Source organism: Artemia sp. Qi Xiang Cuo, chromosome 12 (genome assembly GCF_049724085.1).
Source record: "Artemia sp. Qi Xiang Cuo chromosome 12, ASM4972408v1, whole genome shotgun sequence".
NCBI lineage: Eukaryota > Metazoa > Arthropoda > Branchiopoda > Anostraca > Artemiidae > Artemia > Artemia sp. Qi Xiang Cuo.
This window is the reverse complement of record NC_142805.1, coordinates 62,886,591-63,030,769: the sequence shown is the minus strand read 5'-3', so window position 1 is coordinate 63,030,769 and position 144,179 is coordinate 62,886,591. Positions and strand designations below refer to the sequence as shown.

At 35.8% G+C, this 144,179-nt stretch overlaps 1 protein-coding gene across 1 annotated transcript; it reads right to left on the bottom strand.

The window, feature by feature from the left end:
- Positions 1 to 34,841: 34,841 nt before the first annotated feature.
- Positions 34,842 to 129,640, bottom strand: LOC148946390 (protein tiptop-like). The gene is made up of 3 exons (XM_089098432.1): positions 129,512 to 129,640; positions 52,291 to 52,492; positions 34,842 to 41,240 (listed from the first exon to the last, which is right to left on the bottom strand). The coding sequence occupies exons 1-3, from the start codon at positions 129,576 to 129,578 to the stop codon at positions 39,002 to 39,004; spliced, it is 2,508 nt and encodes an 835-aa protein (XP_088954558.1). The 5' UTR covers positions 129,579 to 129,640; the 3' UTR covers positions 34,842 to 39,001.
- Positions 129,641 to 144,179: the final 14,539 nt, after the last annotated feature.

Below are 144,179 nucleotides of genomic sequence, written 5' to 3'. Positions count from 1 at the left end.
GGCCGGTGGAGGGCCTTTGGGACCCCGTTGGTTCTTTGGGAGCTCGATGGGCCTTTGGGGTGCCCGGGGATGGCCTTTGGGGGTCTGGGTGGGCCTTTGGGGGTGCCGGTGGCCCTTTGTGAGCTTGGGGGGGCCTTTGAGGGTCCGGGGGGACAGTTGGGGGCCGGGGGGACATTTGGGGACCGGGGGAGGGCCTTTGGGAGCGTGGAGGGCTTTTGAGGACCGGGGGCTTCCTTCGGGGTTGGGGTAGGAGGATTGGAACCCTTTGGGGTTGGGTTAGAGGACCTCACAACACTGTTCAAATGAAACTTGTTGCAAAAAAAGTTATAGGTGGCAGCAGGGGTGGGCAATGGGAGTCGGACCCCCATCTCTACTAATATATGGTATGCTTAGCCCAACCACCCTAATATGCAAATATATAGCCCAAATTTGTTTCTAAACTATTATATGTTCATCCTATTTTATTTCATTAGCACTAACCAAACTAGCACTATATAAAAAAGTCCGTTTTATAGAAGAACCCGTAACGTAATTGTTATTAACGTCAAGAAATATACATTCCGTGGCTAGTACTGTACTTCTCGCATTCATGTATCATATGCATGTTAACAAATTCCTTAAACAGAAGTGGATGTATTTCTAAAACCAATTTGCACAGCCTCGCTCTACTTGCAAAATGTCTATCGAAGGACAGGAAATGAAAGACTATTCCCTTAGAGTGAAATCTAATATTAGAAGTGGCCTAAATGTTGTTCTCTACGCTGCTGAATGGTAATGGAGTTCAGATACTGTCATAATGTTAATTGTAAGCACAAGGACAATTCACCCAAAATACAATTTGTAGCTATGTTGTATGGTAATTTTAGGGAGGTGGGTAGCAGAACTACTAAGAGACAAAAAAGATATTCTCCTGGACCTAGCCTCTTTCGGTCCAAAATTGGACTGTGTTTTATGCATTTTTGATACAGCCTTGTAAAAGAAAGCAAAAAAGAGAAAGCACTCCATTAAGTGGTGGATAGATTCCTGATGTGCCCGTATCAAGGCCCTGTCCAGGGGGTTGGGGTTTACCCCCCCCCCCACGTGAAATATTTGTCCGACTCTTAAATACATAACCAAAATAAATATAAACACATTTTTGATGCGGTTTTTAATTCTTTTCACGCTCCCATTCCACGAACAAAATCCTGGATATGTGATTCTGGTCCGTCTAAAACATTCATTGACACTAGATTAAACCAGATAGTCTTCAGTATATACTGCATTACCGAACAACATAGGTCTATTCAACATGCATGTGACAATGTAAAGGCTGATTACTGCGTAACAATATGGCATCTATCATAAGCAGCGCCCTATCGCTGCCTAAGTAAAGAACGATGTGGGCACAATGTTTTTTTTTTCTCCACCCGGGCACTTCGTATCGAAGGAGTTGTCGTAAAAACATTGAAAATGGATCATTCGATTGGAAATGGGAGTGACTAGTGCCCTTTTTAATAATCGAAAGTGATTGGAGAGCAACAAGCCCCATCCCCTCCCCCCCCACGCCCATCATTCCCCCAAACACATCCAATCAAAATTTTGAGATAGCCATTTTGTTCAGCGTTGTTGATTTCCAGATAGAAAATATGTTTTTGAGGAGGAAACTCCCCCACAGACCTCGGGGCAAGGGTTTTAAGTTATGCCTTGAGGGCATATAAGAACGATGTTGGTACAATGTACTATTTATTTTTTTTTCCTTTAGAGCAGGAAACTTCATATGGAAGGGGTCGTCGCATAAACTTCAAAAGGAGCTCATTCGATTGGAAATTGAGAGTTCTAGTGCCTTTTTTAATAGTCGCAAGTGATTGGAGGGTAACTAGCCCCCCCCCCCTCCCACGCCCACAATTCCCCCAAACACATCCAATCAAAATTTTGAGATAGCCATTTTATTCAGCGTAGTTGATTTCCAGATAGAAAATATGTTTTTCAGGAGGAAACTCCCCCACGACTCTCAGGGCAAGGGTTTCAAGTTGTGTCCTGGGGGCATATAAGGTTCTTATAGAAGGCGTTGTCGTTGAAACTTCAAAAGAGGCTCATTTGATTGGAAATTCAAAGGGCTAGGGCCCTTTTTAATAGTCAAAAGTGATTAGAGGGCAACTAGCCCCCCCCCCCCCACGCCCATCGTTCCCCCAAAAACATCCAATAAAAATTTTGAGATGGCCATTTTGTTTTGGGTAGTGGATTTCCAGATAGAAAATATTTTTTTGAGGAGGACACTCCCCCACAACCCTCAGGGCAGGAATTACAATTTATGAGCTGGAGGTATAGAAGGTTTTAATTGAAATCTTTGTCGTAGAAACTTGAAAAAGGGCTCATTCGATTTGAAATTCCAAGGGATAGTACCCTTCTTAATAGTCGAAAGTGATTTGAGGGCAACTAACCCCCCTTTCATGCTCACCTTTCACGCCCATCATTCCCGCAAACACATCCAATCAAAATTTTTACATAGCTATGTTATTCAACGTAGTTGAAAGTTTTGGAAATTAGGTCTTTAAGGATGACAGCCCCTCCCCTCAGCCCATAGGGCAAGGGTTGTACGTTATGCCCTGGGCCATATAAAGTTTTTATTGAAAGCGTTGTCGTAGAAACTTCAAAAGGGCCCATTCAATTGGAAATTGAAAGGGCTAGTGCCTTTTTCAATAGTTGAAAGTAATTGGATAGCGGCTAACGCCCCTCTCACGCCCACTATTTTCCAAAACACATCCAATCAAAATTCGAGATATCCATTTTGTTCAACGTAGTTGAACGTTCTAGAAATTAGGTCTTTTAGGATGATAACCCTCCTCAGAGCCCTCAGTGCAAGGGTTGTAAGTTATGCCCTGGGTGCATACAAGGTTTATATAGAAAGTTGTTGCATAAATCATAGGCAGCACGATCGCGCTGCCTAAGTAAAGAACGGGGACACTCGAGAACGAGACAAGAAACGGGGACTAAATAAAGAGGAGGACACTCCCCCACAACCCTCAGGGCAAGGGTTCTAAGTTATGCCGTGGTGGCACATAAGAACGATGTTGGCACAATGTATTATTTATTAATTTTTTCCTTTAGAGCAGGGCACTTCGCATCGAAGAAGGTGTCGTAGAAACTTCGAAAAGCATTCATTCAATTGCAAATGGAGTGGCTTGCGCCCTTTTTAATAGTCGAAAGTGATTGGAAGGTGACTAAAACCCCTCTCACGCCCACCATTTCCCCAAACACATCCAATCAAAATTTTTAGATAGCCATTTCGTTTAACTAAGTTGCGGGTTCTGGAAATTTGATCCAAGTGTAAGACAACCACCCTAACAAAGCTTATTGAAGTGTTGTAATTTATGCCCTAGGGGCATATAATGTGTTTAATGAAAGCGTTCTCGTTTCCAAAAGGGCACTTTCGATTGGAAATCGAAAGGCCTAGTGGCATTTTTAATAGTCGAAAGTTATTGGAAGGATTGACATTTTTCAAACAGTTCGTTGTAACGACCTGTAAGTAAGGAGCGACCCGGCTCAATGGTAACCGAAACTCTAAAAAACGGAATTTTGATACCAATAGATACATCAAAAGAATCAAATTTCAATTCTGATTTCAAAAATATAAGTTTTATCAAATTTAATCATACCCATCAAAAGTTACACGCCTGAGAAAATTTGGCTGATTTTCGAAAAAAGGAGGAAAGACCCCCTAAAAATTATAGAACCCTTATGAAAATCACACCATCATATTCAGCGTATCATAGAACCCTACTGTAGAGGTTTTAAGCTCCTATCTAAAAAAATATTTAATTTTCCATTTTTTGCCAGAAGAAAGATCACGGATGCGTGTTTATTTGTTTTTGTTTTTTTTTTCTTTTCACCATGGGTAATCGTATTGACCCAGTGGTCCTAGAATATCGTAGGAGGGCTCATTGGAACGGACATTAAAAGTTCTAGTGCACCAAAAAAAATTAAGGGCAACTAGGCCCCCTCCCACACTCATTTTTTTCTCAAAGTCACCCAATTAAAATTTTGAAATAGCCATTTTGTTCAGCATAGTCGAAAATCTAATAAATATGTCTTTTAGGATGACTTAATCCCCCACAGGTCCCAGGGGAACGGCTGTAAGTTATGAACTTTGCCCATTGCTTACATATTGTATTGGTTATTGGGAAGTATACAGACATTTACAGGAAGGATTTTTTTCTGTTGGGGGGGGGGGCTGGAGGAGGGGGTTACTCGGGAGAATTTTTCCGTGGAGGATTTTTCTTTGGGGTAAGTGAAATTTCTATGAAGGGAGCGCCGGATTTCCAAGCATTATTTAGAAAACGATCAGAAACTAAATAAAAAAAAACAAGTTTTTTCAACTGAAAGTAAAAAGCAGCATTAAAACTTCAAACGAACAGAAATGATTACGTATATGAGAAGGTTCTCCCCCAAGTCAATACCTCGCTCTTTACGCTACAGTTTTTTTTTTAGCGCTTTCAAAAGAGCTATCTATTCTATTTAAACGGCCTTTGTGATTAAGGGGTTTGTGAATTAAATTTTTTTTTAACTTTTAACGTAAAGAGCGTGGTATTGACTAAGGGGAGAACCCCGTCATATACGTAATAAAAAAAACAATAATAAAAATAACAAGCGATACGGCTCAATAGTAATCGAAACTTTTAAAAACGGCATTTTGATGTCAATAAATGTATCAAAAGAATGGGCTTTTAATGCTGATTCTAAATATATCAATTTTATTAAGTTTAGTATTACTCATAAAAGGCTACAGGCCTGAGAAAATTTACCTGATTTTTTAAAGAGGGGGGAAACATCCCCTAAAAGTGAAAGAATTTTAATGAAAATCCCACCGTCAGATTCAGCGTATCAAAAAAACCCTATTACATAGGTTTCAAGCTCATATCTGCAAAAATTTGCAACTTTGTATTTTATGCCAGAAGAAAAATATACGAATATAGAACTTCGTTACGTAAGGTAATTTGTAAATTACGCCAGAACCAAATTTAGAGACAAAATTTTTAAGAGTAAAATTAAGAGTAAAATTTTTATGCAAATTTTGTTTACTTATTCAATGACGGTGAGCCAAAATCAAAGCTGCATTAACTAAAAAACGATCAGAAATTAAATATAAAAACAAGTTTTTTTAACTGAAAGTAAGGAGCGACATTAAAACTTAAAACGAACAGAAAATAATCCGTATATGAAAGGGGCTGTCCCCTCCTCAACGCCTTGCTCTTTACGCTAAAGTTTGACTCTCTGTAACAAATTTTTTTTAATAAAAAACTTTAGCGTAAAGAGCGAGGCGTTGAGGAGGGGACAGCCCCTTTCATATACGGAATAATTTGCGTTCGTTTTAAGTTTTAATGTCGCTCCCTACTTTCAGTTTAAAAAACTTGTTTTTTTTATTTAATTATAGTAAAGATCGAAGTGGGTATAATGTATTATTTTTTGCTTTTGTTGTTGTTTAGACCAGGGTAATACGTTTCGAAGGAGTTGTCGTGGGAACTTCGAAAAGGGCTCATTCGATTGAAAATAGAAAGGGCTGATGCCCTTATTAATAGTCGAAACTGATCTGAGGGCAACTAGTCCCCCTTCCATTCCCACCCTCCCACGCCAACCCTACCATTTCTGCTCTTAAAATTTAACCAAATAAAAATAGCGTAAGTGTATCCAAGCTATCAAATAAAGTAAACAGATTTTTTAGAATCGTATCAAGTTTTCCATTTCAGGTCAACTAGAGGAGATATGAAAATAAATTAAACAGTACTATTTGTGTCCAGATTTTTAAAAGGGTGTATGTCGTAATTGCTGAAAATTTTTCTCCAGCATACAAATAGCAGGCCAAACTACTGATTCTTCAAAAATAATAAGATTTAAACTGAAAAGACCATTTTCTTTTTCCCTGAAAAGAATATGACAATATAAAAGGAGCAGAAATTAATTTAAAAACTTTGTCTATAGAATAAGCTTTTCAAAGAAAAGTAAAGAACTCCATTAAACAAAAAATTAGCAAAAATAAAATCAAATAATCTACCAAGCGTGAAACTACCACAAATCAGCATCGATAAATAAATGATCCCAAAACGAACAGAAATTGTAATAATTAACAGAAAAATAAATAACAGGGAGTTTGTGTTGAAAATATGGGAGTAAGGTACATGAAATGGGAGAGGGGCTTCAATTAATTTTTAACATAACCAACCATTTTTGGACTAACCTGCATTTTATATATTTGACAATTTTATCCATGATAAAAAGTATACTTAAGATAATGGGTACAAGGGGTGGCATGGCCTAGTTAATCTTGCCTGGAAAGGCTCATGTAGAAGTAATGCTGTCATAAAAAATTTGGAAAATATATCCCCTAAAAGCACTTTTAAGGTCTTAGGTAGCTCTTCCCCTAATTAGAATATTTAACAAACTTCCCCAGATAGCTGATTAACATCCATATAAAGCTGTATAGTCATTAAAGGTAAAAGTAAAGAATACAGCATTGGACTTTACAGTCCCTACCGACGGTGCTGATCTCCATTTCTTGGCCTTTCAACAATGGGGGGATGGGGGCCAGCCATCCTGTCCTTTCGCACACCCGTCCTGTTTACCTTCCCCAGATTTCTTCAGGTACCCATTTAGAGCTGGGTCGACTCTAGCTGAGCTTACAGAGTCACGCCACTGACCCCCCATCCCAAACCAAATTATTGAGTGCACTAGGTTTCGAACCCTCGTCCTCTCGGACAAAGGATGCTAAATCCAGCATAAATTTTTAGTGATATAGTTGCTACCGTGCAGCAGAAGGTCTTCAAAACTGAAGGGCTATGCAGAAAGCTTGGTTGTGATTTCAAGCTATCATGGGATAATAGCGGATAGTATTTTGGCCATATTTGGGTCAAAAGTTTTGTTTTGCTCATTTCAGTATGTATTTACACTTTGGTTTGCTGTGTTCTATTTTCTTGCTTAAAACGGCACTAAAATCTTAGATTTTCATTTGAAAGACCCCTCTCCCGTTATTTTACCTTTACCGATTAGATATTTAAGTTTAAAAAAACACACACATCTGTGAACGTACTTCTCGGGAAAATGCAAACTTTTTCACTTTTGCAGAAATGAGTCTCAAATTTCCGCTTTAGGGCTCTTACAGATGTGATATATCAACACCATATTGAGGGCTACTCCAAATACGAGGAGAATTCCCATCTCCCTTAATTCCCCAGTCTTGACGCTGAAGTTCAAAAACCCTCTTAGTAACCCCACAGGATTTATCTTGTACATTTGGTCAAAGTATTTTCATCACAATGAAGGGATGATGGGGCAAGGGGGCTGATTCACCTTGTTTATTGATCTGAAGTACCCCTAAAGAGCAGCTGAAAAATAGTTAGAAATAAGAAATGGTGGATCGCCTAAAAGAAGCAATCGTCAAACTCTTTCATATTTTCCCATTTTAAAGCGTCAAATTAGAAACGGTATTTGAGGCTACGCTTAAATGTATTATCCTATTTTAAATATATTTATAGTAGTCCAGTTCACGACCAAGTAGGATGCTAGAGCACGCATGCCTGGAGATGTGCGTAAGAGAAGTGTAAGTGAGCCTGGGGAGCTTACTGTTGAACAAATTACCATATAACATCTGAATTTCAGATGCCAGGTGAGGCGGGAAAACTCCGTGGAGCTTACACTGGGGAGCTTACAAATTACCACATATCATCTGGTAACAAATTACCACATAACATCTGAGTTTCAGATACCAGGTGAGGTGGGAAAACACCATGGAGCTTACAAAGAGGGCTTACTGTTGAACAAATTTCCATGTAACATCTGAATTTCAGATGCCACGTGAGGCGGGAAAACACCGTGGAGCTTACACTGGGGAGCTTACAAATTACCACATAACATCTGGTAACAAATTACCACATAAAATCTGAATTTCAGATGCCAGGTGAGGTGGGAAAACACCGTGGAGCTTACAAAGGGCGCTTACTGTTGAACAAATTTCCATGTAACCTCTGAATTTCAGATGCCAGGTGAGGCGGGAAAACACCGTGTCCTGCTCCAAGTAAGTGTGTTTAAGAGATAACAGGGGTCAGCTATAATCATTAGATCATAAAGATTTAATATTCTCGAATTATTCCGGCTCGAAAAAAGTGTAATTAGCTCAGTTTTCTGCCAAAACTGATGGTGGGAGGGACAGAAAGTCTAAGGTTTTAGTGGCACGACTTTTTGTCAAAATTCCTTAAGAAAGACTGCCCAAACAAAAGAGCCGTTGAATTTGAATGAGAAGTATTTTTAAAGAACTTTATAAGACTTTAGCACAAGGAGCAAGTGCTGAGGAGGAGTCATCCCCCCTCATATACGAAATAATCTCAGTTACTTTTAAGTTTTAATGTTGCTCCTTACTTTCAATTTTAATTTTTCTTCATTAATATATGTAACCATATAAGGATCCGCAATGCTATTGAAGAATTACCTATACATACAAACTCGTGTCTTTATGCACATATATTTATTTATATATATACTTACATACAAATATATATATATATATATATATATATATATATATATATATATATATATATATATATATATATATATATATATATATATATATATATATATATATATATATATATATATATATATATATATATATATATATATATATATATATATATTATATATATATATATATATATATATATATATATATATATATATATATATATATATATATATATATATATATATATATATATATATATATATATATATATATATATATATATATATATATATATATATATATATATATATGTATTTCTAACAACGATATAGTTCTATTTCTAACAGCGATATTTACTAAGCTTCAAACTTTTGGTTTTCTTAATTAAGGTTTTTAAATTGTTGTAGTCTCTTGTTAAAATCCATAAAACTATTTTTGCAATTATCAGCCGCCAAGCCCCGGTACGCGGCAGGCTTCTGTACATGGATTCTTATTGTCGCTTGTCTTCTAACCGCAGATAATTTGCTGTCTTTTCATACTGGAGTCTTTTCAAAGATATTTGATTGCTAAATCAAGCCCAATTTTAAATATCGATATCTACTAAGCTTCAAACTTTCTTTTTTAACGTTTTTTCATAGTTGTAATCCCTTGTGAAAATATCCATAAACATACACTAATATACACCATATACACAAATATTTTTGCAAGTACCAGTTTCTTGCTCTTTACGCAATTAATTTCTTTTAATAATGCAGTCTATTCAAAGAATTTGATTTTTAAAAGCAGGTCCGATTTCTAACAACTATTTCTACTCAGATTCAAACTTTTGATTTTCTTTTTTTAAGGTTTTTGAATTTTTTTGACAGACTCAAAAGTTGTTCTAAAGTTGTGAGACAGACTCAAACTTTAGCGTAGAGAGCGAGGCGTTGAGGAGGGGACAGCCCCTTTCATATACGGAATAATTTCTGTTCGTTTTAAGTTTTAATGTTGCTCCTTACGTTCAGTTAAAAAAAAAAATTTAAACGTTTTTGAATTAATGCAGGTTTTGATTTTGGCTCACCGTACATGAATAATTAAAACAAAATTTCCATACTAATTTTACTTTTATTTGGTTAAATAGCTTTCTCGAAAGTTGTTTAATTTTATTTACGAACGTTTTTATTAGTAATAAATATATGTAACTTACGAATTTATTTACGTAACGAACTTCTATATTCATATATTTTTAATATGTATATTAGGGGGTTCGTCCCCTTTTCAATACCTCGGTCTTTACGTTAAAGTTCGAATTTTGTTCCAATTCTATAAAAATGACCCCTTAATCACAAATGCCTTTAATTAGAATAAATAGCTCTTATGAAAGTACTAAGAAATCTTTGGCTTAAAGAGCAAGGTATTGACTAGGGGGCGAACCCCATCATATACGTAATAATTTCTGTTCGTTTTAAGTTTTGATGTTGCTCCTTACTTTCAGTTGAAAAACTCGTTTTTTCATACATTTAATTTCTGATCCTTTTTTAAATAATGCTGGGAAATCTGGTGTCCCCTTCATAGCAGTAGCATCCCTTCCCCCATAAAAACTTCCTCCATGGAAAGATTGTCCCACATAACCCAAGACACCCCCCACCCGTTACCAGAAAAAACAGTCCTGAAAACGTCTGTATACTTCCAAATAACCAATACTATATGTAAACATTGGGTAAAGTTCATAACTTTCAGCCCTCCCTCGGGGGATTAAGTCATCCTAAAAGACATATTTATTATATTTTCGACCATGCTGAACAAAATGGCTATCTCAAAATTTTTATCGGGTGACTTTGGGAAAAAAGAGCGTGGGAGGGGGCCTAGTTGCCCTCCATTTTTTTTTCACTTAAAAAGGGAACTAGAACTTTTAATTTCCGTTCCAATGAGCCCTCTTACGATATTCTAGGACCACAGGGTCGATACGATCACCCCTGGAAAAAAAATAAATAAACACGTATCCGTGATCTTTCTTCTGGCAAAAAATACATAATTCTAAATTTTTGCAGACAGGAGCTTGAAACCTCTACAGAAGGATTCTCTGATTCGCTGAATCTGATGGTGTGATTTTCATTAAGGTTCCACAACTTTTAAGGTTTTTTTTCTCCTTTTTTCGAAAATCAGGCAAATTTTTCCTGGCGCGTAACTTTTGATGGGTAAGACTAAACTTGATGAAACTTGATAAGACTTATACATTTGAAATAAGCATTAAAATCTGATTTTATTTATCTATTTGGTATCAAATTCCGATTTTTGAGTTTCGGTTACTATTGAGCCGTGTCGCTCCTTACTTACAGTTCGGTACCACCATTGTATAAATATAAATAACAGTAAATTCACCGCAGACGATTTCTCGCTCTTCATTCTTGGTGCGTACAAACAGCTCCTCCCACATACTCTTTCATTAGCGGGTTACTAATGTTAGTATGTGTCAGCGGTCCAATTACCCTGGAACACGTATTTTGGCAGAAACTTTCTCAAAATGCCTTTGAAACCAATTTGAGACTTCGAAACCTACTTGTAATTCCTAAAAACATCAAATAATAACATTGCACTTTTAATTACCGATTTTCATATATGTATTGAAATATAATAATTTAAGATCAGTTTCTTCAAAATTTAGTGTACCAATGTTGAAGCCAAGTTTCGCGTTCAAGAGAAATCTGACTTGTCTACCCGTGAAAAGATCTAATGTCGCTCATGTTTTTACGTTCTCCGGAGCACTCGCACCTCGGTCCGGGAAAAATCATAGCAAAAACAACAAGTAATAATATAAATGAATAATTAGATCTTAAAGCGAGTAATGCTTAGATTGCATATGAATATCAAGCTTAAAACGAAAAAAAAATATTTTCCTATTGAAGTATAAATGAAACTTAAAACGATCTAAAATCTCAAAATTTTGATTGGATGTGTTTGGGGAAAAGGTGGGCGTGAGAGGGGGGGTTAGTTGCCCTCCAATAGCTTTCGACTATTAAAAAGGGAACTAGCCCTTGGAATTTCCTATCGAATGAGTCTTTTTTGAAGTTTCTACGACACCGCCTTCTATAAAAACCTTATATGCCCCCAGGGCATAACTTAAAAACCTTGCCCTGAGGGTTATGGTGGAGTGTCCTCCTCAAAAACATATTTTCTATCTGGAAATCAACTAAGCTGAACAAAATGACTATCTCGAAATTTTGATTGGACGTGTTCGGATAAATGATGGGCACGGGGGGGGGATAGTTGCCCTCCAATCACTTTCCACTATTAAAAAGGGTACTAGCCCTTTGAATTTCCAATCGAATGCGCCTTTTTTGAAGTTTCTACGACAATGCCTTCTAAAACCTTATATGCCCCCAGGGATAACTTAAAACCCTTGCCCTAAGGGTTATGGGGGAGTGTCCTCCTCAAAATCATATTTGCTATCTGGGAATCAACAACGCTGAGCAAAATGGCTATAAAAAAAATTTGAGTGGATGAGTTTAGGGGAATGATGGACGAGGGGGGGGGCTAGTTGCCCTCCACTCACTTTCGACTATTAAAAAGGCCACTAGCCCTTTGAATTTCTAATCGAATGTGCCGTTTTTGAAGTTTCTACGACAAAAACCCTTGCCGTGAGGGTTGTGGGGGAGTGTCCTCCTCAAAAACAGATTTTCTATCTGGAAATCAACTACGCTGAACAAAATGGCTATCTCAAAATTTTGATTGGATGTGTTGGGGAAATGATCGGCATGGGGGGGGGCTAGTTGCCCTCCAATCACTTTCGACTATTATAAAATGCACTAGAACGCTCGATTTCCAATCGAATGAGCCCCTTTTGAAGTTTCTACTACGACCCCTTCCATATGAAGTGCCTCTGGGAAAAAAAAAATTAAAACATTGGCGCCGTATGGCCTTTACTATAGGCAACGCTATAGTGTTGCCTCTGATACTGTGGTTACCACGAACTGTTTGATTACTTCAGACAATTTAGCAATGGCGTTTGCTTTAGTTGATAGTTCAGGTGTTAGTGCCAAATAATCATCATTTTTAGTAACTGCAACTGCAAATTTTCATTTTTCGGGCCTTCCAATAGACATTATATTATATAAATAGCTGTTGAGCTGGAAACTCTACAATATTTATACTATGCATGACATCATATAAGAAATGCTTATATGATGCCATATATGGTGTCAAAAGAATGCTTATATGATGTACTAACATAGTACATGACGTTATTTACAAAATCTAGGACGTTATTTGCAAAAAAATAAAAACAACTCAAAAACTTTAAAAAAGAAAACAAAACTTTGAAGATTAGTAGATATCGTTGTTAGAAATCAGATTTGCTTTAATCAGTAAATATCTTTGAAAAAAAAATTAAAAAAAATTCAAACGAATTTACTGAAAAAATTGGGCATTGTCAGTTTAATGTACATATGCTGATATGTATTCTTTAAAATCTGAATTAATTTTTGATAACTTAGAGTTATAAAAATGAATATTTTTAAAGGAACTTTTTTTCAGTACAAATTATATTCAGGATTTTAAAAGCCTAGAGTTTAGAACCCTAATCAGATTAAGTTCTGCTCGTTTTGGGTTTGACTTATTTTAATTTCTGTTTGTTTTGGGTTTCAATTATTTATTAATGCTGATTTGTGGTAGTTGTATGCTTGGTAGATTATTTGATTCTATTTGTGTTCATTTCTGGTTTACTGGAGTTCTTTACTTTTTTTTGAAAAAATTTATTTTGTGCAAAAAGTTTTTCGATTAATTTCTGTTCGTTTTATATTGACATAGTCTTTATCAGGGAGAAAAACTGAACCTCTTCTGAAGTTAAACAGCCATCCCTTCCATAAAAACCTTAGATACCCCCTCGGTAAAACTTACAGCCCTTGCCCCTAATCTCTGGGGTTTGTTTCAACCCCAAAAGGCTAGTAATATGATATTTAGACTATTTTAAATAAAATGGCTATCTCAAAATTTCTATTAGAAGCTTTTCGAGACAATACGACGTGTGCATAGGGAGGGAGGGTCGCTGCACACTGATCACTTTGACTCTTAAGAAGAGCACTAGAGCGTCTGATTACCAATCCAATGAGCTCCCTTCGAATTTTATATGACCATGCTTCCTATAAGAACCCTATATATCCCCAGGGCATAACTTATAACCCTTGCCCTGAGGGCTGGGGGATTTATTATCCTCAAAGGCATAATTTCCAAACATTCTGATGGGCTGAGCAAAATGGCTACATCAAAATTTTGATTGGAAGTGTTTGGGGAAATGATAGGCGTGGAGGGGGCATTTGCCCTCTGATCACTTTTGACTAATAAAAAAGGCACTAGTCCTCTCAATTTCCAATTGAATGATTCCTTTTTGAAGCTTCTAAAACAAAGTTTTCTATAAAACCTTATACGACCCAAGGGCATAACTTAAGACCCTTGTCCTGAGGGCTATGGGAGAGGGTTATCATCCTCAAAGACATAATTTCCAAACTTTTCTACTCTGTTGAACAAAATGACCATATCAAAATTTTTATCAGAAATGTTTGGGGAAATGATGGGCGTGAGGGGGGGGATTCTCACTCCGATTACTTTCGACTATTAAAAAGGGCAATAGCCCTCTCAATTTTCAATCGAAAGAGCCCTTTTTAAATTTTTTAAGACAAAACTTTCTATAAGACATATATGCCCCCAGGGCATAACTTACAACCTTAGCCTTGAGGGCTGTGAAGAGTTGTCATACTCAAAAACATAATTTTCCGGAACCTTTAACTAGTCTCAACAAAATGGCTATATCCTAATGTTGATCGGAAGTGTTTGGGGAAATGATGGGCGTGGGGGGGCATTCACCCTCCGATCGCTTTTGACTATTAATAAGGGCACTAACCCTCTCAATTCCTGAACGAGTTCTTTTTGAAGTTTCTACAACAACGGTGACAAAGACCTAATTTCCAGAACTTTCAACTACGTTGCACAAAATGTCTATCTCAAAATTTTGATTAGATGTGTTTGGGGAAATGGTGGCAATGAGAGCGGCGTTATTTGCCCTCCAATAACTTTCGACTATTAAATAGGGCACAAGCTCTTTCAATTTCTAATCGAATGAGCCATTTTTGAAGTTTCTACAACAACGCTTTCTATAAAATCTTACATGCCACCAGGGCATAACTTACAACCCTTGCACTGAGGGCTGTGGGGGGAGTGTCCTCCTCAAAGACACAATTTCCAGACTTTTCAACTACGTTGAACAAAATGGCTATCTCAAATTTTGATTGGATGTGTGTGGGGAAAATCTGGGCGTGGGAGGGGTGTTAGTTTTTCTCCAATCACTTTTAACTGTTAAAAAGGGCACTAGCTCGTCGAGGTTTCGAAGTTTCTATGACAAAGCTCTCTATAAAAACCTTATATGTCCCAAGGGCATAAATTAAAACCCTTTCCCTAAGGTGTGTGTGTGTGTGGGAGGGGGGGGGGGTTATCATCCTCAAAGACATAATAGCCAGAACCTTCAACTACCCTATCTCTAGTTTTTGCTATAGCTATCTCTAAATTTTGATTGGATGTGTTTGGGGAAATGGTGTACGTGAGAGGGGCTTAGTTGCCCTCCAATCAGTTTGGACCAGCCTGTTAAAAAGAGCACTAGCCCTTTCAATTTCCAATTGTATTAGCCTTTTTTGAAGTTTCTACGACAGTACTTTCTATACAAAACCTTAAATGCCCCCAGGGCATAACTTACAACCATTGCTTTGAAGGCTGTGAGGGAGGGGGGTTGTCATCCTCAAAGACCTAGTTTCCAGAACTGTTATCTACTTTGAACAAAATGGCGATCTCAAAATTTTTATTGGATGTGTGCGGGGAAATGGTGGGCGTGAGAGGGGGGTTAGTTGCTCTCCAATCACTTTTGACTGTTAAAAAACGCACTAGCCCTTTCTATTTCCAATCGAATGAGCCCTTGTTGATGTCTCTACGAAAACACTTTCTATAAAAACCTTATATGCCCCCAGGGCATGATTTACAACCCTTGATTTACACATAATTTCCAGAAGTTTCAACTCCGTTGAAGAAAATGCCTATCTAAAAATTTTAATTGGGCGTGTTTGGGGAAATGGTGGGCATAAGAGGGGGGTTAGTTGCTCTCCAATCACTTCCGACTATTAAAAAGTGCACTAGCCCTTTCAATTTGCAATCAAATGAACTTTTGAAGCTTCTACAACCACGCTTTCAATAAAAACCTTATATGACCCCACGGCATAACTTGCAACCCTTGCCCTGAGGACTCTGAGTGGGTTATCATCCTCAAAGACCCAATTTCCAGAATTTTTAACTACGTTGCACAAAAAGGATATCTCAAAATTTTTATTGCATGTGTATGGGGAAATGGTGGGCGTGATAGGGGGGGGGGGGTTTATTGCCCTCCAATTACTTTCAACTATTAAAAAGGGCACTAGCCTTTTCAATTGTCAATTGAGTGAGCCCTTTTTGAAGTTTTTACGACAACGCTTTCTATAAAAAACCTTATATGCCCCCACGGCATAATGTACAACCCTTGCCCTTAAGGTTGTGGGGGGATGTTCATCATCAAAGACATAATTTCCGGACCTCTCAATTACGTAGAAGAAAATTTATATCCCAAACTTTTGATTGGATGTGTTTGGGGAAAAGGTGGGCGTCAGAGGGGGGTTAGTTGCCCTCCAATTACTTTCGACTCTTAAAAAGGCCACCAGAGTAGTATCTATTCTATATATTTGAGGGATACATTCACACCTACAAGACCATACACAGTTTCAGGGATACCTTCACACCTACAAGACCATACACAGTTTCAGGGATACATTCACACCTTCAGGTTTTTAAAACTTGGAAATGTACAATGTAGTCAAGCATGTTTTGAGAGTTTGGTCGTAATAATATAATTTATAGCAAACAGGTTTACATTCACACCTACAAGACCATACACAGTTTCAGGGATACATTCACACCTACAAGACCATACACAGTTTCAGGGATACATTCACACCTTCAGGTTTTTAAAACTTGGCAATGTATAATGTAGTCAAGCATGTTTTGAGAGTTTGGTCGTAATAATATAATTTAAAGCAGGTTTTTTTCTGTTTTTGTAACGATGCCACATTCTGTGTGATTTGCAAAAAAAAGGGGTAATTAGTGATTGGATAATTTTTTAACGTGAAATCTCTGAATAAAATATTTTTGGAGTATGTACTTGACGATGGATAAAAGGGTTAAGGTGATTAGCAATTACGAGTGAGGATTCCCTCACTGGCACCTGGCAGTAGGCTATGCATATCAAATTACTGTACTGTAGGCCGACTTGCTAGCGAAAATGGATTCTATGGGTCGTATAAGAATTGATCATTTTGAATATCTTTCAATTTTGGAGGGAAACCCAAAAATACTCATAATCAAAAATAAACGAGATATGCCTCAAAGGGAAGGCTCAGAGGCCCTTCGTTCCCCCATTTCTGAGGGCAGGGTAGGGGGAGTCAATTTTGGAGGGAAAACAAAAAATACTCAGAATCGAAAATAAACGGGATCTGCCTCAAGGGGAAGGCTCAGAGGCTTAAAGCCAATCATTTTCATGTATCTATAATTACTAAAATTCTATTTTTAGAGCTATGGTTACTTTCGGACGAGTTGCACTTTACTTTCACCTTGTTTCCCAAAAACTGTTTAAAATTAGGGGTTTTTTTGTAGTTGTTTTCGTTTTTGCTTTATTGTTCGACATGATAGAAATTCTAAAACTGGATGGTTGTTGAAATTTCTTAATAACTAAAGATTTTGTTTTTCTTCTAAAGGGCTTAATATTCTCAAGGTTTTAGCTTTTGGCGGATAACATTAAACCCAAGGAAATTTATGTATTTGGAATCAGCGTATAAAGCCAATGATTTTCATGAATCTATAATTATTAAAATTCTGTTTTTAGAGTTATGGTTACTTTCGGACGAGTTGTACTTCACTTTCACCTTGTTTCCCAAAAACTGTTTAAAATTAGGTTTTTTAGTAGTTGTTTTCGTTTTTGCTTTATTGTTCGACTTGATAGGAATTCTGAAACAGGATGGTCGTTGAAATTTCTTAATGACTAAAGATTTTGTTTTTCTTCTAAAAGGCTTAATATTCTCAAGGTTTTAGCTTTTGACGGATAACCTTAAACCTAAGGAAATTTATGTATTTGAAATCAGCGTATAAAGCCAATCATTTTCATGTATCTATAATTATTAAAATTCTGTTTTTAGAGTTATGGTTACTTTCGGACGAGTTGCACTTTACTTTCACCTTGTTTCCCAAAAACTGTTTAAAATTAGGGTTTTTTCTGTAGTTGTTTTCGTTTTTGCTTTATTGTTCGACTTGAGAGGAATTCTGAAACTGGATGGTCGTTGAAATTTCTTAATAACTAAAGATTTTGTTTTTCTTCTAAAAGGCTTAATATTATCAAGGTTTTACCTTTTGACGGATAACATTAAACCTAAGGAAATTTATGCATTTTGAATCAGCGTATAAAGCCAATCATTTTCATGTATCTATAATTATTAAAATTCTGTTTTTATAGTTATGGTTACTTTCGGACGAGTTGCACTTTACTTTCACCTTGTTTCCCAAAAACTGTTTAAAATTATGGTTTTTTTTTGTAGTTGTTTTCGTTTTTGCTTTATTGTTCGACTTGATAGGAATTCTGAAACAGGATGGTCGTTGAAATTTATTAATTACTAAAGATTTTTTTTTTATTATAAAAGGCTTAATATTATTAAGGTTTTAGCTTTTGACGGATAACATTAAACTTAAGGAAATTTATGTATTTGAAATCAGCGTATAAAGCCAATCATTTTCATGTATCTATAATTATTAAAATTCTGTTTTTAGAGTTATGGTTACTTTCGGACGAGTTGCACTTTACTTTCACCTTCTTTCCCAAAAACTGTTCAAAATTAGGGTTTTTTGTAGTTGTTTTCGTTTTTGCTTTATTGTTCGACTTGATAGGAATTCTGAAACAGGATGGTCGTTGAAATTTCTTAATGACTAAAGATTTTGTTTTTCTTCTAAAAGGCTTAATATTCTCAAGGTTTTAGCTTTTGAAGGATAACATTAAATTTAAGGAAATTTATGTATTTGGAATCAGCGTAACAAGCCAATCATTTTCATGTATCTATAATTATTAAAATTCTGTTTTTAGAGTTATGGTTACTTTCGGACGAGTTGCACTTTACTTTCACCTTGTTTCCCAAAAACTGTTTAAAATTTGTGTTTTTTTTAATTGTTTTTCGTTTTTGCTTTTATTGTTCGACTTGATAGGAATTCTGAAACAGGATGGTTGTTGAAATTTCTTAATGACTAAAGATTTTGTTTTTCTTCTAAAAGGCTTAATATTCTCAAGGTTTTAGCTGTTGACGGATAACATTAAATTTAAGGAAATTTATGTATTTGGAATCAGCGTATAAAGCCAATCATTTTCATGTATCTATAATTATTAAAATTCTGTTTTTAGAGTTATGGTTACTTTCGGACGAGTTGCACTTTACTTTCACCTTGTTTCCCAAAAACTGTTTAAAATTTGTGTTTTTTTTTTAGTTGTTTTTCGTTTTTGCTTTATTGTTCGACTTGATAGGAATTCTGAAACAGGATGGTCGTTGAAATTTCTTAATGACTAAAGATTATGTTTTTCTTCTAAAAGGCTTAATATTCTCAAGGTTTTAGCCTTTGACGGATAACATTAAACCTAATGAAATTTATGTATTTGGAATCAGCGTATAAAGCCAATCATTTTCATGTATCTATAATTATTAAAATTCTGTTTTTAGAGTTTAAAAATAATGAAAATATAACAATGTAATGCAAAATATATTTTTAATGAAATAATGCTATGTAGAATATTAATACAAAATTATATTATGACACATAGTCATACACACGTTCACTCTTAAACATCCAGAAACGATGGTCCCATGATATGGAATAGTTTTTACCATGTCTAATGCATTTATCACGATCAGGTATGACCTTAGGTATCCAGTGCGCGAAGAACCTGACCTCGTCTTCAGGACGATGATAAACCCCTTCAAATTTAGGACATTTAAATTCTTCTAGATTGAGAAGTGGAATCCTAGGGTCACACTTTTGAATTAAAACTTTATCTGTAGGTACATTACCCTTTGCATAGAGTGCTTCAACTCCGAAAAAGCTGCAAATTTCACTGACTTCCTCCTGAACATTTCTCAGTTCCTGACCGCTATTATTAAATGGTGTAATCACTCTATCGTAGAATCCCAGTCTGTTTATACGATGTAATGTAGTACTCCACAAGCTTTTATCATACTCATACATGTTGTAATTCACTATCCAATGATAACAGTCAATTTCTTCAAGTTCCATTGACAATAATAAAAATGTACATTCAAATATAACACCGCAAGATGATTTTTTCAAACCGATAAATTCTGTTTCATAGAGTCCTATCATCTTGGAAGGTATTAATGTACTTGTTAAGAAGAGAAATACATCATCAAACTTTTATACCTTCGCTCAAGGTCGAATGGACTTATGGCTAAGGGGGATGATTCCTAAAAGCATCTGAATTCATTTTGGGGAGGAGTCATAAAACCCTTAGAATTCATTGCGGGGAGGAGTCATAGAACTCTCGGTATCTCTTGCATGCGAATGAAGTCTGGAAATTACATTTTTTTTTTCTATATTGTGTATCCAAATAGTGGAATTTATGAAGAAATTGCTCTGCCTTGGACACATTGAAAATTGTTTGTGATAAAAAGAGAGAAAAAAAAGAAGAAGAGAATTGTCCTGTTATCGATATTAGCTAGTTTAATTGCTCTAGCTTGCATACACACACACACACACACACACACACACACACACACACACACACACACACACACACACACACACACACACACACACACACACACACACACACACACACACACACACACACACACCCACACACACCCACGCGCGCGCACATACACCCACACACCTTTTTTTTTTTCTTTTTTTTCTTTTTTTTAGTGAATTCGTTGTTTCTCTATGATTCAATCCCAACACCCCCCTGCTCTGCGTGTTGAAATGATTTCATGACATTATTTTAGGTTTTTTTCTTGTCCCAAACTATCTTTTTATCATGAACAGTTTAGAGATAAATTTGATCAACTTGGAGAAAGTCCAAATAGAATGAAAAGAACGAAACGTCTTTGATTCACATTAAAAAAAAAAGTAAATTCGATGTTTCTCTATGATTCAATCCCAACACCCCCCTGCTCTGAGTGTTGAAAATGATTTCACGACATTATTTTAGGTTTTTTTTCTTGTCCCAAACTATTTTTTTATCATGAACTGTTTAGAGAACAATGTTATCCCATGTGTCTGAGAATAGATGTATGCGAATTCCTTTTCTTACATCTCCAATGTTTTAATAGACATTCTAAAAATAATGAACACGTAACAATGTAATGCATAATATACTTTTAATGAAATAACGCCATGTAGAATATTAATAAGAAAATATATTATGATACATTATTAATATCAATGATCAACTTTGGACAGTTTGAATCTGTTCCATAAAATAGTTCACTATGTTCTCTCTTTATATTGTAGCTATTGTCTTCTCTTAACTCGTAATCGGTAGAATAATCATTATTCCATTTTGAGTCATACACAATATTTACTGGTTTGTCACCGACAGGTTCAATATACGTTTCATCTTTTCTATTATTTGATTCATCGACTGTTTGATAAATGGTAGTAACTTTTGCTGGCACTTTGTTTTTCATCAATTCATCTTGATATTCCATATTGATATTTTCTGACAATGCCCTTTTTATTTTTCTGGCAATTTCACTGTTTATTATTACATTATTTTTACACAGGTAGCAGTTTCGGCACGTAGCCAAGATATGGTTTACGATATTCGTAGAAGAGTAAGCCTTTCTTTCATTAACCTTCCGTTGAATGCTAATACCTAGAAGATGACGATTGGATGTATCAGTAGGTAATGTGTTACCTGCAACAGTAGCAAGGAGTTGTCCTCTATCATCAACGATTATCTTTATGTTCGCATTCTCTTTGAGTGCAATCATCTCCGGAGATCTCAATCGCGCATATCCACCATTTGTAAAATGGAATCTTTTCGGTACAACAAAGAAATTTAATTCCTTCCTGTCATGACAATGCATGCATACATTTCCAATAGTACTACCACTTGTACTTGTTTCATAGTTTAAATACTTCTCCTTGTTGGCATTCAATGCTACAATAACATTGTCATGTGAACACACTTTATTAAAATGTTCCATCTTCACGTTTTTTTTTAAAGATATGACTTATGTGTTTATCGTTCCACTGCATAAAAAATACTGATTTCATGCATGCAATAAACTAGGTAGTGTCGATAACCGGCCATAGAGTACCAGTAGGAAAGCCGCATAGTGTCTCTGAGAAATCATAGAGTACAATTGTTAGAACCCTAAGCATACTTTGACATTTTAAGATACGTACAAAAAGAAAAAAATAAATAAAGTTGAAAAATTTTGAAGTTTAAAATAAAATAGTTTGTTTTTATGAAAAAAAATATGAATTATTAGTTCAGATTTTACGAATATAGTTTTATTTTTCAATCCAAAAAGGGACTTAAGTTTCACATTTGAACCAGAGAATTGTATTTTCCATAATTTTCTTACAACAAACTAGAGCTTACAGTCAAAAACCCTTATTAGCTCAGATTTTACAGAAATAGTTTTATTTTTCGATCCAAAAATGGACTTAAAACAAAATCTTTAGTCATTAAGAAATTTCAACGACCATCCTGTTTCAGAATTCCTATCAAGTCGAACAATAAAACAACAAAAACGAAAAACAACTACAAAAAAAAACACAAATTTTAAACAGTTTTTGGTAAACACGGTGAAAGTAAAGTGCAGTTCGTCCGAAGGAAACTCTAACTCTAAAAACCGAATTTAATAATTATAGATACATGAAAGTTATTGGCTTTATACACTGATGCCAAATACAAAAATCTCCTTAAGTTTAAAGTTATCTATCAATAGCTATAACCTTGAGAATATTAATCCTTTTAGAAGAAAAACAAAATCTTTAGTCATTAAGAAATTTCAACGACCATCCTGTTTCAGAATTCCTATCAAGTCGAGCAATAAAGCAAAAACGAAAAAAAAACCCTAATTTTAAACAGTTTTTGGGAAACAAGGTGAAAGTAAAGTGCAACTCGTTCGAAAGTAACCATAAATTATACGCTTCCCGGCCCGCCCCCAGCCGCCGCAGCGGCCGCCCCCCGGGGGGAGGGGGGATCCCAAAATTTAAAATGCTGTAAATAAAAGTGTTTGATATTATTTCAAGTGCTTTATTCTAATAAATGTTGTATTTTTTTATAAATAAAAAAAAAAGTGTATTTATTTAAGTGTTTTTTCTCTGTGCCTATGTAAATGCTGTATTTTTTATTATAAATAAATTAAAAAAGTGTATTTTTTTTCATGTTTAATATAATTTTTTCAATGTAGTATTTTTTAAAAGTATTGTTACTTTTTTATGTTTAATAAAAGAAAATATTATTCTTTATTAGTCTTCTTCTTCTTCTCATTATTATTATTATTATTCTTGAATGGAGTAGTAGTAGTGAAATTATTTAGTTAGTAGACAGCCATAGTCCACAGTTAGTTTTCCAGGTGAACTGTGGAAGGGAACATGTATCAATTTAAAACATTATTTGGATCATTTCTGTCTGGGCCATTAATGTGGGGCAAAACAACACTCCTAACTAACATAATTAAAAATTGTGATAAAATATTTGCGGAGAAGCCGAAAAAAAATCTACCATTGTTACAGTATTCGGAAGTAGTCATACGATAAAATAAAAGGAATTGGCACGGCGGGATTGGTGCAGATACAATTCATACAGGGACTTGATATTTTCAGCATTATAGAACAAAACTCTTGGTTGATCTTTGACGATCTGGCTGAATCTATTGAACAATGGTCCCAGGAATTGCTACAACTGTTCACTGTTCGCTCTCATCATGAACAGATTTCTGTTACTCTGGTTCTACACAATATCGTTCATCAGAACAAATGTATGCGAAAACTTGCATTGAACTGCACCTAATATATCATCTACAAAGCTTTTCGCGATTCTAGCTCGCTAAGAGATCTCAATAAACAGATATATCTGGGAGCCACCAAATTTCTGCTCTCACCGTACAATCAGGCAACTAATAAACCCTACGGCTACATCATATTGGATCTTAATCAAACTACAGCCGAGGATCTACTTGTAGTCACATATATTTTTGACAATTAAATTACAGTATATCTCCCCTTGAACACTAAAAAGACCTATTAGTTGCTATCATGATACTGAATAAACTAAATGAAAATATACATTTGTTTTCAGTTCTAAGTACTTCAAAACCTCAGCTTAGGAAAGCAATACTCAAAACCGGTATTGACAATGATTTCATTAATCTTATATCCGAACTTTTTTTAAATTTGACCGAGGGTAAAGTTCAACTGCCAGAAGTAGTTAAGCAACAGGCAAAGCAACATCGTTCCATTGTAAGTACATTGGCCCCTAAAAAGAAAGGAAAAATTTTTAAAAAGGAAATGACTTCTTCAGGCGGGCGGTAGCTTTTTCACACTTTTACTGCCAATGATTGCAGGACTTGTAAACAGTTTTTTCTAGATAATGGCAAAACCCTATAAATTGACTCCAATAGAACTCGCTCTCTCACCCGTCGAACACTTTGCGAACAATCTGAGTAAATTCCTTGACAATGAAAATATTGAGGATGATAAAAAACTGATTTTATTTCAAGATACACGTCAACGAGTTGATAGAAAACATCCTATCGGTCAAAGCCCACTGCTTCTGCTGCTGCTGGTGATGACCACAAAAAAGAATAACTTTCTCAGGAGTCTGCTGGAGCACAATTAAAGAGGGAGGACTTGGGTTCAATTGTATTGAAAATTGGAAATATAATGCCCCACTGATATCGTGAACAAATTACACAACTCCTAGCCTATCTCTTGGAAAGTGGTCAAGATCACATTCAAGTTGAGAGCAATGGGACAGGGATTATAATTCAACACAATAGCTATAATCTTCTTGATGTAATCTATGACATGGTTACAAATCGTAAAGGACTGTTATCATTTGACACTCATCTATACAACTTTCTAAATAAATTAAAGTTCTCCAAAAGTCTTATTGGCAATAGACAAATTCAAAAAAAATTAAATGAACATGCATCATCATCATCATCATCAACAACATTGACATAATTAAAATATGAAGAAGAAGATTTTAAATCAATTTTGGAAAATACTAGCACACCGCTGATAGCTAGACAAAAGCGAAGACATATCAAATCAACGTCACAACCACCACCAACAGCCAGTATACAAAAGGGTAGCAGAGGTTACACAACTTACTTACGTTCAAAATTGTTGAATTTCTGAACGGTGTTTATGAGGTTATTATTGAAGCGGGGAGTTTAAGTTCACCAACCGCTCTTTCCAAAGTTACTGATGTTCAAGTTAAAAGTGTACAATACTATCTACAGAATGAATCAAGTTACACTCTGCATTGAAATCATAGACTTCGTGCCAATCAATATCGAAATACTAAAGCCTTTTACCCATTGCATATAATGCAAGCAGATCTCCTGACTCTAGATGAGCCTCAAAGACGTCACAATACACCGTACAAGTACATTCTACTTGCAATCAGTGTTTTTAGTCGCTATGCATATGCAATTCAATTGCAATCAAAGAGAGGTGTTGAAGTTGCTCTGTCCATTGAAAGTATTCTCAAACAGGATTCATATAAAAAAATTCAAACGGATCGTGGTAGTGAATTTGTTAATCCCCATGTTGCAAAAGTACTAGAGAAATATAGTACACTGCTCTCTTATAGTCACAGTCCTATAAAGGCTGCATTGGCCAAACCATTGATAAGAAATGTTCGACTTTTAATTTAAAGATATTTTAAATTAAAAAACACACCGGCTTTTATTCATGATTTTCATAAAATCATATTGATTTATAATCACTGACCTAATCCATCATTGTCCAACTCTAAGCCAACGGAAGTTCATAATTCGGATTTTGATACAATTGAGATATTCATTACACAATTGTGGAATGAATCGTTTGTCAAGAAGAATAACAATTAATTTTATGTTTCTAATACTGTTCAAATTAATAGAACAAGTCATGTTTTTAAAATAGAGACTTACTTGTGGTCCACAGACATTTTTAAGCTATAGGAAATATTAGACACTTAACCCATAACTAATCGCTTGCATGATAACACAGATGAGGAGAATCTCGGCGGCTCTTATGACTATGAACTACAAAAAGTTAAAAATACTAGTGAAATATATCAAATTGAAAAGATATTAAAGACACGTACTCGCAGGGGTAAGAGACAGTAACTTGTTCGGTGGCGAGGATACAACTCTGATTTTGATTCTTGGATCGGTGTTGAAGATATTGACAATGCCCAATGATTTCTATGTAACATTCATGTCCAACGTTTCCGATACTCTCTACAATGACTTGAATACGACAAGTGATTTTTGGACAAAACTCTCCCCCGCCATCAAATTTGACGGTGCATATGAAGTGGCTCTTGTCGACTGTATTCTTAAAAATACCTATGACATCCTGAGAAAGGATCGTGCGTATGATATAAAAGTTATACCACTCGACTGGACTATGAAAGGGTTGAACTATATCGACTATGAATGGGTTGAAGCACTTAAATCTAGTGAATATCCACATGCCATATTGAAATATATTGAATACGATAATGTGGGAAATTTGTGTCATACAATGAAAAGATAAATGTCATATCGTAGGAATGGGAAATTCCATTTTAATTATTGGAACTTGATAGGATTTACATTAGCACACCTCTTGACACTGAAATAATTATTCTCAATGATAATCCGAGAGACATTCTTGGCTTTAAACAGAATATGATCACTGGGAAAAATGTTGGCAACGTTTATAGGATGGATCAAGTTATTTTTGCTGATTATCCGCCTGGTTTCGCCTCGGACTCTTGCATATCTTTCTATGCATCCTTTGTGGAAACATCAAGAGTTGGTAAGTTAAATGTCCCCCTCCTACGTGTTCTTAAACGAAAAACAACTCATGAACTTGTTTATCACTATAATATAAAGCATCTTCAGTATGTTCTAGTAAACACTTCGTGTTTGGAGCTCTGACAGTTCACACTAAGAAGTGAATTAGGTGTTCCTCTAGCAATAATATAAAGCTTAACAGTGATTACATGTCATTTTCGACCCATTGTCGGCGACAGCACCATCACCTAAAATGAACAATAGAAGAATTCCATTTGTCTGTCCCAATATCAATTGCTATGTTGGTGCTCTGAGTCCACGTCAAATAGGCAATGGATTGGACTACTACAAGGGGCGTACTACAATGTCTGGCTATGGTCTTGTTAGCTGGTTTGCTAGGCTATTTCGTTCTGCACTACCCCTTGCCAGAAAATATCTTGTACCTGCTGCATCAAATTTTGCTGCCTCCACACTACAGGACTGGGGGTCGGGCAAGAATTTCAAGGAGAGTGTTAAGGAAAATATTAGACCTTCACTAAGAGCCGTTGGTGAGCAACTAAAATCTCGACAAAATGGGGAGGGATTGAAAAAGATGCGTTCGCGTCATTCACTGATCAGTCTCCACCCAGGCAGGAAGCAAAGGACATCAACAAGGACTTTAAGGAATAAAACAAGGAAAACCAATAAGCAGAAGAAGAAGAAAAAGAACAAGACTGTTAGATCAAAGAAGGATTTATTCGCTTAAGATGACTTATCTCCCCCACAAGGAATCATATCCATCAATTAGTTCCTCATTGAATCTATTCAATGCTGAAAATGTTGATGTCAGTGTCAAGTATGACTACTAGGAACAATTTCAACCCCAACAACCCCTCTCGGACAATATACACTTTCAAATATTTTCCAATGAAGAGTATTTCATTGATTTGTCGTCAAAATTTATTGATTTAAATGTTGTGATGAAGAAAAAGTCAGATAATACAACTCCAAATGCCGGCGATGGTCTCTCCTATGAAAACTGCATTCTACACAACCTATTCAAACAAATTAATGTATTTATTAATGGAACATTGTTGAGCACTAGCAATAATTTATCAAACTATGCAAGCTACATAAAATTTATGTTGATGACGCCAAAGGCATACAAGGAGTTGAGAGGACAATCATTAGGCTATGAATATCGATCAGGTGTTGATACTGACGGTGAGTTGACTACTGCAGTGACCCAAGAGTATCATCTAGTTGGAAAATTAAATCATGAGATATTCAATATATCCCGCTGGTTACCCTCCAAATTCAAGATTGACATAAAGCTACAGTTTACCTTTTCGAATTTTATTTTGATAAAATCACTTCCTGCAGCACCCGATGCAAATCTTATTATCACATCGGCAATTCTTCACGTCCGAAAACAACAGGTTATGAGCTCTGTTGCATTGTCAGTGGAAAAGCTAAGAGCCAATGGTAACAACATTAAACTTCTTGTTCCCCATACGATCACCAATCAACGTCACATTGCCACCGGCTCCCGTAGCTATAGCGATTCATCATTTATCAATGGAGAAATCCCATCAAAATTGGCTTTGGCCTTTGTGAAGAGTGGTAGTGCCGTTGGATCCTGGACTGAATCCCCCCATGATTCTATTTATTTTGGTCTATCTAGCCTTGTGTGCAAAGTGAATTGTATTCCACTGTACACTCTATCATTTGACAAAAAATCCTATAGAACTCTGTACGAGTTGACAATGCAGTCCCTAGATCAAGACTCTCAACTATTCAAAATGGAATAACCGATTCAATGTTTTCAAAAAATCATGGTGCTATTGTTTTAGAATTGTCAGGGACTCAGGATATGAGCATAGTAAGAACATGGAATGTAAGTTTAGAGTGTAAATTTGCCGACGCTATGACTGAGAGTATCACGCTAATATCACTAAGTCAATTTGAAACCTATTGGGAAATCATGCCAGACGGCAGTGTTCTACTAGACCTAACACAATGAACACAAACCAAATAATCAAAGTATTTAGTATAGATGCATACATGTCCCAGTACAAGTCCTATTGCATACCTTCGGACTTAATTGAAAAAAATTCCAAGTGTTAACAATACCCTAATCATTGTTAATAGCAGTCCGTCGACTTTGAAGACCGGTAATTCGCTATTCATCTTTCAATCAGCAAATAATATTGAATTTTTTAATCATCTTTGCCTTACTTATAAATTCTACGCACTATACATCAGCAACTTTATTGAAAACAGTGGAAAAACCATTATTCAAAATCAACGAAAAGTACAGGATTTAACGACTAAGACATGTGGCTTTCATGCACTACTCTTTTTCATGTTCAGATGTCGTGGCTACACCTACAAGCAGTTTCTCAACATCTACGTGGACTTACCTCGATTGAACGACTTTCTAGTGGAGAATATACTTACAAGTGTATTTAATATTGATTTTAGTGCCCTAAGAATAAATTGTTCTAAAGATGTATGTGAAATTGTTTATTAATAAAAATTTATATACATGAGAAAACGACTTTTCTACTCTTTAGATTTCATCCACTACTAGGTATTTGTCGACAACAACTAGTGCAGGTAGATTATCTGAATTCACAGTGTACTGATCCTGATGTACTGCAATATCAGGGTCACATTTTCTACAGTAGAGTTTAACGTCACTCTTGTCATATCTCTTTGTATAGTCAATGATACTATTCTCATTTATTCCATAGAATTCACATGTTTCAATTTGCTTATTTGAAGCAATTTCACAAACAGTGTCCTCAAGTGTCGAATCACATTCCGTCACAGCCAAATAAAAATCAGTGGGCTTATAATCATAACACCCATTGTCTTCACAAAGATGACGTAGAAACCATATTCTTCTGTTGTTACAACAGTTGAATCGTTGACCCGTATCCTCCTAACAGAACAACGTAAAATAACGACGATACCAATCTCCTAGCAATAAAATAAAATCACGCTCAGGATTCTTTCCAATCATACCGGGCTATGTACTCTCCCACTGCTTACATTTATCATAATGACAATTGGAGCATAGGTGGCCTCTAAGATGAGAGTCACACACCTCTTCAAGACAGGAATTATAACCTTTAATTTGGACAGCATATCCTCCATGCAATTTACACGGGTTGCATAATCTACACTTTTCATCATACTCATCAATCATTGTGCAATTCTCACATGATGATGACCAGCTGCCCAGTGTGTACATACATAACGGACATGTATGGAAAATTTTGTCATGTGTTGACACTCTCACTACCACAATGAAACTGAGCTAGCACCAACAAAAATTGTCTGAGATAGGGAGAGAGAGGAGTAAATCATCATTGAGCACCATCTTTCTCATGAAAAAAGTCCTAAATTTTTAAACTAATGTTTAAAAGAATATCCACAATATCATTTTGACATTTCGTGATCAATATATCAATAAATTGGGTAAATACATTTGGACCACAACGTAGAAGCTTCATACATTAGTCTAATGATGGAGACTCAGTTTTCATTATATCAACAAGCATTCCCCGAGACAATATATTCCGTTGAATAGACAACTCTAGAAAATCATCATCTAGAATCAAAGTTTTTCCATCAGAACTAGATTCCTCATGATTCGCTCTTTCTCGAATCCATCCATTTTTTTTTAGAGTCCTAACTCTCTCACAACCATCTTCAGACTAATCAAAATTTGTTTTTGTACTCTAGAAAATATACGTTTGTCTAATATAGAAAGAAAAAAAATACCATTGACTTTGAAACATTGTTATTGAACATAATTACAACAATAAAATTAACTGATGCATTTTTTTCTCATCAATATATTTCGATAGGACATATAATGCTGACCAAAGTTTATTTATATGGAGAATATTCACTTTTCCAGAAAAACCTAGTTGCTCCTGCTGCTTAAACTTGCTTAATGATTTCACGTATCTAGAAAAAATACTATCCCATTCAAGGCATAGTCTACAGCCAGCGGTTATTTCCACAGCTACATCTTGTATTCGTATATCGTTGCTGCTGCTGCTGTCTGTTCCATCATTAATCTCCAATATTGTAAATGTACCACTCATTTTTTCTCCACTAATATCCTCTCAAATAAACTATTCTCTCTCTGAATTCAATTCTCTTACTAATATGAACTACAATGAAAATTACTCCTTATATTTGAATCCAATTACTAATCAAGTTACTGTATATGGAGTAACCACCGCTCTCTCTCCGATTGATCCCCAAAAAAAAATGGGTGTTACCTTAGAAACCCGTCTGGTAAGGCATGTACCGTTCGTAGTAATAGGTGACTGACCCTGGTAAGTCATATTACGCAATCACCCGTCAAAGTGCATAGGTGACTGCCCCGTGGTAAGTCATATTAAACAAAAAGCCCGTCAAAGTGCATACACCCTTACTACTTATATATATATATATATATATATATATATATATATATATATATATATATATATATATATATATATATATCCATATAGCATGTATCTATATACTTTAGCCTACATATGTTAACAAGTACCTGTAAATGTATCTACATTTATCATTATAGCATGTATCTATATACTGGAGCCTACGTATGTTAACAAATACCTGTATATGTATCTACATGTATCAATACAGCATGTATCTATATACTTTAGCCTACATATATTAACAAGTACCTGTAAATGTATTTACATTTATCAATATAGCATGTATCTATATACTCGAGCCTACGTATGTTAACAAGTACCTGTAAATGTATCTATATTTATCAATATAGCATGTATCTATATACTGGAGCCTACGTATGTTAACAAGTACCTGTATATGTATCTACATGCATCAATATAGCATGTATCTATATACTTTAGCCTACATATGTTAACAAGTACCTGTACATGTATCTAGAATACATTTATCAATATAGCATGTATCTATATACTGGGGCCTATGTATGTTAACAAGTACCTGTATATGTATCTACATGTATCAATACAGCATGTATCTATATACTTTAGCCAACATATGTTAACAAGTACCTGTACACATATCTACATTTATCAATATAGCATGTATCTATATACTGGAGCCTACGTATGTTAACAAATACCTGTATATGTATCTACATGTATCAATACAACATGTATCTATATACTTTAGCCTGCATATGTTAACAAGTACCTGTACATGTATCTACATTTATCAATATAGCAGGTATCTATACACTGGAGCCTACGTATGTTAACAAGTACCTGTATATGTATCTACATGTATCAATACAGCATGTAGCTATATACTTTATAATGTGTGTATCTAGATACAAAACTCACCAAATGGTTGAGTATACTCAAACCTTCTGACCGCCTCCTAGACACGGAGGAGTGATTCGTGTTTTGTATTCATCACAAAGTATCTGGGGATTTCTGCTTTACAAACAAGTCGAGAAATTAAGATGTACGATTTTAAAGTTACAAACTTGGTTAGGAATGAAGAAAACATCTAAATTTCCAGTTTGTCAGATTGTTTTGCAAATACAGTAATGAGATTGAAATCTGGATTATTTTGGAACAGACAAAAGGCATTTAGATTTTAGCAAAAATCATAGGAATTTCAGCTCACTCTGTTAAAAAAATTTAAGCCTAACAGGATTCTAAATATATGTTTTTTGTTTTTTTCTTCCCTCAACGAGGCATAGATAAGATTCTATACCAGAAAGGCTCGAAATCATTTTGGAGGAACCGGACCAAGCAGATTTTTATTTCTTTTTCTTATCATCGTAAATACTTTGGAAATTTTGCTACGTTGCTTACATAAAAGGTAGGGAATTACGCAGAGGCTGTGTCTTAAGCCCCCACCCCGGAATTCTATATTTTCCTGAGTGCCTGGGCACTTCTTGTTCAAAGTGCTAAACGAAATTTGTTTTATTTATTATTCCCCCTTAGGATTATTTTTCATTATTAATCCCACCAAAATATATTTCGAATCTGCGTGTGTAGAGGCATGGGGTTAGGAATTAGAGCGAAAGGCCGACTCGAATGCATAGAAGGGAAAATATTTATATATATATATATATATATATATATATATATATATATATATATATATATATATATATATATATATATATATATATATATATATATATATATATATATATATATATATATATATATATATATATATATATATATATATATATATATATATATATATATATATATATTATATGTGTGTGTGTGTTTGTATATATGTGTGTGTGTTTGTATATATATAATTAGGTCTACATATGAAGAGTCTGTTTCCCTTGACGTGAAGTTAATAAACAGTAAAATTATTAAAACGAGAAATTTCAATTTCTCGATAAATGATCTTAGAATCATATTGGAAAATTATAGAATTTGTTCTTGAGACACTGAGGAAATTAATACAACTTAAAAAACGAGCGGGGTTGAAAAGGATAGCTGCCACCCTCATATGAACAACAATTTATGTACGTTTTAAGTATTAACCGTCTTTTCTACTTTCATTTTGAAATTGAATTCACTCTCTATGCTCATTTTGGAATTCTGGTATTTGGAACCAGATTATTGTATTCTCAGCTCCTTCTCTCTTTTTCTCCTGCTTTCAAGTCTTTTCTGCCTCTTTCTCTCTTCTTCTCTAAACTTGATGCTTTCTTTCTCCACTTCATCTCTGTTTTAGTCCTGATTTGTTCCGTCACCACAACCTAATCCTTTACTTTGTATCCGCTGTTATTCCAAAATAAGAGCAATCGAAATTTCAAAATCAATTTTTTTTTCAAAATTCTTTTTTTAAGGTACGATAATCTCATTCTTAAGCCAGGACGAATTTAAAACTAATTAGCAAAAAGTTAAAGTAAAATCTGACAGCCCTAAGACCAAAATCGAGATAGCAGTAAAGATCAATATATTTTATTCCAAATTAAATAATTTTCATATACAGGATTGACGAAAACTGAGATCAATCTCATAAAAAAGTAAGTCAACGCCACTTCTTAAAGCAAAGATTTTTTCAGGCAACAAATAAAGAAACGAACCACATAAAAAAGAAAAAAAAAATATTGCAAATCAAGATTTGTATTTTTTAGACTTGCATATAAATAAGCCTGCCCTCTTACAAAGCTACAGTTACAATAAGCCAAACTGAAACTTGCTTCTTTAGCACCAGGGCCGTATCCATATTTTTTTCGAAGGGAGTGGGGTTACAAAAGGATTTTTTTCGTTTTGTTTAAAAAAATTTTTGGTATTCATTTTTGTTACGTTTTTACGAGTCGAACAAACATTTGGGGCGGGGGGGGGGTCAAAACCCCAAATCCACTCCCCTAGATACGGCCTTTCTTGGCACAAAATCAAGTAACAACTTCAAAGAAAAAACACTAAGAAAATGATATGCAGCTAGAATAGAAAAATAAACAAAAAACAATGAAAGATAGAGTCAAAATATGTTTCTTCCAAAAATGTGGATTGCTAGCTAGCTCTGAACTTGATCCTTAGCTCTTTCTACTGCCAAACTTAATATCACACAAGCGTATACCAAAGTCACCCTTACCAATCCAGATCGAGAACACCCAAGGGAGATGCAAAAAAGATCCGAATATTGATTCTTAAGACTTAATTCTTTGAGGGAGGTGCAAAAAAGATCTTAAAGGGAAGTGCACTGAACTTGATCCTCTACTCTTTCTGCTGTCAAACTTAATATCACGCAAGCGTATACCGAAGTCACCCTGCCCTATTCAGACCAAGAACACCCCAAGAAAGGTCCAAAAAATATCTAGATATTGATTCTTAGGGCTTGACTCTTTAAGGGAGGTGCAAAAAAGATCTTAAAGGGAGGTGCAAAAAAAATCCAGACACTGACTACAGTCTCTTTACAATTCGAAAGATAGAATAAAATGTTTGACCCTTTGTTACAGCTAATAAAAATAATATGGGGTTTCATGTTCTTGGTCCAATTCTTTTTCCAAGCGGTTTCCAAGTTACTGTTTAATTTTTCTCTTGGTATGTTTGACCTTGTTTGGTTTTCATCTTTGGTTTGAATCGATCTTTTCAATATTTTTATTATTGAATAATTTATACATTTCTGACCAGTCTTATTTTGACATATTTGTATATTTGTCACTGCCTTTCTTATTTGGATTTACATCCAACTTTTTTTTTACATATATTTCGCCTCTTTCATATCGTCTTTCATATAGTCTTTCTGATGAATTTTTTTTTTTTTTTTTTTTGCAGTTAGCTTTAATAAAATCTGCTCTTTGATTGACGTCACAAAAATAAACCAATGAAATCAAAGCATACGCAAGTACAGGACAAAAATTGGTTCAACTCCTCGAGTCAATTTGAGTCAAGATCAACCAAATGATCCACTCCGGAAGCATAATTATTTGGCCTTTGGACTGTTTTGAACAAAATAGCTTTCTCTAAATTTTGACCGAATGTCTTTGGGGAAAAGGAGGCGGGGCTGGTTGTCCTTTGATCACTTTCGACTCTTAAAAAAGAACAAGAAGTTTAAATTTCCTGTCGAATGAGCCCCCTCCAAAGTTAATACCTGAAAAGTCACCCCAAAATTGACCTCCAAAGTCAATTTGAGTTAAGATCAAGTGTATCCCTAAATTTAGTCGGTTGCTGCGTCAATTTGAGCCAAGATCAAGCTCTAGTGCTTTACTAAATTTAGTAAACCACCTAAATTTACCTAAATTTAGGTCACCTAAATTTAATTGGTTACTGTGCAGTCGTGCCTGCATTAACACGTACAAATGATAAGCACAAAAAGAAAAAGACTTACTGAATTTATAAGAAAATTGCTAGAACTTATTTTCAATAGACCTTAGCATCTTCTGGAAACGTTCGAAATTCCTAGAATCGTGAGTGACATGGATCAATCATTTGAGAGTTCTAGAGAAAATTCTCTTGGAAAGGAAAATAAGCGAGTGATGTCATATTATTGATTTGTAATTTTGATACTGGAAACAGGGCAATAGCACGTTAACAAATAAACTCCCATTTGACGACAGGAAGACAACATAGTATCTATGATTTCGGTTTTCAAACTCGAAACATATTCACGGGCAAAAATAACTATCGAAAAATCAGCTTTCGATGGAGCATTTGGTATATTATGTTAAATATATAACATTAGTAAAATATCAAATCTTATGAATATAATGTTAAACATTATACTAAGACTTGGAACCCAGAATATCGAAAACCAGAGAAGTGGTGTCTTTGATGTTACCAGTCAATAAAAAGGACCCAAAACTAAATATTTCCTCTAGCTCAAAACCGTAACCTACATACATAGTTTGCTTTTTGTAAACGACCGACTTGCCCGCAGTCAGCCCCTTCTCCCCTCCAAATGATGACAGGATACTGTCTTAGGTGATAATGGTTACTAGAGAACCCTTAAAGGTTCAATCTTAATTTTTAAGTGTTCTTCGTAAGGAACTTCAAACTTAAATCCAACTTCCGAAAACACGTACAACAATTTTCTAATTCACCAAAACTATGGAAAAATATGGAAACATTGTCATAGAGTAATATTACTGCTATCGTTATGGGCGAATTCCCTAAACTGAGTCGTAGCTCAGGCCTTCTATACAGTATATATTTATTTATACTCTTAAAAATACCAAACGTCTAAATAATTATTTTAAATATGACATGTAAATTCGGAACTAAGATACTCTGCAGTGTGATTTAGTTGATAAATTCTGGAAAGACAATCTTTGGTGTTCAGGAGTCGGCAAAATAAGAACAGGGGTGGCAATTTACGAAAATGTAGGAGAAGCGAAAAAAAAATCCATTTTTTTTTCAATGAAGATACAACAAGGTATATTTTTAATTTTCTTCCAATTCTTTTTAATGAAAAAACAAGAAATGTATCTTTTTAAATATAAGGAGTAATTCCTCCCATCCGCAATAGGCACCTCTGGCACCTCTTAGCGCAAGTTTGCGTAAATTAAACTTGCTCCTATAACACAAGTTTATCGGATTAACCTATTTTGCACCCCCCCCCCAAAAAATCCAGGATCTGCCCCCGAAAGGGGTAGCGAGTCAACTTGGAGATGTTTCCAGGGAAATTTCAACTTAAATTCAGCGGCTAAAAATACGTGCAAAGATTAACCCGAAAATATAACTATCGTGCAAATGGGCCAGGAAATTTATCAACGCCAACCCAATCATCCAGCATTGGAAGAGGGATACAATAGCATCAAGCTAGCTTTGGATTTTGTATACTTCTGTGTACTAATAATGTACTAATTATAGTGTACTAATCAAGGCCGTGCCCAGATGGGGGGGGGTAGGTGGATTTAACCCCCCTCGAAATGTTTGTCTGACTCGTACAAACGTAACAAAAATGGATATAAACAAAATTTGTATGTGTTTTTTGAGGTTTTTTGTGTACACACCCCCCCCCCCCCGAATTTTTTTTTGAGTAAAACCCCTTCCGAAAAAATCCTGGGTACGGCTTTGGTACTAATGATATACACTATATAATACAGGGTACAATAGTAATAATAATATAGTGTACTAATAATAGCGTACTAATTATTCAGATACGATTAAAATTTCGAGCAGCCTATCCTATCCTCTTTAAACAAATAAAATAAACAAATTAGTCCGTAGTACTAACGAGAAGGTCACAGTCCTAAATCGTGGTTATTCACCCAAAGGAATTAAAATTTACTGCTGGTTGAACAGAAAAAATCTCAAATAATACTAGTATGTAAGCTTAAGCTAACGTATTCTGTAAGACTTGATCTTGATTAAGACATTTTGCAAATAAAAATCTTCAAATTTCTAGAACAAGCACAAAAAACTAAAACAATAGGCATTATACTCAGTATGGTTGCACAAAGATGCACCCCTAAAGGGGGTGGGGGGGATCCAGGGATCACATCGGTTTCCCTGGGGGGATTCGAAATCAGAATATCATTTTTTAGGTTTAACAAGAAAAGGGGGCCCTTCTGACCAATCTAAGCGAGGATTCCTCCTAACCGCCCTCGTATTTAGGCACGATGATCAGGTGTATTTTGGCGATGGGAGCCAATTTTTTAAGAGCTGACAAACGCAAAACTTTAGAAAGGAACGTTTTAGCATATTTTAGGACAGGCTGGTGACTTTTATCCTGGTTCGGTGTTATGACGCCTTGAAAACTGCTGCCAGTGCCATAGTTCATAGACGTTCTTTCTTGAATTAACTTAGTCTGAGTTTAAAACAAAATGGTTGTTAGAATTTAAAACTAAAGGGCAGAAAAAAAGCGAATTTCAAATAGATTTATTAGAAATAAATTAAGACGAATTTTTCCTTTTAATTCACATGCACTGAAAAATAAATATTTGTTCCAAAAAATTTAATGCCTTCATTATCAGAACTGTTCTTGGTTCATCACAGTAAGTTTAAAATAATTCCAATACGCTGAAAGTAAATATCTATGTATCCTTTATAACACTTTCAACCATTTCATACGGCGGAAGGGAGGGGGGTTGTCAGCCCCTAGTGCTTATTCTGGACGTAGCTCTAACCTATAGATTACCACAAAGTTTCCACCTATGACCCTAAATAACTCCAAAAGAGGTGGGAGGAAAACAAGAAACAAATCGTACAATCAAAGGGAGTAGTTATAGCAATCCACCAAAAATAATTAAAAAAAACACGGAACTGACGCGAACAAATAACCAGATTTTTCTGACTTAATTTATTAGTGCGGGGTATAGTTTCATCATTTTGCTCTGACATGGTTCAGTCCAATGCCGTATCCAGGGGGAAAAGGGGTTTGAACCCTCCCCCCCCCAGAAATTTTTTGTCAAACTCGTAAAAACGCAACAAAAATGCATATAGGTAAAAAAATTTTTACTGAATTTTTTAAGTTTTTTGTAGAACCCCCCCCCCACAAAAAAAAATCCACCCCCACAAAAGAATCCCGGATACGGCTTTGGTTCAGTCACTTGAAAATTTACCTGATAAAATAAGAAGCAGTATTATTTAGCAACATCACAACTTTAACGTAAAAAAAAAGCATTTTGAGCGTGTGGGCATTTAAAAACCTGTCCTCCTCAAAATTAAATCATTTCTTGAATTCAAGAAAAAAATATTTTTATGCGAAGTTGCAGTAACAAAAATATTTTAAAGGCTTGTACACATAAAGAGGACAAAAAAGAAAAGAAAAAAGACTACACAACATGTGGAATGCATGTCTCCGGCGCTTTTCTAAAGCCACTGATTACGTATCAGCTAGTAACTTCAGATTTTCACTGGTTTTTTTTTTATATACAGAGTACTATCACAGTTCAAAAAGCTTAACTTATACCGCTTGAAGCTAACAAATAGAAACACAGATTTAGTGGAACCCAAAACCCATTAACTGTCTAAGCATACTTAGATGATAATTGCTTTGCAAGTTCGCTGTACTTGAGGAACTTAGCATGCGGGGTTTCCTCAATCGGAGGAGGTTGAGGGCTTTGGCTGCTTGCTTTGCCGTTGGCAGATTTGCTTGTGTCTTTAACAAAGTGTACCTTTGATAGATGGTGCCTGTAGGTCCCTTTGCAGGCAAACTGGGTGTCACAGAATGTACATTTTATAGTCACCGAGTCATTATTAATGGCATCACTACAAGCCCAGCTGAAAGCTAATATTGCACCTCCTTGACCACTAGACCTTGGTGGTTGCACAGTGTTTTCTGTTGTGTCACATAATTTCTGTAAAGCAGCTAAAGGATGGGCCTTCCCTGGAGGCCTAAGGTTATCAATCATTGAACCTAATGCAGAAAGTCCTGACTCAGATCTTGGACTGGGAGGAAGAATATTACTTGCTGAGTGATCACTCGCTGAACTAGGAGAAGGACTTGGATTTTCTAGCTTTGTAGGTAAATCAGTTAGCGGTGATTGTGATTTCTGTTCCTCAGCATCCATTTTCTCTTCCTTTATCAAGGGGCTTGGGGGTTTTATTTCACTCCTTTCAGACAAAGAAGTTGACTCACTCGCACTTCGATGTCTAGGTAGCTGAAATGAAGCCGTATCAATAGCTGGTCGTGAAAATTCGGTGGATACATCTTGTTCTGCAATGCTATTTTTCTTTGGTATATATAAGCTTCCGCCACCAGAGGTACGTCGAGAACTATCGAAGCTCTTTTCTATCAGTTTTTCAAGAGCATTCAACACATTTGGTGGTTCATCAGCAACTGAATTCGGGCTTGCGCAAGTCCCTTCGTTGCTACTCGGTCTGGACACATCTTGGACATTGCTAGGAGAAATATTTGATACGGAAGATAAGAGCTTCTCATTTTGCTCCCGACCACCTTCGTCACACTTTTCGTCACTGTCTTTATGAAAGTCTGATTGAGCTCTTTCTATTTCCAAGAGCTTTCGCACTGGCAGTGCCTTTTTTCTCTTGTCTCTTGCTGCACGTCGTTTCCCGCCAGTTTCACTTAGTGATCGCATGATATGTTCTTTATAGTGTGAATTTTTTACCATGTGATTGCTAAGCTCTTTCAAACTTGAGAACGCTTGATCACAAACTTTACAAGTTAAAACGGTATTTACGGGATTCAAAGCATTTGTTTTGTCATCGGTACTTTTCCATGAGATGATTTGCTCCTGTGATATAATATTTGTATAATGCTGAGTCTGTTGCATATGAGATGTCATTTCTGCTAAGGATCTAAAACTCTGTCCACACCACATGCACTTTAGAATTTGTCTAGTTTGTTCAGCCCCTTTACCAAGCCATACATCTTGACCGCGGACAAGTTTACGCGGAAGTTGTACTCCATCTTTAGCAGTATCAGCGTTGATGCTGTTCCGTGGGCTTTTATTAGACGTCGTTGAAGATGTAGAAGATAAGCTGCTGGGCGACTGGCTGGTGAGTGCAGCTGTCATACCACATTGCTTAGATTCACGCATATGAGATGTAAGTGCTGCCAGAGAATCAAAACTTTGCTTACACCATACGCATTTTAGCACATCACGAGTCGCATCACCGCCTTTACTAAGCCAGTGATTTTGCCAAGTTGACTGACGGCTGGCGGTTAGTCGTTCATTAGGCAGTCGGCTTAGCTCACTCATACGCTCTAGAGCGTGGGTTGCATCCGCAGGAGATACATTCGCTGGAGCTATAGGTGATATAAGAGACTTTAATCCGTTCTTTTGCGAAAAGATAGTCTTATCAAGACGAGGAATTTTAGCCGCTTGAATCTTATCTGGGTGTGTATCCTTGCGTTTGTACGTAGAAAGATCAAGAGCACCATGATCAACGCTCTCTAACTTCTTTTCAGTTACTTCTTGTTTTGTCTCAATAGGAGAAGGAGTTTGCTTGGCCAAGGGTTGTATTGCTTGCTGTTGATGTGTTGCAAAGGCAGCTAAAAGAGGATGACCATAGGGTAGCCCTCCGATGCCTAAAGGGAAGTTTGTTGGAATAAAAACACCGTTATTAGGAACAAAACCAGGAACGCCGGCCCCAAAAAGAAACGACTGGGCAAGGGCATCCATGGGAAAGCCAGAAGGTACAGTTGGTGATACCATACCCCCAAACAAACTCGCAATGTGCTGTGTCTCAATTTGATGGAGCTCCCCTTCTTTTCCATAACTTTGGAGAGCATATTGGGGTTCCCTAGAAGAAAAAAAAACTTTTAGGAATTTATCAAACGAGCCTAACTAGATTAAAAACTTGAAAGCACGTGAGTTTTTGCATATGAGTCAATAAGATATCAACTGTATAATTATTCAGGTATTAACCCAGATGATGATCAGAGAGAAGAAATAGCCCTTATTATATGCCAATTTAACTCAATAAAGAACTTAACTAACCGCTTTTTAGAATTTAGGCAACCACCAATAGAGTGACACCGCCACCCCGAATTTTACACAAAACTCAAATTATGTCACGGATATTTTATGTTTAATGTTACATTTACGTATGAGTTTTTCTACTCTGAATGACAGGCATTTACACAGATTGGAAGAAAACCTCAGTTCCACTCCCTCCAGCAAAATACCTAGGTTTTCCCAAGGGCCATATCCAGAACTTTTTCCAGGAGGGAATGGGGGTACGAAAAATATTTACAAAACGCAAAACATTGTTTTATATGCATGTTCGTTACTTTTGTACGAGTCAGGAAAAATTTGTAGCGTGGGTGGAGGCTCAAACTGGGTAACCTCCCTGGATACGGCACTGATTTTCCAAATCACATTTTATATATATTCTATATAATTCCCCTATTTCTTATGTTTTTTTTCCAAGTTGTGCCTTATCTTTGAGAATCAGCCTCTCAGAAATAAATTCTTGCTTACGCGCCTATTGTAGAGGCCTCAAAGGAACATATCTCACAAGCTTCTGGCCAATTACTGCAATTATGAAAAACAAAGTCATCAACTTATACAATTAAGAAGTATCTTTGCACAGTTATGAATATATAATTAAAACCAGAAAATATTACAGTTCGGTTTCCCCTTTCTGTCAGACAAGGAAGGGCAAGCCGGACAAATTAGGCTTACAAATGCGAATCATATACAATCATTATGCTACCGAATTTCCATTATAAATGAGATTCCTTACTCTCGACTGTCAGTCATACACAAGGATAATTGTAGTCGTGGTTAGAATTTCAAAAGCTGAAAAGGTGGCAATAAATTCCAAAACCTTTCATTGCAAGAAACTGATGTCCAAAATGAGAATTTGCCCAAAACAGGAATTTTATGCCACCAAATGTTTCCAATGTAAAATTCCTAATTAAGGAACAGTTCCTAATGCAAATTCTAGTTCTTTTTTAACTGATCTTTTCATCTTCAATATTTGTTATTATTCTCCCGATATAAGGTATAAAACTAATGTTAGATAACAACGATCAGACCTTAATAGTTTTCTCTCTCCAGGGGAGCCAATTGACGAAAATTTAAGGGGTTAATGTACTTTTTTAAAATCTAGGAGGAGGGGCAATTGTGTTTTCTTTTTCATTGAAAATACCAAAAAAGCTATTTTTTAATTAAAATACAAAAATAATTCCTTTTTTTAAATCTAGGGGGGTGGGCGCATAACCCATAGGGGAGTGATTGCCAACCGTCAATTGATGCCCCCCTCTCTTTTATCTTAGTAATGTTAGATGGAATGGCAGGAAGGGAAAATGGTTTTCTAGTCACTCAAGTATGAATACCCTGGGAATGGGAGATAGGAGCTTTGTCCTCTTTAAGATATTGCTATTTTTAGGACTTTTTAACTTCTCTATTTTCTGTAAATTTGCCTATTTTTTTGTGTTTTTTAAGTTCTGGCCAGTTAAGTTTCAACTTCTCAAAAAAGGGCTAAAAAACAACAAAAATAGCGATGAACAACCAAAAATGTCCCAGAAAGGTTTGTTGACAATTGAATCGTAAGTTCTGTTTTTATCTGATTTGACTAAACATGAACTTAAGCATGGGGGCTGGTTGCCTAACTTTTTTTACGAGCAACATTTTTTTAGGAAAGCGACATTTTGGAGTAGTCCAAGGTTTATAGGGAGATAATGCCGTGCGTTCATACATTTTATCTATAAACAGATGCAATCGATATAAAATGAAAAGCTATTTTGCGCCTGGGGTTACAGGAAAGCGATATCTTGGAGTACCCCAAGGTTTATAGAGAGATAGTGCCGTGCGTTGATACATTTTATCTGTAAATACATACAATCGATATAAAATGAAAAACTATTTTGCATCTGGGGTTATACATATGGTTGTTAAGGTCTAAAGAAAAGAGCATTAAAAAGTTAATATTCTATTTTGTGCTAGTTCTCGATTCAATATATTTGGTATTATTTTGTCACACAGTTTTGAGATTTAAATTTGTAGGGTTTAATTTTTTGGCCAGAGGTAAACCCAAAATGAGGTCGTGGGAACAAACACCTTTCACGGTAAAAACAAAACGTTATTTCACGTTGGCAGCATTATTTCACGTTTGTTCAGCGTACTCTCTAGTTGTTGGATTAGCGTGAAAATACACTTTTTTAGCGTATAAGTACTTTTGCCGTACAGTTTCATTCCTCAAATATATAGTTACACTCGTTGAGTGTTCTATGAGCAGCTAATGACAAGCAACTCTTGCGCTTAGGTCGCCATTATGGTTTCATTATAATTTTTAGAGAGATGTTCAATGGCTCAATCAAAACGTATACGTTGAAAGAGAATCTGCCTATTTAGGCCAAAATTTACATCTTTGGTGCAGTTGCCAGCCGTCTCCTCTCCCTTCCTGTTACTAGCCCCAGTTATTTGTCACAAATTTTAGTGACTTTTTCCCTCCCTTGTAACGTTTTTTCCTTATACCAACTTCTACTGATGTCTTTTTGACTGTCTAGTTGGAGTCGTCTGGTTAAAAAGTAGAAAAATTTGTATTTGAAAATGAAAAACAGTTCGGTGGTGTCTTTCAACAAAATGTAGAGAGATGGGGGTACATCCATTGTTAAAAGTTTAATAGGAGAGAGTTTTGTTGTTTTTTCAATAAAAAAACAAAAAAAGGTATTTTTCATGGAATTACCAAAGCACAATTTTTTAATCTAAGGGGGGTACAAGGGGTCACTCTTTGTCAGAAAGTCACCTTGTTGAGTCGTCTTTGTCGCTCTTTGTCGAGGGGTCACTTTTTGTTGGAGCCCACCAAGCATGGCAGTAATGTGCCTAAAAATTTAGGGACTGAGCCAAGCGTAGTGGAACTGTGCAGCACACGTGGCGTTCTATGATTTACACCAGGCGCCGGGAAGTCAGCAGCCCCTCAAGATGAAATTCATCATTTTAAAGGAAACTTTTAAAATGCGATGAGCAAGTTAAAATAAAAAAGCTAAATGAAGCCAAGACTCCAATGAACTCCAGTGAATAGCATTACTCAAGTCTAGTGATCTAAGGTAATTTATTTAGTTATTTATTAGGCCCACTGGCAACCCTGACCGTCCTCTCTCTCCTCTAGAAAAATAATTCATCCTTCCTTAAAGCTAAAAATAGTGAAAGGGTATATACAGAGGAGGAGGTCAGGCATTCAACAACGCTTCATGGTTAGACCAAGAAATTACATAAAAAAATATTTTATTCAAAATTTGATAAATTTCGTGAAAAATTGCCCCTATTTCTTTCTCCCGGCTTGCCCTTTTCTGAAAATATTCCGACTGGCCCCGTAGACACCAACCGTAGACCCTAACGATATTGAGTTAAAGATACATCGATCTAATGCTCTAAAAAATTATCTAGATTTAAGTTTTTCATTTGCAAAATACAGATAAAAAGCCCAAGATTCTTAAGACTCCTAACATTGCAAGTAATGAATATAATGGCGCATTTATATCTAATTAAATAAAAAAAACAAGTTTTTTAAATTGAAAGTAGGGAGCGACATTAAAACTTAAAACGAACGGAAATTATTCCGTATATGAAAGGGGCTGTCCCCTCCTCAACGCGCCGCTGTTTACGCTAAAGTTTTTTATTGTTTTAAAAAATAAAGCTGTGAGACAAACTTTAGCGTAAAGAGCGAGGCGTTGAGGAGGGGACAGCCCTTTCATATACGGAATAATTTCTGTTCGTTTTAAGTTTTAATGTCGCTCCTTACTTTCAGTTTAAAAAACTTGTTTTTTTTTTATTTAATTTCTGATCGTTTTTTAGTTAATGCAGCTTTTATTTGCATAAAAATTTTACTTTTCTTTTGCTAAATGGATGTATTTAAAAATTAACTTACGTAACTAACTTCTATATTCGTATATTATTCCTCTGGCAAAAAATACAAAGTTGCAGATTTTTGCAGATATGAGCTTGAAACCTATGTAATAGGGTTTTCTGATACGCTGAATCGGACGGTGTGCTTTTCATTAAAATTCTTTCACTTGTAGGGGATGTTTCCCCCCTCTTTAAAAAATCGAGTAAATTTTCTCAGGCTCGTAGCCTTTGATGAGTAATACTAAACTTAATAAATTTTATATATTTAGGATCAGCATTATAAACTCATTCTTTTTATACATTTATTGACATCAAAATTTCGTTTTTAAAAGTTTCGATTACTATTGAGCCGTATCGCTTGTTTTTTTATTGTTTTTTTTTATTACGTATATGTTATTACTTATATGAAGGGGTTCTCCCCTTAGTCAATACCACGCTCTTTACGTTAAAAGTTAAAAAAAAATTTTATTAACAAAACACTGAATCAAAAAGGCCGTTTAATTAGAATATATAGCTCTTTTGAAAGCACTAAAAAAAAACTGTAGCGTAAAGAGTGAGGTATTGACTTGGGGGAGAACCCCCTCACATACGTTATAATTTCTGTTCGTTTTAAGTTCTAATATTCCTTCTTACATTTCAGTTGAAAAAACTTATTTTTTTTATTTAACTTCTGATCGTTTCTTAAATAATGCTTGGAAATCCGGCGCCCCCTTCATCGAAATGTCCCTTACCCCACAAAAACATCCTCCACGGACATATTCTCCAGAGTATTCCCCTCCTCTAGCCCCCCCCCTCCAGAAAAAATCCTTCCTGAAAATGGTTGTATACTTCCCAATAACCAATAAATAATGCTGGCAAGTCCGGCGCCCCCTTCATGGCAATTTCCCTTCCCCCATGAAAACTTCCTTCATGGAAAGATCCTTCCATATAGCCCCCGACCCGCTCCTTCCCCCACCTACCAGAAAAAATCGCCTCTGAAAAAGACTGTATACTTCCCAATAACCAAAACGATATGTTAACATTGAGTAAAGTTCACAACTTTCAGCCCTCCCCCTGGGGACTTTGGGTGATTAAGTCATCCTAAAAGACATATTTATAATATTTCTGACAATGCTGAACAAAATGGCTATCTCTAAATTTATATAGGGTGACTTTGGGAAAAAAATGAGCGTGGGAGGGGGCCTAGTTGACCTCCATTTTTTTTTGTCACTTAAAAAGGGCACTAGAACTTTTAATTTCCGTTCCAATGAGCCCTCCCACGATATTCTAGGACCACTGGGTCGATACGATCACCCCTGGGAAAAACATTTTTGTAGATAGGAGCTTGAAACCTCTACAGTAGGGTTCTCTGATACGCTGAATATGATGGTGTGATTTTCATTAAGGTTCTTTAACTTTTAGGGGGTCTTTCCCCCTTTTTTCGAAAATCGGCCAAATTTTCTCAGGCGCGTAACTTTTGATGGGTAGGACTAAACTTGATGAAAATTATATATTTGAAATCAGAATTGAAATCTAAATCCCTCGATATATCTATTGGTATCAAAAACCCGTTTTCTAGAGTTTCGGTTACCATTGAGCCGGGTCGCTCCTTACTTACAGTTCGTTACCACGAACTGTTTGATATGATGTCATTCAGAATATAGCTGCCAATATCAGACTAAAACTGAAACCCGAAAGTTATGATTCGGGATAAGAACGGAGAATTACTATAAAGGATTACTTTGATCAGTCATAAGCGTCAGTTTATTCGATGCTAATGGCCAAGATCTATTCAGCCAAAACACCGCAAATCACTCAACATTTCAGGCACTCTTAAATGATAGTGGAAAAATTAGGAGGCTGTAACTTGGCAGCTGGAGTACACCACTGATTGACGAACTTTTTTTGTCTGTCGCGAGAGTATGTTAAAATTGTGACCGTTCTGTGGATACCTCGTAAATAGAAAAGCGTCAACTTCTCAGGAGAACAAAATATGATTTTGCCACTTCTTTTGTCACTCTTGTCACAGAGAAACATAAGGGCTCTTGTGACTCAAAAACAGTTTTTTTTTTTTTTTGAATGCTTATAATGTCACACGGAATAACGAATCATGCGGAATTTAATTCTGTTTATTGGATCCTGGTACACGGAAGAACCAATGAGGTGTTAAAAAAGGTGGGACAACTTGTATCTCCATAAGTCTCCCTTTCTAGCATACGCCAAAGGAATAATGCCACATCACTGAATAACAAACTTTTCTTTATCTCTGTTTTCTCAAATTTTCTGTTTTCTGTTTTCTCAAATTTCTTTCTTTTCAATTGCAATAATTTTCTCAAACTTCTAAATTTTCTCAACAATTTTCGCAAACTTCTAAATTTTCTCATTAATTTTCTTAAACTTTTCATTTTTCGGGAGAAGAAAACTCACAACTTTTTTTGTTAGCACCGAGAAACAGAGGGACTACTTAGGAAAAAACTTGTGACGCAAAACTGGTGATCCTTTTTAATTGATCAAAATGTCTCACAGGAGAACCAATTAGGTGAAATTAAAGTTTTTATTTTCTTTTATTGGCTCCTAGTACACAGGAGAACCAATCACGTGTTAAAAAAGGCAGGGTATTTGCCTCTTATTTGCCTCTCTGTCATACCTCAAAGGAATGGAATTCTGTCATACCTCGAAAGAAAAGGAGGAATGGAAGGAAAGGAATTACCCACTTTTAATAATTACCCTTTAATTTTCTCGGTACCGTTGTATTATCTGTTACACACGCGCGATATTGTATAGCGAACACGATAAAAGAAACTAGTCATGCAGGTTTCTTTCAACGGACAATTCCTATGCCGAGCATTGCAAACAGTGGTTTAAACTTTAGTTTTTTTGGGGTTGAAGGGGCAAAAAAAGGTACCTAGGCTTGGTTTGGTTACGTATTTAATATATGCTATGCTTTACCCCCCCCCCCCCCTGATGTGCAAATATATAGCCGAAATGTGTTTCAAAGTATTAGATTTTTATCCTATTTTGTTTTATTTCATTAGCATTAACCAAACTTCACTTTTCGCGTGTGTTACAGATAATAAAACAGTACCCTTTTCTCTTAAAATTTAAAAGATATTCGGCCGGCCTGATGCTCAACAGTAGCTAATTCCACACAGAAGTTCCAAGAAACTGAAATCAGGACCAACATTAAGCAAATCCCAAGAATTAAAACAAGCAAAGAGGGGGAAATAGTTTTTCCTCGATTCTGACGAAACAGTATATATGACGTTTGGTGTTTGTCTAGAATATGGGAAGGCCTACACACGAAATAAAGACCGCATCGAAATCTCAAAGTCGCTATTGATAAACAGGTTTCCGTTGCATAGTGAGATATTGCTCACTCCGTGAAAAAAATTTAAACTTAAGTTTTTTGGGGTTTAGGGGGACTAAAAGGTAGCTATGTCAAGCTAGGTTAGGTTAGGCTACGTAATTAATATATGATATGCTTACCCCCCCCCCACTAATCTGCATATACATAGCCCAAATTTGTTTCTAAACTATTATATTTTCATCCGGTACTTGGGCATTATATGGGCACTTATAAAAAGTCAAGTTTGGTTAATGCTAATGAAATAAAATGGAATGAATATATAATAGTTTATAAACAAATTTGGGCTATATATTTGCACATTAAGGGGCGGGGGGTAAAGCATAGCATATATTAAATATGTAAATACGTAACCTATCCTAGGTACCTTCCCCCCCCCCTAAATCCCAAAAAACAACGGTTTAAATATCGTATACGCAATCAAAACCACGCTATCATTGTATTACTCTAGCGATTAACCCGTCAAAAACGGGTTTTTCGTGACTGGTTTCCTTGTAAATGCCCGTATATTTTAAATACCATTTCATCCTATTTCGTTTTATTTCATTAGCATTAACCAAACTCCACTTGTGTGGAGTTTGTCAATTGAAGTTATCAAGTATTTTGCAGTAGGTTGCATAGGTTGCATCCAAGACATGGCTAATTTTAGACAGATAAAAGCCAAGACTGATAGTCCAAGAAATTGAGAGGTAAGTGTTTAAATGGCTGGGGCACGGGTAAATGGCGGGAGTATGCATGAGTCTCTTATTGGAGACATACTTGTTTGTTAGGTACTTGTTTGTTAGATTCTAGAAAAGTACCCGACGTTTTTCCGTTTTATACCTATCATTTAGCAGGCTCTTTGGCAAGTTTAGCAAATAAAAAATTTAACTAAGTACCAACCGAGACTCGTGTCAGTAGCCATTCTGCAAAGGCAGTAAAAATGTATTATTCTGACTCACACTAAATTAGTTTTTATTCGCTGATACACGGTGAACATTTATTACATCAAATGCGAAAGGCTTTTAAACAGGAAAATTTATGTTCGTCAAAGAACCTGAGCGAGTCGCCGCTCGGGCGCTCTGAAGAATTTCAATTAGACCAGTTGGCAACATCAATCCGCCAATTCCGATGTGACAGCCATCAATCTAACCTTTTTTGTGTCGAATCAGACGTTAGTCATTCGTCATTTCGGATTCCTCATTTATTCTCTGGATTCGACATTAGTTTCACGTAAAGAGCCAAGATGAATTTTTTCTTCGATTTATGTCAGCAAAGGATTGAGACCAATCACATCGATATCGACGGATTGATAACTTATAAATGGGGTTTCAAAATTTCTTCTAAATTCACTTTGTTCATTCAAGTTCTAACGGTGAGCAGTTCATAGTTGGCATCCGTCCAGCCACAACAGCAGGTTTCTCTGAAACCTGAAAACCGCAGTTTTCTAAGGCCTTTCTTATGTTTTTTTTTCAAAATTACGAAGTTTTTAGTGCAGTACCATATTTTCGCAAATGTTGTCACGTTTAACCGTAAAAATAAATAAGCAGAAATTTACTATATAGATTCGACAACGCCTCACGTTCGTAAAAATTCAAACATAAACAATCTTCTTATTCCTGAAGGTAACAACGCCTTCAAAGGAAAGCTATACCTTCCTAAGCTGTTTGGTGGCATGGGTTTTTAACTTATTTTTTGCTGATTTTTCACCCAAAAAATGGTTCTTGAAAAACCAGTTTTGAAAAATCCAAATACAAAAATCTTAACATTATTTTTACAGGAACCAAAAAGTTCTAGTACAACAGAAAGTCCAATTTTTTTGGTACTTATAAACAATCCAGAAAACACGCGAAGAACCGCATCTAGAATCTAATGCAGTTTCCGCTGCCTTGCGAGGTATTGCTCACTCCGCAAAAAATGTTTTCATCCTATTTTGTTTTATTTCATTAGCATTAACGAAACTTCTTTTCTCCCGTGACTACTAGATTCTTAATAAGTACCATTTACCCCAAATTTGTTTCTAAACTATTATATTTTCATCTTATTTTGTATTATTTCATTAGCATTAAAGAAACTTCACTTCTCGCGTGTTTTCTGGATTCTTAATAAGTACCATTTTTATTGAAAAAAAAGTCCAACGCCAAACTATCTGAAATCGATAACGGCATTACGAGCATTAATCGATAACTGAGCATAATAATATTCTATTAAATATCAAGCTTTTGATTAAGAACCTAATTTTCTTTGGATTTGTACTTGAAATTTCTTGAAAATAAGATCATTTTGTCTTTGAACTAATTTTAATGGTTATGAGATAGTTAGGGCTTGGTTACATTGGGCAATGGCTAGTAAAACAAAATTATATACAAATGACCTTTATACCCTTCTGGCAAACTTTTTTTTTATTGTCTATACCCTTTGGCATAAATTTTTAAAATCTTCGGGGGGGGTTAACATTTTTTTCAATTTCATTCAATAAAAATACAAAAAAAAGTATTTTTCAAGGAAAATACCCAAAACAGTTTCTTTTCAAAATCCAGAAGGTTGGACCATACTCTCTACACCCCTTCCCCCAAATTACACCCCTTTTTTGAGGGGATAATCACCCAGACTGCACATAGACTTCTCAAGAAACGAGATGAATAAACAAAAAATATCTGCACGAGTGGGGCAAAGGCCCCCCTCTTTTTAGAGAACTTACTTACGAAATAAGCAGTATCTTTAACGTAAACTGTAGATGGTTTCACTAAATGTTCATTACAAATTAAAGCAAACACACAAAGAATAGGTAAGTAAAGGTAAGTAGGTAAGTAATAACACACAATAGGGAAAGTATAGAATTACAATAGAAATCGTAAAAAACAAGGTTTTGGGGAGCACGGACTGATTATTTTCAAGTGATCGAAATATTGTACCATTTTAGATTTTCTATATGATTACTATCTGACTAAATACTGTTCTCTTTCACTGTCTTATTTTGCTCTATTTTATTACTTTTCATAACATTTACTTTTTATTCGATTATTTTCTTACTTTTTTTATTTCTATTTGATTACTTTTATTTTTTTATTTAGACTGCTCTTATTATAGTATTTCTTGAACAAATCGTTACAAATCCTTATACACGGAAAGTACAAAATTACAATCAAAAGCGTAAAAAAACAAGATTTTGGGGAGCAACGGCCGATTATTTTGGAAAAATGGAAAAATTGTGTGATTTTAGATATTTTTATGATTATTATCTGATTAAATACTTTTCTTTTCACTATCTTATTTTACTTTATTTAATCACTTCTATTAGCACTTACTTTTTATTCGATTATGTTTTTACTTTATTTACTTATATTTGATTACTGTTATTTATTTCATTAAGGCTGCTCTGTATTACAGTATTTTTGAACTAAATAGTTTATGCTTAGGAGGGTTCATTTTTAGAGTCTTTTAATTGATATGCTATACATGATAAACGAATAGAAAATGGTTGAAACTAAATGATAAACGAGTGGGAAAAGGTTAAGACTAAAAAGAGGTTAAGACTAAGAATAAAAAAAAGACTAAGACTAAAAAGGTTAAAACTAAGAAAGAGACGACCACTTCATTTTTATTTTTGATTGGTTTGCTTTTATATTCTTGTTATTAAGTTTTTCCAAAAAAAAGAAAGAAAATGCTAGCTAACCTTGATGTTACAGGACAATCGCCTTCATCCTTAGCAATTTCGCTTTTTTCTTCTTCTTCATCCACTCGCAGTTCTCCTTCATCTTCAGTTTTACAACTTTCCTCGTCACTCTTGTCATCCTCTTCTGGATGAGGAAATTGAGGAAGAATGGAACTGCCAGTTGCAGCAGCAGCTGCAGCAAGCGCTGCCATCTCTTCTTCCCCTTAAAAAAGGAAAGCTATATAATAATGAGAAATATGATTTTAGAATGTTGACCAGTATAGGCTCTCTACTATTTTTATATTATTTTTTTTATATTATAAATACGCATAAAAATACGCATGGGGGTGGGAACACCAAATATTTTTTTTGTGTTTGCTCATCTGTTTGATCATGAAGTATACGTTTTAAGATGGATTTAGTCAAACTGGATTCTTTATAAATCAATTAGTGTTCGGTGACTGAAAGGTGAGTTTTCATCTTTCGGTACTATCCGTTGTCATGAGGGAATAACCTTATACAAGTACTGAATCACTTTGAGAGAAGTTCAAAAATGGAAACGTGGATTTTGGCTTCTGCACAGCTCAAATTACAAGCCACTATTCTACATTTGGACGGTTTTCTAATTTTATTAGATCAAAAAATGAATTACCGTTACAATCGTAACTTCAATAACCGTTAACTCCAATAAACGTTAAATGCTCCACTTATAACTCCAATATGCTAAAACGTAACCCTAATGGAATCGTAACCATTTGAATCGTAAAAACAGACAAACCACTTCTTGAAAACGCACCACCTTATATATTCCCTAGATCAAGAACGACTGAGCAAAAAATATAAACAGAACAGTACTCAAATGTTTAGAGCTGTGTATTTGAACTGCTTTCAGCCGGGCGTCAACTGTCATTCAAATGTGATTGACGTCTGATTGACATCTAGAGGCGATAAGTTGTAGTATGCTGATTACAATAATAGACTCTTGACTTTGCTATGGAGGCTAGTGCTAACATATAAGAGCTTCCTGGCGTTTTGAACTAGAGTCATATTAGAAAGAGTGACACGTCTACGACAGTCGCTGACTCTAGCACTAATGGAGTATCAACGAAGAGGCATGTCAGTGGTCGACAAAAAAGAAACAAAAAACCACTTTTGAGGTGTCAAATAAAACACAATCAACCAATAACGTTGTAATTTTGTCGGCATTCTATCGCTGTTATTCCTAAAAGGTATTTATCTGACATTTTTAAAATTCTAAAATATTTACCAAAAACCAATTGCTGAGCAACATTCAAAGGGATGATCGCCAATCCAATACATGTACAATCACACGTCAATCCTCCTTACCCTGCTAATCTTCCCCTTGAGATTAGCTTTGCAAACAGTTTTTGCTAATTACTCCGAAAATAATTACCAAAAACCGATTACTGAGCTGCATTCAAAGGGAAGATTGGCAGGACAATGCATATTCAATTACATTTCAATCCTTCTTACCTACATTACCCTGATGATCTTCCCCTTGAGAGTAGCTAAGGAAACGGTTTTTTGGCAAAAAATTCTAAAACAATAGCCTAAAATTGATTGCTCAATTGCTTTCAAAGGGAAGATTGGCAGGGTAATGCAGGTTCAGTTTTACTTCGATACTCCTTACCTAAATTGCCTTGATGATCTTCCCCTTCAGAATAGATAAGCAACAGTTTTCGGCAATCACATCTAAAATAATCGCCAAAAACGGATTGCTGAGCTACATTCAAAGGGATGATCGGCAAGACAACGGATGTTCAATCACATTTCAATCCTCCTTACCCTGCTGGTCTTCTCCTTGAAAGAAGCTTAGCAAATAGTTTTTGGCAATTACTTCGAAAATAATCACCAAAAACCCATTGCTTAGTGACATTCAAAGGGAAGATCGGCAGGTCAATGCATGTTCAATCACACCTCGATCCTTCTTAGCTACGTTACCCTGATGATCGTCCCCTTGAAAGTGGCTTAGCAAATAGTTTTTGGCAATTACTTCGAAAATAATCACCAAAAACCCATTGCTTAGTGACATTCAAAGGGAAGATCGGCAGGTCAATGCATGTTCAATCTCACCTCGATCCTTCTTAGCTACGTTACCCTGATGATCGTCCCCTTGAAAGTGGCTTAGCAAATAGTTTTTGGCAATTACTTCGAAAATAATCACCAAAAACCCATTGCTTAGTGACATTCAAAGGGAAGATCGGCAGGTCAATGCATGTTCAATCACACCTCGATCCTTCTTAGCTACGTTACCCTGATGATCGTCCCCTTGAAAGTGGCTTAGCAAATAGTTTTTGGCAATTACTTCGAAAATAATCACCAAAAACCCATTGCTTAGTGACATTCAAAGGGAAGATCGGCAGGTCAATGCATGTTCAATCACACCTCGATCCTTCTTAGCTACGTTACCCTGATGATCGTCCCCTTGAAAGTGGCTTAGCAAATAGTTTTTGGCAATTACTTCGAAAATAATCACCAAAAACCCATTGCTTAGTGACATTCAAAGGGAAGATCGGCAGGTCAATGCATGTTCAATCACACCTCAATCCTTCTTAGCTACGTTACCCTGATGATCGTCCCCTTGAAAGTGGCTTAGCAAACGATTTTTGGCAATTACCTAACAGTGTAAAGATGTCAGATGCGATCTTTAAACGTAATAGCGACGATTTGCATCCAGACTCAATTATCTTTCGAGGAAGGGCACAAGTAGGCCTGGATGTAAGAATCTACAGGAGGGGGAGGGGTCATTAAAATAAGTAAAATAGAGGAGTCATATGGAAATTCATAAAATAACGTAAATAATTTCTGAGACAACACTGGCTAATCATGATAAAACGAAAAAATAGTAAAAAAGAGACAAACGAGGATTATACAAGCCAGTGAAAAATTTTCACTGGCTTGTATAATCCTTGTTTTCTCTTTTTTTACTATTTTTTTGGTTTATAAAATAACGTAGGGCAAATATTAGCTACACAAGAGTCTATGGCTGAAAAAGGGAGTGGACCCAAAGCCCCTCCTCTTGAGTTTGTACCAGGGCATATCGGTCACATTTTCTGGGTCACAAAAGGAGCTAATAAATAATTTTGTTTCATAGGGAACGGTAAAGGTGGTAATTGGTAAGGCGGCAGGTAGGGGCAATTGTCTGCCTAGACTCTTCTGTGCCCCTCTAAATTTAAAAAGTGGCTTGCTTTCTGCATTTTCGCTGAAAAAATCGAAAAAGCAACAAAATTGTCCCCCTACGTTTTTCAATATAGATTTTGAGCCCCCCTCCCATATTGTTGTGAATTTGCGCCGCTTGGGGACCGGAGAGATTCAAGTTTTATCTGGAAAACTTTTACTGTGGTTTGTACCAAAACTTAAGGTTGAAGATTCCGCCAAAATTTAAGCACTGGTTTTTTAATTATTTCAAAATATCATAAGAACATCATGCTGTTGAAAAACATAAGTACAGTAACGTACTAGCAATTTAGTAGTAACCCAATTATCGTTATAAAAAGAGCTTATAAATAATCACTATTTAAACTGTTGCCCATAAGTATTTTAGGCGGATATTAATTTCAAGACTGATTATCAAGATGGCTTTTTAAACTGAGACAATAATTGAACATGAAGAACCATTGTCTGTCTCTCATTGCTGTTAGAGAGTGATTATGAATAGATTGTAAATATAACCGAGATAAAAGACCAGCAATATATTAAGGCCGTATTTTTTTTACTCCAAGACGTTTTATAAAAAGCAAGAACAACAATAATATTTTCTATATAAAATAGCCAAATATTAAAACTTATGTTAAAAATAAAACTATACGTTGAAATTGTATGCAAAAATAGACGTTAAATCAGAGGCAACGCTGTAGCGTTGCCTATAGTAAAGGCCATACGGCTGCAAATGTTTTATTATTTATTTATTTATTATTTTTTTCCCAGAGGCACCTCATATGGAAAGGGTTATCGTATAAAGTTCAAACAGGGCTCATTCGATTGGAAATTGAGAGTTCTAGTGCTCTTTTTAATAGTCAAAAGTGATTGGAGGGCAACTAGCTCCCCCCCCCCATGCCCATGATTCCCCCAAACACATCCAATCAAAATTTTGAGATAGCCATTAGGTTCAGCGTAGTTGATTTCCAGATAGAAAATATATTTTGAGGAGGACACTCCCCCACAACCCTCAGGGCAAGAGTTTTAAGTTATGCCCTGGGGGCATATAAGGTTTTTATAGAAGGCGTTGTCATAGAAACTTCAAAACAGGTTCATTCGATTGGAAATTGAAAGGGTTAGTGCCCTTTTTATTAGTCGAAAGTGATTGGAGGGCAACTAGCACCCCCCCCCCCCCCCACCACACCCATCATTTCTCCCCAAAAAAACAATCAAAATTTTGAATAGCCATTTTGTTCAGCGTAGTGGATTTCCAGATAGAAAATATATTTTTGAGGAGGACACTCCCCCTCAACCCTCAGGGCCAGGGTTTTAAGTTATGCCCTGGGGGCATATACGGTTTTTATAAAAGGCGTTGTCGTAGAAACTTGAAAGGGGGCTCATACGATTGGAAATCGAGAGTTCTAGTGCCCTTTTAAATAGTAGAAAATAATTGGAGTGCAACTAGCCCCCCCCCCCCTTCACGCCCATCATTCCCCCAAACACAACCAATCAAAATTTTGAGATAGCTGTTTTGTTCAGAGTAGTTGATTTCCAAATAAAATATATGTTTTTGAGGAGGACACTCCCCAAGAGACCTTAGGACAAGGGTTTTAAGTTATGCCCTGGGGGCATATAAGGTTTTTAAAGAAGGCGTTGTCATAGAAACTTCAAAAAAGGCTCATTCGATTGTAAATTCAAAGGGCTAGTGCCCTTTTTCATAGTCGAAAGTGATTGGAGGGCAAATAGCCCCCCACGTCCATCATTTCCCCAAACACATCCATTCAAAATTTTGAGATAGCTATTTTGTTCAGCGTAGTTGATTTCCACATATAAAATATGTTTTTGAGGAGGACACTCCCCCTCAACCCTCAGGGCAAGTGTTTTAAGTTATTCCCTTGGGTCATATAAGATTTTTATAGAAGGCGTTGTCTTAGAAACTTCAAAAGGGATCATTTGATTGGAAATTCAAATGGCTAGTATCCTTTTTAATAGTCGAAAGTAATTTGAGGGAAACTAGCCCCCCCCCCCACACCCATCATTCCCCAAGACACATCCAATCAAAATTTTGAGATAGCCATTTTGTTCAGCGTAGTTGATTTTCATATAGAGAATATGTTTTTGAGGAGGACAATCCCCCACAACCTTTAGGGCAAGGGTTTTAAGTTATGCCCTGGGGGCATATACAGTTTTATAGAAGGCGTTGTCGTAGAAACTTCAAAAAAGGCTCATTCGATTGGAAATTGAAAGGGCTAGTGCCCTTTTTAATAGTCGAAAGTGATTGGAGGGCAACTCGCCCCCCCCCGCCCATCATTCCCCCAAACAAATCCAATCAAAATTTTGAGATAGCCATTTGGTTCAGCGTAGTTGATTTTCAGACAGAAAATATCTTTTTGATGGAGGACACTCCCCCACAACTCTCAAGGCAAGGGTTTTAAGTTATACCCTTGGTGCATATAAGGTTTTTATATAAGGCGGTGTCATAGAAGCTTCAAAAAAGGCTCATTCGATTGAAAATTCCAAGGGCTAGTGCCCTTTTTAATAGTCAAAAGTGACTTGAGGGCAACTAACCCCCCTCTCAAGCCCACCTTTTCCCCCAAACACATCCAATCAAAATTTTGAGACAGCCATTTTATTAAACGTAGTTTTAGGTTCTGGAAATTAGGTCTTTGAGGATGACAACACCCCCACAGCCCTCAGGGCAAGGGTTGTAATTTAAGGATTCTCCAAATCCTTCCCATTATTTCTTATGGAAGGGATGCTCGTATAAACTTTAGAGCGGGCTCATTTGACTGAAAATTGAAAGTTCTTGTTCACTTTTTAAGAGTCAAAAGAGATTGGAGGGTAACTAGCCCCCCCCCCTCTCCTCCACGCCCTAAATGCATAAGATAAAAATTTTGTGATAGACATTTTGATAAAATAGTTAAAAGTTCTGATAACAAAAAAACTCCGGTGTCGACACAACCCACCAGGACGCGAGGGTAGGCGTTGTAAATTATGCCCTGGGGGCATATAAACAATCAAATAATCATTAATAAACAATCAATGCAAACAAACATACAATAGATGTTAATGTAAATTAATAAATAAATTTAGTGCTGATATTAATGTAAATTAATAAATAAATTTCTGCTGGGTGGAATTTAACGCGGGGGAATTATCAGCAAGAAAAGAAAATGTTCTTTGAGGGGGGAGGAATTTCCCAGGGGTGGGTTCCAATGTGAATTATTCATGGAGGGAACGACTAAACCCATTCGATAATATTCTAAATTTTACATCCTAAAGTAACGGGAATAAAGAAGCAAGGAAGATGTCAAGCGTTGCAAGTCCGGTTGCTTTAGATCATTTTGTTCACAACTTTTGATAAAAGACATTTTCAAAAGACATAATGTCTTTGGCCGCTTTACATTCTCGCTAGTTGCTCGATTACACAGGAGAGGGGGGAGACTTCCCCCCACCACTATTAATACCTGGGTATAAACTTTAATTTCGAGACTTGACAATGAACGGAGCGCGATAAAAGTATAACTCAAAATAACATATATAGAACAATATATGCACATAACACGGAACAATTGATCAAAATTGCATATTATGAGTTGAGGCTCACCCAAATGATGGCTCAGGGAGCTCACCATTCCACAATCTATGAAATCAATCCTGCAATAACTGAAAATATAAAGTATTCTTGAGTATTTTAACGTCTTCCACAACTCAAACGGTCCAACATTCTACAGCCCAATGAGTCTGTCTAATGTCCTAAATCGGGAACGGAGGAGATAAGTGAAGTTCCGCCTCATATTGGATGAGTCTCCAACCTCACCCTCCCCTTTCCTACTGTCTACGCTAAAGTTTTCTTCTTTATGCCAAGTACACCACCCCCCCCCAAAGACTTTAATAAGGTAAAGTTTTGTATGGGAAGAACACATAGTAAATCTATTATAATTCTCCAATTATAAGGTTAAAATACATACTCTGTGATAGATGCAAAATTGCTTTGGCACACAAAACCTTATTAAGGTTGTAAAGTATTTAACATCAATTCGAGAAGCTTTTCCGGGTATCTCATTTCTTAGTTAGTTGGGCATTTATGTGTCAACGATAGCGGTCCAGGGGGGAGCTCCTGGGACTAAAGCTAGTCGTGGGAAAGGGGTCGTTCCCAGGCCTGGAACTTCCGTTCCAGGAAAGTTATATTCTTGGTCCATTTCTAAAGGCAGTCCATCGTTCGCCTTCGTCGTAGCTAGTTGTTCTTGCGCTACCTTATTTTCTCTATGTGTATTCTCACGTTATTTAATAAAGACCATGTACCAACGTTTATCGGCTATCTTTGGAATTTACGTAAACCATTACATCTGCCAATATAAAAGGCATACAAATAAAGAACTAAAGAGAGGTTTACAGAGTGGTGGCAAGCGGTTAAAACTAGTGGAGCGTATATCACTAGGGGAAAACCTCCAAGTGACATTTGAGTGACCGTTATAAGTATTTACGACATCTTATGCTAAATACTGGCAACATATTGAAGAGTATCTCGCCCGCTACCAGACTGTGATATTGAGCTGCAAATACTACAAAAGACTGATTAATAAGACATCGAAACATTAAGAGGTATTGAACTTTCTTCTATTCAAAGCGCCTTCTTGAGAAACACTTTCTTTTAAATGAACATTTTGAAATAGGCTGTTACACAATGCCTAATATGGATTTCCTCGCGATAGCTTCTACCTACTAATTCAAATTTCTACAACTGAGAGTCTCCGGTTGATTTCTACCTTCACTTAGCCATTCTACGTTTGGTGTTTTTTTTTTACCTGATTAAATACAGTCGACGTGTGATCTACATTTGACAGTTTCCAACCAATGTTTAACATTTTTGAGTTCGATAATTAAAAATTAGTTATCAGTTCTGACTCCATTTGATGCTACTGTTTTGATTGGGACCAACTGTAATTGTATTTGAGACATATTATGTTTCGTAAGTTATTTAATACTGCTAAACAACCCATCAAATTTTATTACACCCTTTTCTTTAAAATTGAAGTTTATTGCCCAAAATCTTGCGTCCGTAAATTAAAAAAAAAAAAAAAAAAAAAAAAAAAAAAGGTGTTTAAGACCAATATTTAAATTTTTAGATTAATTGCTTTTTCAAATTTTGATATAAATATGTCAGTTATTATTTCTATATTTGATCCGGCGGAATCTGGATATAACAAAAAGGTTGCTTTTGATTTTGTAAAACAGTGGAGGATAAATGGCATATTTCCATTTCTTTTATTTGACTCCCCTCGATTATAAATTTGTCAAGTTTAAAACGTGGATTACTTGTAGCATATGCCCCAGGCAAAATAGTAGGCAAAATGGTTGCAGAGTTTGTAGGCGTGGCTCAAATTTAAGGACGAAAGGGCATATCCATTCTATAGAAGGATGCAAAAATTAGGAAGGTCATGTAGGGTGTCCTTAGAAGCCAGGGATGATGGTGTAGTCCTTGGAAGATTTGCTCTTAATTTATTCAAGGAGAGGATCAGACCGTCCTACAAACGGTATTTGTTAGAGAATAGTGCAGAATTTTTTTTTTTTTTTTTTTTGTTTAGGTGACGCGTAAAAGGTTGCAATACAATATGAACAGATAGAATAGATAGTGGGGAAAGGAGACACGTCTTCTTTTTCCGATTAATTCCTTTCTGCGCTGATGAAGGTAAAATTTTGACTCAATGATTATGAGTAGGAACTGCGAGTTGGTACTGAGTCCTCGCAGGGCGGTTTGGATACCCAGGAACAGGGAGCTAGTTTTGAGGTCCCGTGGGATGGTACTGATGCCTCACGGGATGTTTTTTTTTGGTTGCACAGCGAGCTGGTACTGATTCCTCACAGGGCGGTGTGGATACCCAGGAACAGGGAGCGGGTTTTAAGGTCCAGAGGGAGGGAACTGATGCCTCACGGGATGGTTTTTTTGTTGCACTGCGAGATGGTACTGATTCCTCGCAGGGCGGTTTGGCCACCCAGGGAAAGGGAGGTGGTTTTGAGGTCCAGTGGGTCTTTACTGGTGCCACACGGGATGTTTTTTTTTGTTGCACTGCGAGATGGTACTGATTCCTCGCAGGGTGTTTTACCTACCAAGGAAAAGATATCCTGTTTTGAGATCCTGTGGGATGATAAAAAAAATGAAAAAAAAGGTGGAAAGGGGGCTGGTTTTGAGGTCTAGTGGGATGAAGTTGATGCCTCACGGGATGGTTTTAATGCGTAGCGCTAATAGTTATGTAGAGATATCCCCAGTAGTACTGCCATTTGTTGAACCTCAAGCTAGTAAAGAAAAACCAAATAGGTCTAAACCGAGACGTTCCGCAGCAATAAAACCCCGAGGATTTTATTGGGAATGATATCTTAACGTCATTGCAGCATGGTATGATTTTTAAAGTTTCTGCAATTTCATTTATTTGTCGCTGGTATTTTCAGGATTAATTAGCTTTTCTCGGTCATTCCTTTTTCACTAATTAAAGGTTTATGCATAATCACAGCTGTCTTTGTTCTCGTCAAATTCAGGGGGTGGGGAAAATGTCTATTTTATAGTATAGAAAAAAGAGTAAAACGTTACAATATACAGTTTCCAACTGCTATCGTTAGGTTGGTTCAGTTACACTTTGTAAATGGTTAATTTTGCAAGTATTGTGTAGTGTTTGTATTATGTTGTTTACTAGTTCATGCTGTAGAATGTTAGTAGGCGAGAAGTGAATAAGTTGGGAAGGGAATGTTTTGAATTCAATTAAAGCATGGGGGTTTAATGAGAAGGGGATAAGCCAAATTTGGTAAATTTAACTTAAAACAGGGGGGAGAATCTTTAAAGTATTTAACATTAATTCGAGAAGCTTTTCCGGGTATCTCATTTCTTAGTTAGCTGGGTATCTATGTGCCAAAAATAACGGTCCGGGGGGGAGCAATTGGGACTAAAGCTAGTTGTGGAACAGGGGTCGCTCCCAGGCCTGGAACTTCCGCTCCAGGAAAGTTATATTCTTGGTTCATTTCTAAAGGTAGTCCATCGTTCGCCTTCGTCGTAGCTAGTTGTTCTTGTGCTACCTTATTTTCTCTATGTGTATTCTCACGTTATTTAATAAAGACCATGTACCAACGTTTATCGTCTATCTTTGGAATTTACGTAAACCATTACATCTGCCAATATAAAAGGCATACAAATAAAGAACTAAAGAGAGGTTTACAAGGTCAATTCCAAACAGTCGTGATCCCTCTGTGTCAGTAAGTGAAATGGTCTAAACCCCCTTATTAGAGCTGTCCACAAGTTATGAAAGCTGTCTATTGTTCATATATAAGGCTTTTATCAAAGAGGTAATCGTATAGAATTTGAAAAAATCTTCATTCGATTTCAATTGAAAGTTCTAGATCAGCTTTTTAAAGTCAAGAATAATCAAACAGTAAGCACCACCCCCCCATGCCATAAAAAGTTGAAAATTTTTACAATCAAAAACGAACAAAACTTAATTTAAAAAAAATTTCCGAAATATAAGTTATTCAAAGAAAAGCAAAGGCCATTTTATACTTAAGCTCAGGAGATACAAATACCTGTTAAAATTAAATTCAAAACGACCAGAAATTACTACTTAAGAATAAATGAAACCCAAAACAAACAGAAATTAAATAAACAACCATAGCAATAAAACATACAACAAGTAAAAATGTAAATGAATAAATAGATCTTAAAACGAGTAATGCTTAAACTGAATATGCAAATCAAGCTTAAAACGAATAAAAATATTTTGCTATTAAAGTATAAACGAAACTTAAAACGACCAGAAATTAAATAAACAATCAATGCGAACTAGCATACAATATATATTATCATTAATGTAAATAAATAAATAAATAAATCTTAAAACGAGTGAAACTTAAATTGAATATGCATATCAAGTTTGAATCGAATAAAAATAACTACAAATAATAGTTTAAGTATTGCCTCACTACAGAAGCCTAGAACCTACTTCGTCATTGGCGCTCTACTGAAAACGAATTATATTACAAATGTTTTCTTTTGTACTAAACATTGAAAATAAATATTAAAATTACGGTAAAATTTTGAACTGATGAGCTTTCAGCAATTAATATCATTATACATCAAATATTCAGTTTAATTTATTAGGTCTTTTCAAGATTGGTCAAGACAAATATAGTTTCACTACAAACAAAATCTGGATACTGCCCCCTTCTTTAACTGTAAAAACCTAAAGCCAGCTGCGTCATTGGCGTTTCAATGAAAACGAATTACTCGTATATTACAAATTTATTCTTTTCCAGTTCTTACAGCATTGAAAATGAAAACAAAATTTACAGTGAAAAAAAATCTGGAACTGATGGATCTTTCAACAATTAATATCATCATATATCTAATATTCAAATTGATTTTGTCTATACTTTCCAAGACTGTTCAGGACTCATATAGTTTTCAGTAAGGCGCCAATGACGCAGTAGGTTTTAGGCTTCTGCAGTGAGGCGATCCCCAAACTCTTGTTTGTAGTTATTTTTATTGGATTCAAACTTGATTGGTATATTCAATTTAAGTTTCACTTGTTTTAAGATTTATTTATTTATTTACATTAATATAAATTGTATGTTTGTTCGCATTGATTGTTTATTTAATTTCTATTCGTTTTAAGTTTCATTTATACGTCAATAGCAAAATATTTTTTGTTTGTTTTAAGCTTGATTTTCATATTCAATCTAAGCATTACTCGCTTTAAGATCTATTTATTCATTTATATTATTACTTGTTGAATGTTTTTGCTATGATTGTTTATTTAATTTCTGTTCTTTTGAGTTTCATTTATTCTTTAATAGTAATTTCTGGTCGTTTTGAGTTTGAATTTTCTAACAGGTATTTGTATATCCTGAGCTTAAGTTTAAAAGGGCCTTTACTTTTCTTTGAAAAACTTATTTTTCGGAAAGTTTTTTTTTTAATTAATCAGAGACAAGACCCATCAGGAACGCGTTCCATAGACCATAGATATAATTAGGCTACCTATGGTTCATTTTTTCATAACTTTCGTTCCAAAAAATAAAATAACAATTTTTTTTACCTGTTCTCATTATTATAAGCACAGGAAAGAAATACAGTATTAGCTGCCTTTTACTAATTATTCATATTAAGTTGCAAAATTAGTAATGATCCCTCAAGGGGTTGCCCACATTTTGCCCCCTGGCGTACATCTCGGAGCAATACATGTGCCACACACTACAACCACGCATTAAATAGTTCCTCCATGCTTGGTAGAGTCCCCACACATTTCCACACATTTACATTTTCTTGCTTACTCATCAAGGCCGTATCCAGGGGGGGGGGTAGGGTTTGACCTCCGACCCCCAAAAATGTTTGTCCGACTCGTAAAACCTTAAAAAAATTAATATAAACAAATATTTGATGCGTTTTTTTTATTTTTTTTTTGTAACCCCCCCCCCCCCCCCCGGAAAAATATTTTTGTAAAATGGAAACCTGAATAGCCATATATTACTTTAATAATAGGATAAACCGGGAATCCAATTTTCAACGAGAAAGACATCCATTTGTAGTTAAGCCGTGTCTGGCAGTAGTAGGCACCAAATTCAGAAAAACAGAAACTCGGACGAAAAATCAGCCGAAAATAAGCTAAATATATATATAAAGGTCTAGCCAAGGTCATGTTAAGGGTGGGGTGGGGGTGCGTTACCGGGTTTGAATCCTTCCGAAATTTTTATCCAACACGTAAAAAGGCAACAAATATACATGTAAATACATTTTTGATACGTTTTTTAATGTTTTTGGACCCCCTACCGAACAAAAATCCGGGATACAGCCTTGGGCCTAGCACTAAACAGCTTAAGAAGTCGTAACTTTCCTTTGAAGTTGTTGGGTATTTGGATTGTTTTTGGGTATCAACAGGTTGCTAGTGTCTGAATTACGGACGAAAGGGGGGGGGGCAAAATATATTTTTGTTTTGGTGTCCTTTGTACTTTAAGGATTACCTCAATCGTAACAGGACCTCATTAAGAAATACGAAAATTCCCCATGATCTAATTATGCCATTAGAGGAATAAAGTTGGTGATTTTTTGATTGATAGCAAGCGGCCAAGAGCTTTATAATGACGAAAGACTGGTATTAGCATAAAAAATTCCATCATTTAGCTGATAAGCAGTAATCCTAGTAATCCTGTAACAATAAACACAACGATATTGTTAGAATCGAACCATTTATTTTTGGATTAGTAAATGACATTATCACTCATTCACACTGAAATCTTGTATGCGGTACGTTTTATTAGTAGGCTAATGTTTAAAGAAAGAATTACATGACAAGTCCAAACTCGTTACGCTTTTTATTCGTAAGAAAGAAAAGATGTAGGAGATGACAAAAGAAATTAACAAAAAATGTATTTTCGCATATTTATTTCCCCGGTTCAACGTGACAACCCTAACAAAAATGTAGTATCATATTACAAAACTTCATAATTTTGAAATAACCAAAAGAAAAATGTTTTTAATGTCCTAGGTACTTTAAGAATGACTTCAGTAATTGTAATCAGCGCTCAATAAGAAAATTGAAATTCCTAATAATGCCATTAGAGGAAAAAAGTTTCTTATTTTTTATTTTTAATGACGAAAGACGGGTTTTAGCACAAAAGAAAATGCAATAAATTTAGCTGACAAGATGTAATCCAGCAACAATAAACACTAAAATATTTTTAAAAGCATTATTATTAAGTTTCTGTTTTTCAAGATTCTCCCCTCTTTTTTAAGCTGTGGAGTTGAGCTTATTATTATTGTAAAAAAAAAGACCGAGCACATTGGAACTTTTAAAAGGGTTTCTACTAGCAATTCACGGGTTGTAGAATCTTAGCGTGGAAAAGGCGAGTACGGTGCTGAGCTTTACCTCACAATATGATAAGATATCTCTCATCCTCTGATAAGAAATCCCTCTGTACATCCTGGCAAGGAAACCTCCTGGAAAGCCAAATTCTAGGGTAAGGGTGAAACATAATAAAAGAGAGGTGCAGTCTTTATCGTTTTAGTTTCAGGGGTGTTAGTTTGCCGCTGCACCTCACAGTGAAGAAAGGAACGGACGTGAAGTTGATTTTACTCTTTAGGTATAATACGTCGCTCCAGAACTTGCCATCCTACAGACAAACATTACGAAAAGGCCCGGAACTTAAAAACCAAATATATTTTCTTTTTCAAAGGTCTTCAGAAGCGGTTTTAGGGAGGACTCAGAGGGGACACTTGCTCCAGGTGCAAAAATTTTAGGGTTACAAAATTTCAAATAAATAATCTAACGGTTATAATCATTTTGTAATTTTTCAATTTTATTTTTATTAAATAAAGTAGAGAGAGGGGGTGCTATCATTTCATCTAACCGTCACAAGCACTAAACGTCATTTCATCGACAAGGAAAATCAGTCAGAACCACTATCCGTCAGAACGTCAACAGTCATAACATCAACACGTCAGAACATCGACAGTCACAATCGCCACCCGTCAGAACGTCGACAGTCATAAAATCAAAACGTCAGGACATCGAAAAATTTTTTTATAAGTTTATATAATAGTAGGCTAATAAGTATATAATAGTTTAAAGACAAATTTTGGCTATAATAGTAGCACTTCAGGGGGGTGGGAGTAAAGCATAGCATATATTAAATACGTAACCTAACCTAACCTATAGGTAGCTTTTCCCCCCTAAATCCCAAAAAACTAAAGTTTTAAAATTTTAGATGTTATGACGGATTTTGTCGATGTCATGACGTGTCGATGTTATGACTGTCGACGTTCTGACGATGTTATGACTGTCGACGTTCTGACGGGTAGCGATTGTGACTGTCGACGTCCTGACGTGTCGATGATATGACTGTTGATGTTCTGACGGTTAGTGGTTCTGACAAATTTGTGTCGATGTTATGACGGATTTTGTCGGTGTCCTGACGTTAGTGGTCCTGACGTGTCGATGTCCTGACGCCATCCCTAGAGAGCGTACTAGGAAACATTGTCTTATTGAATGAAAATTTTGTTAAGATTTGACCTTGAAATTTTTGGAGATAAGGGGGGCGGGCGTTAATCAAGATTTTACCCAGAGCAAAAGAGAGGCCAGAACCGCCACTGATGATCCTATATAAAATAGCCATAGCATTTAAAATACCAGGGACAGTGAAAATGGAATCTGACTGTTTAAATTGGCTAAGTGGAAACTTACACAGCCATTCATGCCTTAAAAGATTAGAAAAAAACTGAGATCAGAAAAATCTGCGCTTTTCATTTTTTTTTTTTAAATGATCTTTATATGAAATTACGCAGCTTTTGGTAATTGAAGGCGCTAAATTTAAAGAAAATAAACGTGGGTAGAAAATCAGCAAAAATTAATCAAAAGACATAAGGCACAAAATAGCTTAAGAAGATGTAGCTTTGCTTTGAAAGTATAATTGTTATTTGGAATCAACAAGTTATTAATTCTCAGATTTTTACTGACAAAAAGCATTGGCAAATTTAACTTATTAGATCTTCTTAATTGTTAACGTGGCAACACTGAACAAAATGTGACACTCGTTAGCGGTCCATATTTTTGAAACAGCTACGAAAAAAAAATCTTAGAAAATCAATGTTTCTGAAATATGAATTAACTTAACATGGGTCCAGAGTGTAAAAATGTTTTTATTTTGATGTCCATGGTATTTAAAGAGTGTTGTCTTAATATTTAAGAGACCCCCCCCCATTTTCGATATTTTTAAAAATAATTGTACTTAAAAAATAAAATGATTCTTCGCAAGGTACATACTTTTACCTTAAAACATCTACAAGCTTCTCCTTTAATTTGAGGGGTTCCATACTTTCCACAAACACGTGTACATCTTAAAACGCCCATTGTTCCGTAATGCATGACACAACTCCCGCCATGTGATTGCGCCGTTCCACTATGTTGTCTTTCTCAAACCATGCGTGGTGACTGCCACTACATGGCACGCACCACATGGTATATACAATTTTGTAAGTTGCAAACCCTTATTGTAACCGCGCTATAGGCTGAAAATTACTGCCCACTGCCAAATTTCAAATAAAAAAAAATTTGGTAGTTGGGCATTATATGGGCCTTTCTAAAAAGTCAAGATTGGTTAATGCTAATGAAATAAAATAAAATAGGATGAATATATAATAGTTTATAAACAAATTTAGGCTATATATTTGCACATTAGGGGGAGGGAGGGGTAAAGCATAGCATATATTAAGTACGGATCCTAACCTAACCTAGATAACTTTTTCCCCCTAAACCCCCAAAAAAACACTTTAAATATCGTATACGCAATGAAAATCACGCTAACATTGAATTGCACTATAGCGGTTAACCCGTCAAAAACGGGTTTTTCGTGACTGGTTTCCTTGTAAAGGCCCATATAGTGCCCAAGTACCGAAAAGTTAAACAAAAGAGGGTATTGGTGCATTATGCGGGTACTGCTATATACTGTATGTGGAATGTCAAACGGGAAATGCTACAGTCCAACGGGAGAGACAGATACCATGTTATAATGGTTAATGAACAAAATGATAAGAACTACAAGATGCAATTATGGGCCCAGAACGCTGTTATGTCTTTCACCTAACCTGACATAGCTTGGTTAGGTTAGGTTATTTTCATATTAGACCAATTCCACTCTAACAACTGTTTTAGTACCGGGTATTTATCTCTCCCGTTTGACTGTAGCATTTCCCGTTTGACATTCCACATACAGTATATAGCGGTGCCCACATAATGCACCAGTACCCAAAAGAGATAGAGGAGTTAAGTAATCTAGCCAGATTTTTCGGTGGAATCAAAGCCCAAGTAAAACATAGTCTGGAAATTTCTCAGGTCTCAAGCTTTTCCCTGGAAACAGGGGGCTTGCATTAACCTTTTAATTTGGTCAGAGCAACTGATAGAAAAGAAGCCATTGTTGCCACATAAGCACCATAAAGACTTCTAATGACGTTTCGTGCATCTCACTCATTAAAGATATACTTTTTGTAAATAATACCGAACATCAATTAATCCATAATGACTTCTTTTTGCAGTTAGAATAATTTTCACCTTCTTTAGATACGATACAACTTGGGAAAGGATTATAGGACCTCGATAAATTAAATAGGGGAGGGGGAATTAGGAGTTATGTGATATTCAGATATTTCTGGATTATCATGATTCACCTAATTCAAATACTGTACCTTTAGATTCGTCGTCAGTCCCAATCCATTACCAAGATGCATAAGAAAAAAATCGAGGAAGATGGATCCTACAATATCTCATTACGTGTACACAAAACTATACATGCTTGCTAGGATCCAAAGAATGATCCTAGTAATAACAATATTCATTTGAAAATAAAGGTTTTGAGCAATATGTTATCATTATTGATAGCAGGGTAGCCAAAAAATTGTATTTAGCTAACAGAAATAGGACCCATCTTACAGGTTTTCCAGTAATTAGCCAATTTGTTGAAAAAAAAATCCGAAGATTACCACAAAAAAATAAATAGAAAAATATAACAAAAACATGAAATTGGCGATGGCCCTAATCATTCTTCGGTGAAAACTTGTCAGGACCCAATTAGAATAGTTAAACACAAATATTCATTATCGCTGGAACAGCCTCCTCTCTCTTATCAAGAAAGTAGTTCGGGTGTCAACTGTCTGTTCCAGTCCGGTGCCACCATATGCAGTATTTCATAATATTGCCCCATCCCTCAACTTTACCACAGGGTTACATAGCCGTCCGTATTACTTCATTGGACCAGAGATATATTTGAGTGTACACATTTTTAGGAAGTGGTCTTTCTTCAACACGGTGCCACCATATACAGTATTTCATAATATTGCCCCTTCTCTCGACTTTACCATAGGGTTACATAACCGCCCGCATTACTTCATTGGACCAGAGATATATTTGAGTGTACACATCTTTAGAAAGTGGTCTTTCTTCAACACGAAAGAGTTTTCTTGTTTGCAATTACGTGTCAAATTTTATTCAAAAATTTGGAAACTTTTGATGCTGAAGAGAGGTGGGGGTTTAATTTACACAAATATACAGGAGGTGTTGATCCTGGCTTGGATTGAATTTCACGGCCAAGATAATAAAATTACAGTGCAGATTTGCTCGAAATCTGCACTATCTCGAATCAGCTCCTATCTCATAATACAAACAAAATTGGTAATTACCAACTATATAAAGTGAAGTTACGATTTTCGGTACTTTCGCATTATCAGGGCCTCTCGGCTTAATCACTATAGAGAAGGCAATGATAAAACCCGTTTTTGACATGATAACCGTTGAATTTAAGCAATGATAGCGTGCTTTGCATTGCGTATAAGATATTAAACTGTGTTTTATTTTTATTTTTAGATGGGAGAAAAAGGTACCTAGGTTAGATTAGGTTACGCATTTAATATATGCAAAGCTTTACCCCCCCCCCCCTAATGTGCAAATATATAACCCAAATTTGTTTCTAAACTATTATATATTCATCCTATTTAATTTTATTTAATTAGCATTAACCAAACTTGACTTTTTAAAGAGGCCCTGATAACGCGAAAGTACCCGATTTTCTACGACATCAGATTTTCTATAGGACCTATGTATATACAACATTAGAGAGCGGTAGCCTACCTCATATAATTCGCATAATCTCTGTTCGTTTTAAGGTTTGAAGGTGCTCTTCATTTGAGGTTCTGGAGTTTTTCATTTAAAAGAAAAATCTTTTTTCTTTATTTAATCTTATTGTAAAGAGATATCGGACTGCAATAGAACTCGAAACTGTTCAAATACGATACCAGGCAATAATCAGTTATACTTATCAATTTTGTAAAAATGTCTATTTTTCAAATTGCATTCGAGTATTGCCACGAGACAGCAAATTTTATCCTTCATGGGAAACAGGCATATTATGCATTAGCTACAGCTATCATTAAGCATTATTAGATAATAAAATAAAATTGCACCGCAGATTTGCTCGAAATCTACACTATCTTGAATCAGCTCCTATCTCGTATCTCGAAATCAGCTCCTATCTCGTAATACGAACAAAAATTGGTAATTACGAACTATATAAAGTCAAGTTACGATTTTCTTTGACATCAGATCTTCTATTTGTATATACCACATTTTTCAACATGAAATACATCTATTTTGGGCGCTTAGAAATAGGCGTAGTTTAAAATTAATTTTACATCAATTTAGTTTTGGCGCAAAATCACCTGTCATGCAAATTATTCATTATCTCACAGAATTATTAAATTTCTAACTTATCTTACTAAAAGACTAATAATTGTATTCATGTATATATTTTATTTCTCGAAAACGGCCATTTTTTCTAAAAGTTGGTATACTAACATATTCCGGTGGGAAAAATTAACTGGATAGGTCACGACTTCGGAAAATTCCTGTAGAGCTTTAATTTGAAAAAAAAAATTATTTATGAATGATGCCATGTTCATGTGCGCTAATTCGAAGGCCGTAGGCTCGAATCTTGGAGTGCTCTAATACTTCATTGTAATTTTTTCCATAGTCAAATTTTTCCAGCGTTTTTATATTAGTGGCGTCCTAAATACTTGGAATAATTATAATAGATTTTGCTGAAGATGAGTGTTTTTGCTAAACATTTTAAAAAGTACATTGTAATCCAATTTGATTGTTGGTAGCATGGAATAATTAGTCGGTGTAAATATGGAAAAAGGTTTGCCAAATAAAATGAAATTAAAGTTGTTAATAATAATAATAATAATAAATGCCTTTCTTTTCACCCAGAAAAGCTCAGTCCTCTAACACCGATTTACTATACGGGATGAATCTACTACTTTTAGAAATAATCCATTTTCACTATATTTAATTCAATATTTCACTATATCTGATTTTGAATCACAATAGAAGCGCAAGCAAAGACTATAGAAAACAATAAGAGTTAGGACTGACGCTAGTGTACAAAACTCACAGTGTCATCTAGCGTTTGGCGTCTCCCGGCCTTTTTTTCATACTTTACAGCTGTTTTTTTTTCAGAAAATAAGATCAGACACTTACTGCTAGACTAGTTTTGCCAATTACATTAGCCTAAATGAGTAATTGTGCCTCCTTATATTGAAAAAAAAATCCAAGAAATGCCAAACGCTAGAGGGCGCTGGTGTTTATTTTTTGTCAACACTATTGCCAGTTTTCAGTCTTGTAAGTAACCCATAAGGGAGGCGGGTTGAACCGGGCAACCCCCTCCCCCCGGATACAGCCATGAGTCTGAGGCTATTCTTTTGAAATTTCGAAAAATTTGTTTTCGCAATAAACTTTTATCATTAAGAACAATGGAAATAGTTACTTACAAGACTATCATTCCGGAATCGGCTTCAATTTGCAATTATTTATAACTTGGCAGTTTTCTTTACGAGTTTTAAATTTCCAATTGCTATGGTATAGAGTCCGTTGTTTACTAGATTGCGGCGGACGCCGAAAAGATGATAGTAGAAAATACGGGTGGCAAAATTAGAATAAAATGCAGTCTGATACTGACGTGTAATAGCAACCACACTTTGTTCTTGATCTGTAATGAAACCGGTTTTCTGTATCGACTCGGAGACAATCAGCTTAGCCTGAGCGAAAAAATCTACTTGGCAGGTCTATTTTAATTAAATATTTAATATATAGAGATGGATAGGTTAAGTTTTTAATATAATGCGTCCTGGGCGGCCTGATTTACATAGTTCTATGTTGTATTTTCCATAATTTTGGTGCTAAAGTATTACACTTTCATCATGTTTTGATATATTTCATTAGGATTAACCTAACTTCACTTCCTTGGTGCGGTCGCTATAACATGTAAGTACCTAAAGTCCTTGCACAGTTTGAATAATGCATAATCAACTTAGAAAAATACAGGTACTTTTGTCTTATAGCCACCACACTAAAGATCTTGCGTCGCAAACATGAGCCAATAACAAGTTTTCATGCTCTTTATACCAGTCAATATTAGTTTCACCTCGATGAGAAACTACAATTGTAGCTATATAATTAAATATTATATAGATTGAAGATTGAAACTCATTTATCTAGAGGACTCAGTTATATAGATTGATTTGGATTTATTATTTTGCGAAAAATTTACATTGACGTGCAAGACAAACGGATACTCGTCATACATGTGTTATGGGTCATCGATAAATATAAGAATGACATTCAAAAGGAGAAAGACGAACGATCTACATGTCAGAGATATATGAACGACATCAAGTTGTCGATTCACCAATCTTTGTCCATCAATTCGAATGATGTTTCTGCAAAGGAAAAGGGGTAAAAAAAATTGGACATGACCACCTGCTATTCTGATGACGTTTGATTGATGAGTGATGTCAAAGGTGAGACTCTGATGAAATCAGATATATGGCCATGTCTTTCATGATGAAAAAAAGGACTGAACTCCTTTAATTTTGTCTCGTTCTTATCACAGAAAATTAACGATGATCAGTCAACTACCAGCATCATATTTTTTGGTAGTTAAAATCAGTATCTGATTCTAGGCATGTCAAAAATATTTGCGATTATGTATGTTAAGAAGCTCTTCCCCTGGCGTTCCGTTCTTCCCTTCAGACTGAATCCCTCAGCGATTTAAAAGCCCTTCGTGAAACCTTACGTCATTCTAACTGTAAGATGGAACAAAATGTAAGAGCTTTGACGGAAATTTCAGGAAATATAGGAAATTTCAACTCCATTCTTGCGTTAACGTGTCAAAAGTAAATACATCTGATGAAATAAAACTTGAATTTGTGGAAACTAGAAATACCTGTATGGATTATAGACGTTCTACTGATGGTGATTATGATCGTTGTCCATGATGATGGTGAACTTACGTTACAACAAAATAATTCGCAGTGTGAAGGTAGAAATTTCGATTTAAAGGGAGATAGACGTAAGTAATGGAGGACAAAATATATTAACCTTAGCATTAAGCCTAAAGCCTTAGCATAAAACCTTACGTATGTAATATGAAGGGCCCTTTAAAGAAAACATAAGAAGTAAATCGACAGACATTCCAGAAACTCAATCCAGTCTAGAAAACAACATTTGAAAAAGTTGTCTTAGTTAAGGGTCTCAAATTTAATTGCTTGTTTTCAAGGCCGGATCTAGGAGTCCTTTAAAGTAAAAAGGACCGAAATCTCAGTCCGATTCATCAAAACATAACAAAATTGCATATAAACAAATGATTGATGCGATTTTTGAAGTTTTATTGTACGCCTCCCCCTTGAAAACAATACCCCCCCCCCCCAAAAAAAAAAAGATTCTGGATACGGCCTTGCTTGTTTTCGTCTTAATTGTCGAAGCTTGGCAAAACAGGCATAGTAACTTATTGGAAAAAAAACGATTATACGAATTCTTTCCAGACTGACCCGTACGAGAAGTCACCAACTTTCCGCCATCTGATGTACATCACGGAGCACCACGTGTGCCGCACAGTTCCGTAACGCTTGGCACAGTCCGAAAAACATCAAGGCACAGTTCAGCCACGCTTGATACACTTTGACGTTTCACCATACTTGGCACACGCCACCTTTCTGGAAGCTGACACCCCCTCGGGCAGGTCTCCAATAGTTGTAAATTTGCCGAGCCATTCAATAGCTTCCGACTTATAAATTCATGAAGGTAAACACAGCTTTATGCAAGAGAGGGAGGGACAATAATCCCTGAGGTGTAATCCCCTGAGGTGGAACCCCTCCTCATGAAACTTAAAAAATGCATACCTGAATTTTTTTATAAGCTCATCTGACGAATTCAGAAGTGAGTATGGTATGTGATCTCACAATCAACAGGAATAAAAGGCAAGTAGGCTAAACTTTTTCCCTTTTTCTGTTTCCAGCAATCAAATTGTAGGAACCGAACTTATTTTTCTCATTTTCTTCTGTACAGATTAGATATTTTATCTTTTTTTACTGTGATTCCCCATTTATCGGTTAGAACTATTCTTCAACTCCCTTATTACTGTCTGTCTATCTGTCAAAGAATGATTGTCAGTCGTTTCTATAATAATGTGCCGTGTTTTAATCCAGTCTTTCAGAATAATTTTTCTGCTAGACACTAATCCATCAAAAGCACATCAACTGACTGATTGCGTAAAAAAAAGTGATAGTCGAAGATTTGCATCCAAAGAGGTATTTTACCCCTTAGATAGCAGCAAAATTACACTTAAATGCTGCTGGGTAAAACAACCTTTTTGCAAGTCTGAATTGCTTGACTTTCCACTATTCAGGTTATTCCATTTTACATTTTGATTGTCAGAAAAACTGTCGATTATCAAAGAAGAAAAAGGAATTCATGATCAATGATCAATCACATATATCGACATGAAATTCTGGATTTTGCAGCTACGTTCAAGTTGATACGATATCCATATTTTCATAACATAATTAGCTATATTGTAGTTAGTGATCTTAGCAAAAAAAGAAAAAGAAAAATAGACTTGGTACCAAGGCCGTATTCAAGAGAGGGGTTAGGGAGGTTTGAACCTCCCCCTTCCCGAAAATATTTGTCCGACTCGTAAAAACGTAATAAAAACGGATAAAACACTTTTTTGGTGTATTTTTTACCCCCCCCCCCCCCCGAAACAAAAATTCGGCATACGGACCTGCTTGGTACGTAGGTTTGAAATTCAGCACCAAAAACAAGCTAAGAATACATTCAGTTTGGTGACAAATAAATTGTGTTGGCGGTGAGAAATCGGTATCAGAAAATTGAAGTCCGATCGATCCAGTGTTTACTGAACCACTCTTAAGAAAAGGTGTTTTTCTTCAAATTGTCTAATTTTTTCATCTTATGTATAATGCCTTATCTATTGTGTTTTGCAATAGTCGTAATGCCCTGATAAATATTCGATAAGTTGTGGGGTCCCTCAAGGCCCAGTTCTGGGACAGACACTGTATCTTCTGTTCATAAATGACCTGCCTGAGGTGCTACGACTTCGTAAAGATATCTTTATGAATCTTTACTAATCTCATCTTTGGTGAAAATAAGAAAAATCAGATGTGTCTACTTACATTCAAAATACCTGTTTATTAGGCCTATATGAATCCTTAGATGAAAAATTTTTGCCTAAACTACCTCTTAGCTTCTTACATGGATGGGTTTTTAATTTTAAAAGCATTTTATTATATAATAAAAGCTGATTTATTCGCTTTCCAGTGGGTAGCAGTGGCATTAAACTCAAGAACACCAAATCTTATCTAATCTTTATGCCTAATTCTACCCACCTACCATAATTGGTATAAATTTTAACTATAATTTGTTTTTAATCGAAATGTAGAAATCTGGCAGCCTTGAATCTTTAACCACACTATAGTTGATAGGAGTACACAAGCTCCAATTTTAATGGAGTTCTAAGGATTTTTCCAACAGAGTAATCAACGGCCGTATCCATGATTTTTTTCCCCCTAAGATATCCACGATTTTTTCCCGGGGGAGGGGGGTTACAAAAAGACTATTTTTAAGGAAACACAAAAAAAAAACTAAAAATGCACAAAAAATTTGCTTATATTCATTTTTGTTACGTTTTTACGAGTCGGATAAAGATTTCGGAGTGGGGGGGGGGGGTTCAGACCCTCTCTGGATGCGACCTTGGAGCAATGGGTACACTACAACAAAGGATATCAGCCCTTTTTTTTCTTAGGGAGAATAATTTCAAACACCCCATCTCCCCTACATGTACACACTACTGGCCACCTGAAAAAAATGACCCACCAACCACAATTGGAACAACTTTTAACTCAGTAGTTTTTTTCGTATCGAAATAAATACAGGTGGTGGTCGGTAATCATCGGAAAAAAAAAAAAAAACTAATAACACCATAGCTTACAAGAGTACACAAATGTCCAGGATTTAGAGAGGACCAAAGATTTTTTCCAAGAGAGGAGTATATGAACTGGAAAATAATAACTCGAAAGATTTATCCCTCCTCCTCCAAAACAAAATTGAAGGCTGAAGCAGTGGCGGATCCAGGGGGTAAGGGGGCACCCACCCCCCTATAGTAGTCTAAATTAGTGAAATTTACTTCATTAACGCAAGTTCACGTTAATTAAACTTGCTCCTAACGCAAGTTTATCGGATCAACCTATTTTGCACCACCACCCCTGGGCTGAAGTATTGAAGTCATTTAAAAGGTCTGTCCTGATGTTTTTGCAAATACTTGATTAATATTCCATCCATTCAAAAAAAAAGAAAGTTCTACCGATTGATAGCAAGTATGAAAATTCCCAATTTGTTGTCTAATTGAAGTGCATAACCTTTTCTCTAATTATGGAAGACTTATTGACTTTCCAGCTTGAGTCTAGATCTTTCTTTTGAAAAAAGTGGCAACTTTTTTTTGTAAAATCTTTTTGAAAAATCTTGGCCTCTCGGAAATATTTTTTAGAGGACCCATGAAACGGTTATTCCTATGAGCCAGATCTTTCTTGATAAGTTAATTATTATCTTTTTCGAGAGAGTTCATTTTCGTCAAATGTCAATGCCAGGCAAAGCCCCTTTGCCCTGTCAAATTCATTTCAAAATGTGGCTTTGAATATGGTGCTAGTGAGCTTTGAAAAAGCTAATGAGATCCGTTGCAGTATTTTCTAATTGCGGAGGACATCAAAGGTTGCATCCTGTTTGATCCTTTGACAAGTTGTCTTTTCCAGAATTTTGCTGCTTCTCTTTCTTTCTCATGGTTATCAATGCAAGGCACAAGAAATCAAGCTTTTTTCCCTCTATTTTTTTAGGTTAATATCAGTCACAGCTTGGACGTCCAAATTTGAAATACATCATGTAAGTTTTTTTGTGGTTAGTTGTATGCACATTAGTTTTTTATGACATGCAGAGGAAGTCAGGGGGCAGGGATAAGGAATTATTCTCTTTAAGATTGGTCTGAAGGACATCCGCCCCCCTAAAACAGGATAAATAGGGGCTAAAATTTTGACTTTTTATCTCATTAATGGCTTCCCAGTGGAGAGTAAAAAACCCTCTCTCCACACACACACACCTTTCTCCGATGATAAATTTTAATCTAAAATTTTGGGTGCCCCTTCCAAAGATCTTTTTTCTAAGCACAACCGTAGCCGAAGAAACGCTCTGAATGATAAACACAACACAACAGAACCGATTATTTTCAGGCGCATTAAAATTTATATATGCTACAATATGAGATTAATTATGCGGTAGAAGAAAAGAAAGTCTTTGAAATAATACTATAGCCTGTCAGTATATTTGTCCACGATGAAAGTTCAATGTTAAGATTTGAAAAGTACCTGAGCCAATAAAAGACAAAGACAAGATTTTAGAAGAATAAGCACAGCGTTAGAGATTTAGGGCCTATATACTCCCATCCTAATTTAGAGATTCTCTACAATTTTCCCTACTACTTCTCATATTTTCCGTAGGCTATAACATTAAAGAAAAAATATATATATAAAAACAAACTTACATTAAAAGTTCAACCAGGACAACCAGGACTTCGTTGAAGTGAGGATACTGGGGCTGTTTTAAAGGTTTTTTAAAAGCAATTTCGAAAAGCATTTTTAGTTTTAAACTTCGTATTTTAATGTAAGTTTGTTTTTATATATATATTTTCTTCAATGTTGTGCTGAAGACGGCCCTTGGACATAGGGCCGAAATATTCACCGATTTAAATTGCACTGTCTTGGAAAAAATTTCCCTATTGTTTTTAAGTTGTGTTTGTTTGAATTAATAAAAAAATTATAAAATAAATAAGAATAGTAATATTTTGCTATAAATTTTATCATCTTATTGTATTATATAATATTATTATAAATAATAACAAAATAAACTACATCATAGATAATAAAAATAAACAAATAATAAAATAATTTAAATACGGATAATAATGATAAATTAAACACTAATAAATTTATTAAGGATCTAAAGCTATAAATCAATTCAAAATTAAGTGATGTCTAAGCGATGCCCATGTAAATCCAGGTGGAGCTACCCGGGGCATCTGCCAAAATGTGCAACACCTTTACTATTCGGAAAAAAAAATTGTTCCCAAAAAAGTGATTTGTTTTCAAATATTTATCCACCCTCCCCCAAGCTATACATTTATGCAGGCTTTCGTAATATTAAAAAAAAAAAAAAAATGTGCCGGCAACTATGACGTCAGCTTTTAGAAATAGAGATTGCTTAATAAGCCTTCAAGAAGGTTTTTGTTGATTGAAAAGTAATTAAATAAAAAAAAGAAACTGAAATCAAGGGGCAACATTGAAACTTAAAACGAAAAGAAATTATTCTGTTTATGAGGGGGGCTGCCCCTTCCTCAACCGTCACTCTCTATGCTAAAGGCTGAAAGTTCTTTAAAAATACTTCTCATTCCAAATCAACGTCCCTTATCTTTGAGTAGTCTTTCCTAAAGAATCAGGACAAAAATTCGAACTTTAGCGTAAAGAGCGAGTGTTGAAGAAGGGGTTGCTCTATAATATTCTCTATGTGGTTTAGTTCGTTTAAAGACACTAATTGCTATCTTTTGCTTCTAAGAATTTTGCTTCGACACGTCAAAACCTTAAAAGTTTTGACTTTCGTTATCTAACCCACCTCAAAAATGAAATAAGATACCAATACCTCACGAGTATGAGGGACACGGCGTATCAAATATCATTTCCTTCAAGTGACATAATCTATAAAGACACCTGCCAGCCCGCATTACCTCATGGAACACAATGAAGTGTCAACTTAAACAAAAAGAGTTAAGTATCAATGTAGAAATCCCGAAGACGTATAATAGAGGGGATTAAAAGTCTCCATGATACGATCTTCTTCTTCTTCATCACCGGGTACTTTAATGGATTATTTCCTGTTATTCATTGTTAAAAGTGAAACCGATCCCTGATCGAGTAATATTCTTGCAATTATATGGGGGTTGTGTTGAGAGATGTTCCTTGTGAGATGAGAAAGATTAATATAGGCTAGGCTATAAAACTATAAATCTTTACATTTTACATTTTCCAATTAAGTCATCAAGTCTCCCACAATTAGGCCTACTTAACATGTTTAAAAAACGAAAAAGTTCAAGCCAAAAGTAAGGGGAACTTATAAGAGCGGAAACTGGCGCTAGTGTCATAAAAATCACCCATGCCATCTAACGTTTGGCGGTGCCTGGTGTTATATTTCAAGCTTCGTAATTATATTTTTTGGGAAACTGAGATCGGTCACTTATTACTAGACACATTTCGCCAATTGCACAAATTTTGCCTTATCATTACACTGGAAAGATTCCAAGAAATGGCAAACTCTATATGGCTTTGGTGAATTTCATGACAACAATAGCGCCAGTTTCCACTCTTGTCAAGTTACCCAAGGCAATAACCGAGTGGGGGGGGTTAGAGGGGTTGCCCCCCACCCATAAAAAAAGTTTATCAGACTCGTCAAAACGTAACAAAAAATGAATATAGATAGATTTTTAATGCGTTTTTAAGTTGTTTTTTTTTTGGGGGGGGGGTACTTGCGCATTATATGGGCCTTTCTCAAAAGTCAAGTTTGGTTAATGCTAATGAATTAAAATAGGATGAATATATAACAGTTTATAAACAAATTTGGGCTATATATTTGCACATTAGGGGGTGGGGTGGGGGAGGGTGGTGGTGGTAAAGAATAGCATATATTAAATACGTAACCTAACCTAGGTACCTCCCCCCCCCCAACCCCCAAAAACAACAGTTTACATATCGGAAACGCAATGAAAACCACGCCTTGCATTGCATTACTCCATAGCGGTCTCTTGAATGGGCGGATCTTTCGGGACTGGTTTCCTTGTAAAGGCCCATATAGTGCCCAAGTACAGTTTTTTGTAACCCCCCCCCCAAAAAAAAAAAAAAACTTTTATAATCCCTTGTCCCTGAGATAAAAAAAAAGTCGTAGATACGGCCCTAAAGTTACCCATACGTTTTGTTTCAAGTCTTACTTTCAAATACGACCAAACTTTCCGACAAACCGACAAGTCTCACGACGTAAGAAAATAATTTGTAAGAAGTAAGAGTGGTTGGAACCTCTTAAATAAGATTTTGGCTACGCCCCAATTATTGTTTTAAATACAACAAATAGTTTAAAAATCGCCAGTTAAATCGATATTAATGAACAATATTCAAGTTGCTATAACGGGCTTTTAGCCGCTTTTAGCAGTACCGGACTTATATTTAGCAGCAACTAATTCCTGCTTAGGACTTTATCCCCCTTTACCTGATACTCAAACGTTAATTTATGCACACTGTCGCTGTAACACTAGAAAGTCGTATCTGACAGTTTCAGACGTCTGAGATAATGATCAATAACCATTTGATTAGCTGTTCTCAAAGAGAGGATCATCACGATAATGTAGATAAGGATCGCAGTACGATGTGCATTGCCCGGCAGACCCTAAATTTGAATGCAGCTCAGCAAACATTTCTAGGAAATTATTTCAAAGTTTGAAAATACCAGATATGACCAAGCATAATGGCGATGATAAATCTGCTGCTGATGTATTTAAGATACCATAAATTTACAATAGAGCAAAGAAAAGAAATGGAGCTCTTATTTAGAAATTATATTTTTTATTTCGGCGAAAAACAGGCACAAATGCAGGTAGCATTCCACTCCATGGGCTCTCTACCCCACCCACCAATTTTTCTATATTCCCGGTGTTGTTCATCTATTATTTAATTTTCTCCAAGCTAGGCCATATCCAGGGAGGTTAGGGAGTTTGAAACCCACGCCTCCGAAATTTCAGTCAGACTCGTAACAAAAATGCATAATTTTTTTTATGTTTATTTAAGTTTTTCGGTACTTGTTAATTAAACGAAACACAGTTGAGAGGTTTGCTGTATGTAAGTTTGAGAATACCGGTTTCATAGCCACAAAGACAATTGACGGATGACAGAATGCATTGGACTTGTATAATCTGATCTATATATTAACACATTAGGGGGGAGTTAGGTTAGGTTAGGGCCGCTGTCAAAATATTTTACCTCCCCCCTCCCCGCTAATGTGCAAATATATATCCCAAATTATATTATTATATAAACTAAAGATTATATCAAGAAGATTAACTTAACTTCATTTCTTGGGTTTGTTCCGTTTAATTAACAAGCACCGTTTTTCTTACCCCCCCCCCCCAGGAAAAAAAAATCCTGGGTACAGCCCTGGTGCCAGGTCATACAAAGATTTTGATTGCAACGATCAATGCCTCCGATCATTTTATATAAAAGTCATGTTCAATAAAAAAGTACGGCGGCCAAGTAAGAACAAACACATTTCTTAGCATCATTAACTCTAAACCCGCGGCCAATCTGCTTGTTATTTTGATAGAATCTTGCATCACCGAAGTGACCAAGCATCAGGATAATAAGGCAGCTAGATGCGAAATTCCGGGTCGACTTTATTTTTTCGTCATTTAGCTCAGACATTCGATTGACGAGGGAATACGAGAAAGGGGTGTATTATCGCTAAGAAAAAGTCCAGACTGTCAGGTGAAGTGGCCCATGAATGATGATGGGCGACAGTGAGTTGATCGACTTTCAAAATCTCAGATGACAGTGGTTTTTGCTTTGAGTATGAAGTAAAACCGGTCTAGAAGTGCGAAATATGCCCGAGTAAGTCTGCAGAACAAAAAGGTGACAATACTAAATCAGAAAATACTGATAAGGACGCTGATCTGAATTCTGGGCTTAAAATTTGGCTGCAGACTAACAGGAAAATAACGGGAACTTATGTATTAGCCAGAAAAAACGCGAGAAATGAAGTTTGATTAATGCTAGTGAAATAAAACAAAATAGGATGAAAATTTAATAGCTTAGTACCTCAACCAATTTGGGCTATATATTTGCACATTAAGGGGTTGGGGTAAAGCATAGCACATATTAAATACGTAACCTAACCTAAGTACCTTTTTTCCCCTCCATCCAAAAAAAACACTAAAGTTTAAATATTGTTCACAGAGTGAGGAACCCCTGTTTGCGTAGTAATACAAAAGAATTGGGTACTTTCCCATTATATGGGCACTTCTAAAAAGTCAAGTTTGGTTAATGACAATGAAATAGGATAAAATAGGATGAATATATAATAGTTTATAAACAAATTTGGGCTATATATTTGCACATTAGGGGGGGGGGGTAAAGCATTGCATATATTAAATATATAGCCTAACCTAATCTAACGTAGGTACCTTTTTATCCCCCTAAACCCCCCAAAACAACAGTTTAAATACTGTAAATTCAATGAGAAACCAAGCTCTTCGATCAATTTAGATAACAATTACCCGCTTTACGAGTCTCCATCACTGCATTAATTCGACTGCCTTATAGCTGAGGTGCCCATATAATGGGAAAGTGCCAATAATTGTCTCGTTTAAGATGTCGCTTAACTAATTTTTTGCGATCCAATTCTCGCGTGTTTTCTGGTTAATACATAAGCACCAAATAATGCTACTAATAGCTCACCACAGCAAAAAGCCACCCAAAGCATCCGCAAACACTCCCCTCCTGAAATCAAGAGCCCCACTTTCGGGCCTTTCCTATCGGCTGTTCCTGTCCTTTAATGTTAATCCGACTTTATTTGGTTATCCGGATCGATATCTGTCTCACCGTTTCACTGTTAGCATTAACCAAATTTGACTTTTTAGAGGTGTCCACATAATGGGAAAGTACCGGTTAACCTTATCAAAAATGGTTATCAGTAGGCTATGTTTTCTCAGTCCGTTTGCACAAATACTATTTTCGCCGATTAAAAACAGATGATTTTGCCTGGGGAGGGCAGCGGTGGTTCTACCCTCTCTTGTGACCGGCCAAATCTTGATTATCCCCCATTCCTGTCTCCTAAAAATTTTCAGGCCAAATTTTAACAAAATTTCGCCTCATTAACAAAATTTTACCAACTGCGCCCTCTACTTTATTTCAACAAAAAAAAAATAATTAAAAGATGGCTATAACCGTTAGATTATTTATTTGAAATTTTGAGCCCTAAAAGTTTTTGCGCCTGGTGCAAACGTCCCCTCATCTCCCCTAAAACCACTTTTGGGGGAGGGTGTAACCATGTTAATCTAACTTTATTTGGCTACCCTCAGTGCATTGGTTACCATCATAAACATTAGTTATGGCTACGCATTCTCAGTCTCTCTTCTGGAGTGTGCAAGTAGTATTTTTGCAGATTAAAAAGATTTTCACCTGGGAGGGGGGGGCAACAGTTAAATATTTTCAGGAATGTTTGTTACAACTATATGTAGATACAAAAGAATATGACCCTTTAGAGATTTGTTTGACTTTCTAAGGGGGGGGGCTACCCCTCTTGCATTTTATTGCAGATTGTCTTAGTCTAAGACCCAAAATCATGTGAATCTACAACTCTACGTGTGAATCTACAATCATATGAATCTAAAAATATATTTTGTACGTCTTAAGCTTTAGGCTCCCTGTGAAACACGCGATTATTATGCTACAGCTCTAATCCGCATCAATTGGACAAGGTACTTATGTTATTCGATTCATTAATTTAACAGCTATCCTAGTGGTGGTTCTGGCCTCTCTTGCGCCCAGAGCAAAATGTTGATTAGCGCCCTCCCCCTGTCTCCCACACAATTGTCAGGTTAAATTTCAAAAGAATATTCATTTATTAACTAAATTGTTTTCAATTTGTAACATCTTATTTTTTAGTTATTTAATTATTACTAATTATTATTAATATTTTAATTATTATTACTTACTTTGTTTTTATTTTTTCATATATTCTATTAACTAATTAATTAATTATTTTTATTTACGAATTCAAAAATTAATAATTATTAATTAATTAATAACAATTATGAATTAATTTTAATTTATTAATCACTGGACTACAGGACTGCAAGCGTAGGACTGCAGAAGAAAAACTTGCAGAGGGAACCTAGACTATCTAGACTAAACCTTGAAGCCGCCTCCCCACTATGTATGTAATTTTCTATACTAAGAGGTTAAGCTACGTTACCTATAAGTCTTTCACACTGATACAGGTCCTTACAGAGTGTTTATAAAACCATCATAATCATCCTCAAAAATTCTCATAGTCATCAACAGCGAACTATTCAAAAACTAAAAGTGAGGAAAGGAGAGGGGGATTGAAGCTCTGACCAAGTATGAGAGGCTATCTAGGAAAAGTTTATTAATTTGCTTTCAAAATTTACTAAAAAATCTTCCAGAATGCTGCTATATAGCAGAATTCTATATAGCATTCAAAATTTAAATAGCAGCAAAGTCAATTTGACTTTCCCATAAGGTAATATAAATTTAAGCAATGGAAAATTCTGAGAAGAGTTAAAATCTACTTGGAAATGCCTACGTTACGGACTAAATTCCTTATTTTGTCCGTTAGGTGATCTTGTGTAATCATAAGATTACATAGCGTAACGTAAGGTCTTAAACTTAGCTAGTGTGAAAGTTCTACGCTGTAGTGTGAACAAACCATAAGGCTTCAGACTTTCAGTAAAATATAGCGGATCCAGGAGGTTGTTTTAGGGGCGTGTACCTCCCAGAAGTTCGAATGTTGCACTAAAGGGTTGGAGGGGCAAAAAATACAGATGGGGGATCCAAATTTTTATTTGGCGCCTCCCCCAAAACATTAATTCTATATGCGCCCTTAAATCTAACTGCATAAGAGCAGATGACAAATTTCAGTAAAATCTTATTATGGAACTCACTATGTAACGCTATGCAAGCTGCCAAAAAGTCTCAAACCTTGTTTATAGCATAATAAAAAAAAATGAAATAAATGCTACAGAATTCATAGGAACGTTAAATCGCTTATATGACGACCATAAATCAATCTGCTGTCAAACTTGAGTGAAATAAAATTTCCACTCATTTCACGAAACCTTCGTTAACGGTAAATTTGATTGTATACATTTCGTTTTTCAGCTGAAAGCTGTTTGAGATACAATCTTTGGATAGAAAAAGGAGTAATTGCAAAGTTGTTTTTTACTGCGAGTGTATATACTAACGAAGGTAATAAGTAGGTTGTAGATCCATGGGCGCCCATATGGGGGGCATTGGGGGGATCCAGCCCCCCCACCACTGGCTGAATGATGCTGCCTTATATTTTTGTTTCTATTATACAGCATTGGAAGTGCCCCCCCCCCCCCGCCTAAAATTCAGTTTATGGGCACCAATGCGTAGATCCAAGTTGGCTATTATTATAAGAATTGCAGCTTACTGGGGTAAATATAATAAAAAAATCTTTGAAGTAGCTTATTTTTATTTTAGTGACAATTAACATTCTGTTTTATTCGAGGGGGTGCTCACTTAAGAAATCCCGTAGACCTGCTGGCGTTAGCCACGCCCAGTTGGTTCGCCACACCCGGCATAAAGTTTGACACGTGTTGTATGTTGACGTTTATTGTAGTGAAAGCGTACCGCACGTGTCGGAACAAGTGGCACTTCGAAGTACACCATCTGATGGAAATTGGGAACTCCTCGGTTTTTATTCTTTTCTAAGGAACTATGAAACTCGGTGTCAGTTTTTAGCACTTAAAGCGTTCTAAATTGCTTCTATGTCTTCAGATTCGGAGAAGGGATCACATTTAAAAAAAAAGATAAGAAAAGGTAAATTTTACGAAAAATAAAGAGAACTATATAAAAAACCGCAATAGGCTAATCATGCAATTTCAATAAAGTACCGTACCAGAAGCAACCCCCCTCCCATCAGCACATATTACCTACTTAACACTTTAAATTAGTAACTTCTTTTGTTAGTAATTTTTCTTTACGAATTATCGACTTTTCTTCACGAATTAGTAGCTTTAACTTCACATATTACCGAATTTTCCCGAATTGCCGATTTTCTTCACGAATATTAGTAGTTTTTCTTCAGTATTTAATTTTTAATGTAATCATTTTAAAATAATTAATAACGATTGGCCGTTTATACACTAGATTGCCACGAGTCGTCTCTAGAAAGTTACCAAACAAACTTTAAATCGAGTCGTAAGATCTTTAAACACCTTCTTTCTTCCACTCTTAAATATCCTCAATACAATAATGTACCCAATTTGTACCGAAGGTAACAGTTTTCGTTACCTTCAATCTGGCAGTTACCTAGGATTTTTCCGGGGGGAGGGGGGCAAAATTCGAAAAATACTTTTCATTTGATAATTGAAATCAAAAATGCCTAGAATTTCTGGAAAATTTGAATTTTGGAGAGACTAAGGTCTGAGGCCCACTCTGGGTATGTCCCTGCATTTGGTGGTAGTTCAAAATTTATTTATTCAGGGAAAATATCAAAAAAATATTATAGAAACTTGTGATGGCTCTGACTTAATAATATATCATAATAACTAAAATCATGGGCTCAGTCAGGTTGTTCGAACGCAAGAAGAATCTTCAGGCTCGCCTCCTGGGAGTCTCAAATATTCCCAATGATTCTTCTATATATTTACATGTTTTTTTCCCAGTTTTTGAAGTTGGGTTTCCAAACTAATTTTCTTTGCTCATGCCTTGTTGAGGATTCGACCCCATTACCTCTGTTTGGGAAAACTCGCATTTAGACGAAAATTGCTCTTCTACCATACAAACATACAATTAACGTACAAAATACAACATATAAAATACAACATACAAAATACAAAATTCCAAACATACAAAATGGTAATTATTCGTATCTTAATTCAAGTTTAGTGCCACTCTCGTGCTGAACACCAATATTAATTTTTGCCAAAAAAAAACTGTTACCAAAAACAAAATACTTCTATTTAAATACAAAACTTTTAGATTTGATACAAAAAAGAATTTAAATAATGGTAATTTATTACCAAACTTGAACTTGAAGTACGTTCCAAATGAACCATGAAAGGTTAATATAAAAAGATTGCGAATTCTTTAACAAAAAAAAAAATATTGGCGTTCGACGCCAGGGCGGCGCTAAGACCGAAGTGAATTGTCCCTAATTTGGGTGCAGCTTTAGTTTCCAAAGTCTTGGAAACTAAGGGTTGGCTTATGTTTTCAAAATCTCCAAAGCGGATATTTCCTTCAAAAAGGGTTGAGAATCTTTTGAAGCATTAATAGTGAAAAGAGCTTTAAAAAATATTTTGCCGGCTACACTCCAGGTCCTTACATCTCTCTGGGTGTAGGGGGATTTTTAGTCACTTCTGTTTTCCCTATCCATGTACTATTAACGCGACTCTGCTTTAGCATAGCCTACAATATTGCAAAACGAGTTTTATGTATAATCCTTTTTAGAGAACTCTAAAACTGGACCTTGATTTATTTTGATAAATAGAAGTATCATTTCCTGTAGAGTATTTGAAAGAAGTTGAGGGTGGTCTAGCCAATTTTAACCCCCAGAAAATTTGAAAGATGAGAAGCAAAGAACCTTACTAGCCCTTATAGTTTATCTCACGGTTGCGGCGCCCGTCTAACTCTTCACGACAATATCCGGTGTTGGGTCATCAATATAATAAACATTGATGATCGTTAGATAAGAAAGAGTCACGCCTTGTGGAAAGCACAGAATTTAATCGAAAATATTTTGACTATATTGTAACTGTCGCGTAAAGATCGTATATGACATTTTTACGCGTCTGAAATAATTCCCAAAATCAGAATGCTCTCAAAGGAAGGATCAGCAAGCTAATAGAGAGCAGGGGGATCGAATTCTGATTGGAGATGCATTGACCTTTTGGTTCGTCCTCTGAAAACAACTTACGAAAACGGTTCTTCTTCCAAAAGTGAAGATGTCATATAGCCTACGGCCTTTAGGCGTGATAGCGACAATATAACGATAAATAAAACCCTAATTGTCAAAAATATATATATATACAAGTTCATTTTTCGGAAAATGTTACAGATATAGCAAACGAAATTGTCTAGGGTATAAAAACAGAACCAACAAATAATATCGGAAGATCTTACTAAAACTAAAAGTGACAGAAATACAAAGTTTGCTGAGAAACGATTTTTATTTTTGCATCTTATATTAGCATAGAGAAACAGTTAGGTCTGAAATATGGCTGTCCAATTTAATAAAAGTTTTATCAATCGGTATCATAAAAATAAATAGCTTATTTTATTACTTTTTAAGCAAAGGTACCTTCATTCGATATGTTGGAGCTTTAACGAGTGTTGGCACTCCTTGAAACGACGCACGTCAAAACAATCCCTTCCCAAAAGAACTTTGACGTGCCCAGCAAAGTCCTTCAATAAAAGTTAAGAAGACATTGAATTATCTCCCCTACCCCCAGGGTACAATGTACTGACTGAATTGGAAATCACTGTTAAAGTGGGAAGACGTCTCCTTAATAAGAGTTAAGTATTTCCAGTTAAAACCTCGTTTTCATTCTTGTAAAACTGATATTACCTCTTTCCTGGAGACATCACAGTCTCTGGGCAGGTGTCAATCACCTAGCAGGTTACCATGACTACCTCACTAGCGCCACTAAAGTTTTGCGATCAATAGTCGCACTAATTACTGCCATATCAAACACCCCGACGTCTGTCACATCAAGAATTGCATTGCCTCACGATTCTGTCGGATCTGATTGATGGAGGACAGAGAGAGAGATAGAGAAAGCGGGCGAAAAGAGAGACAGTCTCTTAAATTTTTTCTCTCTTTTGTTAGAAATTAACGATGGATTTAAAATTTGAGCCAAATATACTGACAGAATTATAAAAGCATACAATTTATCTGGGCCTACAGCACCGCACTAAGACAACCTGTAAAGTATTTATGACAATCATTTAGCAAATAGATTCGTCTTAGTAGTTATCGTAGTCAGTTAATGTTCGTAAACATCTAACAGATTTATTTTTAGTGGGGGATTTCAAATAGTGGCGGATCCATGGGGTCGAGGGGGTTCCCCCCTAGCATAGTCTAAAGTAGTGTGATTTACTTAATTAACTCAAGTTTGCGTTAATTAAAATAGCTCATAACGCAAGTTTATCGCATCAACCTATTTTGCGCCCCCCTAAATTTTTTTTGGGATCAACCTATTTTGCGCCCCTCCTAAAAAAAATCCTGGATCCGCCCCTGATTTCAAAGGAGCTAAGTTTTAGGTAATTGTTAATTATTACGTAATGTTTATTTAATATGTAGTTAATTATTTTAGTTTTTTTCAATTGATTTCTTGATCAAATTAATATTTAATTAAAACTTCAATAAACTAATTTGGGTACTTCTGTATTAGTCAGTACACACTCAAGCAGCGAAGTTAGGTTAATCCTAATGAAACATATGAAAATATAATACTTTAGTTTATATAGTAGTTTAATTTGGGCTACATATTTGCACATAAGGGAGTTGGGGTGGGGGTAAAGTAACCTAACCTTATCCCCACCACCACCCCCCCCCCCTAAAGTGCAAAAATATAAACCAAATAAAACAAGTCCAATGCATTCTATCACCCGGCATTTGTCTTAGTGGCTATGGTACCGGTTTTTGTAGTTCTTACATTCAACAAACTTCTCGAGTGTGTACTGACTAATATGGAAGTACCCTAATTTGAATTAATTTAGTTGATTAGCATGTTTAATTAATTTTTTTTATTTCATAGACAGTAGAGGTGCCTAGAGTGGTTATTAGGGTGATCGTTGTCAAAGAGTCCGTGGTGCGACCCAAGGTTTCAAAAGTGTTTCCAGTAGCAACGCTGTATCTAGGCTTTTTGTTAAGGAAGGGGGAGAGTACAGAAAGATTTTTAAAAATGCAATAAAAATTTGTTTATATCATGTTATTGCTTATTTACGAGTCGGAAAAACATTCCTAGGGAGAGGAGGGGTTGAAACCAAGGCCGTATCCCGGGGGGGGGTGATCCGGTTTGACTCCCCCCCAAAAAAATTTTTTTGACCGAGTCGAAAGTAAGTCGAAAATTAGTAAAACCTAGGTAATAGGCTAATCAGTAAAATTAGTCGAAAACTGAGTCAAAAATTAGTAACCCCCCCCCGAAAAAAATCCTGGATCCGCCCTAGGTTGAAACGATCACCCCCCCCCCCCCCGACACGGTTCGATCATAAGTTTACGCCATATTTTTCTAGCTCGCAAGGCTTGTTTTTAAGAATCATTCAAATTATTCCAATGATGTTTAATTACGTTTTTGGTTTGGGTGTTTTATTTCAAGCTTTAGCTGTTGTTTCCTCTTTTATCCAATCTAGTCAATATTTGGAGTGATTAGAACCTGCCCCTGGAGCAAAGTCTCTCTTCCTAGCTAATTTTATTCGCCCCCTCTAAAAATCCCCCTCTAAATCCCCTCTAAAAAATAGTCAAGAATGATGAAGAATGAATTGGAATTAGTGTTTTTTAACGAAACAGTCCTTCACGTTAAGAAACAAAAATGAAACATCGATTTTAATGAAAAACAGATGTAACATTCTGAAAAACTTACTTTTCCAATGTCTCTGTGTAGTTGTTTGCATAAAATCCATCAAATTGTTTGCTGATGTAATAATGAAATCGAATGAAATAAAAAAATTAAATAAACCCTAATTCTATTGGAGTAATTAATGTTAGAAATCGCAGAAAGTACACCACATGGTGCCCGCATAGCATCTAACCAAAACAACAACCTGCCAATTTGAAGTAATGTCAAATGAAGACAAAGTCGGTGACAACCACACATTAAGCTTGTAAACACACTTCCCTAGTTATAATCCTTACTTAAGGGGCTAATTTGTCCGAAGTTCCATAGTGGCCTCCCACTAGCTTTGAAAGGCGGCATGACTGGTAGACCGTATGCTCGGGCAGGTGTCACTGATCACAACATCTCGATTCAGAAATCAAAGCAATGTCTATTAGCTTGTTACAATGTGTCAGTTTAGTCATCGAGTGGACAAGACGCAAGCAGTCAAATCGACAGGGAGTATGGAGTACCATCCTCAAGTTCTGATCTTGAAAGTTTACATGTGGCACAAAATTTAACCAACATCTTAAGGATACACAGAGATCAAATCCCTAGACCGTTTTTATTAGATAACCTCTAAGGGGAATTAATGTTAGACCCAGGTGTTCGAACTGTTGCTGGGATGAAGATATTATGGTTTATTTGGAGACAAGCAAAGAATAAGCTTTTCTAAACTTGGTGGGATCTAGAGGTAACGTTTGCCGGTGTCCCGGCATACGGCGGATTAACGTTGCAAGTTTTTACTAATGCAAGTAGTTATACAGTGATAGTGACGAAACCGAGATTTTGTTTTCCAAAACGGGTTCAGCTCTATGAAGTTGAGTAAGGAAAGGGACAGGGTCAGACTTAGAAAAGTATCTGCATGGGCATTATGCAATATGAGTCATATTTTAAAGAACTTCCATCCGAATTAAAGGTGGTTGAGACTCCAAACCCAGGTTTTTAGCCCAAGTGTTGTCCGTCCTAACATATAGTAATGAATGAGCATTACCCCCCTCCCCTGGTCTAATAAAAACAAGATTCTATTATTACATTTCCCCTATTGTATTCTTGATTATTCGGCCTCACTTATTGTTTTATGTTTGTTTTCATACTTACACCCCCTCCGCTAGGAAATTCTTGTTAATTTTCTTCCTAATTCCATCACAAATTTACACAATGAGCCTCGCATATTATTGCTTTAACAGCCATTTAAAGAATACTAAAGGCGAGACATTTGAAAAGATAATAAATAATTGCAATATAAATTTAAAATAATAAAATACAAGTTCTTGCTATACATAGACTTATTCTCTCTAAACTATAGCCATTTAGAGATTAATATCCTACCTTGTTTGGGGGAATTAAAGAGTTCCCGGAAAACTTATAATTATTTGATGAATATACTGCCATGTTTTGCAACAAAGTTAGAGGTATGTGAATAAATCTGGTTTTTGGGTGATCAGGATTTTATTGAGACCGTTTATCACATCTAATTAAGATATACGTAGTCTTGTAAGTAGTGTCAGGTCAATCATGTTTAAGGATGGGTTTCTTCTGTATTAAGGAATAGGGGAGATTGCATCCACGAGTAGCCTCATAAACCCAAAAAGCACACTGGTTATTGCACTGAAACAAAGGTTCTTCGCCCATTAGAACGAGGAGGGAGGTCAGAGATCCCCCCCGACCCCAATTTTTTTCTGGGTACTTCTTATTTAAATCACCAAATAAAATTAGGATATTTTTTTATTATGCGCCACGGTACTTATGCATTATATGGTACACACGAAAGAAGTCAAGTTTGGTTAATGCTAATAATAAAATAAAATAGGATGAAAATATTTTCGAAACTAATTTGGGCTATGTATTTTCACATTAGGGTGGAGGGGTGGGGGGTAAAGCATAGCATATATTAGATACGTAACCTAACCTAGGTACCTTTTCCCACTAAACCCCAAAAAACAATAGTTTAAATATTGTAAACGGAAAAACAACCACGCTTTGCGATCCATTTATCTATTGCAAATACCCGTTTGACTGGTTTCCTTTAGCATTTCTCTATACAGCATATAGCGTCGTGTACCAGATAATGCATAAGTACCTGCGCCACTCACTCAAGTTTACGCTGCGTAAAACTCCAGACCTAGCCGGTTTCTTCGTTACTTTAGAAACAAATTTGGGCTATATATTTGCACATTAAGGGGGTGGGTGGGGGTAAAGCACAGCAGGTCTGCATACAAAACGTGTTTTAACTTCAAACTGTCCAAATACTTTACCCCTCCCCCTCCACTAATGTGCAAATATATAGCCCAAATTACATATTTCCCATCTATTCTGTCACTTGTCTTTGTATTGTCTCATGCTAAGTTGAAAGAAACTAACGAAGAAACCGGTTTGTGTTCGATTTTTACACAGCGAAAACTTGAATGAGTGGCGTATACTACACAAGTAGCAATTTTTTCCATTGAACCTCCCCCGCAAAAAAGTTCATGTATAAGTGCCTATTTCATGCCATTAGGGCAGCCGATCGTTTCAAATGATTTTTTTCTATTAACACCATACATAGCAACACATGTTTGACTGTATCTTATTAGTAACCAATAGTTGGTTTTAAGCAATATTATACCAGTGAATTTCCAAAAATAAACGAATTAATTTTTTCCCAAGAAACCAAATTTGGCGACGATAGTCACTTCATTGCTTGGCAGAGTTTTAATTATTAAGAAACAACCTAAAAAAAACAATAGTTGATGTATGTCTTTTACTCCAAGTAGAACAAAATAAAAATATATTTATGAAACACCCTAAAAACTGGCTCTTAGAACCGCCACCTTATACCAGAAATTAACACATCCCATGATGTGAAAACGAATTGGCTAGCTGCCAGAATATTCCAACAAAAATTTGGTTATAAGCTTTCTTAACAAAAAGAATTTCTTGTCTGTGTTATCGGTTTCACACGTTCACAAGGTCACTTTTAAAACCGACAATTTATGGTTTGTGGCAACTCTGGATATGGATTCCACTGTCATTCAAGTTGGAAGTGTAACATATCAACTTGGGGGAAATTCGTAAACCAGACAAGTAGCTTTCAAATTAATTATTGAAAGAGACATTTAAAAATGTTGAACTGAAAATGAAAGACGTTTTCCAGGTGACAGATAAATGAATGTCTGCTGACAACTTAAAAAAAGTACTTCTAGTACAATGCTATTTTCCCGGGATATTATCAGACGAAGATTAGAGAGTATTTTGTAAAAAAGGATTCCAATGATGTTGGAATCAGAAATAAATTGAAATTGAAGTGGTATAGGAGACAAAATTTGGAAAATCGATAATTTTATCTTGTTGAACGAAAAATTATTTTTTGTTGTAATTTTTAAAAGTGAACTGAATATTACAAAAGAATGAATATTCCGACCATAAAGCGTGTATTGTAACAGATTGTCGAATGTAGTGCTTCTGGAAAAGGGTACAATTCAAACAATCGTCAATGCTAATCTAGCATCCTTAATTAATAAATTGCTAATCTTTAATTAATAAAATTCTAATCTATAATGTTATCGAAGAATTGATTTAAGAAGGCGAGGCTGCTTGGATCTTTAGAGGTTTTATTTTCCGGGAGTTCTAGATTTTATATTGAATCCAGAAATCTGTTAAGAATAAGTCGGATCACCCCAGGGGAGGAGGGCAAATTATAATTCGAATAAGAAGTGCCCAGAAATTCAGGAAAATCTAGGATGTCAGGGGTGGAGTGGGGGAACCCACATCCTCAAAGTAAGCAGCCTCTATCGATGGATCTAATCCACGTTGTCTTGTATAATTTTTCTCTGAGGATATTTAGAAGTTGTTTCCAAAACGCCTTACATTTTTTTTCTCTTCCGTAGAAAAGCTGCAAAATATAACTTTTGATTTTCTTTGTGTTTCGTTTTTTAAACTAAATAAATACACAATTATACATTTTCCAAATTAGTCATTCCGATGCGTATATTATCACCCCCTCCCCTCACAAAAAATAAGTCACAAATTCCCAAAGTCTTCCTCAAGGCCGTATCCAGGGGGGGGGTTACCCGGTTTGAACGCCCCCCCCCCCCGAAATTTTTGACCGAGTCGAAAATAAGTCTAAAATTAGTAAAACCTAGGTAAAAATCAGTAAAATTAGTCAAAAACTGAGTCAAAAATAAGTAAACCCCCCCCGAAAAGTCAAAAATTAGTAACCCCCCCCCCCAAAAAAAAAAATCCTGGATCCGCTCCTGGTCTCCCTTTCCCTGGGGCGAACTTAAAAGTTAGTTTAATGAAATATATTACTCTTTATCGTTTTATGTACACGCCTTGATCAAGCAATTTAGAATTAGTAGTATCTGTAATTTTTCCATTTTATTTCCATATTTCGGGATCGGGGAGGGAAGTGACAAGAGCGATATATTGGTCACAAATTCATTTCACTAAAATTCATTTCAAATTATGAATTCTGTGTCTGGATGTATTTTTACACATCTACAATTTGGCACAAAGAAACTAATACAAGCTTGGGATGACTTTTAATGAATCCGAGGGGTTGCCAACTTTCAATAATCGTGTACACAAAATAGGGCAAGCCATATGTGGTGGAAACGTGCCATGCGTGCAGTATTTTAGCCAGGAGTGACAAGAAGATGCACGACATGAAGGAAGTGTGCCATACATGGTGAACCAGGCGGCACTATGGTATACATGGGTGGCGGAGAGTAGACAGCCAGCATGGATAATTTCAAAAATATACCTGTATAGTAGTTTATCTCACTGAGACTAAGCTAATTATCTTCGAATGCAACGAAAAACCGGTTTTTACTCAGATCAAAAAATTGAGTGTTGTCGGGATAACTAAAAAGTACCCTGCATAAAATGCTGAGTGTAAGAACAATATACCTATAACAGTTTCTTGAGGGAACTGGGTTACAGCAAACTCTTTTGGAGTAGATGTCACTATTCTATAAGCATTATAATTTTAAACTTGATGCACTGTTGCCAGAAATACAGCTACATTGTGAGTCAATAATGTCTAATTTGCTCCTCAACGAAGAATCAATGACAGCGGCAGTCTTTATTTCGGTGAAGATTAGCGTAAATTAAAGAAGCTCTCTATTTTCTGAGATACGAGCTAATGCCAGGACTCTGAACAGCACTGTAGAATGGACACAATTCTTTAAAATTTCTTATAAAAAAACAAATAAAAAAAGCAATTGTATTTTTGAAAAAAATATTATTGAAGCATCTTCATGTTACTTTCATGTAGGTTCCTCCGTTTTCATAATTAAAACTTACTAAAATAACTTATTAAAAACTTATAAAAGTTAATTTACTTTAATCAATTAAAATAAAATTTAACTAATTAAAATCTATGAAACACAGACCTAATTATAAAGAATAAAACATTCCTTGTACTAGGTCATACATAAATTTTTCCATTTTCTGACACACAATATGTTCAGTGGCGTCAATTGAGGGAGAGGGGGTTCATGCCCCCCCTAGAATTGTTAAATACCTTTTTTGGGGGGAATTTTCATGAATTTTCATGATTGTTTTTTGATAATTCATTACATAAATTGAAATAATAAAAAATTTCCCCCCTCCTAGATGTGGAAAAATGCATCCCCCCTAAATTTCCAAAATTCTCTAAATTTCCTAAGGCTCTTATTGCTGTAAAAATTGAATGGTAAATTTTCCGAGGGGTTGCTCTCTCTCAAAAACACTAGGTGGCATGTGCCAAGCGTGGCGGAACAATTTGCGACACACGTGGCGTTCCGAGACGTACGCCACGTCTCGGAACCAGGTCGCCGAAAGCCAATTTGGGTCACACCAGGTTTCCGAAAGCCAGCACGCCTCAGAATTTTTCTTGAAGAAAAGCGACTATAAAACCTAGGGTATGGCTAGAAGGATATGGCTAGATGGCTAGAAGAAAGATTTCTGTGGCTTTCGTTTCTTCTAAAATGTCAGTCTCGAATTAAGTCGCAGAACATGACACTACTAATATTACTCAAATGAAAAGCGCCCATCTAGACGCAGCTAAACTTTGTATAATATTAAACTTGTCTTGGGGTCACAAACTAAGTCTTAGCGAAAAAAAAATACAGATACATATTTTTCCACTTTTGTTCAATTCACTGCGAATATTAAAAATTAATTTTAATTTTTTTTTCCTTGGCATTGTTGCCAAAAAGCGATGTTCTTACTCGTCTCCAGGAAATTTATTATAGCTGAAACGAACGCCTATCTATTTACCTTGTCAATGAAATATCATATATATGGTGCCCGTAGCAATGTAATAGCCAACGGAACGAATAGGGTAAAAAACATGTTTATTTTTTTCACGGAAAATATTAAGTAAATTTTTCGGAGAATTTTAGCTTTGAAAGCCAGAATCTATGGAAGTACTGATTTCTATTATCATTTTTTTTTTTTTTTTTTTTTTACAGTTATATTAACTACAGTATCTACTATCTAACATGTAAAACTAAACTCAAATTTACAAAAGTTACTTGCTTCAGTGTTTCCTCCCTTCTATTACCAATGGGCAGGGCCGTGTCCAGGATTTTTTTCGGGGGGGGGGGGAGGGGGTCACAAAAAATTCTTAAAAAACATGAAAATTAATGGTCCTATGTCAATTCTAAATTCTTGGTCAACCATCTTAAGACCATTGGCGGTTGTGCCTTGTTTGCCTCTTATTCCAGGCAATCTAACGGTCCTATGTCAATTTTAAATTCTTGGTCAACATGACTGAGACTCTAGGCAGGCGTGCCTTTCCAAAAACTAACAAATAAGCATTTGTCTAATAAGAGAGCCATACTTAATACCATTTACCCGTGCCCCAGCCATTTAAACATTTGCCTCTCAATTACTTGGACATTTACATTCATTTTGTTGCGGTTTTATGGGTCGGACATACATTTTGAGGGGATCCAAACCCACCTAGCCCCCCTGGATACGGCCTTGTCACTGGGGCCAAGGAGAGGGTGTGAAGGTGTGAGAGATTTTACAGAAGTATATTTGTATTTTTCATTGAGGAGTAAAACAAAAAGGACATTAAGAAGATACATATTAGGCTACTATGGAGCAGGACTAAGAGTGACTCAAAGTCTTTAAAACCCCACCACCCTGATTCTTCAATAAGGTAGTAGTTTGGGTTAAAAATTCATCTGCGTCAATTTTTGGATTTTTGAAAATTCTTAGAAAAAAATTAATACAAATTATACAGATCCTGATCTACTTACAACTCCACTACCCTGATTCTTCAATAAGGTAGTAGTTTGGGTTAAAAATTCATCTGCGTCAATTTTTGGATTTTTGAAAATTCTTAGAAAAAAAAATAATACAAATTATACAGATCCTGATCTACTTACAACTCCACTACCCTGATTCTTCAATAAGGTAGTAGTTTGGGTTAAAATTTCATCTGCGTCAATTTTTGGATTTTTGAAAATTCTTAAAAAAAAAATTACATACAAATTATATAGATCCTGATCAACTTACAACTCCACTACCCGGATTCTTCAATAAGGTAGTAGTTTGGGTTAAACATTCATCTGCGTCAATTTTTGGATTTTTGAAAATTCTTTTAAAAAAATTACATAGGCCTACAAATTATACAGATCCTGATCAACTTACAACTCAACTACCCTGATTCTTCAATAACGTAGTAGTTTGGGTTAAACATTCATCTGCGTCATTTTTTGGATTTTTGAAAATTCTTAAAAAAAATAACATACAAATTATACAGATCCTGATCAACTTACAACTCCACTACCCTGATTCTGCAATAAGGTAGTAGCTTGTGTTAAAAATACATCTGCGTCAATTTTTGGAACTTTTTGAAAATTCTAAAAAAAATTACATAGATTCTGCGCAGTACGACCTAAAAAATTAAAAACCAATTTTCCATTTTACAACAACAAGCAATTTAATGGTTACAATTTTCTTTGTTCATAAATGCTTTATAGGTTTGGGCAGATTTATGCAATTCTTTGACGTAGTTCATCGAATAGGTGTCATTTCAGAAAAGAATAAAAGTCTATTTAAACATAACTTTGAGATTTATTCATCATTTTTGAAAATTCAGGTTTTACGACGAAGACTAGCTTTTCACCGTAAGTAATACAGTTTTTGCGTGTATAGAACCGTCAAAACTTGAATTTTCAGGATATGATTGATTTGCTTCTGAGCGAAAGGATGAAGAAAATGCTTCGTGCATAGAAATGACCAAGGATTCATCTGTTTTGCTATCTGATTCGGACGAGTAAAGGGAGGAGTTCGGACAGTTTGTCGTATGATGGATGAATGGCATATTACTTGCTAGTGAAATTCCCTTTTTAAGACTTCTTGACAGAATTCCAGTGAATTTGAGCAAAAATTGCATATCTCATCAATGTCTGAAACCAACATAAAAAGATGAACAGATTTCAATGAGGAAAACACTTAGATTAAAGGGCTATTCACTCTTTTTTGTCGGTTTAAATTAAAAAGTGACTCCATCTCTATCTTCAGGGTTGCCGCCAGTGAAAAAAATCACTAGATTTTAGTAATTTCTTCAATAATCAAGGGATTTTTGAGCTGATTTAGTGATTTTTTTTGTTTAGGCAATATAAAGATCACCAGAAATAGTGAAAAATCACTTGGGGTGGCAACCATGGCTTTCTTATGTACCTCTGATCAGGCCAATCCGCCCAACATCCCGTTTTAGAAACGCCTCTCGAATACTATCTCGTGCATTCATACCTCTGGTGTACACAAGTCAACCAAATGAGTAACTCCTTGCTCAGACCTGATCACTGAAAAGACTATTCAAAAGAGCCGAAATGTTCCTCAAAAACTGAACTTCCTTCTTTCTTTACAAATAAATATAAATTAAAATGAATAATTTAACAATACTTGATATTAACCGATTCAGTATTATAAAAAAAGAGTGACGCACAAAATCACGAGCATTCAGATCTTAATTCAGAGAATCTATAAGGATATCAAACGCAATCTTTAGAAGGGTCAGTTTTTATTCAAAATGCATCAAAAGGACTTAGATCAAACAATGCCAATTATTCTATTTAATATATACATATCTAATATATTGTATTTAAAAAATGTATATAATTAACATATATAACTAATTAATAAATAATCAGACATCTTTTATGAATTAGAAACCTGTATATAATTAATCAAATATTACATTAAATAAATGTTTATTTTACACAGAAATGGTTTGATTTAAGTTCAAAGCATATACAATCTAGATGGCATTGCTTCGGACTTTCAGGGACACTTCCAATCCCTTTTGAAGTACTTCTTATTCCATGGACCCACACAAAATATACATAAACGTGGACGACTGACTTTCAGCGAAATATCAATTACATCAGCAGTCCCTAATTCAGACGATTTATGTATTACATTACTGCCTAACACAGTGGTTCTAAACTGTGGTACGCATACCCCTTTGGGGTACGCAAAAAATTTTAGGGGGTACGCAGTACCGGTAACTGAGAAGATGTACCTAAAATGTCTTTTGGGTAAAAAGAGCTACAGTGTCTGAATAAGTTTGAGAACCACTGGCCTAACAGATGCCAGGGACCAGTGCTACTTTGAATAATCGTAATTTGTGGTATTTTGTATATATTGCATATAGGCCTACACACAATTTTATAGCTTCAAAGACATGCAATTACTATATATAGGCTACATCAGGGAAAATTTTGAACATGAATAGAAGAAATTGAGGTACTCCTGTACTAAACGGGCTCTTTTATATACTGCAATGGAAACCAGTCACGAAAAACCCGTTTTTGACGGGATAATTCAAGACAACGCTATAGAGTAATACAATGTATAGCGTGGTTTTCATTGCGTATACGATATTTAATATGTTGTTTTTTTGGGGTTTAGGGGGGGGTACCTAGGTGAGGTTACGTATTTAATATATGCTATGCTTTACCCCCCCCCCCCCTAATGTGCAAATATATAGCCCAAATTTGTTTCTACACTATTATAAATTCATCCCATTTTATTTTATTTCGTAAGCATTAACCAAATTATCACTATATAAAAGAGTCAGTTTAGTGCAGGAGTATCCAAATTGATACCATTCTTTGCTGTGCTGAAAATGTGGAATAATGTGCTGAATATCCTGATCTTAAGAAAGTATTTATCATTATCTTTCTCGAAAGGCAGTCACCCTAATTTGTTGCATCTTGTTGTTGTTTTTAGTAATTAATTAGTAAATTAATAACATACTAGGCTGCTCATATAACTCCTGTTGGAAAGTTCATCTGTAACAATATTTGATGAGTTTCCTTGGAATTAGATTGCACCTACAATCCATTGCTTAGAGAGTTTGAATCCCCACAATGGTTTACTTAGTCGCCATTGTACATCCTCCGTGTTTCACACCACCTTATTCAATTAACGCAGTATGTTTAAACTTTAAAAAATGTATGGAAAGTTTCAAACTAGCAGTTTCAGAAAAGCCAAGATAGCCAACATGAACAATGGTACATCCGGGATTTTTCTTTTCGGGGTGAGGGCGGGGATTACAAGAAAAACTTTAAAAATTACATCAAATATTTGCCTATATGCATTTTTGTAACGTTTTTACACTTCAGACAAAAATTTCAGGTTGGGGGTCAAACTCTATTACCTCACCACCCTTTATACGGCCTTGTTCATGAATGACGTATGATTTTCCTTCATACTTTTACTATAAAGACGGAAAACTGGATTCACAAGCAGTATAAAAGTTTGAATCAACACTAATTTGTTCCAAATTATTACCCACTAATTCGCTTATATTTTTTATTTTTCTACTTAGCCTATTTATATTACAGATAGGCCTAAGCTTACATATTGTACAATATCAAAATACAAGCCTTACATCTTTACTTTGATTGGCCCATCACTAATTTTATGTTTCAGAGCTGAACACTGTTCATTCAGGGGATGGGAACACTGTTCACATTAGGGGGATGGGAACACTGTTCACATTAGGGGGATGGGAGTAAATTTTATTTCTGATGTAAATGAGAGGTAAGTTTAAACGTTCCCCCTTACCCCCCTAATGCGCAAATATATACCCTGAACTGGTATATATAGGGTCGGGGGGTAAAATTCATTTCCAACAAAAATTATTATTATATTTGGAAAGAGCATAAAAAAGGGCATCGATTGGTATGTTTACTTTATTCGTAAGTCAATAATATGAATGACGAAAAATTTACCGTTCATTCCGATAAATTACAAATTGAATACATTTTTTGAACTAGTCGCACGTAATCTTGTTTTTATCGAAAAGCTTGACTAGTATTTGGCCTGGCCATAGTATTCAAATGCCCAATCAGTACACAGTTGAGCAAACCTGTCCTATCCGAATGTTTAGCACACTGAACTCGCAGTCCTATGTCCTTCAAGGCTCAGGTTCGAATCCTACTGTAGCCAATAATTTGGTTTGGGACAGGGGTCAGTTGCATAACTCTATAAGCAAACCCTATGTCGACCCAACTCTAAATGGTACATGGAGAAATCTGGGGAAGGGAAACAAAAAGGGTGTCCGAAAGAACAGGATTGCTTGCTTCCAACTCCCAATCCCCAATGCCCTTTCTCATTGAATAGCCACGAAAATAAAATATAACACTCTCAGTTTGGGTAATGTAGTTTAGTGCCAGTCTTTTACTTTTTTTCTTATTCCAAACCGCTACCCTGACTAATTGAACATAAATAACCAAAACAAATTATATTGAAGATCAACGCTTCGAAAAGCGGATGCAGATTTGCTAGATGTTTTCCAAAGTAATTGCTTAAGGATTGTTCTGGGTGGGGTTACCCAGAACCACGAAAAATGTGGTTCAATACCGCTCTCTAGGGCTATAATGCAAGAAAGGTTGAGATGGCTAGGGCACGTTGTGCGGATGAAGGATGACAGATTGCCAAAGATTGTTCTTTTCAGCCAACCGTCTAGGGCTAAACGGAAAGCAGGTCGTCCTCGCCTGGGGTGGAGGACGTCATATAGAAAGATTGGTACTTTCCCATTATATGGGCACTTCTAAAAAGTCAAGTTTGGTTAATGCTAATCAAATAAAATAGGATGTATATATAAAAGTTTATAAACAAATTTGGGCCATATATTTGCATATTAGGAGGGGTGGGGGTAAAGCATTGCATATATTAAATACGTAACCTAACCTAGGTACCTTTTTCTCCCCCTAACCCCCCCCCCCCCCCAAAAAAAAAAGTTTAAATATTGTAAATTAAATCAGAAACCACGCTCTTCGATTAATTTAGATAACAATTAATCGCTTTACGAGTCTAACACTGCATTCGTTCGAGTGTCTATAGCCGAAGTCGACTGTCTATAATGGGAAAGTACCGAAAGATTTAAAGGAAATGAGAACTTCCTGGGAGGGTGTAAAGAGGGACGTTTTGAATAGATTGCGATGAAGGAGGAGCGTGTGTAGCTGTGTTAGCCTCAAGCGGCTTGGTGCTGCGGTGAGTTGTTAGTAGTAGTAGTAGTAAAATATCCAAAAGTAAGTCATACTTGGAATTTATATCATTCATATTGGATAGTGATTGCTGTGATTCAGAAGTTGAGCTAAAAGCACAGATTCTTTCTTGATATTTGAATTTAATTTTAACTTAAAATTGAAATTTTAACTTTTATGGTTCAGATCACGGGCTGCATCTAAACTTTCAAGGCGCAATTCATATCCTACGTGCCATATTTTGGATAGCCAGATTTGTTGGAAGAAAAGATACACACCGACCATAGAGCCTCTATGTTTAGAAGAAAACTTGACTCTTTGAATGAATTGTCATTACATTTAAAAATCAAATTCTTCACTTGAAGTAGCGAAATTTGTCGTAAAAATGAACAATTGCCCGGTTTTCCTGCTCGGATTTTGCCCCTCAATTGAATTATTTGTCTTATATTATACGACAACACTGTCAACTCTATATTACACGAGGGCTCCACAGAAAGAAACAATGCAGAAAGATGCAAAAGCAAAGTCCAAGTGACAGAAATCATAAATTTGAGCCGAATGTATTTTTGATGGAAGTCTCCGGCTGTGAAAAATAGTCCAATATATCTCCAGAGTCAGGAAATAGAGAAGAAAGGACTTGGAGTCGGAAACTAGTGAATTTAGACGAGAATTTAACTATTTACTGAATATACAATCGTCTATTTAAAACAAACTATGGAAATGTGGAGACTAAGGGTCAAGTCACATCTTATTCTTGTTGTTTTCTTCTTCCAAGGTGTGAGAGATTTTGGTTTGAGAAGCTCCAAATAATGACGGTGAAGAGATGTGGATACGGGGTGTGCCCCGACTAGAAGTCGTTCTTAGTCTAGGTTGCCAGCTAGAGCTTTAGTCGCATTTTTTTGGCTGCACAAACTAAACAATACCTAATTCCGGAGGGGGGGGGGGTCCATCTCAGTGGTTGATATAATGTAACAAACGTAAGTAAAATTGCATAAAATTAAACTACATCAAATCCGGGGGCGGTCACTCTCCACCAAAGGATTCGCCACTGATGTTACTAATTTTGATGTGATGCCTTAATCTTACAGCCTTGTGTTTGCTACTTCTTTTCCTATGATAAATTTTATGGTAGTAGATATTTTTTAAGTAGAATTTACTCAGTTTTGTGTCTTCTCTATAATTAAAGTAAACTCATATTTCTTATGTGAACCCGCCAAGGGGGTAAGGCCTGCTAATTTTTTCCTAGAGCGGAGAGGGCAGCGGCATGATAATTTTTGAAGTTTTAAAATACGAGATTGTTTTATGTATATTATAGATCTTCCAGGAGGAGGGCGGTCTGGGGGAGGAGCAATTTTTTAATGTGCCCAAGCAAATAGTTGCGTGGTTTTGAGAACAAGATTTATTTGCCTTATGAAATTGAAAAGATTAGTCGATACAACCTTAAGAAACAGACAAACCCCAATGTTCTATCATTCACGCCTCCTCGTTACGGCACATTGTTTTTTGTTTTTTTTTAAATTGGCACTTCTTCAAAGGCCCACTCTTAACAACCTTAACTGCTACCAATCAAAATTAATCAACTATGGCACATACGATTCTTGGGCTTTCAATTTTTACTAAAAGATAAAAGTCTCTGAATGGGAATAAAATTAGCTTAGCCAGAAACCAAACACATTATGTAATTTATTGACGATTTTGAATAAGACGTAACGTGTAAGATCGTAACGTGTTTTAGAATATCCTCCTTGCTCTATTGATTAGTAAAAATCACTAGAAGACTTTTTCCGATTAATTGCTGAAGATACAACATACACAATAGGAAGAACATACACCAAAGGGAGGGGGATCAAGGCCCATCCCCAAAACCTTATATTTGCTTTTTTGTTTTTGGCCCACACCGAATTTTTTATTAGCCCCCGTCCAAAAATATCTTGATACTCTTGTACTAAACGGACTCTTTTATATAGTGCTAGTTTGGTTAATGCTAATGAAACAAAATAGGATGAATATATAATAGTTTAGAAACAATTTTGGGCTATATATTTGCACATTAGGGGTGGGGTGGGTGGCAAAGCATACCATATATTAAATATGTAACCTAACCTAGCCTCTCATAACATAGCCTAGGTACCTTTCCCCTCCCCCTAAACCCCAAAAAACAATAATTTGAATACAGTTCTTGCCTTTGTTTATATCCCAGAAGGCATTGTAAACCTGTTTTCATCACGCGTCTCTGTCTATTTCGTGACTGGTATGCATTGCCGTATATAAAAAAGTCCGTTTAGTGAAAGAGTACCAATACCTTAGTGCGCACTTGTCCAATAGGTACTCACATGTCCAACAAAGAGCCTAAAATTTCATCAAGGGAAGGGACAGAAAGAAAAAGGAAATTAAAAGATTTAAAATATACCTCTTTAATAGAAGGAGGGGATCCTTGGGGTAATTTTACAGAAAGATATTCGCCTCCTTTCATCTTCCGAGGTGTGCAGGCATGCGCCTCATAGTTAACAAGTTAACTTGGTAACTTTAGGCTGCCATTTCTAGAAACGTGTGTTTATTTTTCATTTAATTTGTTTGATTGACCGATGTGTTTGTAACGTGTTCCAGCTTGATTTGGCTGTACACGTGAATACTATTGCTTTAAAAGGAAAATATAAACTTCCACAAAAAAGATAAACAAAGGGTAGCAGACAGAGTTGCGATATTGTTTTTCTCTTGGTTGGGCGTATTCAGCCAACCTAATCTAAAAATGGGTGCCAATGGTCCCCACTGCCCCCTTTATGTTTCTGATAGTGAATAATTGATGCCTCTGTTGTTGGAAACAAGTATGTCAGTAATCAATCAATTGCATTCAGTCCGTCACATCAAGAAACGCATAATCAATCATTTGTTCGTCAGGGTTTGCTATCAAGGACTTTGAAAATTTAAGTCGGGTTAGAGGCCGAGACAGACATAGCACGTTCAGGTGATTTCAAACGCATAAAAATATAAATATCTTACGTTTTAGTAGATAGCCAAAACTCTAAGTACCAAGGACAGTGACAACGAGATCCGACTGTTCGATTTGGTTAAGTGGAAACTTACACAACCATAGGAATGGGAAAAACATAATTAAGGAATGGGAAAAAGGAGAAGGAATGGGAAATTCAATATTTAATGACAAAGATCTGCAGCGATGAAATTTTTCGAAGAGTTACTCACTTCTCAACATATAGTGTACATTTTGGACAGCAACGTGTTCCGCACAGTTCTGCCACGCTTGACACAGTTCAAATTTCGGCATACTTCGCACAGTTCTACCACGCTTGGTACGCGTGACCTGGTGTACGCTATTTCTTAGAGTGACTGACCCCTCAAAATTTTTGGTAGCATTGGGCACCAAATCAAAAAATTGAAATATGGACCAAAAATCAGAAGAAATTAAGCCAAAAACAGATGGCATCAAATAGCTGGAGAAGGTATAGGTTTCCTTTGAAGGTGTAGTTGTCTTTGGGAAACAACAGATCGTTAATGCCTGAATTTTTACGAAGGAGAAGCGTAGTTAGGTAAAGGTAAAGGATACAACACTAGAACCTTAAAGTCCAACCCGGTGGTGCTGATTTCTGTTTCAAGGCCCTTCAGTCAGGAAGTGCAATGGGGAGTTGGGGCCAGCCATCCTGTGGTTTCGCACACGCTTCTTGCTTACCTTCCCAAGATTTCTCCAGGTACCCATTTAGAGCTTGGTCGACTCTGGCTGAGCTTACAGAGTCACGCCATTGACACCCCCGTGCCAAACGAAATAACTGGCCACATCAGGAATTGAACTCTTGCCCTCCGGACAAAGGATTACAAGTACAGCGCGTCAACCACTCGGTTGAAGCGTAGTTAAGTTTAACAAAGTAGTTTTGCTCATTTTATTTTCCCGGCTCAGCGTGACAACAGTGGCGAAAATCTGGTACTGCCCTATGGACTTCACAATTTTGAATCAACCACAAAAAAAATCTTAGAAAACCGCGACTTTAGCGTATAAAAAGACTAAAGATGGGTGCAGTGGACAAAAAATATTTCTATTTTGATGTCCTTGGTAATCTGATAGAGAAAAAAAGTATTTTTCTCAGTTGCCTGATTTTTATAAAACGGCATGCTTTTTACCCTTGAAAATCGGGTTCAGCATATTCATCACATTTTCTTGAATCTTTCAAATAGAAAGGTCCTGGGAATCAAATGACTCAATATTCATTTCATTAAAAAGTAAACCTTATAAAGGTTATTACAACCATAATACCTGCACAAAGGGGTGCCCACTTTCACCACCTAGTGTATACCTCATAACAGCACATGTGCCGCAAAATTTCTTCACACTTGACACACTTCACCAAGCTTGGCACGCGCCACTTGGTGTGCGTGATTTCTCAAAGAAGGCGCTCCTTCGTAACTGCACACAGGATAAATGTGGGGGATTCTCCCTTCGATCAGTAATCTATGGAATAATGGAAGTCATTATGGAAGTAGCCTACTGCAGAAAATTATCGGTTTCAGCAAGCCGTTGTTTAATCTCACACGATTGGCTATGTGTTACAAACATTTCAGAACTTCTTAGACTGAGGAGATAATCATTATTATTTGTATGGTTAATAAAATAATCATTTCAAAGGACATATCACACAAACCAAAACAAACATATGACAAGGCCAATCAAACCAGTAACACGCAATATTTTTAAGATTTCTATTCAAAGAAGGAAGAAAAAGAACGACCAAATTATAGACAAAATTATAATTATAGCCAAAATTATTATTATTGATAATTTTCGGTTGTTATTATCTTCTCCCAAGTTTAGGCTTATTTGGAAATCCAGGGGAAGTACTAGTTAATTGGAACATTATTTTGCTCTAATCTCGAGTCATTGTTCAGTAACAAAAACAAATTTTCTCGACAGAGGAAGGGGGTCAACTTCCTTCGTCGCATTGCCATTTAGCCTTAAGGTAGATGTTCCCTCTGAAACTGGGATTCCAAATATGGGGTGCAGGCTCCAGCGGTGGGGCATGGCAATATTTCGGTGGGTCATAGGCAAGGACGTGGACCCTTCTTTAGAGCCTTAATAAAAAAGATTTTTAACCCCAATAATTTCCTTTAAAATGAGCTATTGAACTACTCTCTACGGTGTTCCAGTACAAAGCTATCTGTGGAAGAAAAATAGAAAAAAAAGATGCAGTCTAGGCAAAATGCTGTAGTTAGCTGCCACTTTTATCAATTTTCAAGCCAACATATTTCCCTTGCTGTTTAAGTCAAGGGACAGAAATTTTCCTAAGTAGGGTTTTCGGACAAGGCGGTTCTAATGATGTGCTTTTTGTTTTGATCTGACTCTTCTTTGGGAGTTATGGGTTTTTATGTTTCTTAACATAGGACGTGAACGTCTCTTACTAGGTTGCTAGCAACCACTGGAACCCGGAATTTTTTTTCATGTGAATGACGTCACATTTAAATGCATTTAAAGAACAATGACGTTATACATTGCATAAAAGTATTGTACTCGGACAATATTTTTCATTAGTGTAAAACATACCTAGAGGAAGATCTTTTAAGTTTTCATGAGGTAAATACACGCAAAATTTTGAATAACAAAATTTAAATATCACACGGTAAACGTCAGAATCTTAAGAATGCCTAGGTGGGGCATGACCCAAAATTGGCTGGGGATCACTGCTCCAAATCACGTGAATTTGCGACAAGCTTGCACCAAAAGGTCAATAAACTTTGCATTCATCGTGGTTATAGCGGTAGCAGTAACCTGGTAAAGAACGAATTAAGACCTACAGTAACCAAAAATCCAGAAACGAGTTTAAAAAAAAAACCAAAAAAACTAGCTAGTGAGAAAAAACAACCTTTGTAGCTGATTCAGGAATCGTATTAGTTACAGATCTATCCGCTTACCGAGCCAGAGTTATAATATTCAAGGCTGTATCCAGGGGGGGGGGTAAAGGGTTTTGAACCCCTCTCGGAATGTTTGTCCAACTCGTAAAAACGTAACAAAATGGGTACAGTTGGGCTTAATGGTACACAGCGGCTATAGACTGTCGAAGGAATGCTGTGATGGAGGCCCGTAAAGCGGGTAATTGCTATCCAAATATATTGAAGAGCGCGGTTTCTTATTGAATTTACAATATTTAAACTGTTGTTTTTTGGGGTTTATGGGGGGGTACCTAGGTTAGGTTAGGTTACGTATTTAATATATGCTATTCTTTACCCCTCCACCCCCTAATGTGCAAATATATAGCCCAAATTTGTTTCTAAACTATTATATACTCATCCTTTTTTTATTATTATCATTAACCAAACTTGACTTCTTTCGTGTGTACCATTAAGCGCAACAGTACCCAAAATAGAATACAAATCCATTTTTGATGTGTCTTTTTAAGCGTTTTGTAACCCCCCCCCCATAAAAAAATCCTTTTGTAAACCACCACCCCCCTAAAAATCATGGATATGACCCTGATAATATTACTTAGACTTTTTCTTAGAGGAGGATTTAAATTTGCTTTAAAACATTGAAAAATTACTTTTTTTCAACGACGTTCACGGAATTTTTAACCTCAAGAAATCCCGGACTCCAAATTTAAAATCTAATTCCTTAGATGGAAGGAAATGAATCTCGGCCCTGAAATGATAGCGAAATTGTCCTTTTGTTGAGGTACCATAATGTTGAAAACCTTAGGAGAGCAGAGAATAATAACATGAAACTTGTATAGGGAACGTAAACTTTAAATGGAAGAAATAGAAACCCCAACTCAAGCCCACAATTTCTTGACATGAGCACCCTATTTAGGTATATTTCTAATGACAGAATCACAGGTGTAAATATGCCGAGTCACACGCCGAAGTTATGTTTGATTGATACCGCAACGCGACTAAAAAGTTTGCCGGTGACTTAGCAGCTTCCCAATAGATTTTGACATGAGACCGATTGACGTTCTCCATCAGAGGCTCTATTGTAGTATTGACTATTAATATGCCATGGTTGATGTGGACCTTAATTACACCGAAGAATTCTTCAAGTCCTATCTCTTTGAACAAAGGAGAACGATTCACGACTTGGAGTTGATTTATGTGACCCATAGTCCGACAGTTGATGGACTCCTGCTGTAAAAATTTATAACTTCGTCATTCAAACACAGCTGAGAATGACTCAGGACAGAACAATTAATAGTTTTTTTTTGTGGTTACTTTATAAAAAATCGAAGAACATTTGTTTTTTGCCTTGGGTGTTCCAGAATCATACAAACCAAAAGGACCTGCAAAGCCGAATGTAGCCTATGTGCCATAGTGTAGTTACACTTGTGAGTAAATTCAAAATCACGCCACACTACAGCGTCAATTATAAACTCCGGTTATCGTTTGCCAAGTTGAACTTTTGAGCATAAAATTTATGTCTGATTAGCACAGTTTATATAATTATCAAATATATTAAACTGTGCTGATTAGTCAGAGTATAAATTTAAAGCCTAATTTTATAAGATTAAAAAAGAAAGATTTTTGGAACAGCAAAATTGCTACCAGCACAAACTTAACGTCAAAATTTTTACTTTACTTTTGAAGGGAACTAAACGCTGCTCCACCTAGCCCGGCATCCATAATTTCTCTAATAGAAGTCTTCTATTAGGCAAGGTCGTGTGCAACAGCTTCGACGTGCTACAGCCAATCACTGTCCTAGAACCGACCGAAGAGGCGGAAGCCTCCAAGTGGTTCTACATCTCTACGTCTAACTTCTACGTCTAACGTCAAAATATAGGGAACACATACATATTTCTGCGTCTGACGCCAAAGATTTCTGTTCGGGAGGGGGGGGGTAAAGTTTACGAAAAGCATCAAAAATTTGTTTACATGCATTTTGTTACTTTTTATGAGTTGGGCAAAAATTTCGAAGGATGAAGTCGAACACAGTACCCCTTCCCTGGATATGGTCTTGGATGTGACTATAGTATATCTTGGGCACAAATCAGAGTCCTTATTAAGCTCGCAGAAAGGCTAGTATAGTTAGCAGAAAGTCAAAAAAGGGTTATTGTCCTGTCAAGATGCCTGAGTAACTCTTTGCCATTTTAAATTAGGGCACAAATTTCCAAGAAAGGCTTTTTTGGAGCGATTTTTCAAAAAGGTTGTTTATTAGTAAAAATTCGGGTGTTTTAGGCTTTAAAAAATTAGCGGTGAAGAATGTTATGAAAATGTTTCCAAAGCGAATTTCTATGCTATATTCAAAGATTTAATAAGATTTTTCGCCCCCCAGAGTTTATATGTATTATTTTGCGTGTTCGTTTTGGGTTCTTTTATTGGTTTTCACGCAAACCAAAGTCAAACAGTAATGTAACAAAAACAGAGGCCCAGACACAAATGCAGGATTTCGTTTTGAAAGGGGATTCAAAACCTCAGGAAGAGGCGGGAATCTTCGACAAGATATAAAATAAGTGAATTACATATAGACTTACGGGAAAATATATAAAAAAAAATTTATAGACAAATTTTGATAAAAAAAATGTTAAAGTTATTTCTTTTGGGGGAGAGGGAAGGGTGAGGCTCGGAGTCCCCTAGGGTGCAATCTTGCGTAGTCACTAGAACAGATATGATCATTCTTTAAATTTAACATGAAAAATAACATTAGAAAGTTGTTTGATTTCAACCCATAAACCCTAAAAAGAAATTCATCGTTATTTACTAGATAAAGAGTGGTTTTGTTCAGCAGCTTAATTGGATGCCAATCTTTTACAAAAATATCTATAGAAACAACAATTCTTTTTGAAACAACATCACAATTATCAATATGGACATCGCCAAAATAAGAATCCCAAAACTGCTTCTTCTCTGCATGTCATGCATCATAACCAGTACTTATATGAAGGGTGGCTGAAACTAGGAAGACGTTGATTTACTGACGAATGCCCGTCTCAGACTTTTTGACTGATTTATAGTGGCGTCTGCTTTAACGCTATATTTATTATCCGCGGCCTTTCTTCGCAGCTGCCCCATAAAAAGGCACTTCTTTTGACATTCTTATGACCATGTGATCTGGATAGCAAAAGCAAAGATTTGATGCAAAATAGAAAGGGTCCATGAGCTATTCATCGTCGTATCTGATCGGATAAATCGTATTTCATTCTGACAAATACCAGTCAACCAATATTTAGATCTAAAGGAATTAAATTAAGTTTGCGCTTTTCGATTCTAAAGACATTCATTCCGTCTAAGCGTGCATCAAATGGCCTCTTTTTTCGATTCTAAAGACATTCATTCCGTCTAAGCGTGCATCAAATGGCCTCTTTTTCCTCGGGGGAGAGCTCACATTCTTCAAAATAGAGATCGTAAAATTCTTCAGACTTCAGAAAACCACTACCTCTCTAAGTGCCTCACTCCCAACACTGAGGCCTGATTCAGCTAATTTTCACAGCTGTACTTTTTTAAGTCTAGTTAAGTTTCTGAGTTTCTGAATTCCTGATCGGCCTAACCAGGGCGGCGAATGACGTTCACGCTCACCATTTGCATAACCAACCGGTCTCCTTTTTTTCAACATGTCGCTTGCGCACTGTGAAGATTTTAGAAACTGTACCAAAGGTCCCAGGATTGGAACCAACAGTCCCTTATTTTGGGGGGTAAATAAATATGGTTTTTCATACTTTTCTCTTCAAGTTCCATATAATCAAAATCTACAGTGGGCCAATTATTTGGGTTTGGGACGGGGGTCAGTGGCGTGACTGTAAGCTTAGCCAGAATCGACCCAGCTTTAAATGGGTACCTGGAGAAATCTGGGGGAGGGGTAAACGGAAAGGGTGTGCGAAAGCACAGGAAGGCTGGCCCCCATCCCCCATTGCACTTCCTGGCTGAAGGGCCAAGCAACAGAGATCGACATCGCCGGTAGGAACTGTAGGACTGGCTTGTTACTTTCTTAAAATGATCGTGGAACGGGGCGAAAACATGTAAGTAAATGTAAGTATGTGATTTTGATTGATTGATTTTATCCATAAATGCTTGTTTTTACCCAGTATGTACATGTAAGTAGCAGCACGTAAAGATATACGATTTTTTTTAGAGGGGGCAGAAGCACACTCTTCAAAATAGAAACAGAAAAATTCATCAGTCTCTGGGAAGGACCTGCCTAACTCTGCACACTGTGGCCAGGTTGAACTAACTTTCCTCAACTGATTTTATTGAAGTTTTGTTTAGTTTCTGAATTTCCAAATTTTCGATTGGTTAAACAAAACAAAACATCTTGCAAAAACTCCGAACAAAATAGAGTTTTAACTTAACCCTGATAAACAAATACACCGAGATCTGTAAACGACGAATTGCAGCTTATTGAACTCTGAATTACCATAAGAAAATAATAATTGAAAGATGTTGCAATAAACACTTTGGGATATAGATCTAATAACAGCCCTTTATTGGGGGGGGGCGATAATTTATTTAAAAAATGCAACTATTTTGAGATTAATCCCAACAACGTGGAAAAAACATTCTAACGATGAATTTGGCATTATGAGCAACCTTAAAAGTGAAATTCATAATAATATGTGCAAACATCACATTAAATGATCAATTGACACGTAAAATAGATATTTCAGGGAACCCTCACTTCGACACTTTTAAAAGAAAAGGTTGTAGTTATTATGGCACCCATGCTAGTTACGCCACTGCTTATTACCACCGTACACCAACTGACCAGACTTTTATTTCCAAGAGGGGACTGGTTCAATTTTTTCTTGGAGGGGGGAACCTAGAGGAAGGCTATTTGGGTAATTCTGTGTTCAAAGGCAGACATTTGACAATCAATTAAAGACTATAGTTACGTGACGAGGGCATTAACGCGAGATGAATGTTGATTGAAGGCCGAGATTTATTGTATTAAAGTCTTCCCCTTCCAAAGAGGTAGAAAACTTTCCTGGATATATCAATGCTTCATAACAGACTCACGCATTAAAGATACACTCTAGGGGATAACTTACGTCCATTCTCGTCTCCATGTGCTAAACCGGGAAAATAGTGCCACTAAAAGAAAAAGTGAGATAATAAAGACGTAAATCTATCAAACTGGTCGACAATGCTCCGAACAGAATTGAAAGACGGATGATATTGCTGAGAGACTGTTTCTGATCAAATATATTCCTTAGGTTAAAATGACTGGCATAGATTAACGAAAGTAGGGATTTTCGGGACAATTGCTTAATATAGCGGAATCTTTAGTGTCTAGTTTTTATGACTGATATTACTAAGGCGGGTACATACCCTGGATGTTTTGTTTTTTGGGGGGGGGGACAAAACAATGAAAAGACAAAGTTTATTTGATAATTTCAATAAGAAGCACCCCAAAATCTTAGGAAATTTAGGATTTCAGGGGGAGGGCAAGGCTCCCCTCAGTATATCCCTGTAATAAGTCGTTATCTATAATGCCGTAATTACCCTACTAATTGCGTAACATCAAAACAACAATATAAATTTGCAGGCAACCACACCGGAAATTTATCGCATAGTTTTTCCTTGAAAGCGTACAAGTAGGCCTATTTAAGTCTTTATGCACAGACGGAGACAAACTCCTTGCCCTCTCCCCTCGAAGCCTCCTGCCGACACCCCGTCCTAACACACCCGTTTTTGGATCAACAGCGAAAAACAGTGCAACAGCATATTTGACTACTATTTAAGAATTATTAAAATCTTAGTATTCCCAAGAGGAATTTAAAAGACCCCGTAAAGGTAACAGCACCCACTTCCGATACCTTGTGACACAAAATCTACGAGAAACAAGACTAACTTGGAATTTGTCTGGTCAATTTGAATATCTTTAATGTCAGACCTGACTAAATTCAAAGAGGGGACAAAACCGAGACATAGGGTTCATTCTATGACAGTGAAAAACGACTTCCAAACAGTCATAAAACTCATTAAGGATCACCCTAGTGACCGCAGATTGCGGAATGGAGAGGACATCATTATGTCGATTCTTTCACCGGGGTCACCACAAACAGTAGTTACTAGACACGCTTCATCTGGCTTATAGCAACCAATTTTAGCCAAGACTAGCCTTCATAAAGGAATAACTTTAAAATCCATTTCAAGGGTAAAAATAACACTTTTCACAATCATTTAAAACTGTAATTCTTGTTTTCTTAAATCTTAGTTCAAATATCAAGTGGTTTACTGATAAAAGCGTTGTTTGGAAAAGGGACCCTCACAGGGAAGGAAAGAGGCAACTTCAGGGAGCTACACAGAGGGGGCACTTTCCCCATGCGCAGGAACTTTAGGGGCGCAAAATTTCAAATAAATAATTTTGTCTTTATAATCATTTTGTAGTTTAGAAATATTATCTTTATTAAAATAAAGTAGAGAGCGCAGTTGGCTGTAAGTAAAAGCAAAGTGAATCCGGAATTTTAATTTTTCTCATATCTGTTCATATACAAAGTACAAAAGTCAGGTTTAAATAAATGAAAAAAATTGTTAATAAATAATTATTTTTTTAATTTGGCCTGAAAATTTTGAGAGACAGGGGGGGGCTAATCAAGATTCTTCCCCGGGCGCGAGAGGCCAGAACCGCCACTGGAGAGGGGTAGGTTCCTCCCTCTATAAGGCTAAATTTAACATAAAATCGGCAAAAGAAAATAAACTGAAAAAAGTAACACATCTGGCAATCATTATGACACTGTTAGTATGGCATGTATGACACTAAAAATATATAATATATCCAAATTGCTGGTGACTAATCAATTCTTTCGATTATTTCAAATTAGAGGCTCTTTGGGCAGTTTCATATTTTCACCATTGCTGGAACGTCGAAAATTCAGAACAAAATTTGAAAATTTGGAAACACCTTTCGAAGTTAAAAATTCAAAACTGTTCAAAAAAAATGAAAATATAATCTGTTGATTTCCTAAAGACAACTACACTTCAAAGGAAAGCTGTATATGTTAATATGTCTAGTACCATGCGTTTTAGCTTATTTTTAGCTAATTTTCCGCCCATGTTTTTTTTTTAATTTGGTATCCACAACTGCAAAAAACTGCACATTCATTAAAATTGAATATCTGATTTCTCCATTTTTTCTTTTAACACACATATGTTGTACAAATTTCCTTAAAAAATTAAAACGATCAAAAATTAAAAAAAAATCTTAAAAAATCAAAACAAAACAAAATAAAAAAATTCTTGAAAAGTTAAAAATTAAATAATTCTTAAAAAATTGAAACAATAAAAAATAAAAAAAATTCTAGAAAAATTAAAACAATGAAAAATTTTAAAATCTTAAAAAATTAAAACAATACAAAACCTTAAAAATTAAAACAATAAAAATTTAAATATTCTTAAAAAAGTAAAAAATCAAAAATTCTTAAAAAGTTAAAACAATAAAAAATTTAAAAATTCTTTGAAAATTTAAACAATAAAAAATCGAAACATTCTTAAAAAATTAAAACAATAAAAAACTTAAAAAATTAAGACAATTAAAAACTAAAAATTAAAAAGACATTAAAACAATAAAATCTCATTTTGGCTGTCCATGGTACTTTAATACTATAAAACACTACTAAAGTATGTCGGTTAGTTAAACAAGTTTCGATCTTTATTTAAGTTTGTCGGAAAAACAAGTCAGAAGCTAAGCTGGGTTAGTCCTACTCGCAAATTTGTTAATCTCTTGGCTAAAAAAATATTGACAAACCTACTTAGTTGGAGAAATAAAAGACAGGGGTCTTCAGGGGAATTTAAGGGGTGGGGCAAAATTTATTTGTTTAAATATAGGGGGTTAATTTATTTTTTCAATAAAAATAGGCAACCAAAAAAGGCATTTTTTAATGAAAATGGCCCAAGAAAGCGCACTTTCCACAACCTAAAGGCGAAGGCAAAAATCTAGGGAAAACATGCCCCCCCCTCCAACTGAAGCCACTGAATACAGAAACACACAAATATACTTAACCCCTTTTTTTCAAATAGTTTTTGGTTGTAATGTATTTTATAGTACTCAATAGAAGCAGGCCTAAACACAGACAGCGTTGTCAATTCACAGAAATTTAGGGGGAGGGCTAAATGTATTTCTTAGAAACTAGGGATGGCATTTTTTTTGTTTTTAATAAAAAAACAAAACAAAATTAGCATTTTCAATGAAAAACCATTAAAAAGGCCAGTTTTTAAAAAATTATAGGGCAAATCCCTTTTTTCAATTGACTTTTTCAAACAATTTTAGGCTGAAATGTACGTTGGAGTAAATGTATTATTGCGACACAATGTATGCGAGAATTACGAGCTATCATTTAAACAGAAAGTATCATTTGCAATTTTATCGATGTAGCAATCTACTTTATCGTCTCCATTCATTGGAACATATATTTGACAACTGTCAGGGTTCGACTTAATGGCAGAAATAATTAATCGTCAATTGACAACTTTTAAGAAGAATGAAGTAAGAATTATACACTTACTTCGACGGGGCTAAAATCATGAAAGCCCCCGAAACTGATGACGTGTGAAAGAAGTCGAATATGGCTATAGTAGAAGCCTTAAGACATTTTAGTGCGGGCCATAGACTATCTACGTACGTCCCTGCAAGGGGGCGTTAGAATCTGATAAACACGCGAGAAAGACAGTAAAGAAATCTCAAAGATGCTGTATGAAAAACAGGTTTTCGCTGACTAGTGAGGTATTGCTCACTCCGTGACAAAGATTTAAACTTTAATTTTTTGGGGTTGAAGGGGCAAAAAAAGGTACCTAGGTTAAATTACGTATTTAATATGTGCTATGCTTTACCGGCTCCCCTAGTATGCAAATATATAGCCCAAATTTGTTCATAAACTATTATATTTTCATCCTATTTTGTTTTATTTCATTAGCATTAACGAGACCACGTTTTGCATGTGTTACAGCTAGTATAAAAGTACCAAAAAATGTATGATTCAAAACTTTTGAGTTTTCTTTATTGACTTGGTATATCCGTAGAAAAGAAAAGATTTTTTTTTGTGAAGGCTCAAAATTTGACATAACTGTCAAATTTTATAATATATAAATATATATATATATATATATATATATATATATATATATATATATATATATATATATATATATATATATATATATATATATATATATATATATATATATATATATATATATAAATTCCGATGGGTACGGGTTTGGCTCCATAAATAACAATACGAAATTGAAATGAACATCAAGACTATCACGACGTAACAAAATCCGTCGTTTTATGCCATGTCAATGAGCTAATTCAAAGGGTTTTCCAGACCCCGTTTGGGAGCCTCTCCTTAAGAGGAGGTAAAAAGAAAAACCCTGAGTGGAAGCTGCCCTTCCTCTGTACGCTGGCATCAATTGGGGAGAACGGGCAGAGTAGGGTCCTTGCCCCCTAGATCTTTTGTCCTCTAACTAAATTTTGAAAAATACTCGTTTTGGTATCTTTATTGAAAAATACCCTTTTTGTTTTTCATCAAAAATAACAGAATTACCCCCTATAGACTCCCGAAGATATATTTTGCCCCCTCCTTCCTAAGTTCCCCCTCCTTCCTCCCTTCAACCCCTCTGGGTACTCTTGCATCGCCACGACATGCAATAGATATCCAATATAAATTCCTGATTTTGCAAATTTCAAGCTCCCAAAACGTTCATAAAAAAACAATGTCATTTAAAATTTCAAGAGAGGCAGCCAAGCCTTATAACTGACATAAAAGTTGATAAGAGAAATAGTGATTTATAACTTTCAAAGACTGATTGCTGTATTTGAAGTCATAAACTTCTTATCAAGGCAGTAAGAAAAATAACAATACAAGAATGGAAAAGCCAGGCAAACTACTTTCTTGTTAGGCTATCGTGGAGGTGTAATTACAGTACAAATACAGTGGACATATGTATTATTTGCCAAATTTTTGATAAAACATTGCCGATCTTAAGTAGCTAACTGCGCAGGGATATATAATTGTAGTCCCTAGATGAAGCAAAAAAAGAACAAAAAAATGATTTCTAGACAAGCTAGAAAGATTTCAAAAAGAGAAGAGCCAGACAAAATACTTTCTTGATAGACCACAGATAACTGGTGCGTATTGAGTATTTTGTTTTAGGGAGGGGGGGGGAGATAATAATATAATAATATAAAAGTACTATAATATAAAAAAGAACATGGTAAGTGGACAAGATAGAAAGAATTTCGAAGTTATGAACTGTTTGTACTGTCCTTTCTTATGCATATTATTCTTCATATACAATAGTATACATAGTTTTTTTTAATGTTATATTAATTAAGATAATATACTATTTATTGCTCTTATTTCCTGTTATTATACTATTTTTAAATAACATACTACTTTAAATGCATAATAGCCTTTGCAACAAGGTAAACGATAGAAATTGCAATTCAAAAACAGACATGGCCTTTACGAAAATTTTTAAGTATAAGCTAGGGAGGCAGAGCGATTTTTTTTTTGAGCGATTTTGCTTGAACTCATATATTAGGGGCTAAATTTTTTTTAGGGGCTAAAAGTTTTTTGTAAAACCCCCCTGAAAAACAAATCCTGGATATGTTCTTCTTCATTTCAACTTTGACAGATTCATAGTCGAAAGTCATAATACGCAGGTAGGCAATACATATTTTAACAAGTTCGAGAAAAAAAATTACATAGCAAAAAGAACCTTAGAAACAGTGTTTATTTGTTTTTAAAAAAATGGGTACTTATGTACTATCTGTAACACATGCGCTAATTGTATAGGGAAGTTGTTTAAGAAACTAGTCAAACGGGGATCTTTCAACGGACAATTCATATGCTGAGGATTGCAAACCGTGGTTTGCCATTACGTTTACAACATTTAAACTTTTCGCGTGTGTTAAAGATAGTACAAAAGTACCAAAAATGGTTGATGCAAAACTTCACTTTTCGCGTGTGTTACAGATAGTACAAAAGTACCAAAAATGGTTGATACAAAACTTTTGAGTTTTCTTTATTGACTTAGTATATCCCTAGAAAAAAAAGGTTTTTCTTTGTGTAGGCTCAAAATTTGACATAGCAACAACAGGTAAATACAATAATGGGTGAAAGAGGCGGGCTTATTTGGCTTCCCTTTCTGACATACACATCAGTAGGCTAATAATATAGGCTACGCTAAATGACTAAAAAAATTGTTTTTACTGAGGTTACAAAATAAAACACCTGGATTAAACAAAGGTGGATATCTAGAGCAAAATCATGGGGGAGCAAAGTGACAATGGCACCAAAAATTGACTAAATTGACAAGTTTATTTTTTAAAAATTGGTAAAAAAGAGAAAAACAAATGAGAGCGCAAGAAAAATCTTTGGGAGGGGGGCACAGCACCCCAACGCTGTGGATCTTCCCCTGGAATTAAAGCCTCTTTTTAGTACGGAAGTGGCGGATCCAGGGGGTGGCGAGGGGGACGCGCGCCCCCCTAACGTAGTCGAAAGTGATGTAATTTACTTAATTAACATAAGCTTGCGTTAATCAAACTTGTTCCTAACGCAAGTGTATAGGATCAACCTATTTTGCACCCCCTCCCCCCTCCCTAAAAAAAATCCTGGATCCACCCCTGTAGCACGGAAGAACGAACTAAAACATAGAACCGACTGAACGCATATTTTCAACACGTAAATCCTTACCCATCTGCCCTTCTATTAAAATTTTAATTTAAATATGGCCACATAATGTTTTCTTAAAAAAAAAATTATATGACAAAAATTTAATAATAGTAGCTAACAACATTAATAATCAGAAGATAAAAAATATTCAAACGAGGGTGATTTTAAACGAATAAAACGAAAAGACAAAGGTGATATTTTGGTAGACATTCCTCTCAGTGCAAAGAGATGCAGTGCGTTACATATTTAAATATTCAAATTTTGCTTATTTGTCTATTCATATTCCTGCCTTGAACATTTCCATTTACGATATTGTAACACACTGGAATAGAAAACTAAAAGATGTTCCGATATCGTTTTAACGCTTCAGAAGAGCCATAGATTGAACATCAACAGATGAACTCAATTCTAGCATTGAATGCCCTACGCCGATAATTTATTATTTTCGGTCTCTTTTTGCTGGGGCAAAAAAAGACAAGTTTTGCTCCACCTGAGCGTTGGCGACGTCGAGATGTCAAAGTCCTTATTGTTGATTTCTGGCCAGTCATCCAGGTCTCTTTCAGCCTCTCGAGAAGGTTCTCCACATGGAAACTATTTCTTTGTTATGCAAGTAAGATGTGTTCTTAAGCCCCCTCCCTCCCCTCCCAAGGCGATTAAACTTTTTCCTATCAGAGCTCAGATGCTGAGAAAAATGCATTAAAACTAAACTTACATTAACTTTCTGAGTCTATCCAAGATTGGACTTAGGGCTAGGTTCCTCTTCTTGAGGGAGGGGTGTTGAGAAGTGGAGATAGACCAACCTTATGCCCAATTTTCAATCGATTCTTTCAATTCATAACATTTATCTGAGGTTTATAGATGAAGCTCATCAATCCAAAGCCCCCCTGACTTCGCCTAAGTCCAGTATAGCTATGCCAAGAAGCTTTTAGACAGTAACTTTTATCAAAAGGCTTTATCTGTTCATAAAGCTTTTTATCTGTTGAAATTGCAAGATTTTTTTTACGAACAGTTCCTCTGGTGAATCAACTACACGCCGCAATGTTTAAAGAGTTTCTCTCCGGCCATTCCTCAAAAGAAAAGTGTTCCCACACAAAGCTTTAAAACTTTATTTTCGTTTTCCTAGAAAATTAACATCATGTCAGATACGCCCTTTCATTTTTGGGAAGAATAATACAACTGTATGACAAATGCGAGTTTCGACAATTGAGAAACACTGGGTAATTACACACACTTAGAAATACCTTCAGTCTAATTCTGCCTCTCAGCATGCTTTCCTCTGTCCACAAGCACTTTATTAGCCTACATATCTTTTTTCTACAAGAATTTTAGTTTTACATATAAAAATTTTTTGCGTTGAGTAAGCTAAAATTTTAAGGTAAAAATTTCAAATTGTCATTTTGTTGCACGGAAAAAAACACAAATCTATGGTTGGAGTGAGGGAATTCAACAAACACAATTTTGTTGCATTTTCAAATTATAAGGAGGGGAGAGGGGGAAAACAAATTTGATTAGCAAAAAAATGTCATTAAGATTTATCCTTATGTCTTGAGAGACAATAGTCCTGCTCTTTTAAAACTTGATTGGTTTTAAAAACACACTAAGCGTGTTTTTAACATGCTTAGTGTTTAAAACACGTTTTAAGTTTAGCACGCTCAGTTTTTAACACGCTTAGCTGTGTTTTAACACACCTAATCACTAAGCGCGTTTAGGAACTCTATTATGTCCCGTTATTATTTGTTGGCTTTGCCTGGCCTTGTGATACTTCTTGTTGATGTTATGACAAATAGAAAAGACGCTGCAAAAAATACAAACTGTTTTCAGTAAAGCGCAAATGAGACTCTGGCCTTTGGAAGTTTAAAGGGTAGTAGTCCTACTTCTGTAAATAGTAATTTCAGTTCGTATCTTCATTCGGTTGTAATTAGCTTAACCTGAGTGAGATAAACAACTGTGTAGGTGTATTTTATTTAAGTATTTAATATATAGAATTGGTTAGATTAGGTATTTAATATAAAGCGTTCTGGGCGGCCAACTTTCCATAATTTTCTGTTGTAGTTTCCATAATTTTGTTACTAAAGTATTATATTTTCTTCAAAATTTGGTATATTTCATTACCTAGCTTCAATTCTTCATTGTGGTCGGGATAATAGGCAAGTACCTACAATTTAATTATTCATCTATAGCAGTGCCTGTTATCTTCAAGTTTGATTTGAAGATATAAGTCACGTTAGTTGTTCGTACGAATAAAATATATTATTCAAAACGTGATTGGTTCTTCTGTGTGGAGTTTTGAACCACTAAAAGGAAAGAACAATATCCCAGTCACAACTTTTTTTTATACGTACTCTCTGTTTCTCTGTCGAGGGGGTGCCTACTTATCGCCAGCTGTTGTAAATCTCAGAACGTTAGGCATGACACACAGTTCTGCTACCCTTGATACAGCTTTCGCCATACATGGCACACCTCCACCACGCTTGGCCTATGCCACCTGGTATACGCCATTTTTGAAAGTGGCCACTCCTTCGTTCTCTGTGCTAAACGCCAAATTAAATGCAACCAATATATGGAGCACACAAACTCTTAGAATTAGAGGAACCCTTTTGCATGAAAAGTGCCATGTGTGCCATTTGGACAGGGACATCCAGGTTGCAGCGGTAGCTAGCAACCTAGTAAGAGACGATCACGTCCAATGTTAAGAAATATAAAAACCCATAACTCTAAAAAAAGAGTCAGATCAAAACAAAACGTACACCACTAGAACCGCCTTGTCCGAAACCCCTGTATAGAAAACTTTCTGTCCCTTGGCTTGAACAGCAAGGGAAATATATTGGCTTGAAAATCAAGAAAAGTGGCAGCTACTACAACATTCTGCCTAAACAGCATATTTTTTTTTTCTTTTCCACAGATAGCTTGGCACTGGAACATTGTAGAGAGTTGTTCAATGGCTCACTAAAAACTGCATTTTTGATGTCTTTTTGACAACATAAGACATTTGGACAGGGACATGACAATATAAGATGGGAAATAAAGTAGCCAAGTATATAATATGCTACATCCATATTACTCCTTTTTTGATGAGACAGAAATAGGGTGAATAAAATGTTAGTGGACAGGAAAAAGACTGAGAGGTATCACTTGATTGAGAACATTCCAAAGCACTTCCAAAAAGTCAGGGTTTCTGGATAGTCAAGTTCTCTCATTCACATCTGTGGATGACATATCACATGTCAGCTCATGGAAAGAACAGAAGAGGAAAAATGAGTGACATTTATTAAGAGATATAACAAAGCATTGTCTTGTCTATCACTTTTTTCTCCAAAGAAAATCGAAAAGGATGTAAGAAGTGTTGTTCCTTACCTTCTGTCTTTGATACGTGTAACGAGAGAAGAAAATAATGACATTAAGATTCTAAGGAAATTCCCAATTTTTGTTTAAGTAAAGAGAAGAAAATCGAGTAAATATTCTTAAAACCTTGCTACTGTATAGTGTTGACTTAGATTTCATGACCGTACCAACAAATTTGGAGAGAAAAATCTTCTCGTAGATTTTTTAAATGCACCCATTCCGGTAGAAATTGCGCCCTAACGATATTATTTTGTGTAGCAAAACCTGGGGGTCTTTAGTAAATTGCCTCTGCAGTAACAAAGATCCTTTAGATAGTAAACTGGATTTCCCGAATAGCACAGTGCTGAACAATTCAAGGTTCCGAAAGGAAAATTGTCAATTGGATCGATACGAGAAAAGCAACTAAAACATTGTTACTACAAAAAGTTAACATAAATTTGATGATGACACCTACAAACTTGGGCAGGGGAGTTCTTCTTTTAAATTCTTCCAAAGAAGCTCTTCCAGTTCAAATTGCATTTTAAAAATACTTCTTGTCGTGTTACCCCCCCCCCCACACCCTGGGGTCTGATTTGTATACACCTCCGCTTTTGACCTTCGGGTACAGCATCGTCAATATTCAGTATTTATATGTTGAATGATACAGTAGATGTTGTTAAATGGTATATTAGATGTTAAAAAATATGCTTCTATAGAATATGATAGGAAAAATATGATTCGATAACACTAGCTCATTATGTGGGTGTTCTTTTTCCAGTGACTCAATATTCCTGGCAGACTCAATCCAACCCTTTAAAGCCGACTTGTTCCTTGCTGAAATGTTAAAGTAATCAAGGCATTGGAAATTATTCGAATCACGGATTTCCCCCCGCGTGATTCATCCAAATATCTCTGATTCTGATGCTTGAAAGTCTTAGCTTATTATAGAGATGGTCCGAGCGGATCAAAACTTGAACACAAGCAACAACCTCAATTCAATATTCGAGTGCAACAGAGCATCGAACTTGAGTGACTTCTCTAGCTTTCATATTATATGTAAAGAAAAGGGGTGCTCGGTCAACATATTTACAAGAGCCATATGTTAAAGGTCAAACAATCAGAACAGGCATACCCTGCAAAAACACTAGCAACAAAACTTATGGTGAAAAAGGGAGCTCGGCCAACATATTTACAAGAGCCATATGTTAAATGTCAAACAATCAGACCAGGCATACCCAGCAAAAACACTAGCAACAAAACCTACGGTGAAAAAGGGAGCTCAGTTAACATATTTACAAGAGCCAAATATCAATGGTCTAGAAGTCAGTTGTCGCATACGAGCTGTGGTCGGTCACTCTCCAAAAACACCCACAGTTTGTTTTTTGGACCTCAGCAAAGCAGAAATAGTTGGCAGAATTTTCCAACTCTATATTGGCAAATCAACAACAATTTTTATGCAAGAATAATAAATAGTGCTATTTTCTTCTTTTCCGTAACTACATGAATAAAAGCAATTTTCACCTAAACTATAGCTCCCACACACAATACCACACAAACAGAATCGTTCTTTAAGAGATGCACTTGTATAAGGGGCTGTGATGGTTAATATGAAGGTACAAGTTTGAATTCAAGCCAAGGATAGTAAAATTCAGCAATCCATCAAGTCTAATAATGAAAAATCCTTTCACAGCAGCCGCTCGGCTATCCTGGGTCACTGACAGGGGCCTTGTGGTGTCAGCCATCAATCACAGAAGAATATCTTAGAACAACTAGGGGTTTCTTATACACCCCCTCAATCAAAAGAAGTTTGGAATGGTATTAAAATTAGTTCTTTTGGAATAGAGCCAAATTAGTATACATGAAATTTGTTATGAATAATTTTCAACATTTTTATACATTCATTCTATACCAAAAAACTGACAAGATCATTAATACATATTTCAAATCAAACTGTGTTTGGTATTTTGAGCATTTTAAAATATTCTTATCTATTGTACATTATGACTTTTTAAAATTCAGGAAAAATCGAAATTTCCACTTTTCATAAAAACAACCTCCAAATACAGCTAAAATAAAGAAAAAATAAGCTAATGACACATAACAGACTATGAAGATGTAGTCAGGGGCAGTGACAGATCCAGAGGGGGGGGGGGGGGCCACGCGCCCCCCTAGCGTAGTCTAAAGTAGTATAACTTATTTAATTAACTCAAGTTTGGGTTAATTAAACTTGCTCCTAACCCCCCCCCCCCTAAACGATATATATATGAATATATATATATATATATATATATATATATATATATATATATATATATATATATATATATATATATATATATATATATATATATATATATATATATATATATATATATATATATATATATATATATATATATATATATATATATATATATATATATATATATATATATATATATATATATATATATATATATATATATATATATATATATACTATACGTAGTCTATATATGTATGTATATATATATATATATATATATATACTAACATAGTTTAAGCAGTTAATTTAAACTAGTTGCATTATATTTGCATATATATATATATATATATATATATATATATATATATATATATATATATATATATATATATATATATATATATATATATATATATATATATATATATATATATATATATATATATATATATATATATATATATATATATATATATATATATATATATATATATATATATATTATTATTATATATATTATTGTCAGGTCAAGTGATATACGATATTAGTGCAGATACTGATCAAGCTAATATCTTATCAAAAAACAAGCTTTCAAAAAAGTTGGCAGCCTCTGCTCACAAAATGTATTTGTGCTTCATTAACTCTAAAAGTAGTACAAACTGAGAAAAAATTAAATACTATAGATTGACACGATATAGCCTAAATTTGCTGGCACGAGTGGGGAGGGGATGGGGCTTAGCAGAGTTATGCAAGTTCAGGTTTGTCTGAGGTTGATATTTCACCAAAACCACAAGAGTTCATTTGGCAACAATCTAGATGGGTAGCTTCACAGAAGGAAACATCGTCTACAAACATTCCAAATTTTATGTTGTTGCTAAATGTCATATTCACGTTTCTGACAAATTAACCCCTCCCCAGTTTGTTGGTCCCAGATATAGTCGTAGGATATACGCAAAACTAAAAGAAGATACAAGGAATTCTTACCTTATAATGTGCAACATGCTCCTATTAGGCTAATCACATCACATTTCTTTCATAATTTACGTCAATTTTGAATAATATTCGATATGCTAGTTTTTAAATTTTTTTTTTGCAATTGAGGGGTATGGCCTAATGCTTTTAACGGATGAAGAAACATATTTACCCATTTCAACCCCCCCTCCCAGGCCCCTACACCATTATGATTAATAAACATTTTTCTGAATAAAAGTAAAAATTTGGGTATTATAAGCTTTTAATGTGAAGTTTTGCACACAACCTAGGGCTATGTCTAGCCCCACTAGGAGGATAGGACATAGTTTTCTTGGTTGCAAAGATTATATCTAGAAAGAGGGTTGAATGAGGAATTGAATGGGACCATCAGCAGGGAATGCATTATCGGAAATGCAAATGTGGTATTTGGAAAGTGGACAAAATAAGAAATGTAATGGTAGCTACTAATTTAGGTACTTTGTCTTATAACCACCAAACTCAAAATCTTGTATCGCGAACATGAGAAAATAACCGGTTTTCATGGTATTTAAACCAGACAATATTAGCTTCGGCTCGGTGGGTAACTACATTGTAGCTATATTTTAATTAAAAATTTAGTTGGTATTTTGGTTAAATTAGGGTAGTTTAGGTTGTGTATTTAATATAATGCGGTCTGCCCCCCCCCTTCTATAATTCTTTTTTGTAGTTTTCATAATTTTGTTGATAAAGCATTGTATTTTGATTATATTTTGTTTTATTTCATTAGCATTAACCAAACTTCACTTCTCGACCGAAATTGAGTGTAGTGGTTGTATGACACAAGTACCCTAATTTATTTTATTAATATAATTCCTTCTGAGGAGCCACAAATATTCCCTGTTAGGCTACCTTTTATTATTAGGCTTTAGGCTAGTGTTTCCTCCATAGAAGAAGTATTTCTACCCAACTGCTCATTCGTATTTATTCTAGGCATTTTAATACGACTAGCCTAGATTAAAAATGCACTGATTAGCCTAGTAAATCAACCCTCACTGAACAGCTTATACAATAGGCTATTTTATAGCCGGGATAAAAATAGCCTACTTAAAATCACTTACATTTCATTCGTTTAGGGCAATCCTGTTTTCTTCTAGGCATTTTATTAAGTACAAATTCAAAATGCATTCATTAACACTCACATATTCCGTACTGACTAAATTCTGTACACACAGTTTGGACTCTATTGCGGTACTCCAATGTCAAAGAGGTACCGCTCACTCATCTCCAAAGTTGTGAGGAGTTGGACGCCAATTGGCTTGCGCCGACAGCCAAAGTCTCCGCCCCTTTTGACAACCTCTTAACTAAATGTTGTGACTATGAGAAAACAGGTGTTATCTATTTCCGGAACTAAATTGATGATTTGCCTGTTGTTTAATTAAAAACAATTTAAGACTTTTTTATGCAGTGGTTTCTTTTGTTTTTGTGTGTGGGTTTTTATAAAGAAGCTTATATTGAGATAGATGAAGGCGGAGGTGTCATTCCATAAAACGTCGGAGGAGGGGGGAAGGATTTTGTTGATTTTTTAAATGAATATGAAAAAAAGGTACTAGTGCATTATATGGGCACTTCTAAAAAGTCAAGTTTGGTTAATGCCAATGAAATAAAATAAAATAGGATGAATATATAATAGTTTATAAACAAATTTAAGCTTTATATTTGCACATTAGGGGGTGCGGGGGTAAAGCATATCATATATTAAATACTTAACCTTACCTAACCTAGGTACCTCTCCCCTCTTAAACCCCAAAAAACACAAGTTTAAATATCGTAAACGAAATGAAAACCACACTTTGCATTGCATTTCTCTATAGCGGTCTCTTGCAATTAACCCGTCTGGCAGGTTTTTCGTGACTGGTTTCCTTGCATAATGTATAAAAGTGACCATATAACGCACCAGTACCGAAAAAAGCACTATTAAAAATCCAGCGGTGAATTTTGGAAAAGATTTAATAAAGGTATTTTCTAAATTTGGAGCGAGGGGAAATTTATGCTCCTTTTGACTTTTTTTTTTATTGAAGATGTAAAAAAGTTATTTTTCAAAATGTTTGGGGTAAAGATTTTTGACGCTTTTATAAAATGAACATTACAAAAATACACTTTTCAAAATCTAGCGGTCAATTTAAGAAAAAAATAAAAAAGAGTTTTTAAAATAGGAGAGGATTTATGGTTTTTTACCCCTAAGTGAAGGTACAAAACAAACAGTGGTGGATCCAGGGGAGCAGGGAGGGGGGCGTGCCCCCTCTAACGTAGTCTAAAGTAGTGTAATTTATTTAATTAACGCAAGTTTGCGTTAATTTAGGCTAACTTGCTCCTAACGCAAGTTTATCAGATCAACCTATTTTGCCCCCCCTAAAAAAAAGTCCTGGATCCGCCCTTGAAAACAAAGATGTTTTGCAAAAAAATTAGGGGACAGTAGCCAACCACTTCCCTGTTCTATCTGCCAGTTGAAGCCCCTTGATGAAGGTAAAGACAGAGTGTGCGTTAAAATAGGTTAGAGACTAATCTGTGGCGGAAAGAACGATTCATTTGTATAATTACAGTTATATAATAAAGGGGGAGTTTAAAAGGGGTGTAAGACCCACCTTTTTTGGCAACCTTTCAATTAAATGTTTATTTAAGAAAACATTTATTGCCAGAAATAAATTGATAATTTGCCTATTCATTCAATTGAAAACAATTTAAGACTTTTTGAATCAATGGTTCAATTCATTGATTTTTGTGTGTGGGTTTGAACAAGAAACCCATGTAGAGATGGACGAAGGTGGTTGTTCCACTTCACGAAAAATGATCTAAAGACTAAAGATTTTTATCAACTTTTTAATGAATATGGAAAAAATGTATTTTTCAAAATCTAGGGAGAAATTTAGGACAATAGATTTTCAAGTTTGAAAAATTCAACAAGTTTGAAAAATCTGGGGGCGGGGAGATATTTATAATTTTTATTGAGGATATAAAACAGGTATTTCGCAAAATACCTTTACACCCCAATAAGACCCCACATCGCAACTACCGAGCCAACCTCCCATATCTAAATACCTTGCATTGAGATTGATCTGTATACTGATATGTAGGGGAGAGGATGATAAATTTGCATAATTACAGTTCTGTAATTGTAGTAAGAAGGTGGAAGTTCCGCCTTATTTGTCAACCTCTCAGCTAAATGTCGTGACTGTGAAAAAAATGGGATAAACTTGTTTCGGAAACTAATGTAAGAACCAATGGTCTTAATTCAGTTTCTTCGTTTTTTATGATTAGGTTTGAATAAGAAGCTGAAATAATGGGGTACCCCTTGGAGGGCGCAATCCTATCTTCAGGCATAGCAACTTTTAGGGAACCCTTTAGATATATTTCGTAAAAGATAGGCCCACTTACATCGTTAAGCAGAAAAGGCAAACTTTTACATTGCCCCCAGACGCTGACAGTGCCCCAGAACCTTACTAACCTTAAAGTCTCTTAAGGACTGCTCAATGGTCGAGATGAAGATCCGTTTATACAGTTTTAGCCCTTAAACCCATCCGCTACAAATTTTGAGATAGCCATTTTTTTTAAATAGTTCAAAAATTATATAACTAAAACTCTGGTGTCGACACAACTCCCCAGGGCCCGGGGGATAGGCGTTGTAAGTTTTTTCTTGAAGGCGTATATGGTTCTTATGAAAGGGATGCTTGTATAAAATTCAGAGAGGGCTCATTTGATTGGAAATTAAAAGTTCTAGTTCACTTTTTAAGAGTCAAAAGGCATCCGAGGGCAACTAGGCCCCCTACACCCTTTTTTACCCAAACCCAGTCGATAAAAATTTTGAGATATGATTTTCGTTAAAAATAGTTCAAAGGTCAGATAACAAACACTCCTGATTCAACGTAACCCCCCAGGAACCGGGGACAGGCGTTGTAAGTAGTTAATTAAAAAAACTTTTTCTACAAAATAAGCTTTTCAAAGAAAAGTAAAGAACTCCATTAAACCAAAAATGAGCAAAAATAAAACCAAATAATCTACCAAGCGTGAAACTACCATATTGCCTTTTATGCCTACCATAAACTACCATATAATCAGCATCGATAAATAAATGAAACCCAAAACGCACAGAAATTACAATAAATAAGCAAGTCAAACTCAAAACAAGCAGAAATTAACATGAGTAGGGCTCAAACCACTGTCCCTTCCCAAGGCCAGAACATAATTTGCACTTTACTGAAAAATGTAAATGTTTTGCTTTTATAACTTTAATAAATCAAATAATATTAACATTTTGATTACTAAATACAACTGACAATGCACATTCATTTGTATTTTTTTCAGTAAAGTACAAAGTATGTTTTTGTGTTAGTTTCACGCTTGGTAGATTATTTGATTTTGTTTTTGCTCATTTTTTTTAATAGAGTTCTTTACTTTTCTTTGAAAAAAAACTTATTTTGTGGAAAAAGTTTTTTTTGTTAATCTCTGTTCGTTTTATATTGACATAGTTTTTTCAGGGAAAAAGAAAATAATTCTTTAAATCTTTTCGTTTTTTAAGACTTTATAGTTTGGCCTGCTATTCGTACGCTGGAGAAAAATTTTCAGCAATTTTTAACAACATACACCCTTTTAAAAATATGGACACAAATAGTAGTGTTTAATTTAGTTTCATACATCCTCTAGTTGACCTGAAACAGAAAACTTGATACCATTCGCAAAAAAAATCTGTTTACTTTCTTTGATAGCTTGGATACACTTACGCTATTTTGATTCGGTTAAATTTGAAAAACAGAAGTAGCCCCGAAAGTTTGAACATAATACCCTCAGCCTCAGTCGTTCTTGGGATGCTGCCGAGATGTCTTATTGGGAATTAGCATTAACACAGTGCATTTGGATGTAATCTTAAGGCAACATTTAATTTTTAAACATAATGAGTAAATGGGAGGGTGGGAGGGGGACTAATTGCCCTCCAATCACTTTCGACTATTAAAAACGGCATGAGCCCTTTCTATTTTCAATCGAATGAGCCCTTTTCGAAGTTCCTAAGACAACTCCTTCGATACGAAGTTGTCTGGTCTAAACAAAAAAAGGAAAAAAATAATGATACATTGTACCCACATCAATCTTTACTATAAAAATGTCAAGCCTTCCAATCACTTTCGACTATTAAAAAGGGCACTAGCCCTTACAATTTCCAATCGAATGAGCCCTTTTTGAGTTTCTACGACAACGCTTTCAATAAACTTCTTATATCCTCCCAGTGCATAAATTACAACCCGTGCCCTGAGGACGGTGAGAGGGTTGTCATCCTCAAAGACCTAATTTCCAGAGCTTTCAACTACGTTAAACAAAATGGCTATCTCAAAATTTTGATTGGATGTGTTTGGGGGAATGGTGGACGTGAGAGGGGCGTTCAACTATTACAAACGACTTTAGCCCTTTCAATTTCCAATCGAATGAGCCCTTCTGACGTTTCTACGACAACGTTTTCAATAAACGCATAACTTATAACCCTTGTCCTGAGGGCTGGGTGGGGTGTCATCCTCAAAGACCTAATTTCCAGAACTTTCAATTACGTTGAAGAAAATTGTTATCTCAAAATTTTGAATGTGTTTGGAGAAATTGTGGGCGTGAGAGAGGGGTTAGTTGCCCTCCAATCATTTCCGACTATTAAAGAGGGCACTGACCCTTTTAATTTCCAATCGATTGAGCCCTTTTTGAAGTTTCTACGACAACACTTTCTATAAAAACCTTATACGCCCCAGGGCATAACTTACAACCCTTGACTTGAGTACTGTCAAGGGGTTGTCATCGTCAAAGATATGATTTCCGCACCTTTCAACTACTCTGAAAAAAATGACTATCTCAAAAGTTTGATTGGATGTGTTTGGGGAAACGGTGGTTGCATGAGTGGGGGATTTTTTGCCATCCTATCACTTTCGACTATTGAAAAGAGCACTGGCCGTTTCAATTTTCAAGCCAATGATTCCTTTTTAAAGTTTTTACGACAATGCTTTCTATAAAAAAATACCTTATATGCCCAGAAGGCATTACTTAAAACACTTGCCCTGAGGGCTATGAGGGGGCTATCATCCTCAAAGCACTAATTTCCAGAACTTTCAACTACGTTGAACAAAATTGCTATCACAAAATTTTGATTGAATGTATTTGGGGAAAAGGTGGGCGTGATAGGGGGGTTAGCTGCCCTCTAATCACTTTCGAAAAAAGCGGACTAGAACTTTGAATTTGCAATCGAACGAGCCTTTTTTGATGTTTCTACGACAACTCTTTCTATAAAAAACCTTATATGCCCCCACGGCACAACTTAAAACCCTTGCCCTGAGGGCTATGGGGGAGTGTCCTCCTCAAAACATAATTTCTGGAAATCAACTACGCTGGACATACAGGCTATCTTGAAATTTTGAGTGGATGTGTTTGGGGAAATGGTGGGCGTGAAAGGGGTATTAGTTGCCTTCCAATCCCTTTCGACAGTAGGGTGCATCGTCTGGATTCTCGGCCTTTATGTTCCTTGGCAGCTTTCCAAGGCAGATTACCAGACTGGTTATTGCTATTGATATCAATTGCACATGGAATTATCACATGCACTTTTTTTTTTAAAGTTGGCACGATATAATGTGGTCAAACATGTTTTGAGAGTATGCAGTTTGTTATTAAATAATTGGATGCTACAATCAGAATTGTTTGATTGACATTTAAAAAGGGGTAATGTGATTTGCGAATTGGAGTGTAGGATTTGCGAATTTGATCCTATTAAGGATTGACTTGAAATAAAAATTTTTAACAAGAAATGGCTGAAAAGTGTTTTGGGGGAGATGGGGTGATTGTGTACTGTATAATACACAAGTGATGTTTGGACAGTGTTGTCAATTTAAAATAGTTTAACGTTATACTATACGAAGAAGTTGATTGTGTGTGTCTCTTTGGGCTATGTGTGTCTCTTTGGGCTGTTTGAGTCTATTTGGACTGTGTATGTCTCTTTCGGCTGTTTGTGTCTCTTTGGACTGTTTGTGTTTCTTTGGGCTATGTGTGTCTCTTTGGGCCGTTTGAATCATTTTGATCTGTGTGTGTTTCTTTTGGCTGTTTGTGTCTCTTAGGGCCGTGTGTGTCTCTTTGGGCTATATCTGTCTCTTTGGGCTTTTTGAATCCTTTTGGTCTGGATGTTTCATTTTGGGTGTGTTTTGTCTCTTTTGTTTGTTTGTATCCCTTTGGGCTTTGTGTGTCTATTGGGGCATTTCTTATCTCTTTGGTTCGTTTATGTCTGTTTGTGCTATTCTAATCTTATTGGTCTGTGTTTGTCTCTTTGGGCTGTTTGCGTCTCTTTGGACTGTTTGCGTTTCTTTGGGCTATGTGTGTCTCTTTGGGCTGTTTGAGTCTTTTTGGTCTGTTTGTGTTTCTTTGGGCTTTTTGAGTCTTTTTGGTCTGTGTTTGTCTCTTTGGGCTGTTTGTGTCTCTTTGGACTGTGTGTGTTTCTTTGGGCTATGTGTGTCTCTTTGGGCTGTTTGAGTCATTTTGGTCTGTGTGTGTTTCTTTAGCCTGTGTGTGTCTCTTTGGGATGTGTGTGTCTCTTTAGGCTGTGTGTCTCTTTGGGCAGTTTGAATCTTTTTGGTCTGTGTCTGTCTCTTTTGGATGTTTGTGTCATTTTGGGCTTTGTGTATCTCTGCTGGATGTGTGCGTCTCATTGGGCTGTATGTGTCTCTTTGAGCTGTGGGTGTCTCTTTGTGATGCGTGTGTCTCTTTAGGCTGTGTGTGTCTCTTTGGACTGTGTGTCTTTTTGGGGTGTTTGAGTCTTTTTGGTCTGTATGTGTCTCTTTGGGCTATGTGTGTCTCTTTGGGTTGTTTGAGTCTTTTTGGACTGTGTATGTCTCTTTCGGATGTTTGTGTCTCTTTGAACTGTTTGTGTTTCTGTGGGCTATGTGTGTCTCTTTGGGAGGTTTGTGTCTTTTTGGGATGTGTGTGTATCTTTTGGCTGTTTGTTTCTCTTTGGGCCGTATGTGTTTCTCTGGGTATTGTGTGTTTCATTTGGCTGTTTGTGTCTTTTGGTCTGTATGTGTATCGTTGAGCGTTTTTTTTATCTTTGGGGTGTGTGTGTCTCTTTAGGCTGTGTGTCTCTTTGGGCAGTTTGAATCTTTTTGGTCTGTGTGTATCTCTTTTGGATTTTTGTGTCGTTTTGGGCTTTGTGTGTCTCTGTTGGATGTGTGTGTCTCTTTGGACCGTGTGCGTCTCTTTGAGCGGTATGTGTCTCTTTGGGTTGTGGGTGTCTCTTTGTGATGTGTGTGTCTCTTTAGGATGTGTGTATCTCTTTGGACTGTGTGTCTTTTTGGGGTGTTTGAGTCTTTTTGGTCTGTATGTGTTTCTTTGGGCTATGTGTTTCTCTTTGGGTTGTTTGAGTCTGTTTGGTCTGTGTATGTCTCTTTCGGCTGTTTGTGTCTCTTTGAACTGTTTGTGTTTCTTTGGGCTATGTGCGTCTCTTTGTGCTGTTTGTGTCTTGTTGGGCTGTTTGTTTCTCTTTGGGCTGTTTGTGTCTCTTAGGGCTGTTTGTGTCTCTTTGGGCAATGTGTGTCTCTTTGGGCTGTTTGAATCTTTTTGGTCTGTATGTGTCTGTATGGGCGTTTTTTGTCTCTTTGGGCTGTGTGTGTCTCTTTAGAATGTGTGTGTCTCTTTAAGTGGTGTGTTTCTTTGTGTAGTTGGAATCTTTTTGGTCTGTGTGTCTCTCTTTGGATTTTTGTGTGGTGTTAGGCTGTGCGTGTCTAGGTGGGCTGTGTGCGTCTGTTTGGGCCGTATGCGTCTCTTTTGGACACATGTGTGTCTTTGGGCTCTGGTTGTCTCTTTGTCAGGCTTGTGTATCTTTTGGCTGTGTTTGTCTCTTGGACTGTGTGTCTTTTTGGGGTATTTAAGTCTTTTTGGTCTGTATATGTTTCTTTGGCCTATGTGTGTCTCTTTGGGCAGTCCGAGTGTTTCTGGTCTATGTATGTCTCTTTCGACTGTTTGTTTCTCTTTGGACTGTGAGTATCTCTTTGGGGCTATGGGCTGAATGGCAAACGGATGTATGAGAGAGGTCATAGTGGAGGGCGAGTTGCTAGCAAAAAATCTAAGTTAATTAGGGTTTTTGACCGTAAACTCTAGTTTTTTGTTAGAAAATCGTTCCTTGACACCTTTTTAGGGCATGTACTTATGGATAATTTTATAGAAATAGTTTTATTTTTCGATCCGAAAATAGACTAAACTTTCAGATTTGAAGCAGAGAATCATATTTTTCATTATTTTATGTCAAAAACTAGAGTTTATAGTCAAAAACACTCAGTAGCTCAGATTTTATAGAAATAGTTTTATTTTTCGATCCGAAAATAGACTAAAGTTTCAGATTTGAACCAGAGAATTGTATTTTCCATAATTTTTCTACAAAAAACTAGAGTTTACGGCCAAAAACCCTTATTAGCTCAGGTTTTATAGAAACAGTTTTATTTTTCGATCCGAAAATAGACTAAAGTTTCAGATTTGAACCAGGGAATTGTATTTTCCATAATTGTCTTACAAAAAACTAGAGTTTACGGTCAAAAACCCTTATTAGCTCAGATTTTATAGAAATAGTTTTATTTTTCGATCCGAAAATAGACTAAACTTTCAGATTTGAACCAGAGAATTGTATTTTCCATAATTTTCTTATAAAAACTAGAGTTTACAGCCAAAAACCCTTATTAGCTCAGATTTTATAGAAATAGTTTTATTTTTCGATCCGAAAATAGACTAAAGTTTCAGATTTGAACCAGAGAATTGTATTTTCCATAATTTCCTTATATCTTTGGAAATAGTTAACGATAACAAACATGTTTTCGACCAGATGGGTTTTTGAAAGCACATTCAGCATGGCGTGCGCTATTTTTTTTGGCAATTGGCATTTTTGTCTGATAACAGGTACCATTCATTCCGATCATAGCTCTAATAAAAAAGGAGGGATGGGAGCGAGGCGTCTTAGAGTACTTGATTCAAACTTTTACCTTGAGCATCAATGTTGTTAGCAGAATTTCAAAAGGATCGCTTATGAGTGCTGGCGTATCTGATGAAATAATTTAGGTCGTATGATAAACTTAATTTTTTTTTTAATGCAGTAGGTTTTCAGTAAGGACACTCGATATCCTAAAAGTGTTTGATTCAAACTTTTACCTTGAGCATCGATGTTGTTAGCAGAGTTTCAAAAGGATCGTTTATGAGTACTAGCGTATCTGATGAAATAATTTAGGTTGTATGATGAATTTAATTTTTTTTTTAATTTAGTAGCTCTCAATAGAGACACTGGAGAAATTTTTCTAAGTCCCATTTATGACAAAATTATTAATTCTGATCGTTTTTACATACATCCACAAAGTTATATTGTGCAATCGAATAGATTCTCCGATAACAATCAAACTGGAAAGCGATCAGCCTTTAAAAGTGCTTTACGCAAAATGAAATTCTGAAATGCCATTTAGACTTGTGTTTTTTATTCAGTTACCCTTTCACCGTTACTAGGAAAGGGTCGTCCAATTTTAGTTTCGTGTTTTTATTTTAAGGTTTGGTTTTTATATTTTTATCAGTTTTATTCTGCACTGAGGACGGTCAAGCGGAGGTCTTGACCGAAATATTTGCATAATTTTTCAATTTTTTCACTGGCTGTTAATTGTCCTCGTTTCCTTTCTTCGCGATTTTTTGTTTATCATGATTAGCCAGTGTGGTCTCAGAAATTATTTATAAAAAAAATAAATTAAATTTATCATACAACCTAAATTATTTCATCAGATACGCTAGCAATCATAAACGATCCTTTTGAAATTCTGCTAACAACATCGATTTTCAAGGTAAAAGTTTGAATCAAACACTTTTAGGATATCGAGTGTCCTTACTGAAAAACTACTGCATTAAAAAAAAATTAAATTTATCATACGACCTAAATTATTTCATCAGATACGCTAGCACTCATAAGAGATCCTTTAGAAATTCTGCTAACAACATCGATGCTCAAGGTAAAAGTTTGAATCAAGTACTCTAAGACACCCCGCTCCCATCCCTCCTTTTTTTTAGAGCTATGATCACAATGAATGGTACCTGTTATCAGACAAAAATGCCAATTGCCAAGAAAAAAAAATGCATGTTGAATGTGCTTTCAAAAACCCATCTGGTCGAAAACATGTTTGTTATCGTTAACCATTTCCAAAGATGTAAGAAAATTGTGGAAAATACAATTCTCTGGTTCAAATCTGAAACTTTAGTCTATTTTCGGATCGAAAAATAAAACTATTTCTATAAAATCTGAGCTAATAAGGGTTTTTGGCCGTAAACTCTAGTTTTTTTTTGTAAGAAAATTATGGAAAATACAATTCTCTGGTTCAAAATCTGAAACGTTAGTCTAGTGCAAACGCTAGTGCTCGCCATGTTGAAAGTGCTTTCAAAAACCCATCTGGTCGAAAACATGTTTGTTATCGTTAACCATTTCCAAAGATGTAAGAAAATTGTGGAAAATACAATTCTCTGGTTCAAATCTGAAATTTTAGTCTATTTTCAGATCTAAAAATAAAACTATGTCTATAAAATAAAACGATCCTTTTGAAATTCTTCTAACAACACCGATTCTCAAGGTATAAATTCGAATCAAACACATTTAGGATATCGAGTGTCCTTAATAAAAAAATAAAACATTAAAAAAAAATATTAAATTCATCATACAACATAAATTATTGCATCAGATAAGCTAGCACTTATAAACGATCCTTTTGAAATTCTGCTAACAACATCGATGCTCAAGGTAAAAGTTTGAATCACACACTTTTAGGATATCGAGTGTCCTTACTGAAAAACTACTGCATTAAAAAAAATAAATTAAATTTATCCTATGACCTAAGTTATTTCATCAGATACGCCAGCACTCATAAGCGATCCTTTTGAAATTCTGCTAACAACATTGATGCTCAAGGTAAAAGTTTGAATCAAGTACTCTAAGACACCTCGCTCCCATCCCTCCTTTTTTTAGAGCTATGATCGGAATGAATGGTACCTGTTATCAGACAAAAATGCCAATTGCGAAAAAAAGTAAAAAAAAGATAGCGCACGCCATGCTGAATGTGCTTTAAAAAACCCATCTGCGTTTCTTTGGGCTATGTGTGTCTCTTTGGGCTGTTTGAGTCTTTTTGGTCTGTTTGTGTCTCTGTGGGGTGTTTGAGTCTTTTTGGTCTGTGTTTGTCTCTTTAGGATGTTTGTATCTCTTTGGGCTGTTTGTGTTTCTTTGGGCTATTTGTGTCTCTTTGAGGTTTTTGTGGCTTTTTTGTATGTTTTCGTCTACTGAGGCTGTGTGTGTCTCTGGGGGATGTGTCTGTCTCTTTTAGCTGTGTGTCTATTTGCAGTGTGAATCCGTATGTTCTATTTATGTCTCTTTCTTATGTGAGTGTCGGTTCGAGCTTTGTGTGTGTCTATTTGATATGTCCGTCTCTTTCGGCTGTATGTGTCTCTTTTGGCTGTGGGTGTCTCTTTGTGATGTGTGTGTCTCTTTAGGTTGTGTGTGTCTCTTTGGACTGTGTGTCTTTTTGGGGTATTTGAGTCTTTTTGGTCTGTATGTGTCTCTTTGGGCTATGTGTGTCTCTTTGAGCTGTTAGAGTCTTTTTGGACTGTGTATGTCTCTTTCGGCTGTTTTTGTCTCTTTGGACTGTTTGTGTTTCTTTGGGCTATGTGTGTCTCTTTGGGCTGTTTGAGTCCCTTTGGTCTGTGTGTGTTTCTTTTGGCTTTTTGTGTCTCTTAGGGCCGTGTGTGTCTCTTTGGGCAATGTGTGTCTCTTTGTGGTGTTTGAATCTTTTGGTCTGTATGTGTCTGTATGGGCGTGTTTTGTCTATTTGGGGTGTGTGTGTCTCTTTAGGCTGTGTGTCTCTTTGGGAAGTTTGAATCTTTTTGGTCTGTGTGTGTCTCTTTTGGATGTTTGTGTCGTTTTGGGCTTTGTGTGTCTCTGTTGGATGTGTGCGTCTCTTTGGGCCGTGTGCGTCTCTTTGGGCTGTATATGTCTCTTTGGGTTGTGGGTGTCTCTTTGTCATGTGTGTGTCTCTTTAGGATGTGTGTATCTCTTTGGACTGTGTGTCTTTTTGGGGTGTTTGATTCTTTTTGGTCTGTATGTGTCTCTTTGGGCTATGTGTGTCTCTTTGGGCTGTTTGAGTCTTTTTGGACAATGTATGTCTCTTTCGGCTGTTTGTGTCTCTTTGGGCTGTGGGCTGATTGGCAGAAGGATGTATTAGCGAAGTTATAGTGGAGGGCGAGTTGCTAGTGAAAAATCTAAGCTAATAAGGGTTTTCGACCGTAAACTCTAGTTTTTTGTAAGAAAATCGTTCCTTGACACCTTTTCAGGGCATGTACTTATGGATAATTTTATAGAAATAGTTTTATTTTTCGATCCGAAAATAGACTAAAGTTTCAGATTTGCACCAGAGAATTGTATTTTCTATAATTTTCTTACAAAAAACTAGAGTTTACGGCCAAAAACCCTTATTAGCTCAGATTTTATAGAAATAGTTTTATTTTTCGATCCGAAAATAGACTAAAGTTTCAGATTTGATCCAGAGAACTGTATTTTCAGTAATTTTCTTACAAAAAACAAACAGCCAAAAGAAACACACACAGACCAAAATGACTCAAACAGCCCAAAGAGACACACATAGTCCAAAGAAACACAATCAGTCCAAAGAGACAAAAACAGCCGAAAGAGACATACACAGTCCAAAAAGACTCAAACAGCTCAAAGAGACACACATAACCCAAAGAGACACATACAGACCAAAAAACTCAAACACCCCAAAAAGACACACAGTCCAAAGAGACAACCACATCCTAAAGAGACACACACATCACAAAGAGACACCCACAACCCAAAGAGACACATACAGCCCAAAGAGACGCACAAATCAAAAAGAGACACACAAAGTCGAAAACGACACAAACATCAGAAAGAGACATAAATAGACCATACAGATTCACACTGCACAAAGACACACAGCCTAAAGAGACACACACAGCCCAAAGAGACACACACAGGCTAAAGAAACACACACATACCAAAATGCCTCAAACACCCCAAAGAGACACACATAGCCCAAAGAAACACTAACAGTCCAAAGAGACACAAACAGCCCAAAGAGACAAACACAGACCAAAAAGACTCAAACAACCCAAAGAGACACAAACAGACCAAACAGACTCAAACAGCCCAAAGAGACACACATAGTACAAATACACTCAAACAGACAAAAGAGACAGCAACACCCCAAAGAGACAAACACCGAAAAAAAAAACTAAAATAGCCCAAAGAGACACAAACAAACCAAAAAGATTCAAACAACCCAAAGAGACACAAAAATCCCAGATAGAGACACACAGCCCAAAGAGACAAAAAACGCCCATGCACACACAAACAGACCAAAAAGATTCAAAAAGCCCAAAGAGACACACATAGAACAAAGAGACACACACGGCCCTAAGAGACATAAACAGCCAAAAGAAACACACAGAGATCAAAATAACTCAAACAACCCAAAGAGACACACAAAGCCCAAAGAAACACAAACAGCCCAAAGAGACACAAACAGCCGAAAGAGACACAAACAGTCCAAAAAGACTCAAACAGCCCAAAGAGACACACATAGCCCAAAGAAACACAAACAGCCCAAAAAGACTCAAACACCCCAAAAAGACACACAGTCCAAAGAGACACACACAATCAACTTCTTCGTATAGTATAACGTTAAACTATTTTAAATTGACAACACTGTCCAAACATCACTATTGTATTATACAGTACACAATCACCCCATCTCCCCCAAAACACTTTTCAGCCATTTCTTGTTAAAATTTTTTATTTCAAGTCAATCCTTAATAGGATCAAATTCGCAAATCCTACACTCCAATTCGCAAATCCCATTACCCCTTTTTAAATGTCAATCAAACAATTCTGATTGTAGCATCCAATTTTTAATAACAAACTGCATACTCTCAAAACATGTTTGACCACATTATATCGTGCCAACTTTAAAAAAAAAAGTGCATGTGATAATTCCATGTGCAATTGATATCAATAGCAATAACCAGTCTGGTAATCTGCCTTGGAAAGCTGCCAAGGAACATAAAGGCCGAGAATCCAGACGATGCACCCTACTTTCGACTATTAAAAAGGGCTCAAGCCACTCTAATTTCCAATCGAATGAACACTTTTTGAAGTTTCTACGGCAACTCTTTCGATACGAAGTGCCCTGGTATAAGACCAAGAAACCAAAACAAAAAATAATAATACATTGTTGCCCACATCGTTCTTTACTTAGGCGGCACTATTGCGCTGCCTATGATGCTCTGGGGGCATATATTGTTCTTATGTAAGGGATGCTCGTATAAATTTCGGAGAGGACTCATTTGATTGGAAATTGAAATTTCTCGTTCACTTTTTAATAGTCAAAAGAGATAGGAGGGCAACTAGACCCCCCCCCCGCCCTTTTTCCCAAATGCATCCGATAAAAGTTTTTGCTTTCGATGGCCATTTTGTTAAAAATAGTTCAAAAATCATATAATGAAAACTCCGGGATCGACACAACCACCCATGGTCCGGGGGCAGTCTAAATTATACCTTGGGGACCTTTATGTTTCTTAAGGAAGGAACGCTCATATAAACTTCAGAGATGGCTCATTTGATTGGAAATTGAAACTCCTAGTTCACTTTTTAAGAGTCTAAAGAGATCGGAGGGCAAATAGCCCCCC

Bases quoted from the DNA above. Each gene is read 5' to 3' on its own strand.
- LOC148946390 (XM_089098432.1), bottom strand. From the start codon at position 129,578: ATGCATTTTGAATTTGTACTTAATAAAATGCCTAGAAGAAAACAGGAT. The intron at 52,493-129,511 runs GTAAGTGATTTT...TCCTTTTTTAAG, and splicing joins TTGCCCTAAACGAATGAAAT to GGGAAGAAGAGATGGCAGCG. The intron at 41,241-52,290 runs GTTAGCTAGCAT...TTTTTCTTCTAG, and splicing joins GATTGTCCTGTAACATCAAG to GGAACCCCAATATGCTCTCC.